Source organism: Salmo trutta, chromosome 1 (assembly GCF_901001165.1).
Source record: "Salmo trutta chromosome 1, fSalTru1.1, whole genome shotgun sequence".
Lineage (NCBI taxonomy): Eukaryota > Metazoa > Chordata > Actinopteri > Salmoniformes > Salmonidae > Salmo > Salmo trutta.
Genome location: NC_042957.1, coordinates 58,735,925 through 58,878,293, shown reverse-complemented (window position 1 = coordinate 58,878,293; position 142,369 = coordinate 58,735,925). Strand labels below are relative to the sequence as shown.

The following is a 142,369-nucleotide window of genomic DNA, read 5'->3' as shown; positions in this document are numbered from 1 at the left end:
TTCAGTGGATCTCAGTGATAATCTAATATAGATTCATGCAGGTATCAAAACCTCACTGCTTAACATCTCTGACTTTTCCCATGTGGTGACAGTGACACTATAACTTATGACTGTTTATGAAATGTTTATAAACAAATGACTCTTTATGACAGTTTTAAGTCAACTATCTCTCTTAACAGTGTTAAGTCTTCAATTTTATTGACGACAAATTAGAGTATTCCATTTTTTATACTTATTGTCCAGTATTTTTGAACATATTAAATAAATGTTATTTAGATTTTAAAGCAAAATGAGAGCTCCAAAATTCCTGAGTTATTCCCCAATCCCTACATTGCCTTCTACCCATAGAGGTTGTTGCCTCACAGACGGTCCAACCTGCATCCCCAGATGGTTGAACACTACGGCGTGGGACGTAACAAGGCCAAATAAAGCAACGGCACACTTTGGGGTGAATAAGGACTCCAGCTGTTGACCAAGTGCTTTTAAACGGGGGGAGGTAGCAGGAAAACAAGGGTGTGTCTCACTCAGGGCAGACACGCTCCACCACAAGATCCGCCATTTATAGTGCCCTTTGGTTTCCACTAGAGCAGCACTTTCCACTACACCACTCAATTTGACACACCCCAGGGTTCACCACTGTGCCCCGAGGTCTATAGGAAAATGGTTGTTTTGGCATTAAAAAGGCAATCTCACACTTTGCATACTTCATGCTTGCAGGTAAACACAAAACTATGTCAGAAGCTGCTGATTCTAAGGAGTGTTCTGCCCAAGTCATCCATTTTCTCCCCTGGTATAACGCTTTACATTAATGCACTTAATTATCAGATTTAATAATTAGCTAAACACAGCCAATTATCAACTGTAATTGCTTCATGGTGCTAGTCACACAAAGAGAAATCTGTACATCAAAAAAGTGGTGATATAGTAAGTTACACAGCTAAATACTATAAGTTATACAGGTCACCTAGACAGGCCTTGATGCAAAGTAGTCCTCCCCAATCTGAGGTCGCTTAGAACCAAAGTAGTGGTCACAGTTGAGGATGGGGCAGTCAGTGAACTCCAGCCTGTAGTCATAGAACAGTGTGGCCTGTCTGGGTGAGTCCTCAGGGCCTCCAGTGAAGCCACACTCCCCCAGAGAGCTGTCTGGCGGTAGGAAGGACTCCTGGGAGGGAACTCTGGTTCTGAACACCTGCAGGCTGGTGGTCTGGATCCCAACCCGCTCCTCGATCACCCTGAACAGGCTGGACACCCTGGTGCTCCTAGGAAGAACCACCTCAAAGCTCCCTGGATGGGCTCCTCCGTAGTCAAATGGTATAAGTCTGATACTCAGAAGAATGAACCTGGAACATGTTTGGAAATAGAATAGGTGGATGATAAATATACTGTGTCTCATGATCAGCTATGCTCTTTTATACTCCTTATTGTACAATACAAGGTCTTTATGAGATGTGTCCCAAAGTGATTTAGCGCTGATCACAGAGTTACAAGGTCAGAAATAGCTTTGTCCTGAGAGGGTTGGTTGTCATGGTTAACCTCACAGACTGGCTGTTTTTGGTATAGCAGCAATTTGTGGGCAGATCCTACATATTTACTGTTTATCAGTGCTGCTTGTTTGTTCCAATTGAACCACAAGAATTTGTGAAACAATTCATCTTGAGTACAAATTGTTGGCTTTTAGCTTTGACTCATTTTACACAGGCGACTTCGAACCTCGGCATAAACATAAATGGCTGACATGTATTTTCAATGAGAGTTAATTTTAAGTGGACCTCTCTGGGTGATGTACTGTAGCATGAGTATTTCTGTGTGTATAGATACTGTATGTCTGAGTGCTTGTTTGTGCAGTATGTACTGTATGTGAATGTCTTACCTGTTTGTCTCAGGAGGTAGTGGGCTCCCCAATCCCAGCTGACAGTTAGGACTGGGCTGTAGCTTCTCTCTAGTGATCGCCAAACAGCAGGGAACAGCATTCTCTTCTCTCTCATCCTTACCTTCCACTCTTTCAAACAGAATGATAAAACATCAATAGAAACCAATAGAAACATGCTCAAACATCCACACTAGAATGTTTGAGAATGGCGTGTGTGTAGAATGGCGCCGGAGAGGATGGCTGACGTTTTACGTGCTCCTAACCAACTGTTATTTTTTTTATTTTTTTGCGTTGTTTGTAACTTATATTTTAACTTATTTTGTACATAATGTTGCTGCTACCGTCTCTTATGACCGAAAATAACTTCCGGACATCAGAACAGCGATTACTCACCACGAACTGGTAGTAGCTTTTTCCTTTAACGAGTCCAACGAGTCCGACGTGAAGGATATACTGCTTTCCTGGGAACAGGCCCAAATCCCCGTCATTTGCGTGAAGAGAAGACGGAGAAAAAGGGGGCGGAGGTCGGGATGACTTCAGAGAATTCGTAGGTGAGCGAGTAAAACACCACTGCCATTCGTTCTATTGGCAAACATGAAATCATTGGAAAATAAAATCGATGACCTACGAGCAAGATTAAACTACCAACGGGACATTAAAAACTGTAATATCTTATGTTTCACCGAGTCGTGCCTGAACGACAACATTAACATCATACAGCTGGCGGGTTTTACACTTTATCGGCAGAATAGAACAGCAGCCTCTGGTAAGACAAGGGGTGGCGGTCTATGTATATTTGTAAACAACAGCTGGTGCACGATATCTAAGGACGTCTCTAAGTTTTGTTTGCCTGAGGTAGAGTATCTCATGATAAGCTGTAGACCGCACTATCTACCGAGAGAGTTTTCATCTGTATTTTTCATAGCTGTCTACATACCACCACAGACCGATACTGGCACTAAGACCACACGCAATGAGCTGTATACTGCCATAAGCAAACAGGAAAACGCTCATCCAGAGGCGGTGCTCCTAGTGGCCAGGGACTTTAATGCAGGGAAACTTACATCGGTTTTACCTCATTTCCACCAGCATGTTAAATGTGCAACCAGAGGAAAAAAAACTCTAGACCACCTGTACTCCACACACAGAGACGTGTACAAAGCTCTTCCTCACCCACCATTTGGCAAATCTGACCATAATTCTATCCTCCTGATTCCTGCTTACAAGCAAAAATTAAAGCAGGAAGCACCAGTGACTCGGTCAATCAAAAAGTGGTCAGATGAAGCAGATGCTAAGCTACAAGACTTGTTTACTAGCACAGACTGGAATATGTTCCGGGATTCTTCTGATGGCATTGAAGAGTGCACCACTTCAGTCACCGGCTTCATCAATAAGTGCATCGATGATGTCGTTCCCACAGTGACTGTATGTACATACCCCAACCAGAAGCCATGGATTACAGGCAACATCCGCACTGAGCTAAAGGGTAGAGCTGCCACTTTCAAAGAGCGGGACTCTAACCCGGAAGCTTATGAGAAATCCCACTACGCCCTCTAACGAACAATCGAACAGGCAAAGTGTCTATACAGGACTAAGATCGAATCGTACTACACCGGCTCCGATGCTCGTCGGATGTGGCAGGGCTTGCAAACTATTACAGACTACAAAGAGAAGCACAGCTGAGAGCTGCCCAGTAACACAAGCCTACCAGTCAAGCTAAATTACTTCTATGCTCGCTTCAAGGCAAGTAATACTGAAACACGCATGAGAGCATCAGCTATACCGGATGACTGTGTGATCACGCTCTCCGCAGCCGATGTGAGTAAGACCTTTAAGCAGGTCAACATTCACAAGGCCGCAGGGCCAGACGTATTACCAGGATGTTTACTCCGAGCATGCGCTGACCAACTGGCAAGTGTCTTCACTGACATTTTCAACCTCTCCCTGTCTGAGTCTGTAATACCAACATGTTTCAAGCAGACCACCATAGTCCTTGTGCCAAAGAACACTAAGGTAACCTGCCTAAATGACTACCGACCCGTAGCACTCACGTCTGTAGCCATGAAATGCTTTAAAAGGCTGGTCATGGCTCACATCAACACCATTATCCCAGAAATTTTAGACCCACTCCAATTTGCATACCACCCTAACAGATCCACAGACGATGCAATCTCTATTGCACTCCACACTGCCCTTTCCCACCTGGACAAAAGGAACACCTATGTGAGAATGCTATTCATTGACTACAACTCAGAGTTCAACACCATAGTGCCCTCAAAGCTCATCACTAAGCTAAGGACCCTGGGACTAAACACCTCCCTCTGCAACTGGATCCTGGACTTCCTGATTGGTCGCCCCCAGGTGGTAAGGGTAGGTAACAACACATCCGCCACGCTGATCCTCAACATGGGGACCCCTCAGGTGTGCGTGCTCAGTCCCCTCCTGTACCCCCTGTTCACTCATGACTGCACGGCCAGGCACGACTCCACCACCATCATTAAGTTTGCAGATGACACAACAGTGGTAGGCCTGATCACCGACAACGACGAGACAGCCTATAGGGAGAAGGTCAGAGACATGGCCGTGTGGTGCCAGGACAACAACCTCTCCCTCAGCGTGATCAAAACAAAGGAGATGATTGTGGACTACAGGAAAAGGAGGGCCGAGCACACCCCCATTCTCATCAATGGGGCTGTAGTGAAGCAGGTTGAGAGCTTCAAGTCGTGAAGAGGGCACGACAAAACCTATTCCCCTCAGGAGACTGAAAAGATTTGGCATAGGTCCTCAGATCCTCAAAAGGTTTTACAGGTGCACCATCGAGAGCATTCTGACGGGTTGCATCACTGCCTGGAATGGCAACTGCTCGGACTCCGACCGCAAGGCACTACAGAGGGTAGTGTGTACGGCCCAGTACATCACTGGGGCCAAGCTTCCTGCCATCCAGGACCTCTATACCAGGCGGAGTCAGAGGAAGGCCCTAAAAATTGTCAAAGACTCCAGCTACCCTAGTCATAGACTGTCTTCTCTACTACCGCATGGCAAGCGGTACTGGACTGCCAAGTCTAGGTCCAAGAGGCTTCTAAACAGCTTCTACCTCCAAGCCATAAGACTCTTGAACATCTAATCAAATGGCTACCCAGACTATTTGCATTACCCTCCCCCCTTTTACACTGCTGCTACTCTCTGTTATTACATATCTATGTATAGTCACTTTAATAACTCTACCTACATGTACATATTACCTCAATTACCCCTACTAACCGGTGCCCCCACACATTGACTCTGTACTGGCAACCCTGTATATAGCCTCGCTATTGTTATTTTACTGCTGCTCTTTAATTATTTGTTACTTTTATTTAACTGCATTGTTGGTTGGGGCTTGTAAGTAAGCATTTCACTGTAATGACTACACCTGTTGTATTCGGCGCATGTGACAAATACGATTTGATTTGATTTGAATAGCATGCTGATTTTGCTTTACCTTACTCTCTGTAGTTGGTTGCTCATGTCCCTGTAATCAATCTCCCCATCGTTGCCTCTCCTCAGTAGCTGAGACAGCAGATCCAGCTGAAATTGCAGACACGGAATCTCCAAATCTGTCATACCTAAGGATGTAAGGGATTTCCAATTTGAACTTATTGCTTTTTATACCAGAGACAATCTACAGAAATTGTGGCTATTTATATGTCCATTATAAAGTGCTAATCCCCTAGATAGTGATTCTTATATCAATGATGATGCTATCTCCCCAGTGAATCAGCCATTGAATGGCTCTATCCACAGAGGCATTAGCCAAGAGTTAAATAAAGGTTAAATAAATGTTTTATAAATAAATAAAAGAGGCCTGAATGTTGGATTTAAGGCTGACTGTGCTCCTTGGTTCTCCTTGGCTCCAACTTTCTGAAGGATTAATGTTTTCTTCTGAAGAAACTTACAGTATACTCAATGTCTGGGGCCTGAAGGACAAAAGGAACATTGTTCTGTTTTTGTTTCCCAGAACGAGCTGTTATCTGTGGGGGGTGAGAGGGCCACTTACAAGCTCTCCAGGAAATGAACAAGTGCTTGCATTCTAAGCAGTCTGAATCAGAACACTGACCATGAGCACTTATATATCTTCAATAAAAACCCACAGTCAGTGGCATTCAGATAGGACTGACTCAGGAGTCTCATAAAACGGTTTGTAATCGCTTGCCCCAGTGGTTTTCTTTATGTTACATTTAAAGGAGCTGAGAACAGCCAGTTACATTTGACCTTACTTTTCAAGGGGTCTACAGTGGAAAGAATCATCACAACATTTCCAAATGGAACTCACTGAAACATGCTAGAGTGAACTACTAGCATTGAAAATAGTATTTGGACTCATTATGAGGTAATCCTTTGACAAACCTTAATTGCAGCCATGAGCCCCAGATGAAAGCTTTGAGATAGATTTTCCAGCTGATATTGGGTCATTTGGCTGGGAATGAGGGTGTAACAGAGCAGAAGAGGGATGGATTACCCAGCTCAAAGTCCTCGGGGCCGATGGTACCAGTGCTGTCTGTATCACACAGGCTGAACAGCTCCACTGCCTGTTCCTGGTGCTCCTGGAGCCAGAGAGTCATGTGATCCAGAAACCGCTCATACTCCGTCTGGTCGGACCTAAAGGCCTGGCAGATTTTCTCTAAGGCGGCCTTACGGGATGAAACACAAAACCATTATCACAGTGCTATGTTGCATAACACTTTCAGGCTAGGTTCTCACAAGGTGCATTTGAGAGTCCTCACATTGCTACTACGCACTACGTATAAGCCTCCTGATGTACACTTCTGGTCAAAAGTTTTAGAACAACTCATTCAAGGGTTTTTCTTTATTTGTTCTATTTTCTACATTGTAGAATAACAGTGAAGACGTCAAAACTATGAAATAACACATATGGAATCATGTAGTAACCGAAAAATGTTAAACAAATCAAAATATATTTTATATTTGATATTCTTCAAAGTAGCCACCCTTTGCCTTGATGACAGCTTTGCACACCCTTGGCATTCTCTCAACCAGCTTCATGAGGTAAAAGGGAAAGGGAGATACCTAGTCAGTCAGTCACCTGGAATGCATTTCAATTAACATGTGTGCCTTCTTAAAAGTTAACTTGTGGAATTTCTTTCCTTCTTAATGTGTTTGAGCCAATCAGTTGTGTTGTGACAAGGTAGGGGTGGTATACAGAAGATAGCTCTATTTGGTAAAAGACCAAGTCTATATTATGGCAAGAACAGCTCAAATAAGCAATGAGAAACGACAGTCCATCATTACTTTAAGACATGAAGATCAGTCAATATGGAACATTTCAAGAACTTTGAAAGTTTCTTCATGTGCAGTCGTAAAAACCATCAAGTGCTGTGATGAAACTGGCTCTCATGAGGACTGCCACAGGAAAGGAAGACCCAGAGTTACCTCTGCTGCAGAGGATAAGTTCATTAGAGTTACCAACCTCAGAAATTGCAGCCTAAATAAATGCTTCACAGAGTTCAACAGATACATCTCAACATCAAAGAGACTTGCTTGGGCCAAGAAACACGAGCAATGGACATTAGACCAGTCAAAACTTGTCCTTTGGTCTGGAGTCCAAATTTGAGATTTTTGGTTCCAGCCGCCGTGTCTTTGTGAGACGCTGTGTGGGTGAACGGATGATCTCCGCATGTGTATTTCCCACCCTAAAACATGGAGGAGGAGGTGTTATGGTGTGGGGGTGCATTGCTGGTGACATTGTCAGTGATTTATTTAGAATTCAAGGCACATTTAACCAGCATGGCAACCATAGCATTCTGCAGCGATACGTCATCCCATCTGGTTTGGGATTAGTGGGACTATCATTTGTTTTTCAACAGGACAATGACCCAACACACCTCCAGGCTGTGTAAGGGCTATTTTACCAAGAAGGAGAGTGATGGAGTGCTGCATCAGATGACCTGGCCTCCACATTCCCCCGACCTCAACCAAATTGAGATGGTTGGGATGAGTCGGACCGCAGAGTAAAGGAAAAGCAGCATATGTGCTCAGCATATGTGGGAACTTCTTCAAGACTGTTGGAAAAGCATCTCAGGTGAAGCTGGTTGAGAAAATGCCAAGAGTGTGCAAAGCTGTCATCGAGGCAAAAGGTGGCTATTTGAAGAATCTCAAATATAAAATATATTTTGATTTGTTTAACACTTTTTTGGTTACTACATGATTCCATTAGTGTTATTTCATAATTTTGATATCTTCACTGTTATTCTACAATGTATAAAATAGTAAAAATAAAGAAAAACCCTTGAATGAGTAGGTGTTCTAAAACCTTTGACCGGTAGTGTATATTTGAGTATTATGTGTTGCACCACACCATGTTCTTCTCATCTTTGGTCAGTATAATAGCCCTCTTCTTTTTCTTCTCCTTCACTATGTCCTGGTTGATAGGTGTTCCAGGGTACGATGCAGTACTGGGCTCTGTGTTTGGATCTGAGGTGGCCTCAGTGCTGGTCTTCAGTGTCTCACTCTGGGCTCTGAAGACGAAGAGAAATGAGTTACGGTGGTTCCAAAATATGTTTCTTTTTCCATTTCCTTTTAATAGTACAATGTTTGAGTCGTGATTCAACAAACCTTTTCATTTAGATACAGACTTGACATTGACCAAAATAGAATGGGAAATGAAGACTGACGTAATGGGAAATGAAGACTGACAAAGGGCAAACCAGGGTTTGCGATGTCTCATCCTTCCTCCCTATCTATAACAATGAGGGCAGGAAACAACACAGTGGTGACTAGTTAAACACCAAGCGCCAGAGTGTGCTGGTTACTGCTCTCCCAGGTTTCCTTTCAGTCCCTTCCCTGAGAGACAGAGCTCTGCTGGGGTTGGAGAAGGATGCCCCCCCCCCCCCCCCCCCAGACACAGGAAATTCCATCTGGAGACTGGGGAGCCCGGTGTAGAGCTCCTCAGGGGGACACGTCAGCTCTGGATCTGGGGTGTAGACCGAACCCTCCCAGCAGATATCCAGACCAGGCCGGGGGGCAGAGGGCACCTATGAGTCCCACAGACTGTGGCTGTGAGGGGGGTATGATGGGTGCATGGGGTGGGGGTGGTGAGCAACAGCAGGTAGAAGACTAATAACTTTGAACTATATGAGTCAGCCCTGCAATGCAGTGTCCAGTCAGGAAACTGATCAAGAGTAAAGCACCAGCAGATGCCAACAGCAATACAGATGTTCATAGACTAAAAGATTGCCTGTCATACTAGATACTGAATGGTCAGGCCCTAACATTTTTACCAGTCCTCCATTAAAACATTGCCTCATAACCTATAACCTATGAAACGTTTTACCCCAATGTATGACAGTCTATAATATGTAATACATACTGTCTAATATTATGTAATGGTAAAAAGATAGTCTGAGATCATCAAAGTATCCAATTGTGTACATGTTTCCCCTTTCACAAACACCTGTCCTCTGAGAAAACTGAAACATATTATTTGTGTTCATTTCACAGGGGAACCAAAGGATTACACCTCCCTGGAGTTTCTCTCTGGTTTGATGACTACCCCCCCTACATTTGCTTAATCTGGTTTAGAGGAAGAAAAACATGACCTGATCTGATTACTGACAAAAGAGAAACATCACAAGAGAATCTACAAATGAAACCACTTAGGCCACCATGAAAAAGCCCTGTCTCAGTCATTCTGGTATGAAGGAAAAATGTCAGGGCACAAACACACAGCATCAGTAGTGAACTACATAACACATCTTATTTTACTACCCAGACTGATATACCAGTATACCCTCAAGTGAAAAAATCTATAGAAACTTAAGCACACGATCAAAGGAAAATTCTTCACACTCGTATCTTCCCTCTCATTGGCTAGAATGTTCCCACCTGATCTCGCCTGCCTACCATCGTTGAGGACATGCATTTCCATTATTAGAGCGGCCCCTCAAATACCCCTTTTGCCCTAAGAACAGACTCAATTTGTCAGGGCATGGACTCTACAAGGTGTCGAAAGCATTCCACAGGGATGCTGGCCCATCTTGACTCCAATGCTTCACACATTTGTGTCCAGTTGGCTGGATGTTCTTTGGGTAGTGGACCATTCTTGATACAAACAGGAAACTGTTAGTGAAAAAACCCAGCAGCGTTGCAGTTCTTGACACAAACCGATGCACCTGGCACCTACTACCATACCCGTTCAAAGACACTTGAATCTTTTGTCTTGCCTATTCACACTCTGAATGGCACACATACACAATCCATGTCTCAATTGTGTCAAGGCTTTAAAAATATTCTTTAACCTGTCTCCTCCCTTTCATCTACACTGATTGAAGTGAATTTAACAAGTGACATCAATAAGGGATCATAGCTTTCACCTGGTCAGTCTATGTCATGGAAAGATCAGCTGTTCTGTTTTGAATACTCAGGGTGTAGCAACATATTGTGTTACAACGCCCCCTGTTGGAAGTAAAGTAGGCCTACTGTGATTTTACTGTCAATGTGTGTTGTTACAATGTTGTCATGTGAAATGAAATGTGTCCATTGGTTTAGCATTGTTGACATTGCATAAAAACATATATTCCACCATATTTTCAATGCAGCTCCATTAATTATTTTAGGCTGGCGGTTGTGCCGCTGCCCGAGAAATATAACAGGTGTTTTCGAAGTTGTTCTTATAACAAAAGTCACAAGCTACTTACTTATTTTTACGTTTTGGGGCCTCATGTTTTTTCGGCATAATTTCTTCTTGTCTTATCCTACTTTTTGTTTGCTGGAAATCTTGCTAGGCACCATGTTGACACGTTGCCAAGGGAGGTGACAAGCATGACCATTAAAAGGTTACCTGCACAAAGCCAAAAAGGAGTCGGAGTCTGTGGAAGTGATAGTAGCTGATAGTAGATTCACGAGTATAAGAACTGGCTGCCTATAGTATACTTGTGCTATAATTTGTTGACTTATGAACGTTAGTGAAACATATTTTATTTGAAGCCAGTGTTATTAACAATAGTGAAATAATAATGAACATTGAATCTTGTTCATATCGTTTATTCATCTCTTTACCACTAGATGCCAGCATTTTCATCAACTGCACTTCTGATACCAACTGCTAGACACATTATAATAATCCTAAACTGTGATACTCTGTTCTTTATCCACAGGGCTGTTTTAAGAGACCATGTATTCTCTGTTTTATGTAATCACAGAATGACTGGCTCCTGCTAAGGCGTCCAGCTGACATAAATAGGATCTTAGGGATTTTGTCATTCTTGGTGACAGGAGAAGTTCACAGATCCCTGCATGTTCAGGAACATGAGACGAGACAAATTGTCAGATTACTCCCTGGCGTCAATGCACATTCTGAGCTAAGGTACTGTCAGCTGTAGCGGTGGAGGGCTCAAGCAAAGCAGCAGCTCTGCCTCTGGTTCCATGTGAAGGGATTTAAGAAACAAGCTTCTCTATTCATGGCACGGCTGTATTCTTTTGTATGCAGGCTGCAGGACATTGTAGACACTGAAAGCAGGCTGCATCTGAGACACTGTGGCAGTGGGATTGAAGAAAAAGCAATCTAAGGATGGGCTGAGTCTGCCAACTAGACTGAAGTGAGAGAAACATCCAATAGGGGCCAACAGATGTGATACCATACATACGTTGAGCTCCATAGGAAGTTGCTGAGGGGAGGACGGCTCATAATAATGGCTGGAACGGAGCAAATGGAACATGGATACCATGTGTTTGATATATTTGATACCATTCCACTAATTCCGCTCCAGCCATTACCATGAGTCAGTCGTCCCAAATTAAGGTGCCACCAACCTGTGTTGGGCTCTCTTATCCACCTGACTTCAGCCTAAAACTCTTCAACCTCTAAAAGGTTATTTGGGAATAATCTATTTGGCAGAGGAGAGACACTGTGGAAACAGAACAGACCAAAGTACTAGACAGTGTTTGTTTTGTTAAGTAAAGTTCAATACTCGCCACCACTGTGGAACTAGTTGGTATTCCACCCCTACACACTCTGTCTCTGTGTTCTGTTCTGCTGCTGTGTTCTGTTGGAATCCTCAGTGTAGCGTTACTTCCAGGCCAGCATGGGCTCAGTGGGTGTTCCTGTACACTGCGCTGCCCTGTGATGCCCTAGCACTGCCTACCGCTGCGTGGCTGGACTGAAGAGCAGGTTGGCGGGCAACTTTTCATTCCTCCACCTCCTCATCCCAGCTGGTTGGCGGGCAACTTTTCATTCCTCCACCTCCTCATCCCAGCTGGCGGTGGGCACCTTCTCATCAGACTCAGATGATGGAGCATCCGCTCATCTCTGTCTGGGTTTCTCCTCACTGTTTCCAGGTCATCATCTTAGTCTAACTTTTAGTTCAGTTTTGGTTTGTTTATAATGACATTTATTGTCTGTAATAACCACTGAACCATAGCAGTCATTTTGATTTTGACACATTTGTGAGCAGCAGGGCAGTGCCAATTCACTTGCCAATAACACCCAGTGCCTCGCTGAGAACAGTGAACCTCAGCAGGTCATTGCTTTTGAACATCAGTCAAAAATAAAGTCAGCCAAAACTCTCTTGAGCACAGCATGTTCAGGAGCCCTGACTATGCCACAAACCATAAATCAATTCATCACCAACTGTGGGGCCAACAGCAGCAGAAAACAAAGGGATATATCCAATGCCTATTTTCAGGGAGGTATCATTGAAGTTGATGTAACACAGCTTTAGAAAGAGAACATTACACAGTGTCCTTGAGACTGGAGAATAAGCACAAGCAACCTCCCATAAGCCATTGCTATCCAGGATTATGACTAATCTTTCATTCCAAAATGCACCTGACTAAAGACTATCTAGATTAATGCCCCTGCTAGACTATCCTTGGTTCATTATGTACTGTATGTAATTAATGCAAATATGATCCTCATGCAGTATAAATGTGCAATGAGTATCTGTGATATTGTTCAAGGGCATTGTTTTGTATGTCAATTCTAGCCTGCAGTGTAGTGCACAACAAACTCCAGACAGAAAGGGAAGTCTCTTTTGACAGTGAGACTAATTGCTGTATATCTTGTCCTGTGATGCATTATGATGCTGTGCTGTGTTTCTGAGTTCAGTCAGTCTCTTCTTAGTAAAGTTGCTCTGGCTGTGTCCTGGTGGTGGCTGGTGACTGGTTTGTTGTTGTACACTGAGTATATCAAACATTAAATACACCTTCCTTATATACCCACTTTTGCCCTCAGAAAAGCCTCCGTTCATAAGGGCATGGACTCTACAAGGAGGGATGCTGGCCCATGTTGACTCCATTGCTTCCCACAGTTGTGTCAAGTTGGCTGGATGTCGTTTGGGTGGTGGACCGTTCTTGATACACACAGGAAACTGTTTAGGGTGAAAAACCCAGCAGTGTTGCAGTTCTTGACACAAACCGGCGTGCCTGGCACCTACTACCATACCCAGTTAAAAGGGACTTAAACCTTTGGTCTTTCCCATACACCCTCTGAATGGCACACATACACAATCCATGTCTCAATTGTCTCAATGCTTAAAAATCATTTTTTAACATGTCTCCTCCTCTTCATCTACACTGGTTGAAGTGGATTCAACAAATGACATCAATAAGGGATCATAGCTTTCACCTGGACACACCTGGTCAGTCTATGTCATGAAAAGAGCAGATGTTCTTAATGTTTTGTATACTTCAACTACTGCAGCTTCACAGTGGGACTTGGCAGAGCAAAAAAGAAGATCAGAGAGAGAGGAGGATTGGGAAGAGTGTGATGGAGAGGTGGCGTGCTGCTCATGTCCTCTTCAGTTCAGTCACACACAGGCTGGCATGAAGATACACAATGCAAGTGGGTAGCACTCTCACATCCGAGGCCACCAGGGGCTATATCCCACTGAATCAAAAGGTGAGGATCTACTGTGGGGTTAAATAAATACAATTAAAATAAAATAAAAATAATCCCTGTAGGGTCTATGAGACTGGTGGAAATCTATTTGTTCCTTTTCCAATCCTCAGATTACTCCTGTGGTGCTACCCAACAGCAAATATGCTGTCTGATCACTGAGAACATTTTGGCACTGTGTATTTACAGTTATTTATAGACAAAGGAAAATGCCACATTTGCAAATACCAGTCCCATTATGATTAGACAATACAAATATGGACAATGTACATAGACTTTTCATATGGATGACATCATCTGATCATTTAATGAGATTTCAAAACTATAACTGCATTAAATCACAATCTTTTATCAATTTCCTCAAATGAGGAGATGCACTGTAGCTAACCCTTCAGCAGTGAATAGTCACAGAGAACAGCTCAGCCTAATGGACTCAGCTCTTATTCTCAGATTGATATAGGATCTAATCATGGGGCTACGGCATAACAGAGATCACTTTGAAAACCGCCCTCTGAAGTCAGTTCAAAGTGACATTTAATTTGCTGCATTCCCTCTGTGGATATAAATAAATAAGATCTTGAAGAAAAAGGACAGGAGGCAGCTTTTAATCCTGTCGCTTTGATTCGGCAGGCGGCAGAGAGTGGAAGCAGGGTGGCATGGCGTGCTGGCCTGCGAGTGGAGGTGAGGACAGAGAGCATGGCTGAAGGCTAGGGAATACGAAGACCTCAGCCAGCTGCCCCGAGGGCGAGGACAGTCAGAGGGTTGGAGAGCCTCACTGCTACAGGGATGAGACTGAACCACTTTGACTTTTACTGTGACTAGAGAGTGGCTCATCCCATCTGGTCTCCTGCATTAGGAGTAGTATTGTCTGTGTAGGGAGCTACTTGCAGACTGCTTCACCAAGGCAGTGTGTGTGTGTGGTTAGAACATACTGTATGAAGGACACTGTGCACACTGCAGTACATCACTTCAAATACACAAACCTCTACTTTGTTTAAATTGAGGCCATGTTTTGGATACCACACTCTCCATGTATGTGCGTCATCATGTCAAAAAGCCTTCAAATTCTGGTTTATATTTGGTTGCAGATGCGTCATAGTCAGAGCAATCCTTAGGTGAACCTGTCTATTATATATTCTGAAATTTGGTTAATTGAGGTGACTTTCTGACTCACTGACTTGTTCAGTTGCTCTGCTGGAGATGGGCTGAGAGCTCTTTATGTGTCATGTTTATTTGAAATCTTATTGGTTAGATTTGGAGATGCAGGATTTCATGATCTTTTGTACTCTGGCAGCAGCAGCCTGCAGAGACAGACTTGAATTTCACACTTGCTGAACATTTGCAACTGATTATTTAGAGAGTACTTTAGCTGAGAAAATGTTTCTGCCAAACTTCTATCAAGACAGCCAGTGTCATTTGCCTTGTGTCTTTGATGGGCATCATCGATGTACGTGTCGGCTGAAATAGAACCATTCAGAATACATTCTGATTGGTTCTGGTCATTAAATCACTGTCACGTTTCTCCAAACAGCAAGAGAGAAAACCCAGCGTTCAAGGCTGGTTTCCACTGAGATGATTAAAAACCTATTGTCTTTCTCCTCTCCCTCAGCCACAGGAGGTCAGCCTGTGGCAGATACATATCAGCCTCTATTGAGTGGAATTAATTGGGAAGAGCTGGACTGTGCAGTGGTGATACAGTCTCTCTCCCTCTTCAGTTCCTACCCCTGGCTGGCTCGAGCATCCATAATCTCCCTTTTCACAGGGAGGGGAGGTGGCTTGTGCTGCAGTTCCTTGATAATAAGACAATGTTAATATTCTGTGTTGTGAGCTATGCATCAGAGCGCCGGTCAGAGGATCGGAATGGCACGTCGCGGGAATACCCATGAGCGCAGCTGTGTCGGTTTGTCGGAGACATGCTGTATTTCTTAACACTTACACATACGGCACACGTCACACACACGTAATACACACATGCACTTGCAAAGATACATGCACATATACACAGCACAAAGACATGACCTTGGATAAAATAAATCCAAGGTGTTTTACAAATGCAATACTGTACAAACAAACTGAGTCATTTTTTCATTCATAATATGCCCTTGTTGTTGAGTCATGAAGCTGTTGTGATTGGCTCCCATGATCCCAGAATACTACAATAACCTTAACTAATTAAAGGCATGTTTGCACGTCATGATCAGCTGCTGCTGTCGTCACAGTTCTACACACACACACACACACACACACACACATACACACTCACCACATACACTGCTGCTACTGTCTATTATCTATCCTGTTGCCTAGTCACTTTACGCCTACCTATATGTACAGTACATAGCTACCTCAATTACCTTGTACCCCTGCACGTCGACTCTGCTCTGGTACTCCCTGTATATAGCCATGTTATTTTCTACTCCCTGTATATAGCCATGTTATTTTCTACTCCCTGTATATAGCCATGTTATTTTCTACTCCCTGTATATAGCCATGTTATTTTCTACTCCCTGTATATAGCCATGTTATTTTCTACTCCCTGTATATAGCCATGTTATTTTCTACTCCCTGTATATAGCCATGTTATTTTCTACTCCCTGTATATAGCCATGTTATTGTCTACTCCCTGTATATAGCCATGTTATTGTCTACTCCCTGTATATAGCCATGTTATTGTCTACTCCCTGTATATAGCCATGTTATTTTCTACTCCCTGTATATAGCCATGTTATTTTCTACTCCCTGTATATAGCCATGTTATTTTCTACTCCCTGTATATAGCCGTGTTTTTTTCTACTCCCTGTATATAGCTATGTTTTTTTACTCATTATTTGTATTTGTTTTTCACTGTGTATTTATTACTTGTGTCCCTATTTAAAATTTTTATAAAATGTTGTATCTTATCTTTAACTCTGCATTGCTAGAAAAGGACCTGTAAATAAACATTTTGCTGTTATCCTACACCTGTTGTCTTCAAAGCATGTGAAAATAAATGGTCATTTGATTTGACATAGTCGCTGGCCCTGAATAATTCCCCTTGCCATGCAAACTCTCCATTTGAGAGGGCCTAATTACATAACCCCATCAATCTTCCTCTGCTCATTTCCAAAGCCCTGAAAAAGTAACACAGTGTTCAGAAAACACAACAACAGATTAACATCAGCTCAGAGAAATGAGGCCTGGCTATCTCAGAGGAAATGGCTGTACAGAGCAGAGTACACTAGGTCTGAGTGATGTTGTTGTTTAGGAGGCAATGAGCGAGGGAGGGAGGTAGAGATTAGGACACTGGGCTGCAGCCCAGGGGGATGTCATGTCGGGTGTGGAGCACTCTGGGAGATTGCCACAGTAACCTTCAAAGAAGGGGCCCCAGCTGTTTCACGGCCTGGCTCTCTAATAAACCTAGTCAATGTCAGACAGTCACACTGAATAACAGCAGCCAGCGTCTGTCTGGCGTGCAAATCAGTCCAAATGAAATGGAATGGATGAGAGGATACGGGATGCATCTCTATATCTAGGTTACATTTTCTCCCTGGTCCAACTTTCATATCCTATGAGAATGCCTATGTTTTTGTCTGTGAAAACAGCTTTTGAGATTGCATGTGTGGATAAGTGTGAGCTAGTGTGAGATTGTGTGAGCTGGTGTGAGATCGTGTGAGATTGTGTGAGCTAGTGTGAGCTAATGTGAGATCATGTGACCAAGTGTGAGATCGTGTGAGATCATGTGAGCTAGTGTAAGGTAGTGTGAGATTGTGTGAGCAGGTGTGTGCTAGTGTGCCATTATGTGTGCTAGTGTGTGAGACTTATAGAAGGCTGGTGCTGGTGCTGAGGTTGTTCCGTTCTCTCTCTCTCACTCTCTCTCTCTCTCTCTCTCTCTCTCTCTCTCTCTCTCTCGCTCTCTCTCTCTCGCTCTCTCTCTCTCTCTCTTAATCCCTCTGTCTGTCTGTCTGTCTGTCTGTCTGTCTGTCTGTCTGTCTGTCTGTCTGTCTGTCTGTCTGTCTGTCTGTCTGTCTGTCTGTCTGTCTGTCTGTCTGTCTGTCTGTCTGTCTGTCTGTCTGTCTGTCCTGTCTGTGTGCTCTGCTTTCTACAGCAGAATCCTGGGACCTCATTATTCCAGCTCCAGGGGAATTGATCAAACAATGCATTTAAACAGGGAGCCATGATAATCAGCCAACAGCCATCTAATTAACGGTGCTCAAGAAAACCTGTATATTTCAGCAGCCGTCTGCCACAACATTGGAACATTTTCCACCAGAATTTTGAACCCAAGGCACAGCTCAATAAGTTAGTTGTTTGTGTTGCACAGAGGGACACAAAGAGGGTTTTTGTAAACTGTCATGATGAGGACCCGAGGAGAAAGTTAGTCCTTTATACTAATCGATGGAGAGAACATTCAGACTGTCAACACAATCTGTTACTATTGTGTCATATAATTTATTTCCATTCATCACATTTCATTTGCATGTTTATGTCATGAGTGCCCTCTGATGTTCAGAGACCAGTGTGCCACAATGGAAAGTAATTCCCCCTTCACCCCCCCCCCCCCACCCCCCCCCCCCCCCCCCCCCCCCCCCCCGACACACACACACACAGTCTCTCTCTCTCGTTCTCTCTCGTTCTCTCTCGTTCTCTCTCTCTATGTTATGACACAAATAATAATTCAAGCCCATGCCTCCAAATAAATCAATGATGTTTTCTGTTGCTAATGTGTGCATGTCTAATGGGCCTGTTAACAACTGTCCCGCTATGCCAGACGGCCAGTTGGAGAAATCATCCCGTCTTTCACTTGAGGCAAACCCTGTTACCAGCAGAATACCAATCCACTGCTGTGACACAGGTCTTGTGTCTGGACCCGCTCGGATGAGGATGAATCAGACCAAACCAAAATGTTATGGAGGCAATCCGGTTAGAAGTGCAGCAGAAAGGGATTCTAATAAGCCACGTAGTGAGTAGCCTGTCCTCTGTGTCCATTTATAAATGGATACTCATAGAAATATAACAAATGAATGCCGTTGCCTCTGGCACATGCTCTCCAGTACTCTGGTCACATTCACAGCCTGATTTGGTGCATTTGAAAAGAAATGTGAGTGGATGCAATTGCCAACCTGTCACAATAGTTTGAAATATGCATTGCTATCTACAAATGAACAGCACACCAATTCTCCACCCTCACATGCCAGCGATTTGCAATTGACTAATAATGGTAAATGCTGATTGTGAGAACGTGATTCAATGCAAAAACGGACATTCTGAACTAGCCTATTCAGCAATGAAGTGGCCTACTCTCAGACTCTAGTCTCTGGCTCACTCCACATAGTCACAGCTTTACACTGGTTCAATGTAACGAAGAACCACTGAGGATGGAAAGAGCTGCCAGTGCAGATCACGGTCAGCAGTACACTGTAATCTTTATGTGAGACTACTTGACTGCCTTGCCATGGTAGAATTCTGCTGTGACCATGAATCAAACTCTCTGAGACATCTTCTCTGAGACCACCACTATAGGCTACTCCCACTCCACACTCATGATCACTTGTCTGGCACGGTTGCCTCTGACATGGACCTGCTATGGGTCAACCTTGCTTGACCTGACTGTCTGTGAATTTAAATTACATTTGTTATGTAAATAATATCCTTGACTCACTTATTCATTCCTTGAGTAAGTTTGACAATCCAAATGCATGCCTTGTTCTGATTCAGAACTTGACAATGACAATTCAAATGGCATGCTGTGGCTACTCTTTGTCCCATGGGACATGGTGGTCTAGAATGTAATAGGCCTGCTTTCAGTACCATTTTGACTGCTGCACTAAAGCATCCATAATTGACATCACTTCAAAAGCCTATGTCCAAACTCCTGACCTGTCAATCACTTGTCCACCTGTCCATATCCTGATGCCGAGTCACTTTTACCCTGCCTTCATGAAAATATGTACCCACTCTCTGCACATTGATCTGGTACTGGTACTCCCTGTATATAACTCCACATTGATCTGGTACTGGTACTCCCTGTATATAGCTCCACATTGATCTGGTACTGGTACTCCCTGTATGTAGCTCCACATTGATCTGGTACTGGTACTCCCTGTATATAGCTCCACATTGATCTGGTACTGGTACTCCCTGTATGTAGCTCCACATTGATCTGGTACTGGTACTCCCTGTATGTAGCTCCACATTGATCTGGTACTGGTACTCCCTGTATGTAGCTCCACATTGATCTGGTACTGGTACTCCCTGTATGTAGCTCCACATTGATCTGGTACTGGTACTCTCTGTATATAGCTCCACATTGATCTGGTACTGGTACTCCCTGTATATAGCTCCACATTGATCTGGTACTGGTACTCCCTGTATGTAGCTCCACATTGATCTGGTACTGGTACTCTCTGTATATAGCTCCACATTGATCTGGTACTGGTACTCCCTGTATATAGCTCCACATTGATCTGGTACTGGTACTCCCTGTATGTAGCTCCACATTGATCTGGTACTGGTACTCCCTGTATGTAGCTCCACATTGATCTGGTACTGGTACTCCCTGTATATAGCTCCACATTGATCTGGTACTGGTACTCCCTGTATGTAGCTCCACATTGATCTGGTACTGGTACTCCCTGTATATAGCTCCACATTGATCTGGTACTGGTACTCCCTGTATGTAGCTCCACATTGATCTGGTACTGGTACTCCCTGTATATAACTCCATTCTCATGTATTTTAGTTGATTCCTCTTGTGTTTCTATTTTCTATATTATTTTTTAACTCTGCATAGTTGGGAAGGGCTCATAAGCAAGCAATTCATGGTAAAGTCTACACCAGTTGTATTCAGCGCATGTGACAAATACAATTTTATTTGATTTTGACACCTGCCGATGCCAACACCTGTTCCACACACATTTGTAGGCTATTTAAACGTCCTGGGTCAAATATTACTCGAATACATTACATTATATCTGCTCCACTAGTTTTTTACTTGTCGTTTATTCCCATTGCGCAAAGAGAGAGAACGTTGGGTATCTGTATGGAGACACAAGACCCCCTCCCTCCCTTATGTCGCGCCGCTGCTGCTTCGCTCTGCTCTCCGATTGGACCGCCGCTGCGGAGGGCTGGCGTTAACGCAGCCTCGCTGCCTGGCGGTAGTTGCATCTAGCAGCCGTAGGCCGACAGAGACAACAGGGCAAGTCAGGCTGACAGAGGTACTGACGAGGCAGACAGAAGCACCAGCAAGGTGATATTATTGTGCGCCGCTGTGCATATTGGCAACAAAGCGTTGAATCTGCACGATTTTGCACAGGAAATCAGACCAGTCCTGTAACGGTTTATCCTGCTATACAATTAAAGTTTCTGCTGAACGGAATGACAGCACCAGCTATTGCATGCAGCGCAATCTGAAAGGTAAGAGACATTGATAACAATGGATCATCATTGTTGGTTGGATCATAACAATTTCAATCAATTTATCAGTGCTTTTATTTGGATTTTATAGACCTGCTTATTGATTTTTTTTTTTTGCATAATGTTTCACACATTCATTATTCCTGCTGGTCTGTTTTCATCCCATAATGACATGTTTACAAGCAAGTCGATGTCCTTTAAAATATGGTTTAGAATTAGCTATGTGGTTTACATTGTGTGCTTACATCTCTCAAATGGTTATTTGTTGTGCATTATTGTCTTACTGTAACCTATTATTTAATACATCTACGGCATCGTAACATGTAGCCTGAGACCAGTATAGTAAACACTAGGAGAAGGACAATGGGTATGATAGCCTATGGCTGAAGATATTTGGCTTGATAGCATCATAGTGAAATAGCCTTCCAATGAATTGCAGTGATATTTATGTATATTCATAAATACCTGTGTAGAAGGCCATTTGAAATGTGTATGATGCTCTCAAGTGCTACATCAGTCATTGTAAACTGTTGTGTATTGGTATGGATGTTCCTATGCTCCTCTCCTCAGTGCCTTCCTTGTCTGTTCACACACACACACACACACACACACACACACACACACACACACACACACACACACACACACACACACACACACACACACACACACACACACACATTTACCTTTTACACAAATTATTTTCCTATTCTTAACACCTACAGTAAAGTTCCATATGAATCCTCCATGCTACTTGTAGACACAACATGTCATTGTTCTCGTCAGACGCTGTAGATAATAGCGTCTATGCTTTGTCTGTGCTGGGACATGTGATCCAAAGACTTGTGTGTTTTGTGGTCACTTAGCCAGAGCATTCAGAGGATATTTATTCTACCCTTTGCCTTTGTCAGCTTCATCTCACACTGGCCATACAGCAGTGTGAGATGGAGAAACAGCTATAGCATTCAGAGCATATGCAAACTATATTCTTTATGAAGTGTCCCTCTCTGACCATACTGTAGATGTAATGGGGATCATATTCAGATACTCAGCATTACCCAGAGCAGCAGGTTGGATTGCTTTCCTCTCAGACAGACAGTGTTATGTAAGCAATGTGAGTGAAAACAGTTGACTTTGCTGTTGGTGGAGGTTGGAGAAACCCCTCTGGTGATTTTTAATGGTTTGTGAGAGACAACAGAAACCCATCCCTCTCTTACGACGCAAACTTCATTCTAGATGTACTGTTATATCATTCAAATTGTGAGCTTTGTGATTTGAGAGCTGCTGGTTTGGGGGCATTGTGGGTGTTGTCTTACTGGTACTCACCTGTTTGTATTTGACAATAATACGCTAAGGGCATCAAGGTGCCAGTCTGTCTGGCATTTCTCCTTGACTGTGAGAGGAAACAACAGTGGCACCCAGTTCACCTAGTCCTTGGGATATAGCCTATTTTACTAGTGGACAGACCCCAGGAGAAGGACTTCTGCACTGTTCTGCACTGTTCTATCTTTTGGTCTAAATTGCTCTCTGTTACAACACCAAATAAACCATGTTGACCCGTATTATTCATAAGTGTTATGAGTCATGACTACTAAAGCACCCTCCACACAGGCTGACCTGTTCTGCATATTAGTTCTGGTACTATACAAACACACAAAACTATATTCACATCTCCTAGCTGTTTGGAAATGTAGGACAATGTACTTTTTTGAGGATGGTAAAATGGGCTGTGTTAGATTTGTTCAAACATTTACAGCAAATAGAGGCGAATGGCCCCCACTCCTCAGTTAAACAAAGAAAACAGTACATTGGCTGGATGTTCTGTTTGGGTTTAGGATGTACTCCAATAGCCTGCCAACATGGTCAATGGCCCAGGTAATTGAACTATCCACCAGACCAGCAGAACTCAAATTGCAATCTCACTGCATCAACGGCCTTCAGTCCAGTAAAGCTGTAGTAGGACTTCTCTAAGTAACTGTTATACCTTTGTTGGAATACCTACTGCACTGAACAACAACACAGAGAACATGCTATGCACACACAATCAACTGTAGATAGATGCTGTGTTGCATTCATGGACGAATACATTTTACAACATCAAAGACCATGTCACAATTTTCATTTGAATCTAAAAGGCTAAGTAAGACAAGGCAGTGAAAGTGTGTTACAGAGGACATGGGACACGTTTATAAGAGTGCCAGACTCCTCATTTAATCATGGACTGGGCGGTAATCATCCACATCGTAACTGTGGGAGACAGGCAGTGCCATGAAGAATAAATCACAAAACTGTGATCCCATTTCAGTTCACAGCTCAGTCTCTTGATTTGTGTAGATTTTGACATGTTAATCAATCATTTACATGGTTGTTTTCCCTCTAGAAAATCGTACTTAATCACATCAAATCTTGCTAACGAAGCTTGAGATTCACAGTTTACATTGCATATCTACAAATAATCACTCCGGCTCATGTTACAGTGATGGTAACATTTTGTAGGTGGATTACCTCTTTACTCCAGGCAGGCAGAATTGATCAGCTGGCCAAGGCAGCTCTTGGTGTGCTGCTCTTTCTGTTGTGTGTGGGCTGTGTTTGTGTGAGTGTAAATGTGTCTGCGTGCACATGTGTGAGTGTGGAGAGCAGGAGGCAGATGACCATTGCTCAGCACTTTGTGCGGGTTGTCACGTTTCCTACCTATAGTCACATAGCACCCAGACTGTAAGTCAATATTCCTGGCATTGCCAGCAATTAACTACAGCCTGCCTGCCTGCCTGTCTGCCCTCTATGAGCTGTGAGCTGCAGCAAGGCGACAAAAAGGTCCTCAGTGTCCAGGCCTCTCACTGCATTGCCCAGCCCCTCCCCCATCTGCAGTACTACCCAGCCCCTCCCCCACCTGCAGTACTGCCCCTTGGGCCCTCCAGTCACCAATCCTCATCGACCACCTTTTCTCCAGTGTGTTATGCAAAGACCAGCGTCACATGGGGATACAGGAGGAGGGGTGGGGATGAGAGCTGTGACTCAAGGTACACCAGTCAAACTGTGCGCCGTCTGTGCTTTGAATACAGATGAGCTGAATCCCATAGAGGAGAGACATGGCACGGTGGTCACAGTGCTCTATCTGTGTGACAAACAGAGCTTGGTGCTCCCAGAGGTCCTCCTGGGAATAGCGGTGGCATGAATATTCCGGGGACGGGGACTGGGGGCAGGAAGCGGGGACGGGGAGCGGCGAGGGAGCGGGCCTGGTGGCTGCTGTGGGGCTGAGTCAGGGCTGCAGCAGAGGAGCAGAGCTTAATTACCACTGTTTGACTCTCCTTTCATCTCCAGGCTCTTTGATATGACACAAACCATGCAAAAGTGTGTGTGTGTGTGTGTGTGTGTGTGTATGTGTGTGTGTGTGTGTGTGTGTGTGTGCGTGTGTGTGCGTGCGTGCGTGTGTGTGTCTGTGTGTGTGTGAGGGTCTGTGTGTTTGTGGCGCTGGTTCATCTTCATATGTAGAAGAGAAATGGGACTGGGCTGCCTAGGCTGTTGTGTGTTTTAATAACCTTGTCAGTGGGATGCTGACTGGACTGCTGCTAGTAGTCATAGTACTGCTCTGATGGACAGCCAGCTGGCTCCCCTGTTGAAACAGCCCCCTCAGTGAATTGTCACACATGTACAATGCATAAACTCACAGAAAAATAAGTACACACACACACACACACACACACACACACACACACACACTGTGGAGCCGTCCCTGAGGCATACACAGATGGACTAGCCACAGGATCTCGCGCATCCTGTCTCATTCAACACATTCTTATCTTCATTAATGAGAGATGGCACAATTCTGCTGTACCATCAGGGCCGTGAAGTTCATTCAGTCATTCAGAGATTTGTCTGCCCTGGGTGATGAAAGAAAGGATATTGCAAATGAGTGTTTCTTGGCTTGTCGTTACATGGTCTTGGATCAGACGGCCGACTGAAACAGATCTGCAATGAGCTGAGCTGACAAAATTTCACCGGCAGGCAAGATAATAAAATTGTCTGTCAAGAATGAACCACTGATGTCGCTGTCTCTCCTTTGCCATGCGAGTGAATGTTGAGTTGGTGCTCTGAGTAATTTGAGGCTCAGACCTAGACTAAAGGTTTTGTGGATCTCACAGAACTCTAACAGGAGACATTTTGAAACGAAGTTTTGGAGGGCACAGAAGAGTAACAGAAGAAGCATAGCCAAATGATCTGAATCCAGAGTGCGAGTGACTGATTAGTGAAGTGGAAAGGGAATTAGCTGTCTCTGTTCTTTCCTCTGCAGTGGTTGTGTGTTCCCCAGCACTGTTCTCTGGGTGGAAACAGGCCTGTGATCTCGGTCACTTGAAAGGGGCTTCACACAGCGGAAAGTAGATCTGTGTTTAACGCGGGATGCAATGGTTACATAAGAGCTTATTTGTCTCGGATACAAAACACTCAGTGTCTTTGATGTTGTCGATAAACAAGGTGTGTGTCTCTCTGTGTGTAGAGAGAGGTGAGACACAAAAGCCATTGGTGTATCCACCATTTTCATTGCGTAGGCTACGTGCCTATCTACATTTAAGTAATTTAGCAGACGCTCTTATCCAGAGCGACTTACAAATTGGTGCATTCACCTTATGATATCCAGTGGAACAACCACTTTACAATAGTGCATCTAAATCTTTTAGGGGGGGGGATTAGAAGGATTACTTTATCCTATCCTATCCTAGGTATTCCTTAAAGAGGTGGGGTTTCAGGTGTCTCCGGAAGGTGGTGATTGACTCCGCTGTCCTGGCGTCGTGAGGGAGCTTGTTCCACCATAGGGGTGCCAGAGCAGCGAACAGTTTTGACTGGGCTGAGCGGGAACTGTGCTTCCTCAGAGGTAGGGGGGCCAGCAGGCCAGCGGTGGATGAGCGCAGTGCCCTCGTTTGGGTGTAGGGACTGATCAGAGCCTGAACGTACGGAGGTGCCGTTCCCCTCACGGCTCCGTAGGCAAGCACCATCTTTAACCTTGCATTCCTTCCTGCTCCTCCTGTTAACTTCTTTAGGAACAACAGCAGTCACCAGATCCCTGTGCTCCAGGCTTCTCTCCCAGGCAGAATGAGCTCTTCTCCCCATGGGTCCCACGGGTCTGGGTCCCGCGCCTCCATCGACATCCTGGAGGAGCTGCAGCTCATTGCTGCCCAGAACCTGGAGAAGCTAGACATCAGCAAGTACTATGAGGTCATCAGAGAGCTGGGTAAGGGTACCTATGGGAAAGTGGACCTGGTCATCCACAAAATCAGAGGTGAGTTTGTCTCTGATGGAAGCTACCTGTGCCATTGAGAATAACCAATGTGTTATATTCATGCCAGTTGGTCTATTCCAGACACACCATCAACAGAGCGCAACAAAACAGAAACATTGCTTGCTGATGTGAAAACAACCAAATCATATTTTTTCTGGGGTTTTATGTGTTTACAATCAGAACATTTAGATTCACTCCAGATTCCATCTAAAATATACTGCTCAAAAAAATAAAGGGAACACTTAAACAACACATCCTAGATCTGAATGAAAGAAATAATCTTATTAAATACTTTTTTCTTTACATAGTTGAATGTGCTGACAACAAAATCACACAAAAATAATCAATGGAAATCCAATTTATCAACCCATGGAGGTCTGGATTTGGAGTCACACTCAAAATTAAAGTGGAAAACCACACTACAGGCTGATCCAACTTTGATGTAATGTCCTTAAAACAAGTCAAAATGAGGCTCAGTAGTGTGTGTGGCCTCCATGTGCCTGTATGACCTCCCTACAACGCCTGGGCATGCTCCTGATGAGATGGCGGATGGTCTCCTGAGGGATCTCCTCCCAGACATGGACTAAAGCATCCGCCAACTCCTGGACAGTCTGTGGTGCAACGTGGCGTTGGTGGATGGAGCGAGACCTGATGTCCCAGATGTGCTCAATTGGATTCAGGTCTGGGGAACGGGTGGGCCAGTCCATAGCATCAATGCCTTCCTCTTGCAGGAACTGCTGACACACTCCAGCCACATGAGGTCTAGCATTGTCTTGCATTAGGAGGAACCCAGGGCCAACCGCACCAGCATATGGTCTCACAAGGGGTCTGAGGATCTCATCTCGGTACCTAATGGCAGTCAGGCTACCTCTGGCGAGCACATGGAGGGCTGTGCGGCCCCCCAAAGAAATGCCACCCCACACCATGACTGACCCACCGCCAAACCGGTCATGCTGGAGGATGTTGCAGGCAGTAGAACGTTCTCCACGGCGTCTCCAGACTCTGTCACGTCTGTCACATGCTCAGTGTGAACCTGCTTTCATCTGTGAAGAGCACAGGGCGTCAGTGGCGAATTTGCCAATCTTGGTGTTCTCTGGCAAATCCCAAACGTCCTGCACGGTGTTGGGCTGTAAGCACAACCCCCACCTGTGGACGTCGGGCCCTCATTACCACCCTCATGGAGTCTGTTTCTGACCGTTTGAGCAGACACATGCACATTTGTGGCCTGCTGGAGGTCATTTTGCAGGGCTCTGGCAGTGCTCCTCCTGCTCCTCCTTGCACAAAGGCGGAGGTAGCGGTCCTGCTGCTGGGTTGTTGCCCTCCTACGGCCTCCTCCACGTCTCCTGATGTACTGGCCTGTCTCCTGGTAGCGCCTCCATGCTCTGGACACTACGCTGACAGACACAGCAAACCTTCTTACCACAGCTCGCATTGATGTGCCATCCTGGATGAGCTGCACTACCTGAGCCACTTGTGTGGGTTGTAGACTCCGTCTCATGCTACCACTAGAGTGAAAGCACCGCCAGCATTCAAAAGTGACCAAAACATCAGCCAGGAAGCATAGGAACTGAGAAGTGGTCTGTGGTCCCCACCTGCAGAACCACTCCTTTATTGGGGGTGTCTTGCTAATTGCCTATAATTTCCACCTGTTGTCTATTCCATTTGCACAACAGCATGTGAAATTTATTGTCAATCAGTGTTGCTTCCTAAGTGGACAGTTTGATTTCACAGAAGTGTGATTGACTTGGAGTTACATTGTGTTGTTTAAGTGTTCCCTTTATTTTTTTGAGCAGTGTATATATTTTTTTACATGTTTTCCATGGTCACAGTAATCTTACACATCTTTGAAGTATTTAGATCGCTCCACTCTTTAAAGAATTCATTTGTGGACCATAATTATAGCGAATGCAGCGTCCCTAATTTCGGAATAGCAGTGAAGCACAAACCCCATCCAGACTGCTTATCAAAATGACCTATTTTAGCAAATCTTTTCAACCTTTGTGACATAAAATGCAAGCCAAAATGTCAACCATCTGCTCAGTCCACTTTACAGTCTTGTTTAACCAACTCAAAAGTGTGTGGGGGGAGCAATTGACCCTCCTACATCTAGAGGAATAATGATAAACTGTGCACTTTGGTGGCTTGTGTATATCTTCTGCTCTTTTATAAAGCCGTGAAAGGACACACCATCTGGAAGTATCCAAAACCACTATCACTGGGTTGTCATTAGACCTAAATCATGTACAAAAACACTTACATCCAGGCTGTATCACAACCGGCCGTGATTGGGAGTCCCATAGGGCGCACACAATTGGCCCAGCGTCGTCCGGGTGTGGCCGGTGTAGGCCGTCATTGTAAATAAGAATTTGTTCTTAACTGACTTGCCTAGTTAAACAAAGGTAAAAAATTAAGTCTTTACCCAGCTCTCGGATTCCACGCTGCCATCATATTACATTCCCCAATTCAAACATTTGACGCTACCAGCTCAGGACATAAATAATGAAAAGATTTCTTGCCGTCAGAGATTTGTTGAATAGTATTTATATGATGACTTCTAAATCATGCTGCTGTGTAATTGGGTTTTAGTGAGGCAGGCTAATTTGCTACCCTATCAAAGATCTGGGAATTAGGGTGGCTGTAAATTTGGGTATGAGTATAATCTCAGATTAGCATGATTCATAAGGGAGACCAATCTTTATTTTATAGTTTGATGATAGCTTTGATAATGCTCACTCAATCCATCATACAGGTGGATATTAGCTTGAATGTAGACCTGTAGTGTCACGTTCGTCTGAAGGAGACCAAGGTGCAGGTAGGCGAACATTTTTCCTTTATTCAAAATGAACACCGTCAAAACAACAAAAACAATAAAGCACAAACGAAACATGAAGTGAATGGCGTGCTCACAGATAACTAACCAAAAAACAAGATCCCACAAAAACCCAGTGGGAAAAGGTTGCCTAAATATGATCCCCAATCAGAGACAACAAAAGACAGCTGCCTCTGATTGGGAACCATATCAGGCCAACATAGAAATAAAAAAACCTAGATATACATAATCTAGAATGCCCACCCAAATCACACCCTGACCTAACCAAATAGAGAAGTAAAAAGGCTCTCTACGGTCAGGGCGTGACATGTAGTTCTGGAATAATTCATTGCATATCAGTCATCATGTGGGATTACCACAATTCAGCAAAAATGTATATTCGGAGATCAAATCATTTTGAAGGAAGCTATCAAAACAGTTCTTCACTTTCAAATCTGATTTAGTTAGAATTAATATTCACAATTTCTCTGTGAGTGAATATCCATCTAAACCTCTTCAAAATGTACAGTATGTTCAATTAATATTTAGTGTTCACTTTTGTATACGACTATAGAGAGACAATATTAGTTATTTTGTATTTGCAGTGCAAATATTTTCCCAATACAATTTTGTCTATTGATTTTAATAGTTCAACATTCCGTTTTTACCAACATTCTGTTCTTACCATATCAACGATCATATCATTTGGTGTAGTTTTAGTTTAATTTATTCACACAAAAAAAGACAAGTGAAAGACAAACAGTGACATTAAAAAAACAAGGTACAGTAAAGATGTGTGCAGGTGAGGTTGGAAACCCAAGAGGACTTTTATGAAAACCGAAAAATATACAGTGCATTCGGAAAGTATACGTGTTGTTATGTTACAGCCTTATTCTAAAATGGATTAAATAAATACAAATCCTCATCAATCTACACACAATACCCCATAACGACAATGAGAAAACAGTTTTACATTTTTTTTTGCAAATGTATTAAAAATCAAAACAGAAATACCTTATTTCCATAAGTATTCAAGACTCTTTGCAATGAGTCTTGAAATTGAGCTCAGGTGCATCCTGTTACCATTGATCATCCTTGAAATGTTTCTACAACTTGATTGGAGTCTACCAACAGCCTCATTTCATTGGGGCATGGACTCTACAAGGTGTCGAAAGCGTTCCACAGAGATGCTGGCCCATGTTGACTCCAATGCTTCCCACAGTTGTGTCAAGTTGGCTGGATGTCCTTTGGGTGGTGGACCATTCTTGATACAACTGGGAAACTGTTGAGGGTGGAAAAACCCAGCAGCGTTGCAGTTCTTGACACAAACCGGTGTTCTTGGCACCTATAACCATACCCCATTCAAAGGCACTTAAATATTTTGTCTTGCCCATTCACCCTCTGAATGGCACACATACACAATCCATGTCTTCAATTGTCTCAAGACTTAAAAATCCTTCTTTAACCTGTCTCCTCCGCTTCATCTGCACTGATTGAAATGGATTTAACAAGTGACATCAATAATGGATCACCTGGATTCACCTGGTCAGTCTGACATGGAAAGTTGTTCTTAATGTTTTTTATACTGAGTGTATATGAACCACAAGGATTTACAGACAGGCAAAGGAAAAGCAGCTCCCTCCTCCCAATCATTGACTCTAATTTTATTAGTGTTGCACTTACTGGCTCTATTTCAGTACGTGTTTACTGCAACACTTTTGTATGTAATCACTTTCAATTTACTGCCAAATCCGCTGCATCAAAGCTGAAGTGCCCATGCAGCCCCATCCCCTCCTCTCTGTAGGTAAAGAGGATGGTGTTGTGACTAAAATATTCTGACAGAGGCTTTGGAATATTTATAAATCCCCCTCAGCGAAAAAAAAAGTGGTCTTGGATGAAATCCTGTAACCTCACTAAATTGAATTAATCCCAGACAGGTTTTGTAATTAATATCAGTTTAATTTATTTACAAGCCTACATTTGGTGCAGCTAACTGTCTCATAGGACTCACAGAACATTTCTCATCCAGTACTGTACGTTATATTCTAGGCACTAAGATGGCTCTGAAGTTCTTGAGGAAGAAAACAACCAAACTGAAGAGCTTCTTAAGGGAGTACAGCATCTCTCTCTACCTGTCTCCCTGCCCCTTTATCATCAACATGTTCGGCATTGCCTTTGAGACAGACGACTACTACGTCTTCGCTCAGGAGTATGCCCTGGCAGGAGACCTCTTCGACATCATTCCCCCTCAGGTGAGATGAACAGAGATGTATTCATCTGCTGTTACAATAGAAGGCTCTCAACATAATGTCTGAAATATGAATAACATAAAAGCTATTTTATTTCCAGATGAAGGATAATGTACAGATTTGACATGATAAATGTTCATGTGTAAAATTAATGTGAGATATTGGTGCTGTATATCTATTTTTAGAAAAAGCTCAGATAGCAACATAATCCAACTCATTATCTAACCACTCGTCATCCATTGAAGACTATTTATAGAAAGTTATTTTCTATAACTAATGTAATACCTGATAACCCCTAGTCAAAATGTACTGTGGAGAGTTACATAAAATCCTTGGCTTATGGCCAAACACACATTCTCGTGGAAGGCTTAAATCTTTTACTTGCTGGTGGATTGTTTGACCTCAGTGTGTACTCGTCTCCTTTTAGGTGGGTCTTCCAGAGACGGTGGCTAAGCGTTGTGTCCACCAGGTGGCCATCGCCCTGGACTACCTGCACTGTAAGAAGCTAGTCCACCGGGACATCAAGCCTGAGAACATCCTCATCTTTGACAAAGAGTGCCGTAAGGTCAAGCTGTCAGACTTCGGCATGACGCGGCGTGCCGGCTCCCCAGTGAAGCGTGTCAGCGGAACCATCCCGTACACGGCACCGGAGTTGTGCGACGCCTCGCAGCACGAGGGCTTCTGCGTGGACTACAGCACTGACGTGTGGGCCTTCGGTGTCCTCCTCTTCTGCATGCTCACCGGCAACTTCCCCTGGGAGAAGGCCCTGCCGTCGGACGCCTTCTACCAGGAGTTTGTGCGCTGGCAGCGGCGCCGGACGGGCACGGTGCCCTCTCAGTGGCGGCGCTTCACAGACGAGGGGCTGCGCATGTTCCGCAGGCTCCTGTCCGTTGAGCAGGAGCGCCGCTGCTCCGTTAAGGAGGTTTTCAGCTACTTCAACCACCCCTGGATGCTGGACAATGAGCCGGGCAGCAGCAGCGTTGCGGGAGGAGGGTCAGTGGGCAGTGGGCCCCAGGTGGAGCTCAGCTCGTCGTCATCTGAAGAGGATGTGCTGGTGGACAGGCTAAAGCAGCAAAGCCTGATAGAGCCCATGGGCGGACACTACTCCTCCACCGGCTCCCCCTCCTCCACCAGCAGCTACGAACGTGTCTCCCGTGACAACGGAGGGGCCGGACGCATCTTGGTGGCCACGCCCATTGAAATCTGTGTGTAGAGATTGGCTGTGCACACACATACACACACTGTATAAACACTAACATACGAAGGTCAAATAACAGAGAACGATCTTCCTGGTTAAAGGAAGAGGTGGGAGAACAGCCTGGTCTCATAGACTAGAAGTAACATAGTAAATGTAAATCCTCGATACTGAAATTATTATGATATGTTACTTTTTGTATGGTTACATAAGACAGATGGTTACTTAAGGCAAAAAACGAAAGTAGGGTGGTTGGTCGGGCTATAACTCTAATGTCTAGCAACCCAAAGGTTGCAAATTTGAATCTCATCACGGACAACTCTAGCAACTTTTCAACTACTTACTACTTTTTAGCTACTTACCATGTTAGCTAACCTTAACCCTAACCCTGACCCCTAACCCCCAGCCTAGCTAACGTTAGCCAGCTACCACCTAGATAGAATTCGTAACATATAGTACATTTTGCAAATTCGTAACTTATCAAATCAAATCAAATGTATTTGTAACATACACATGGTTAGCAGGTGTTAATGCAAGTGTAGCGAAATGCTTGTGCTTCTAGTTCTGACCATGCAGTAATATCTAACAAGTAATATAACCTAACAATTTCACAACAACTACCTTATACACACAAGTGTAAAGGAATGAATACGAATATGTACATAAAAATATATAAATGAGTGATGGCCGAACGGCATAGGCAAGATGCAGTAGATGGTATAGAGTACAGTATATACATATGAGATGAGCAATGCAGGGTATGAAAACATTATATGAAGTGACATTGTTCAACGTGGCTAGTGATACATTACATCAGGATGGCAAGATGCAGTAGATGGTAAGAGTACAGTATATACATATGAGATGAGCAATGCAGGGTATGAAAACATTATATGAAGTGACATTGTTCAACGTGGCTAGTGATACATTACATCAAGATGGCAAGATGCAGTAGATGGTATAGAGTACAGTATATACGTGAGATGAGTAATGTAGGGTATGAAACCATTATATGAAGTGGCATTGTTTAAAGTGGCTAGTGATACATTACATCAAGATGGCAAGATGCAGTAGATGGTATAGCGTACAGTAAATACATATGAGATGAGTAATGTAGGATATGGGAATATTATATAAAGTGGCATTGTTTAAAGTGGCTAGTGATACATTTAATTATATCAAGATGGCAAGATGCAGTAGATGGTATAGCGTACAGTATATACATATGGGATGAGAATGTAGGGTATGTAAACATTATATACTGCTCAAAAAAATAAAGGGAACACTTAAACAACACATCCTAGATCTGAATGAAAGAAATAATCTTATTAAATACTTTTTTCTTTACATAGTTGAATGTGCTGACAACAAAATCACACAAAAATAATCAATGGAAATCCAATTTATCAACCCATGGAGGTCTGGATTTGGAGTCACATTCAAAATTAAAGTGGAAAACCACACTACAGGCTGATCCAACTTTGATGTAATGTCCTTAAAACAAGTCAAAATGAATCTCAGTAGTGTGTGTGGCCTCCACGTGCCTGTATGACCTCCCTACAACGCCTGGGCATGCTCCTGATGAGGTGGCGGATGGTCTCTTGAGGGATCTCCTCCCAGACCTGGACTAAAGCATCCGCCAACTCCTGGACAGTCTGTGGTGCAACGTGGCGTTGGTGGATGGAGCGAGACATGATGTCCCAGATGTGCTCAATTGGATTCAGGTCTGGGGAATGGGCGGGCCAGTCCATAGCATCAATGCCTTCCTCTTGCAGGAACTGCTGACACACTCCAGCCACATGAGGTCTAGCATTGTCTTGCATTAGGAGGAACCCAGGGCCAACCGCACCAGCATATGGTCTCACAAGGGGTCTGAGGATCTCATCTCGGTACCTAATGGCAGTCAGGCTACCTCTGGCGAGCACATGGAGGGCTGTGCGGCCCCCCAAAGAAATGCCACCCCACACCATGACTGACCCACCGCCAAACCGGTCATGCTGGAGGATGTTGAAGGCAGCAGAACGTTCTCCACGGCGTCTCCAGACTCTGTCACGTCTGTCACATGTGCTCAGTGTGAACCTGCTTTCATCTGTGAAGAGCACAGGGCACCAGTGGCGAATTTGCCAATCTTGGTGTTCTATGGCAAATGCCAAACGTCCTGCACGGTGTTGGGCTGTAAGCACAACCCCCACCTTTGGACGTCGGGCCCTCATACCACCCTCATGGAGTCTGTTTCTGACCGTTTGAGCAGACACATGCACATTTGTGGCTTGCTGGAGGTCATTTTGCAGGGCTCTGGCAGTGCTTCTCCTGCTCCTCCTTGCACAAAGGTGGAGGTAGCGGTCCTGCTGCTGGGTTGTTGCCCTCCTACGGCCTCCTCCACGTCTCCTGATGTACTGGCCTGTCTCCTGGTAGCGCCTCCATGCTCTGGACACTACGCTGACAGACACAGCAAACCTTCTTGCCACAGCTCGCATTGATGTGCCATCCTGGATGAGCTGCACTACCTGAGCCAGTTGTGTGGGTTGTAGACTCCGTCTCATGCTACCACTAGAGTGAAAGCACTGCCAGCATTCAAAAGTGACCAAAACATCAGCCAGGAAGCATAGGAACTGAGAAGTGGTCTGTGGTCCCCACCTGCAGAACCACTCCTTTATTGGGGGTGTCTTGCTAATTGCCTATAATTTCCACCTGTTGTCTATTCCATTTGCACAACAGCATGTGAAATTTATTGTCAATCAGTGTTGCTTCCTAAGTGGACAGTTTGATTTCACAGAAGTGTGATTGACTTGGAGTTACATTGTGTTGTTTAAGTGTTCCCTTTATTTTTTTGAGCAGTGTATAACGTGGCTAGTGATAAATTGATTACATCAGTTTTTCCATTATTAAAGTGGCTGGAGTTGAGTCAGTATGTTGGCAGCAGCCACTCAATGTTAGTGCTGGCTGTTTAACAGTCTGATTGCCTTGAGATAGAAGCTGTTTTTCAGTCTCTCGGTCCCCGCTTTGATGCACCTGTACTGACCTCGCCTTCTGGATGATAGCGTGGTGAACAGGCAGTGGCTCGGGTGGTTGTTGTCCTTGATGATTTTTGGCCTTCCTGGGACATCGTGTGGTGTAGGTGTCCTGGAGGGCAGGTAGTTTGTACCCGGTGATGCGTTGTGCAGACCTCACTACCCTCTGGAGAGCCTTCCGGTTATGGGCGGAGCAGCTGCCGTACCAGGCGGTGATACAGCCCGACAGGATGCCCTCGATTGTACATCTGTAAAAGTTTGTGAGTGTTTTTGGAGACAAGCCGAATATTGTATGTTTAGAAAATTTGTAATATATAATACGAAATGTAATTCGTTATATATCATACGAAATGGGTGATGGACATCCACAAATTATACATACCATACGAAACGTAGCATATCATGCTAAATGGAGTGTCACGGATTTATGTACAGAGTAATACGAAATGCTCTGAGACCAGGCTGGGGAGAAAGGAAGATGAGTAAAAATGATGGTTGGTGCTTGAAGGAGGTGGTTGTTTCACTATAGATTCTGACAAACATTCCTATTGACAATTAACTCTGAGGGAATGACAAAAGACAATCACAACCAGTACTGATTACTGAACAGATGTGTGGGCGTCTTCAGGCATTTATTGATGTATTGTACTGTAGCTATATTCAGACTAAAATATACAACAAGATCGGACAGAGACAACAAACATGTGAAGGACAAAACAAGCTTTTACAAAATAGCAACATAATGTCATGGTAAGTTGTATTGGAGCTCACCAGATCCTATCGTAAAGCAATATGTTCAAGCAACTTCACTGCAAAAATGACTTCTCTGATAAATGGCTCATGGAATAATGGAAGAAATGAAACCATTTTGAATCTGCTGTAATTGCATCAGTAAAAGATAATTGGAGAGTGTAAAGTTGGCTTTCATTGTGACTTTTACCATAGTGCAATGTGAACCAATGGTACTATGGTGTGTTTGTATTGTATACCCTTATGTTCTGTGGGTATAAGAGCTTTCTTTATGTAATGTAGTTTTTGTTAATATTATTTATTTGAGTCCTTGATTTCTGAACATATATTTTTGCTATTTATTTTATAAAGTAGCATTAGAGATTTGACTTTTTTGATACTTTACGTTTGCCAATGTTTTACTGCTAGTGCAATTTAAGCAGCCATTTTGAAAAGGGAAACTGCATTTGACCTTCCCCCATAGCAATGTCATATAATCCCATGGAACTGCTTTTCATCTCATGTGAATGGATTAAGTTGATGTTGGCCATTACCTCTATAGCAGTAGGTATAGTGCATTATTATGTCAGTCAGAGTGTTTAGTTCACCTCCTCTTGTCTGCGTGCTATGCCTGCTAGGCCTGGTACACCATGACAGTAATGCAGTAATGGATAAGAACACCGATGCTGACTTTATGTGATAGCCTGCAGTATACATAACCATTAGAAGCTTAACGCTACTATGGTTTTACTTTAGTTTATTGACTGTTGTGTCATGGTGACATGAGGACGAAATGTCCATGTTTTATGTAAAGCATAAAGTGGTTTCATTTTGTTTTCTCAGGTATACTCTTTATAATGTATTATACCATATGGGTAAAAAAAACTGTTAAAAGACTATGATAGTATATGGCCAATACACACCATATACATCCTCTTTTGGGGATCATTTAAAACCTCCAGCTGAACCTAAATGTTCTGTGGGCATGTCGTACCATAACTCATTTGTTATCTTTTAGCTTTTAACTGTAGTTAAAGGGCAGAATCCTAAAAATGAATTTCCTTGACTGGTCTTTTATTTTATACATTAGTTTGGCAAATGTGTACATGCAGATGTCAGATGAAAGCATCAAAGGATGAATGGATGAGCATTTTTTTAATTGCATGGTTAATAAAGAAAACATTTGTGAAATCAGCTCGTACAGTAATTGTGCCAGTGAAAAATATGTGCAAAAAAATTGTTGTATAGTGAACTTTTGCTGTAGCACAAATTTGCATAATTTGATATTGTTCTCAAAACAAAATCTAGGGCTGAAATAGCAAAAAAGAATTGTTCCATTGTATTTGACGTGCTATATTTGTATAGGCTTCCATCACAAGATCACAGACGATGTAGTTGGACTATGGGGATACTACCTACATGTCCTCAAGCACGTTTGGGATGTGACTTGAATTATTTGTTTTATTTTGTGTGACTTACCTTTAAAAGGGAAACATTTCAAAATCTGGAAAACAGGATGGGATACTGGATATAATGTCCACCATGTAAATCTGAAATACATGAGGCATTTGGGAGAAATGCACAACAGTTCATTTTGGAATAGACTCTACTCTCTCTGTGTGTTGTGTTTTTCAGAAATGTTTGCATGAATCAATATTGCTCTGGAGAAACGCTGTTGAAATAAATCTGTGAAAAGTTGCAGTATTTATTTTTCTGCCACTCGAAAAAATAGTTATTGTATGTAAACAGAGGCAAACACACTGGGCCCTATTTCCCCCTCTGCCACACCCACCACCCCATCAGAAACACACTAGACTGATCAGGAGAAAAATTAATTCAGCACTTTTTTGTCTTTAAATAAACATCAATGCATTTTGAAAGCAGCAGTCCAGTTCTGTTGCCTCTCAGCTGCTGATATATTCCCATGAGTAGATATTTCATAAATCTGTTATTTATGTGTTTTGTTATTAGTAATGTTATGGGATTTCCTTGTCTTTCTGTGCCCTGTAATTTTACCACGCTGCCGTGTTGTGGAGTTTGTCTGTAGAACATGCGCTGCTAGAACTCGTCTCTTATTCAGTCCATCCAATAGAACGCTGTCTTCCCTAAACTTTCCTCTCCTTTCATTCAAAATGAAATAAAGCAATCTGAAATGAAGCTTGAATCTGTTGTGTGGTTTTGAAGTTTGCGGTGCCCGAGAGGCTGCAGCATGGCTGGCTGGTGGCAACAGAAAGGAGATGTGCTACTAGACTAGATCACGGTGGAAATGACCCCTCTGTATTTTGTTGAAAGTATAATTAATCTGGATGAATCATGGTTCTGGTGTTTATTTAAAAGGCATTTTAGAGCGCTCACTCAATGATGCCCCACTCAATTCTGAAACCACTGATGCATTGTTTCTGCTCAGTTGTGATGTACAGTAAAGTGATTCCATCCAAAACAGGGCTGGTCTGTATTATACAATCCCAGATGGGTTTTTGGCAAATGTGACCCAGGATTTCTAGTTAAACCACGTTAAATCCTCACTACTAATCAATAACTACTTGCAAAAGGTTTATGTAGTCTAATAATGTAGAGTGTAGTTCGAAGACTACTGGCCACAAAATGTTGCTAGCTCATTTGAAAAATATATATTTATATTCTCTCACGTCACCCCGCTCCTCCGCTCTCTCCACTGGCTTCCAGTTGAAGCTCGCATCCGCTACAAGACCATGGTGCTTGCCTACGGAGCTGTGAGGGGAACGGCACCTCCGTACCTTCAGGCTCTGATCAGGCCCTACACCCAAACAAGGCCACTGCGTTCATCCACCTCTGGCCTGCTGGCCCCCCTACCTCTGAGGAAGCACAGTTCCCGCTCAGCCCAGTCAAAACTGTTCGCTGCTCTGGCACCCCAATGGTGGAACAAGCTCCCTCACGACGCCAGGACAGCGGAGTCAATCACCACCTTCCGGAGACACCTGAAACCCCACCTCTTTAAGGAATACCTGGGATAGGATAAAGTAATCCTTCTAACCCCCCCCCCCCCTTAAAAGATTTAGATGCACTATTGTAAAGTGGTTGTTCCACTGGATATCATAAGGGGAATGCACCAATTTGTAAGTCGCTCTGGATAAGAGCGTCTGCTAAATGACTTAAATGTAAATGTAAATGTATATTTGATTTTTTTCTCCCCAATTTCTATCTTGTCTCATTGTTGCAACTCCCCAACGGGCTTGGGAGGCGAAGATCGAGTCATGCGTCCTCCGAAACAAGACCCACCAAACTGTGCTTCTAACACCCGCCCACTTAACCCGGAAGTCAGCTACACCAATGTGCCTGAGGAAACACTGTTCACCTGACAACTGAGGTCAGCCTGCAGGAGTACGGCCCACCATAAGGAGTCACTAGAGCGTGATGAGCCAAGTGAAGCCCCCCCAGCCAAACCCTTCCCTAGCCCAATTGTGCACCGCCCTATGGGACTCCCGATCACGGCCGGTTGTGATACAGCCCGGGATCAAACCTGGGTCTGTAGTGACGCCTCTAGCACTGTGATGCAGTGCCTTAGACCGCTGCGCCACTCAGGAGGCCTGAAAAATATTTGATATTCTTTCTGGGGCCGACACTGTGTATCACAATGATGGAACTTGTGGAGATAATGAGAGGGGGTGAGTGAATAGGGTGAGCATCAGTGCTTGAGACAGCCAGTACCAGGGCAGGCCTGTGGATCTGCTTGGATGCAGCACAGCAGGGAAACCAACAGTTCACCCTGGCCAAGGCAGTGCTGCTGCTGCTGGAGTGGAAATCATCAGGGCTGCATGTTCAGCATAGCAATTACTATTGAGCACTGCACTGCACACCTCACTGCCTCTCCACTCCACTGTCATGTTTACTGTCTCTACTGTAGCTGTGGCTAGCAGGGGGAGAGCGGCTGGGAGGATAATGGTTTGATACATCCTTAAATACTATCTGAATGTTACTTCTAATGAAAAAAATACAATGATGTTCAGTCTCTTTAGCTAATCATGCACACAGAGTGTAAGACCACTGTCACGACTTCCTCTCCTTGTTCGGGCGGTGTTCGGCGGTCGACGTCACCGGCTTTCTAGCCATCGCCACTCCATTTTTCATTTATCCATTTGTTTTGTCTTGTTCCCTGCACACCTGGTTTTCATTCCCCAATCACACTACATGTATTTATTCCTCTGTTCCCCCTCATGTCTTTGTGTGTAATTGTTTGTGTTACGTGTCAATTTTGACGCGCTAGACTGGTGTTCGTTTGTTCCGTGTTTTATTCACGAGATATGTTTATTTGTTTGAACATAATTATTGTGACTGTTTGCGTGTTGCACTTTTGCCTATGGGCTGGAGGTTTTGACGCAGTGGTGTCCGTCTGTTGGTTTCTCCTGCCTAAATAAAGTGTGCGCCTGTTCACAACTCTCTGCTCTCCTGCACCTGACTCTGCTCCCAGTACACACACCACTGACAACCACAGAGATGAGCTGTACAGATGTAGGATCTTAATTCAATCACCCTGTTGCAGGAAAACTTGTAGTGTTTTCAAGGTTTAAAAAGGCTTCTGAAGTTTATAATTTCCATTTAGAAATTTCAGACTTGATTTTGTGTATCAACACCAACAAAAATGTCCATTAGTTATAATCCACATAATAATTCCCATTTCCTGTTGCTGCAGGATTGTTTTCCTGCTGTAGCAAACTGGCTCAAATGAAGATTTTACATCTTTAGGTGTGAATAAAAAGAGTGTGATACTGTATCCAACTCTGAGGGATATTAAACTAGCTTGTGTGGACAAGCCTTTATAAGAGCCTTGAGCAAGTGTGTAAGAGCGTGTGAACTCATTGCCAAGTAGAGAGAGGAATGGTTTACAGGTCTAGTGAAACTGTACATTTAATCTCCAAGTCCTGGAGGTTGGAAAACCTTGAGGGTTAAACATGCAGGAGGCTTTTCACATCCACAAGAGTATATTGTTGGGAGCAAGTTCTCTACATATAGACATCTCAAATCAAATCTAAAATCAAATCACAGTTTTGTAGATGTTATTGCAGATGCAGCAAAATACTTATGATTCTAGCTCCAACAGTGCAGCAATATCTGCCAATACCAATAGACACATAATCCAAAAATGAACAAAAAGAAAAAAGAGGGAGAACAAGAAATTAAGACATATCACACAGAAAAATGTCTGGCAAAAAATAGATAACTGGTGTGAAATGGACTCAAATTCTAAAAAATTATCTGACTCAAGCAATAAAAAAGAATCTGACTCAGATTATGAAAAATAGTCTGACTCAAATTCTAAAAGATAATCAGACATACATTTTTTTAAATAATCTCTATTAGGAAATTCTCCATACCAACATGAACAACTATTTTTCAAAGAGTAGATTGAGTCATGGTTACACGACAATAAAATATTAATGTGAAGGTGATTCCACAACTTCTTTCACTGAGGATACTACTGAGCCAAATAATGAAATATTCAACACTATGGCAGCAATAAGCATGCATGTTTCTATTACATGACATCTTCAAGGACATACAGTACAAGGACATTGAACCCAGGGGAGAGAAGAAGCCATCCCTCATGGTCCAACATTTATCACACTGTGTCCAACACCGTTAACCTGATGCACTCCTTAATTCTCCAGGTTATTTTTGGGTTTCAACAACACAAGCCAATCTGTAATAGTGTGGTGAAATATTGATTCTCGATTGCGTGCTGCCAAAATGACTGGCGCCGCTGACAAAGTACAGAGCTGTAACCTATGTCACGGTGATATACTCTGGGGGCACTTACATGATTTGCAAAGATGGTGTTTGATCTATTATGCCTGGATTGATGCTGTCTGGTTGGTGGTGCATGTGTGCCTCAAATGTGTGACATCTGATTATGTAACAGAGAATTTGTGAGGGCAGATATTTTGGCAGAGATAAGAGTTATAATGATGTTATTTTGTGCTTTCACGTTTTGTGCATTAGGCATAGGCCTGGGTGGACCCCCCCCCACCCACCCCCCCACCCACCCTGGGAAAAATTATTTTCGTTGTCTTTGTCGTTATGAATCCACTGCCCTTCCTTAAATTCTCATCTATGCTTCAGAATCAAATAGTTGCTCGTCTTGATTGTTGACCAATGACCAATCATCGCATATCCAGATAAGTGACCAGAAAAAAATGGTTTCATTTTGCCAGGCTAACCGCACTTTAATCTTCAAGCAAATTCACCCTGAAACACATTTTCACTTTCATAATTTTCTATACATGCACACACTTTCATGTCATCCCATAGTAGGCGTACATTTATCATCCATATGAAATACAGTTTGCCAGAACAATAGGCTACCTGACGATTTGATTTATAATTTTCATATTTCTGACCAAGTTTGGGTGGCTACTGTCTAAAGATAAGCAGCTGCAAAATGCCTTCAATATTATGGGATGAAGATGTAACATATTTTGGCAAATTTATTACAATATTTGTGAGGAAGAACAGGGCAACTCTGCTGCCAATGAGCACTCCGCAGGCAGGATGTACTCAAAAATGATGGCGCTGTGCGAATTTATTACGATATTTGTGAGGAAGAACAGGGGTACCCTGCTGCTAACGAGCACTCTGCAGGCAGGATGCACTCCAAAATGATGGCGCCGTGTAGACAGCATGCTTTCCATCTGATCCTGCAACCTCCACTTATAGTATGCTACAAGCAGGCCGTATGATTGCTCTTGTCTCCAGAGAAGTGACATGATATACCCCAAGTTGATATTGGCTGCTAACATTAATTTCAGCTATAAATGCAGGTATAAAACGCAGTTCTGTAGTCTATATTGCGTTTTTAAAATGCCTCACTGTTTATGGCTGTAGTGACAGGCTACATTTGTGCAGCGACTGTGCCCGCATGTTCGTTTGTACACATGTGCATGTGCTTGCATTGGGGTCACAGGTGTTGTACCAGTCCTTAATCGGGGTCATGGGTCAAAAAGTTTGAAAACCACTGGGATACATGATAGTGACAACAAATGGAGTTGTGTTGGATATAGCCTAGTAATGGTAGGCTACATTATTTCTTATCTTCTATGATGACTGGAATTGTGTTGGTCATTGTTAATAAGTGCAGCATTTATTCCAGTTCAAAATAGTTTAGCAAAATACTTTACTCATCAGATTGTGCTGCTTTCCTCTGTTCTTGTAATAATTGATGCGGGACATTTTTGGGGGGAGAGCCCTTTTTTTTCACTGGCCCCAAATGGTCTGTGCATGGCCCTGTTGTGCATCCTTTATTTTGTGACCCTGGATGAGGAGATTCTGAGTGACCTGCAATGGCATTGTGCTGCTGTGCTGAGCTGCTGAGATAGTGGGAGGGATTGTGATCGAATAAGCCTGTCAGAGTCCTGGGAGCTGAGATAACACTGCGCCCAGAGCTAAGGCTGCTGCATGCACAGAGAGAGAGAGAAAGAGTGAGAGAACGAGACGGAGGGAGCAGGAGAGAAAGATTGGGAGAGAGATGGAGAAAGAGAACGAGTGAGAGAGAGAAGTGTGGGCCTTAGGCATAAACATTATAATGAGACAACTTAGCGTGACAGAGCTCTCCCTGTCTCTCTTAACTTAATCTCTAAGATAAACAAGAGCGATTATTTATCTTAGATACAGCTAAAACGCTTGTCCTAACAAACCACTTGATACATAGTTAAATGATAGCTCTCATAGGTCACTCCATTCACTGAAATGGCCCAAAGTTAAACAAGTTTAGCAATTATGAGGCTGGCATTTTGCCGTGTTTGCAACTTACACCTACGTTAAATACATTTTTCTTATACCGTCAACATTTGACAAGGCTCTTATCGTGGAACTGCTCTAGTTACAGCATTATCTGATGAGTTCTACTGTGTTTACAACCTACGCCTGCGTTATATTAATATTTTTTATACCAGGTCAACATTTGAAAAGGCTTTTATCATGGAACTGCCCTAGTTACAGCATTATCTGACGTGTTTTGCTGTGTTTACAACTTACACCTACGTTATATGAATATCTCTTATACCCGGTCACAGCATTAACTGATGTGTCAACTTGTTGGATCCCACACATTGGTGATAGAGGACAGGGTTGGGGAAATACTTACAGTAGGGTACTGTAGGAAAAATGTGAAATGTCATGGTATTTATGCAAGAAGCAATATTTCCACTGTCATAATGGCTGAAATACAACCCACATTATGTTGGATGATGCAAGTGTTTCATAATTGTCCAATGAGGCATAATACATGTTTGGTTTTTTCCACCAAACTCTTCAGCATCTGTCATTTCAGACAGACAGCCAGCATCATCAGTCACCTACAGGTGTAGGATCTTCATTTGATCTATATTGTCACAGGAAAATAATTAAGCCAAAAGTAGGCTACATGAAAAGTGCTACTGTTAATACCTTTGGAAAAGTATTCAAACCGCTTGACTTTTTTCACATTTTGTTGTTACAGCTTTATTCTAAAATGTATACAATAGTTTTTACCCCTCATCAATCTACACACAATACTCCATAATGACGAAGCAAAAACATGTTTTTTGAAAATGTTAAAGTAAAAAGACTGAAATATCAAATTTACAAAAGTATCAGACCCTTTACTCAGTACTTTGTTGAAGAACCTTTGCCAGCGATCACAGCAATGAGTCTTCTTGGGTATGATGCTACAAGCTTTCTGAAGACACTGTATAACCATGTGTTAGTGTGGGTTTTCAGTGAATTTATGTAAATCACAAAGTTCATCGGTACTTCCTGCAGTGCAGGAGCATTCTCAGCAACAAAAGTGCTAAAATTAAGATCCTAAGAGATGAAACTGTTAGCATATGGAGCTGCCATTCCAAATGGCTGTCCATGTGTAAACCCTTGTAATGAAAGGCAGCTAAATATAGTCTCATCTTCCATGGGGAGGAAACACAACAGCTGTTTGAATATTCTCTTTGAAATTGGCTGCTTAAAATGCAGAGATTTGCTCAGTTAAACCCTCTGCATGGAGACAAAGCCACAGGTCTCTCACACAGGAATGGGATGCCAGTCTATTTTAGCAGGTGGGAACACGGTTATATTCTGGGGTTCAACAAGGTGAGATATGCTCTTTGAGCACCACCCACCAGGTCAGGATGACACCCAGTTAAAAGTGAGGCAGACACGTTCAGTAAAACATTGAGCGCAGATTATTCCTGATAACAAAGGTAGAGGAATAGAAGAATAGATCACAGAAGGCGTCTGAACAGTTTGCAGAATAATTATTCATACAAGGAGAGGGTGAATGGTTCAACATGACTGTAGCAGTCTAGAATAGGGCAGTTATCTACAATTACTGTACTTACATAGAGAACATAAACAGCACGGATACATCCAGACTTCCCTTTGTTGTGTGCTACACAAGTTCAACATATGTTCAAGCATTTTTATACAGAATATCTTAACCTAACCTGTCCCACTGAATCACGGCTACATCTAATAAAAGAGATTCATTATGATGAAAAGGATCACATCTTAAAACAGGTGACGTACACAAGAATGTCAGCTTTTATTCAAACAGGTGACAAAAAGGCAACAGTTGCAAGCTGTTACAGACAATTAATTCCATGTGTTAGCCATCTCTTCCTCACACATATGTAAGACTGGAACACCCATACATTTCCTTAATGGACTGCATTAACAGAACCCAGTATAAAATCATAATCTCTAGAGCCAATGATATCAGGTCAAATTTAAAATCACTTCACACTGGGCAGACGTCAATGCAACGTCTATTCCACCGTGGTTCAACGTCATTTTATTAAAATGACGTGGAAACAACGTTGATTCAACCAGTGTGTGCCCAGTGGGTTGAATGTACCAACCTTTGCAAACTTTGTGCAAAACAGACATTGTACCTTTTCCTCATTGAGCAGGACTACCACCATGTCAGCTGAACATTACATAAATATGCACGACATGATTAAATCATAAATAGAAAATAAATATGTCTTCATGACTGCATTTAGATAGGCAGCCCGATTGTGATATTTTTTTCACTAAAATGGTCTTTTGACCAATCAGATCTGAAAAAGGTCTGATGTGAAAAGATCTGAAGTGATTGGTCAAAAGACCAATTAATGGAAAGAATATCCGAATTGGGCTGCCTGTGTAAGCGCAGCCATAGAAGCCTTTCTGGAGATCCATCACTTCCTCTGTTGACATTTAGATCCGAATGATTACCAAAGCATACCACCAGGATAATCTGAGATGCAAAAATCCTTATAGTAACATACAGAAATCTGAATTTCAAAGTAGCAATCTTGCAAAACAAGTCATATTATCAGGGGAGTGACTGGTTGGCCTTTCAATCACTGTTAATTAGGATGAATACTGAACGGAACTATTGTTCTCTCAGGGTTCCTATTAAATAAAGGTTCCTATCAAATAAGGAAACAATAGCAAGTCTGTCACACATTGTGAACACAAAAACATGTCAATCATACTTTCAGTATTAAAAGGTAAAAAGACCAAACATAGATATAAAACTTCAACAAAATAAAACAGAGGACCAACAGTGATATTTTGGTCTTTCAACAAAGCAAATAGCACAACAAACCTGGCAACACAACTCTCAAGCTTCTACAGTGGAGATGGGCCAAAAAGACCACGGCCATCTGCAGGCAGACACAAAATAAGAGCATTTGGCTTCATTGGAACAATCAATTCAGAATCATTAATAATACTAAAGTAACATGGACTCAATGTAAACATTCAAGAGATAAAAGAAAACATGAATAGAATGTTGCAGTTCTTCCACAGCCTCTTCTCTGGGTTGAAGGAGAGTATCTATCCGATGGCTGCTGCCAATGAGGTTTAGCTGTCAGGGAAACACAAGGGAACAGTGACACACTGTTATAGAATTGGACAAAAATAATCAGTTACTCAAGTTTACAGTACAGCTATATAGTAGCTAGGGTCACACACTGAAATCGACATGGGTGTGAAAGTACATATTTTCTGCACCACATTCACTCATTTATCTCTTGCCCGAGATAAAAACATCTTTTTTTTTTTTACAACTGCAGAGCAAATCGAAATCAGTTTCAACATGGTATGTTATGAATGTTAACCCAGAAGCCCTTGCAGCAGATTGAGGATATTCTTTTAGCACAGTTGGCAAATCAGTCTCATTGCTTTTTCACACCTTGTTCTGCCAGGGTCCCACCTGGACCCCTGCCACAACCCACAAGTGGGTCCCGACCCAGTTTGGGAACTACTGCTCCAGAGGATCGTTAGCACAAACTTGTTTGAGTTTGATGTCACTTTCAACAATAGTGAAATCTTACCCCAAGTCCTGTTTTAAACATACTGTGGGTAAAGATGCTCAACTTATTTGTGGAGAAAACAATCAAATCAACACAGTCTTAGGGAAGCGTAGCTGTTCCAAACACTAAAACAAGCTCTAACACGATGCACAATCACAGATCTCTCACAGTCTGACTGATGAGCATCAATGACTAAATACCGTCCTATTTACAAATAAACCCGGAGCCCTTCCAAACACACATCTATAGTTAGTACACTTTAAACCGTCTGGTCTCACATGATGAATGTAACATGTCAAGGGCATAAAAAATCACATACCTTCCATGGTGTCCAATTCCTTCTCTCCTGTCATCTGTTGTCTGGCATGTTCACACCTCTGAATGATTTATTCTGGAAAGGACAAAAGTGCAATATTTCAGAAACACTGCACTAATAGCCTAGATCGCCAATCAAAAAGTAATGATCTTTAGGCAACCCTATATTTTAAGGGTCCATAATAAACCATTTATAAGGCATTTACAAACCGTTTGCTCACCATTTATTAATCATTACTCTTACATTTGTAAATGTTAGTAAGATAGCTATTCACAAATATATATTTCCTTAAACATCCTGTGTTTTGTTATTTTACCAGGTACTGCTGGAATGACAATTGCTACATCTACCTTGTGCTTTGGACATCTCATGGAGAAGTTTTCCTCGTTAAGCACACAGCCTGCGAAGAGACAGAAAATAAAGCATTTAGTCAACACAATGTTTCTTCATTGACATAATTGTACATAGGCAGAGCAGGACAGCTTCCCACCTGACTGAGCTGCACAGCTGTAGTGGTACTTATTGGGGCACCCTTTCTGGAAGCAGCCCATGGTTGCACCTGCTGCGTGGCATGTTGAACACACCTGGAGAAGAAAGGAAATGTAAAAAAGCATATTTGCATAAAGCTGTATTTGAGAGGCCAAGGACACAGTGAAGGAGTAAGGTATTGTGTGTTACCTAGTCACAAGCATAATGGTCCTCTGTCTATCTGAGCTGCTTCAGTTTGACCTTGTTTACATATTTTGATAAAGTGAGGCAGACCGAAGCTACATTTCAGGAATGTTAGGAAGACACCAATGCATTTTGATTTAGCATACACAGCAATATGATCATATTTTCAGTTATGTTCTCATCTATGTTGCACTCGAGATACGCAAGCACAAATGCACATTATCTCAAACAAAGAGGTATCGTTGAATTTGACTCACTGTTTCTTGGGCGAACCTAACAGCCTCCTCCAAGCCGTAGAGCTTTCCTTTAACTAAGAAAACACCTGTGGACCATATGCCACAGTCCTCGTGGATCCAGCATTCATTGGTGTTGTGGGGCACCACAGGCAGACTGTGGTCGTCCATCACGCAGCCATTTGTTCTGAGCTTTTTGGCTGAAGGCAAAGTAGAGCTTTCACAATCACTGACTGTGATGCAGCAGTCATCAACTACAGCCTCTACTCTAGGCACATTGCTCAGTTCATATAACCCATTCTCCCCTACCTGGCCACATAGGCCTATCTTACAATCTACAGACAGTTCACTGTCCTTGTATTCTTCCCTCTGGGCCTGCTGTTTGCCTTGTTCCTCCAAAGCAGGTCCAGTTGGATAGTAAGGTCCGTGTAGGTCCCCTAGGCCCACAGCATTAGCAGACCCACCACACAGGCAGCACACCATTAGGGGCTGACACTTACTCTTTGAGTTGAGGCGACCCAGACGATAACAAGACGTCTTAGGAACGACACCAGACAAAGATCCAGACCCAGTTGGTTGTTGTTGCTGTCCTTTGTTACGCCTCATATCCTTCTCCTCCTGCTGATCGTTGATCACTGTACAAGCAGAGTACTCCCTCTGCTCCATGTGCACAAAAGGGCAAAAGTCCTCTGATTTACTGGCCCTTTTGTCCTGTTTGTAGCTTGCATATTTCAGCTTGATTTCTGCCTCTTCATGGGAGAACATGGAGGATGAGCCGGCTTGTTTGTGTTTCTCCCTCTGTTTTGTTTTACTTGCTGCTGCTTTTCTACTACTTGCGGCCTGCTTTGCTGGGCTTCTCTGGTGGGTTTTCTGCTTGGTTCCTGACCTTTTGCTCCTGGGTGAAGAGGGCTTTGTCCACTCCTGTTGGATGTCATCCACATGTGTGGCCTTGGGTCTTGACTCTGTAGCAGGTGATGATCCTCTCTGTGGCCTTCTAGAGGAACGTAGGCTCTCAGAGGGGTCCTGTCGAACTGTCCGACGGTCCACATCAAAGTCATCAGATTCTACTACACACCTGTACAGGTAGACAGTTGGCTGTAACCAAGACTCATCCTCTGAACTAGATGACTTCTCTTTTGAGTCCATTGTGTCGCCAGAATGTTCCTTGGGTAATATTCTACTTGAGTTTTTGGTATGTATTTTTGAATGATGGCGAGTGACATTGTTGGTGAGTTTCTGAGCGCTGACCCCAGGCTGTATTGTTCTAGGATGTGGAGAAAGGCTTTTTTTTACAACATTACTAGCTTCCCCTGTCAGCCGTTTCTCATTTTGAACATCAACAGGTAAACTGTGAATCTTTTTATTTTCATTGGTGATGGGAACTTCAATGACATCACTATCATCACTTGAGATATCCACAGGAGACCTGCCATATTTCCCATACACAGCAGCTAATTCCGACAGGTTAAGAACAGGTTTTGCATTCACCGACATCTCCTCTGTGCTTTCAGATGAATCTTCTGAATATGTATTGTCAGGACTGGGGGAACTCAGTGTCTGGGGCAGTAGAAAACAACCTTTAGCTTCACCCAAAGAGACAGCGCCAGGGGACGGAGAATCTACTAAGGGACTAACAGATCCCCTGTCTAAATAGTCCTGAGGTGAGGGTGCTTCCTTAGAACTGGAAACAAGCAAAATGACATCAGAGTCACTCTGACTCTCGTCTCCATCAATACTTTCAGAAATGGGGCTCTCTGCATTTAGGCTCTCTGTAGGGTGTGGCTCGTACAACCCTGAGTCCCGTAAGCTTCTGTCCATACCATTATGTAAAAGGGGGGAGCGAACACAAGTCCTAGTCCCATAGGAAAGTCTGACACCTGTGTCTGTTAGTGTTTTCTCAGAGAGGAGCTGCATGCAGGGCATGGACACATGGTCATCAGTGATGCTGTGCCAGCTGGGCTTCTTCATCAGGTCCAGAACCTCTGTGGTCCTGGGATTCAGATGACTCTTCCCACATCTCTTTGAGAGATCCAAAGCCATAGGATGAGGGTCTTGAGACGACAGCTCCATAACCTTAAGACAAATAGTCACAAAGACGGTTAAGCCCATAGGTTATTCAGTGGGCAAACTTCAAACCTAGCCTATATAGGCCGAATTTCAAAAGCAGCATTTCTACATAATAGCTACAGATGTAGGATTTTAATTTGTGGCAGTTTGCTACAGCAGGAACATAATCATGAAGCAACAGGAAATGTGAATTATTAGCTATGTGGATTCTAATTAATGGTCATGTTTTGTAGGGATTGATACATTTTTTATTAGGGCAAATCATGTCCGACATTTTAAAGCTAAATTACAAATTTTAGAAGCCTTTTAAAACCTTGAAAACACGATTAAGTTTGTATTTCCTGCCGTGCAGGAAAATTCTCATCAACAAAAGAGTGATCAAATTAAGATCCTACATATGTACTATTAATGCATCACTATAACAATAATTTATCGTTAAACCAAGCATTAATATTATTATTGATGATTATTAATTTGCAACTCGTGTCAGCAAATTCAGTTTACAAAATGTAAAGTCGCATTGCGTGATACCATTTCGAGATAGAATCAATTTCTGAAATATTATCTCTTTCTAACGTCGTTACTAGAGAAAAATGGGAGCTGCCCGTTCAACGTAGTACCGGTTACCTACCCTTCGTCGTTCCTTGCTGCAGGTGAGTGCACTGATGATGGTAGCCGGCTAGTGGCTAGCTAGCTACTTGCATCCAGGCCTTTGTAAACAGTGTGTAAACAAAGCCGCAATATAACCACAGCTAACGTTAGCCAGCGACTGTGTTGACCCGACTTTAGCTAGCTAGCTGGCGTTAGCTCGCTATTCATCCATAATAACATGCGTTATAACAAACATGTTGCCGAGGACCCCTTATATTGGAAAATAGTTGTAAATCAACTAACTATTTGACCTACCTTATTGAAATTAATAAAGTAAGCTGAAAGGGTGCTTCCTTTCCAAAAAGGGCATCTCGTAGTTTACTTGCATTGGTGAAGAACTCAGCTGGCAGCTGGTGGTAAACTGGCAATGCATTATGGGAGATGAGAGTTTTGTCAGTTTCATTTGATGTGGACCTGAACAAATATTTGATTAATAATGATAAATGTATGAATTTCCATTCATGATAAAGATGTACTTTTTTTCGTTGTAAAATATAATATAATACATTCATAGAATATTTTGTATATTTCCCTGTCCTCTGATGATTTGATTATGTGATGATTATTCAGTAGCAGACTGATAAAAGGTCACACAATTATTTAAAATAAATCCATTTAATTTATCATTAGATTACTTGACATGAATAAAGAACATCAAAATGTTAAACGCATACAAATAAAACCACCCACACACAAACAAATAATACTTTTACATTATAGACTCAGACGGTACATACATACTTTTTCATGTATTTCACAGGTAAGAAAAGCAAACTTAATTTGAGTTGTCTTTAGAAATATCCCCGTTCAATAACTGGATTGGACATAGCAGTGTAATAATTTTACACATTTTACAAACGTCTTGAGATAAATGTTAATCGGGAAAGGATAACGTCTACAAAATGTGCGTTTAGATACAATGATGTAAAAATACAGAATCCTCAAATAATGCGATTTTAAAATTCTGTAGTACAGAAACGGTAGATAGGACATAAAATGTTTGACAATATAACTTTGGATCTCTAAGTGCTAAATGGTGTAAACATGGATAGACCGATGAACAATCCATGTTGTGCGTTGTGTCCTGTTGTTCAACTGCGGTTATCTTCCTTGACACTCTACGGAGAAAGAAACAGATATCAGAAATCAGATCCAGCATCATGACTATTAAGTCATAATGGTAAAGCTTGTGTTTCAAAAGTGATTACTGTCAGGCCACATAAAGAATCACCAACAGCTTTTCTAATACTGCCATGACATAGTATTTTTTCTGCTGTCACTCCTACATTTAGCAGACATGCAGAAAATATAAGAACATTACACCATTCATTGAACTTGTAGAAGATTATTCACAAGATGCAGCCATGCACAAAATGTTGGCTACATTACCAGGACAGTCTGTTCTATTATTCTGTCTAACAGAACTAGGGAGTATATAATGGATGAAAGAAGGATGAAACCCAACTAGTTGCCTCCAATATAAGGATGAAAACCATTAGTTGCCTCCAGTATACGGATTAAAACCATTAGTTGCCTCCAGTATAAGGATTAAAACCATTAGTTGCCTCCAGTATAAGGATTAAAACCATTAATTGCCTCCAGTATAAGGATTAAAACCATTAGTTGGCTCCAGTATAAGGATTAAAACCATTAATTGCCTCCAGTATAAGGACTAAAACCATTAATTGCCTCCAGTATAAGGATTAAAACCATTAATTGCCTCCAGTATAAGGATTAAAACCATTAATTGCCTCCAGTATAAGGATTAAAACCATTAATTGCCTCCAGTATAAGGATTAAAACCATTAGTTGCCTCCAGTATAAGGATTAAAACCATTAGTTGCCTCCAGTATAAGGATTAAAACCATTAATTGCCTCCAGTATAAGGATTAAAACCATTAGTTGCCTCCAGTATAAGGATTAAAACCATTAGTTGCCTCCAGTATAAGAATTAAAACCATTAATTGCCTCCAGTATAAGGATTAAAACCATTAGTTGCCTCCAGTATAATGGTTAAAACCATTAGTTGCCTCCAGTATAAGGATTAAAACCATTAATTGCCTCCAGTATAAGGATTAAAACCATTAATTGCCTCCAGTATAAGGATTAAAACCATTAATTGCCTCCAGTATAAGGATTAAAACCATTAGTTGCCTCCAGTATAAGGATTAAAACCAACTAGTTGGCTCCAGTATAAGGATTAAAACCATTAGTTGCCTCCAGTATAAGGATTAAAACCATTAATTGCCTCCAGTATAAGGATTAAAACCATTAATTGCCTCCAGTATAAGGATTAAAACCATTAGTTGCCTCCAGTATAAGGATTAAAACCAACTAGTTGGCTCCAGTATAAGGATTAAAACCATTAATTGCCTCCAGTATAAGGATTAAAACCATTAGTTGCCTCCAGTATAAGGATTAAAACCATTAATTGCCTCCAGTATAAGGATTAAAACCATTAATTGCCTCCAGTATAAGGATTAAAACCATTAGTTGCCTCCAGTATAAGGATTAAAACCAACTAGTTGGCTCCAGTATAAGGATTAAAACCATTAGTTGCCTCCAGTATAAGGATTAAAACCATTAATTGCCTCCAGTATAAGGATTAAAACCATTAATTGCCTCCAGTATAAGGATTAAAACCATTAGTTGCCTCCAGTATAAGGATTAAAACCAACTAGTTGGCTCCAGTATTGCGAGGTCAAATCACATGTATGAGGAAGAATATCGGACAACCACACCCCTAAGAGACACTGTAAAGGCCCATGAAAGGGCAAAACAGATGTTTCAGATATTTAGTATATATGTGTATCCAAAGGAGATCTCTATAGGGTTATGCTGCACCACTCTACAATATGACCTCTAATAAGAGCCTCTTTCTTTCATTTATGTAAGAAATGGACAGAACGTCACAGGTTTTTCAAAATCTAAAGGACTAAGTGACATGCTACAGCAAACTGCACAGATGATAGTCAGAGGATTCAGATATACCCAATATTATACATAACAGAAGGAGGTTATTCAAAAATTGTCTGTATTACGCAATGAATGACATCTATAGATACAGACTAGTGATGCTGCCAAAACCAGACGTGGGTGGGGAAACATCCAGCGAGACTTGGCTGTCATGCAGGTTTTGGCCTCAGAGTGGCAGCACTCAACACCTTGTCGTTTTCACATCAGTGTTTCATCTCTGAATCCCTGAAGGCCGGGCCACCAGCATAATGTCATGTATACCATTATTATCTGTGTCCACTGCAGGTGAGAGCTCTCCTAGTGCTTTGTGGGCCAACCTCAGGTTCTCCCTGAGCTGTCCCAGGTCTCTCTCTGCCTTGGCCCTCATGATGCTTAGCTCTGTGTAGATGTCCTTGTACGTCTCTGTTGCATACCTCTTATCCTGGGGGGACAGGGATTAGGCTATAAACAGGCACTATTACCAGGTTAAATAGAGTATGACCCATGCTAATATTTGTACAGTAATACATGATAATAGCAGGACAATAGTGTTGTCCATCTTATGTCTACTCGTCATACATTTATACAGACAAAGGCTATTGTTATTCTGCCAGTGTGTGCTGTGCTGTGATCTCACCCTGTGGGCTGTCTGGAGTTCATCCTTGAGCGAGGTGATCTTCTGCTTGAGGCACTGCACCTCTGACTCCTTCACACGCAGGGAGATCTAACAGTCAGACAGAATCACAGTTGATTCCTCAGACACAGGTATAACACCAGACACAGGTACAACACCAGACACAGGTACAACACCAGACACAGGTACAACACCAGACACAGGTACAACACCAGACACAGGTACAACACCAGACACAGGTACAACACCAGACACAGGTACAACACCAGAGGACCAAGGTGCCATAGATCAGCACAGAATGTACAGCACATGAGTATGTCATATGTTTTAGAGGCTGTAAGTTGGTCATGTTGCTAAGGGTGACATCTAGTGGCATTACCAGTCAAAGGCAGATACAGTTTACCTTTACATCAAACTTTACTTGACTGGGCTAGATAAAGATTATATCCAACAATTTTTTGTTATACTTAAGCAACATAGCTATTGTGCAGTGAAGTACTACTGAAGACTTACCTCCAGCTCATACACATCTCTCTCCTGACTAAGAGGGAAGGTGTTCTGCTTGGCCAGAGAGCAAAGTCTGGTGATCTCTGCAGCTAGATGGCCACTCAGCTCCTGGAAAGACAACCAGCTTCATCATTACTAACACCGCTACTTTGTATCTGATGACGAAGACAGAATTGGGAAATACTAAGGGAAATGTAAGGGACCCTCAAGGTTTTGTTGCAGAGTGTTGTAACAGTCTGATATGAAGTTTATAAAAGTATGCGTTATGCATTCTACTATGTGTGTTAAGACAGAGGACCCGGCAGCAGATTTAGATGGCTTGGAGCAGAAACACTTGTGATGGTACATACATATTAGCAATTTAGCAGACGCTCTTATCCAGAGCAACTTACAGTAGTGAATACATTTCATACATTTTTTTTTTTTTCGTACTGGCCCCCCATGGGAATTGAACCCACAACCCTGGCATTGCAAACACCATGCCCTGCCAACTGAGCCACAGGGAAGCCATGGTCATAATGTGACTGACCTGGTTGCGAGTTCTGAGGTCCTGGTTCTCCTGCTGACACTGACACAGAGCCTGTCTCTCTGCCTCCAGGGCCTGGCTCAGGTGGGAGCTCTCCAGACACTTTAGAGAGTACTGCTGGGACAACACCTCCAGCTCCCTGTGACAGGAGGCCAGCTCCTCACTACACACACACACACACACACACACACACACACACACACACACACACACACACACACACACACACACACACACACACACACACACACACACACACACACACACACACACACACATGATCCTGAGAGCTGAAAACCACGGCCAAGACTAGACACAAGGTGCACTGTGTGTTATACAGACAGACAGATACAGAGCCAAGGACAGGGAGTATGCAGATTATCAGTCCAAAACTCAGTGTTTGTCAGCCAATCCAGTGTACTACCCGGCCATGTGCTTTCCTTGACGATTTACAACCACATAGATCAACAGGTAGTACATTTACCTGTGTTGCCTGCATATTTCTCCAAGGTTCATGTCTCCTGCATTGTTGTTTTCATGGCATGCCCTCTGTATCTCTCTCTTGAGTTCGGCACAGTGAGCGTTCTTCATTGCTTCAATTGCTAATGCCACAATAAAAGGGGATATGTTCACTCCATTAGAGTGGCATGGGAACGTGAGCTTATCAATATTCTGAGAAACTCTGCCTTCACACATACTGTAAATATCCTAAAAACGTTTAACCTTTAAACATACACACAGACACACACACTGTCCCCCCTCACCTGTGATAGTAGCAGCCGTCTCCTCCTCCAGCAGTCTGTCTGTGTCTAACTGCAGGCGCTGCAGGTCCTGCTGATGTCTGTGCTGCAGTTCCCCCACGATCCTCTGCTGGGACTCCTCCATGGTGACAAATCCATGCTCATATGTGGCCTGCAGGGGCAAACACAGATGCAGTGGACTGTTAGGTGATTCATCCACAGATCCATTGTTATAATGGTCACTACTCCCTGGGGTTGGTTCATTACATCTTAATTCTAGTGAATTCAGGAACTACCAAAAATTCCATTGATGATTATCGACAATTGTTATTATGGGAGTTGTCCTACCTTTAGCTTTTCTATGTCCTCCTTATGTTTCAGCTGGAGAGATGCCATTCTCCCATCATGCTCTGCTTTAATGTTGGCCATGACAGACAGCTGCTCCTCCAGATCCTTCACACGACCTCTCAGTGATGATAACACAATCTCCAGCTCCTCCGCCCCCAGAGTGTTTGCTTCTTCATGGGGTTCAGTAGTGCTCCTCTCCTCTACATCCTTATCAGTATCAACTTCCTGGATTCCTTTCTCTACCTCATCTACCCTACTCTCTACCTCATCTACCCTACTCTCTACCTCATCTACCCTAATCTCTACCTCATCTACCCTACTCTCTACCTCATCTACCCTACTCTCTACCTTTATCATTGGACTCTCAATGCTGTTGGTCAGGAAGTCACCCTCCACCACTTCTGCACACCTAACCCTGCACACTTCCTCTACTGCAGTCACTCCCTGGTTTGGGCTTTCCACCTCCATTTTACCTGCAGCATTCATTGCAGGCGTCTCTGTCTTCTGCTCACTTGCAGTGTCTAGTAGCTGTGTGGCTGTTTGCTGTGAGTCTATGTGTTCTCCCTGCCTCAGGGGGGTCAACCCTAATTCCACTGAGGAACTCCCCTGTCTCTCCAGGACTGACAGTCTGGCCCCAAGCTGCTGGTTTTCACTCAGCAGCCCAGCACATCTGCTGCACATCAAAGGAGAAGAAGCAATGAGCAGTCCCTGTTGAGTCTCTTGAAATTGGCTCTTGTGTAGAGTGTTAAGCCTACTGAGACGATAGGATGAGAAGGCTTCCATGGCGGTGCAGTGTATGGAAGCTAACCGGGGCTCATTTACATTGTGGAAATGACAAAGTCTTTGTGCCAGGGACTGGAGCTCGTCATTGGCCGAGGCTCCGACTGAGGAGGCGATTTGGTTGAGCAGGAAAATTCTCTCCTGTGTGATCTCTGTGAAATGTCGGCTTATGAAGTCATCGGTGTCATTATGCTGGTTGTACACATTCCATATCCTCTCATCATCATCTTCCTCTTTCATTTCTGAACCTGATTCACCTGCTATGTTTCCAATGATGTCCAGGTCTCTCAAAGACCTGCATCCATTCATCCTGTCCAGGCCTCCAGTGTTTATGTTTAAATCTTTCTTATTATGAGAGAAAAGACTATGAGCTAGGAGGAGCGTCTGCTTTTCCACTACCATGTGTTCTAAAATCTGACTTAGAATCACATCTGTGAGTTTATCCTCATTGGACTGGGATGGGTTGACCTTCAAACTGTTCAACAGCCTTCCCCAAAACTCCTCCTCTAACTGAAGCTGCCTGACCACTGTCTGGTTCACCTCCACACACTTTCTATCTAATGGCATCTTTACCACATCCATATCTGACCTGTCAATCACCTGCGCTACTCTCCCTAAGGTTCTGGACATCAACCTTATCCCTTCCACCACTTGCTGAACCCTTTCTTCACCTGAATCCAATATTACCTCCTCCTGCCATTTGCCTTCACTGCTACACCTCAATCCACTTTCTTTCTCTACCGTCCATTCCTTCTCTACTTCCTCATTAATCCTTACAATGTCAGCCTCTGCCTCCATGGCTCTCTGGCTGTACAACCTCTCAGCCTCTCTGAGTTGTGTGTTGTGGGCCTGCAGCTCCCTGCAGGTCTGTTCTGTGTGCTGGAGCTGTCTCTCTAGTTCTAATTGCTTGGCCTCCATGGCCTGCAGACACTGTTGAAGGTGTTCCCGCTCCTTCTCTCCAAGGTGGTGTGTGTTGATATTCTCTTCCCCAGCTTCCTCCTCTTCATCATCATCATCATCATCCTCTTCTGCTGGGAAGCCCAGGTCTTTGAAAGTGTCCTCCCTGAGCTGCAGCTGTACCTCTGTCTCCTTCAGACGCTGGTCCATTGAGGCTAGTAGGGACTGGGCCTCCTGGAGCTGCTCATCTCTCCTGCGCAGCTCCTTCTCCAGGCCTTCCACTTTGGTCTGGCTGTGCTGCTCTGCCTCACGGAGGAACTGAGGCCCACTGTACTGAGCGATAAGCTCTGCATTCAGTCTCTCTATCTCTCTGTCTGCCTCTGTCAGCTGGTTGAGCATCTCCTGGTTGTGCTGGTTGAGGGCCTCGTTCTGGCTGCTGAGCAGCTCTACCTCCTGGGATAGTCTCCTCATCACGATGGCCTGATCTGGGTCTACGTACTCCTCTGTGGGCCTGGTTGTCTCACAGCATAGTAGGTTGTCTATTCTCACGCTGTTGGCTCTTTCCTGAGTTTCCTCCATGCTCAGTGAATCTGGGCTCCATGCACAACTTTTTGTGTGTGATTCTGGAATCGATGTCTGTTGATGGCTTCCATTTTCAAACTGTGTCTGAGAGCTAGTTTCACTGCCCAAGTTTTGCCCTCTGTTCTCACTTCCATTCTGAGGCACAGAGTCAGATGAGAGTTCTGTGTCTGAGGTTGGTGACATGACAGGTGTGTTTACTGATATAGGGCAGTCAGGGAACAGATCCTCCAGCTCCTGGAGGTTTCCCTCGGTGTCATGCAGCCAGATGCTGGGTGGTGGTGATGGGTGAGTTCCAGGGGAGCGGTGTTTCTCCAGAGGGGCTGATGACAGGGACAGGCCAAGCTGCTCCTGGAGCTGCTCCTGTATGTTCTGTCTCTTCAGCTCCTGTTGCTGGAGGAGCTCTCTGGTCTCCCTGTACATGTCAGTCAGGCTTTTCAAAGAGGGAAGATCATCTTCTGGGCACATTGGGGCCTCAAGCTTACAGGAGGAGGCAAGACAATTGTCTATAATTAGGTAGTTGTCATTGCTGCAAAGTGGAAGTATTATAGATGGAACTACAGAGCATATCCATACTATGTATAGGCTAAGATATATTTTGCCTTACCGGCAGGGAGGCATGATGCTGGCATCCTAATGCAGTGCTCAACTGAGCCTTCAGCTCAAGCCTGCGATGGTCTGACTTTGCCAACTGGCCCTTCAACTCCTCTACCTTTAATCACACGACACAGAGATACAGTAAGTCCACTGTTAAGCCAACCAGCAGCAGAGAAAGCACCTCATAACGTTAACATTGTTCCTGTTAGGAATCATTTTGAGACACACAGACTCACCCTCCTGTGGTAGGTCTCCAGTAGAATCCCCATATCCTCTTTATCCTTGCCCTGGGACTCAGTGTACAATGGAACAGTCTTCTCCTGTCTAAAGGCAGTCCTTTCCACCTGCTGCCAGCACTGTTCAATCTCCCTTTGCACCTTCTGGTGAGTCCTGGGTGACCTGGGACTGATACCTCCTCTGTCACAGTCCATCTCCCAGCCCACAAGGAAGCCTAGCATGCTGTCATACCTCCTCCTCCTCTCCTCTCGCCTCCTCTTCCTCTCCAGATCCCCTACCTCCATCCGAAGAGGCTCCTTTGTTTCCTGCTGCACCTCCTGCTCAGAGGCTAGCAGGGCCATAGGGCTGAACTCAGTCCAGTCAAAGGTCTTGGAGCGCCCTTCACGTCTCCTCTCATGGATGTGGCTCTGTTTGGGCCCCTGGACTGTCTCTGTAGGGACCTCGGAGGAGGGGGAGGAGTCCTGGGTCACGTCTGGCTTAGGGAGGGGCAGGGACTCTGTTGGGCTGCAAGGGATGCGATGGACTGGCAAGCTGCTTTACAATCACAACAGAATAACACAAATACTTACTGACTGAGGAAACGAGGCATTCTGCCTAAACAAAGGCAGAGACCTTCCCATCACTACTATAGAATGGTGGTAGTCTACTAATGTATTACTATGTAGTAGTGAGGCTGGTATTACAGACGCCATTTACCTGGCTACATCAGGAGCGTTAGATGGATGGACATTCTTCATGAGGGCCTGGATCCAGTTTCTCCGTATCCCTGCAGTCATGGCTGACAGAGTAAAGACACACTTCTGGGTCTGAGGGAAGACATTAGGAATATTATTTTGATTGAGTATATGAGACTTACTGTATGTATAGAATGGATCAACATTCATCTGTTGATTTACATTTTTGTAGGTATAGATTTAGTCTTACATGGATCTGAAAGCCGTAGTTCCTCTGGACCTGGTACTCTGAGACATTATGACACTTGGTCAAGTCAATCTCCCCCTCTAGATCTGAGTTCTAACAAGAGAAGATGACAAACATCAATTCAAGACTTGGGGTGAAAAATAACAAAAACATGTTTCCCTGTCCTCACAAAATCACATATCTGTGTGTACAGCATTCAGTAAAAATGAAAATGCACAAGAACTTGCCTCCTCTGCGAAGGAATCCTTGTAGTACCTCAGACTGTCAGCTGACAGCACAAACCAGCATTTCCTCCACTAGAGGGGAGCAGACAGACATTATAATGGATAGTAGATACAGAAAGCTACATAATACATTTGAACTGTCAGGCTTCACCTTCATAGCAAGGACCCACAGCACCTTTAACATCACTAAATGTACATGCACACATTCAGGATCCATGCGCCTTTGGGGTAGAAATGTGGGAAGGTGTTCAGTGACGAAAATAAAAGACATTCTTGATCTGTCCATTCCTATACCTGATCCTCCTTATCCAGTTTCATCATCCACCCTTTCTTGAAGTTCAGCAAATCAGGCTGTAAGGAAGATAAGACAGTAAGTTAGTCAGGAGGTCAAAGAGGCACGGTCATACAGTTGTTTTCAGACACTTCAACATAAAAGTAAATCGTCAATCCACCTGGGGCTTTCATTTATACTTGTTTAAATTATGAGAGCATCCTTGTTTGAACTGTGACAGTTTTCTGACGTTTTACAACTTGACCCCATGCTTTCAGTGCACAGAAATTCCAAAAGTAACAAGCACTCACAGTCATGACAGACTCCGAAGTCCTGCGGTCCAGTGACTTAGCTCTTCTCTGAGGAGGAGGGACGGTGAGTTGACCTGGGCTTAGATCTCCACACGACTGCAGTTTCTGGGCGTAACAACAGGACACTATCAATTACTGAAGTAACAATGTAGAAGGTGTAAGATGGATTAGCAAATGTGATCATGTCCTGTATTACTGTAAGCTTGTTGCAAATAAAAAACAAGATTATGTCGTTTCCCTTTACTCTATCATGACTGAGACAGCTTGGACGTGTGCATTGTATCAAGCAGAGAACCCACAAGTCATGGCAGGTCTCTGGCAGGTCTCTGGCAGGTCTCTGGCAGGCAGTGTTGCGAGATGTAAGGATTATTTTGGGACACAGCAGGAGAGAGGAAGTGCTCTCTATACAGGGGCTATTAAACCTTACTCACATTAAGAATGAGTTCCACTCTGGTGACTGGGCTTGGCTGGGGAGTGTATGAAAAGACTTTGGAGGCTGTATTATTCCTGATGGCCCCTGGCATCCAGTCTCACAAGCCCAGGGATGTTAAAAGTCCCAAATCTCTGTCTTGACAAGATTCCCACATCCCTGACTGTTACCTACCTTATATTGGGTTTCATCCTGGCTAACTAAATAGCTCTAAAAACACATCAGTGAGTCCCTTTAAATCTAGATTAGCCACCGCTAAATGAAACTAGAGACAGCGGCACCATATGAAACAAGATTATTTTCTCATTTACTTGAGCCTTCAAAAGCCTCATTCTTTTAACTCTTACGTAATAAAAAAAAAGGAAAAACGACCACTTCAGTAAATCCAGAACATTCTTCGTCTGTGCCCAGCTATTTGCATAGAAAAAGATCCAAGGACACATAACAGTAACATGAGGGAGAGAACACTCTGCTCCCGCCAGCAGTGTGAACTAGCCTCCTGTCATCTTCAACAAACACGGACCATTCTGGACAGTTGCTGTCTTCCAATAGGATAGGATGGGAAAGGGGAAGTGGGACTATCTGGGGAATCTGAGCCTGGGGGACAGAGTGAACTGTGAACAGGCATTTGACCTCTCACTCCAATACCCCCCCCCCCCCACAAAAAAAACTACTGGAACTGGAGGAACATAAATGATCACATGGGATACTATGTTCTGTCGGGCAGGAATTTAAGAGAAAAATCCTACAGATGGATTTAATCAGAGATTAACGTTAAACCTTTGACCCCATGGGATGGCCATACTGTGTATGATGTGTTTAACTAAATCATATTACTGGGTTCAACAGTTCATACAGTATCTCATAATATAAACAGAAAGATATACAGTACACCAGCCGTAGTCTGTGAAAAATCACTACAAGCAGCCAGTTGCACCTTAATTGAGGAGGACGGGCTCATAGTACTGGCTGGAACGGAATAAATGGAATGGTATCGAACACATCGAACACATGGGAACCATGTGTTCAATACCATTCCATTCACTCCATTCTAGACATTATTATGAGACGTCCTCCCCTCAGCAGCTTCCTGTGACATCAGCAGTATGTTTTCTACATATAGTACAGCGTGCATACTGTGTACCAGTATGGACTGTACATGTGTTCTATACTGTAGTGTTAATCCTAAATGCTGGTCATGTATTTGTTGTTGTCAGGAGTAGACAGACTGATACTTTAGTCACTACCTTAATCACAGAAGCCAGTCTGAGAACATGGTGACTGTCATTTCACAAACAGATGTGCACTTGACTCAGGAGATACTGTACAGTGATAGTGCCTCCCAGCCTCAAACACATGACCAACAGCAGCTTCCTACAGATACAACAGCTCCCTACAGATACTACAGCTCCCTACAGATACAACAGGTCCCTACAGATACTACAGCTCCCTACAGATACAACAGCTCCCTACAGATACAACAGGTCCCTACAGATACAACAGATCCCTACACATACAACAGGTCCTTACAGATACTACAGCTCCCTACAGATACAACAGGTCCCTACAGATACAACAGCTCCCTACAGATACAACAGCTCCCTACAGATACAACAGCTCCCTACAGATACAACAGCTCCCTACAGATACAACAGCTCCCTACAGATACAACAGGTCCCTACAGATACAACAGCTCTCTACAGATACTACAGCTCCCTACAGATACAACAGCTCCCTACAGATACTACAGGTCCCTACAGATACAACAGCTTCCTACAGATACAACAGCTCCCTACAGATACAACAGCTCCCTACAGATACTACAGCTCCCTACAGATACTACAGCTCCCTACAGATACAACAGCTCCCTACAGATACAACAGCTCCCTACAGATACAACAGCTCCCTACAGATACAACAGCTCCCTCCCTACAGATACAACAGCTCCCTACAGATACAACAGCTCCCTACAGATACAACAGCTCCCTACAGATACAACAGCTCCCTACAGATACAACAGCTCCCTACAGATACAACAGCTCCCTACAGATACAACAGCTCCCTACAGATACAACAGCTCCCTACAGATACAACAGCTCCCTACAGATACAACAGCTCCCTACAGATACCTACAGCTCCCTACAGATACAACAGCTCCCTACAGATACTACAGCTCCCTACAGATACAACAGCTCCCTACAGATACAACAGCTCCCTACAGATACAACAGCTCCCTACAGATACAACAGCTCCCTACAGATACAACAGCTCCCTACAGATACAACAGCTCCCTACAGATACAACAGCTCCCTACAGATACAACAGCTCCCTACAGATACAACAGCTCCCTACAGATACAACAGCTCCCTACAGATACAACAGCTCCCTACAGATACAACAGCTCCCTACAGATACAACAGCTCCCTACAGATACAACAGCTCCCTACAGATACAACAGCTCCCTACAGATACAACAGCTCCCTACAGATACAACAGCTCCCTACAGATACAACAGGTCCCTACAGATACAACAGCTCCCTACAGATACTACAGCTCCCTACAGATACAACAGCTCCCTACAGATACAACAGCTCCCTACAGATACAACAGCTCCCTACAGATACAACAGGTCCCTACAGATACTACAGCTCCCTACAGATACTACAGCTCCCTACAGATACTATAGCTCCCTACAGATACTACAGCTCCCTACAGATACAACAGCTCCCTACAGATACAACAGCTCCCTACAGATACTACAGCTCCCTACAGATACAACAGCTCCCTACAGATACAACAGCTCCCTACAGATACAACAGCTCCCTACAGATACAACAGCTCCCTACAGATACAACAGCTCCCTTCAGATACAACAGCTCCCTACAGATACTACAGGTCCCTACAGATACAACAGCTCCCTACAGATACAACAGCTCCCTACAGATACTACAGCTCCCTACAGATACAACAGCTCCCTACAGATACAACAGCTCCCTACAGATACAACAGCTCCCTACAGATACAACAGCTCCCTACAGACACAACAGCTCCCTACAGATACTACAGCTCCCTACAGATACTACAGCTCCCTACAGATACAACAGCTCCCTACAGATACAACAGGTCCCTACAGACACAACAGCTCCCTACAGATACAACAGGTCCCTACAGATACAACAGCTCCCTACAGATACTACAGCTCCCTACAGATACAACAGCTCCCTACAGATACAACAGCTCCCTACAGATACAACAGCTCCCTACAGACACAACAGCTCCCTACAGATACAACAGCTCCCTACAGATACAACAGCTCCCTACAGATACAACAGCTCCCTACAGATACAACAACTCCCTACATATACTACAGCTCCCTACAGATACAACAGCTCCCTACAGATACAACAGCTCCCTACAGATACAACAGCTCCCTACAGACACAACAGCTCCCTACAGACACAACAGCTCCCTACAGATACAACAGCTCCCTACAGATACAACAGCTCCCTACAGATACAACAGCTCCCTACAGATACAACAGCTCCCTACAGATACAACAGGTCCCTACAGATACTACAGCTCCCTACAGATACAGCAGGTCCCTACAGATACTACAGCTCCCTACAGATACTACAGCTCCCTACAGATACAACAGCTCCCTACAGATACAACAGCTCCCTACAGATACTACAGCTCCCTACAGATACTACAGCTCCCTACAGATACAACAGCTCCCTACAGATACAACAGCTCTCTACAGACACAACAGCTCCCTACAGACACAACAGCTTCCTACAGATACAACAGCTACCTACAGATACAACAGCTCCCTACAGATACAACAGGTCCCTACAGATACTACAGCTCCCTACAGATACAACAGGTCCCTACAGATACTACAGCTCCCTACAGATACAACAGCTCCCTACAGATACAACAGGTCCCTACAGATACTACAGCTCCCTACAGATACAACAGGTCCCTACAGATACTACAGGTCCCTACAGATACAACAGCTCCCTACAGATACTACAGCTCCCTACAGATACTACAGCTCCCTACAGATACAACAGCTCCCTACAGATACAACAGCTCCCTACAGATACAACAGCTCCCTACAGATACAACAGCTCCCTACAGATACAACAGCTCCCTACAGATACTACAGCTCCCTACAGATACAACAGCTCCCTACAGATACTACAGCTCCCTACAGATACAACAGCTCCCTACAGATACAACAGCTCCCTACATATACTACAGCTCCCTACAGATACAACAGCTGGGTCATTGTACTGTAAGATACCATCACTGTTATGAGTTAGCAGAGGTTTGTCTGGGTCTTACAGGCAGATCCCTAATTACATAGTATCCATGTTTAGGTAAATGGAAAATGTGTCTAAGAGGAATGCCATTCTGAGATTACAACACACAACATGAAGTGCAGACGGAGCCCTGTCAGAGCATTAAAACCAGCTAAGTTAGAGAACACAACAGTCCTGAATTATTCACCTTCTTCTCCCTGTCTTACTCACACACTAACACATGCCTCAACACGGCCGATGGGAGGCTGACTTAGTCATGCCAAACTCCTGCATTTCGGTATGGAACTAAACACACATATATTGACACACATGGCACACACACACCTGACAGTGTGGAATGTAAGAGTAGCGCTTCATCCCTGTCCATGAGCCTTACACACCATGCAATCAGGCCAGAGCCGAACCGTTTGAGGTGACGTCTTTGCCTCTCCAACACCTGGTCTTATGAGTCATGTCCAAACAAGTCCAATGGAGAACCAGCGGGAACAGCTGTGCGGTGTACACGTGTACGTTACCTTAATAATGACAGATTCCATCAATGGTGTGTAAAATACCAATCTATATGTGTAGATGTGGAAACACTATTCATTGGACACTGTCCTAAAGGGGTCTGCCGAAAGGGCAATGCTTGTCTTGGGCCGTCCTGGTGAGTAGCTATGGCTACTCTTTGGATTATGAGGTGTGGTTCAAGTGATGGTGTTATAGTGGAGGAATGTGACAAGCCTTACCGGGAGTGGGAGGACTGACTGCAATGTAAAGATACTGGGACGGTGTGACTAATACCTCTCTCTGGTTGCTGCGAGCTTCACTCCTGCCCTTCCTGGATCCAGCCTGACCCAGGTCCTCTCCCACAGCACTCCTCCCAGCCTTCCCTGGCTCATTGTAGCAGCTGAAAAGCAGGAAAATCAAGTCTGTCATTCAACAAACAGCCATGGTGTTCTCCATGGCCCCTCACAGGTGGGCTGTGACATCACTTCCTGCAGGAACAACTTCAGGATGACAGCTGAATAATGTCACCACCACTTATTCTGTACCCCCAAGCCGGGCCTAGACTGAGGACATCCATGTCACCTACATCCATCTAGTGCTACTGTTGAATTGGAATTTCAAGTGACATCCTCACCTCCAGTGTCATGTTTTGTTTAGAAAGAGAGCAGATATTACATAGATGGAATTCCCTAGAAGAATCCGATAGAGAGTTTGTATATACAGTTGAAGTCGTACGTTTACATACACTTAGGTTGGAGTCATTAAAACTCGTTTTTCAAACATTCCACAAATTTCTTGTTATCAAACTATAGTTTTGTCAAGTCGGTTTGGACATCTACTTTCAGCATGACACAAGTAATTTTTCCAACAATTGTTTACAGACAGATTATTTCACTGTATCACAATTCCAGTGGGTCAGAAGTTTACATACACTAAGTTGACTGTGTCTTTAAACAGCTTGGAAAATTCCCTAAATGATGTCATGGCTTTAGAAGCTTCTGATAGGCTATTTGACATAATTTGAGTCAATTGGAGGTGTATTTGTGGATGTATTTCAAGGCCTACCTTCAAACTCAGTTCCGCTTTGCTTGACATCATGGGAAAATCAAAAGAAATCAGCCAAGACCTCAGAAAAGAAATTGTAGACCTCCACAAGTCTGGTTCATCCTTGGGAGCAATTTCCAAACACCTGAAGGTACCACGTTCATCAGTACAAACAATAGTACGCAAGTATAAACATCATGGGACCACGCAGCTGTCATACCGCTCAGGAAGGAGACGCGTTTTGTCTCCTAGAGATGAACGTACTTTGGTGCGAAAAGTGTAAATCAATCCCAGAACAACAGCAAAGGACTTTGTGAAGATGCTGGAGGAAACAGGTACAAAAGTATCTATATCCACAGTAAAACGAGTCCTATATCGACGTAACCCGAAAGGCCGCTCAGCAAGGAAGAAGCCACTGCTCCAAAACCGCCATAAAAAAAGCCAGATTATGGTTTGCAACTGCACATGGGGACAAAGATTGTACTTTTTGGAGAAATGTCCTCTGGTCTGATGAAACAAAAATAGAACTGTTTGGCCATAATGACCATCGTTATGTTTGGAGGAAAAAGGGGGAGGCTTGCAAGAACACCTTCCCAACCGTGAAGGACGGGGGTGGCAGCATCATGTTGTGGGGGTGCTTTGCTGCAGGAGGGACTGGTGCACTTCACAAAATCATGAGGAAAGAAAATGATGTGGATATATTGAAGCAACATCTCAAGACATCAGTCAGGAAGTTAAAGCTTGGTCGCAAATGGGTCTTCCAAATGGACAATGACCCCAAGCATACTTCCAAAAATGTGGCAAAATGGCTTAAGGACAACAAAGTCAAGGTATTGGAGTGGCCATCACAAAGCCCTGACCTCAATCCTATAGAAAATTTGTGGGCAGAACTTAAAAAGCGTGTGTGAGCAAGGAGGCCTACAAACCTGACTCAGTTACACCAGCTCTGTCAGGAGGAATGAGTCAAAATTCACCCAACTTATTGTGGAAAGCTTGTGGAAGGCTACCAGAAACGTTTGACCCCTGTTAAACAATTTACAGACAATTCTACCAACTACTAATTGAGTGTATGTAAACCTCTGACCCACTGGGAATGTGATGAAATAAATAAAAGCTGAAATAAATTATTCTCTCTACTATTATTCTGACATTTCACATTCTTAAAATAAAGTGGTGATCCTAACTGACCTAAGACATGGAATTTTTACTCTGTTTACATGTCAGGAATTGTAAAAAACTGAGTTTAAATGTATTTGGCTAAGGTGTATGTAAACTTCTGTCTTCAACTGTATAACCACAAAAGTGAATACTATCTTTAATAAACTGTGGGTGTAGCATCTGTCCTGTTATAAAAGGGATGGTACATTCTTGTTGAGGCATGTATGTATCTGTATGAGTTGGCACAAACATAATACTGTGCCTTCAGTCAGTGTAATGTCTTGCCTTGACATTTCTCCTACTTTCTGATGACTGGCAGTTTGTGAGAAACTCAGAAATAGAATTCCTTCAAAATATCTAATTACACAATCCTTTAGGAATTTCGAGGCCTTATTCAGGGCAAGGATTCTGTCTGTCCTTAGAAGGCAATGAATGAAACACACAGACCAAGGAGGTATTCCCGTCACGTAGCCCAAATACTGTATATGTTGTTAGTTAAGGAACAAACTGGGAGTGCTTCTATAAGCTAAATTTAAAAACCGTTACCTCCCTAATGGAAGAATATGGATCTTTGATGTGCTGTTGGGCTGTGTGTAATGTGTGTACCATTTTATACAGAGAGAAACAGGGAGGCATCTGCTGTCCTTTAGTGCTAATTGCTAGCACATTTGGTCCTAGCCCATGCCAAACCCGTTATATGCCTGTTAGCAATTTCATGACAACACACAACAAATACAAAACCAAATAAATAAAATTGTAACTAATGTCCATTCATTATAGATCTCCCAATATCAGACGCAACTGATAACATGTATTCTCCATGATTCTCACCTTCTCTCTGCCCTGTTGTTCTTGTTGGCAGGTGGGTGGTCTCTGTATGGCGTAGGCTCTGTGGGCTGGCTGTTGCTGCTGGTGTCAGTCCCCTCGCTAGCCACAGAGTCCAGGGAACTCACAGAGCTACTGATACAGGAGCCGTTGGAGAGCCGCAGACTACTGTCAAAGGTCAGGGAGTCACTGGAGGCTGAAGGGAGGTAGTGGAGATCATGACCTGAGAAGAGTTATTAAATTAAGAGGGTTGTTTTCAGACTGTGACTGCACAGGTTAGGTCTATGTTTTGCATGATACTTTAGGTCATTGCTTTTGGACCGAAACACAAAAAGCAGGACAGTGGCAAGATTTTTATGAGAATCCTGTTCTGAAAAATAAAACTTCTAAGACTTGCTATATGAGGAATCTGGTCAGATAGTTACTATAATGTCTCCCATCTAAGGAAGTGTCACGCTTGACCATAGTAGACATTTGAGGGACACCCCTACATAGTGTCACTATAAAGTTGCACCTAACAGACCACAGCTCATTAAAGAGATGCCTCCAGTTTGTTTTCCTTTTCATCTGCTCCCAGGCCATGGGAAAGCAGCTGTAAAATCTGTAATCTACATCAGCCTAATGAAGTCCCCTACAGGCACATTCTGCACTACAGGAGTTGATCCTGCTCTCCGTTATAACCTAGGCCCAGACACACCAATAAGTCTGCCTCCACATAGTTAGTGTGCACTTACCGTTCATCACATGACCGCTTTTAAGAGAAATGTCTGCTCTGCTCGCATAATTAATCTTAGTTGTGTCTGTGAAATATATTAGAGATTATTGTTTACCATGAGCCCTGCATCCTTTTCTACAGTCTTTCAATAACACTACTACTACACTGGTAATGAATCTGTCCACTAATAAAGGCCAACTTTCTCATCCTGTATGCATGACCACCTGCAGGACGTTAGGACAGTGTTAGAGGGCAGGAAATGGCTGTGAATGTCTGACAGACTTCAAAGCCTGTCTGAGTGTGTGTGTATGTGTGTTGGCTGGTTTCTTTCCTCCACACCTGCAGAGGTCTCGTCCAGGCCCAGGGGATCAGTATCTGTCACTGTCCAGACAGGAGCCACATCCGGACCCCCACTGGGCCGCTCTCCCTGCCACAGGCTGGAGCGAGGGTCACCACTTTTCATGACTGAGAAACTGGGCTCAGTGGCAGCCATCTTTGCTGGGCTGGGCTCCTGATGAACACAATGTTTTCATTATCATAATGTGTAAAGGCATAACACATCATTGACATATACAGCAGTTGACATATATTTCTGCAATATTTCCAAACATGTATTTAGGCCACTGGTGACCAGGCATCTTGGTTACAATGTTATGAGAAGAAGAAGTTGTCACCTGGGAAGTAGTGGGTTCTACTTTACGTTTCTTATTCTGATTCTGCTTATAGGTCCGTGGGTAAACAACTAGTTGTTCACTCCAGCTGGTAAAAGGAAAACAACACGGACATGACAGGGATTCAAAATATTGTCCATTAAAGACAAGAATTTACAGAAATGATAAATCAGGAGTGATATCATATAATACTGTAATATCAGAGACGTTAAGTCAGGAGTGATATCATATCATACTGTAATATCAGAGAAGTTAAGTCAGGAGTGATATCATATCATACTGTAATATCAGAGGCGTTAAGTCAGGAGTGATATCATATCATACTGTAATATCAGAGACGTTAAGTCAGGAGTGATATCATATCATACTGTAATATCAGAGAAGTTAAGTCAGGAGTGATATATCATACTGTAATATCAGAGACGTTAAGTCAGGAGTGATATCATATCATACTGTAATATCAGAGACGTTAAGTCAGGAGTGATATCATATCATACTGTAATATCAGAGAAGTTAAGTCAGGAGTGATATCATATCATACTGTAATATCAGAGAAGTTAAGTCAGGAGTGATATCATATCATACTGTAATATCAGAGAAGTTAAGTCAGGAGTGATGTCATATCATACTGTAATATCAGAGAAGTTAAGTCAGGAGTGATGTCATATCATACTGTAATGTCAGAGAAGTTAAGTCAGGAGTGATATCATATCATACTGTAATATCAGAGAAGTTACGTCAGGAGTGATGTCATATCATACTGTAATATCAGAGAAGTTAAGTCAGGAGTGATATCATATCATACTGTAATATCAGAGAAGTTAAGTCAGGAGTGATATCATATCATACTGTAATATCAGAGAAGTTAAGTCAGGAGTGATATCATATCATACTGTAATATCAGAGAAGTTAAGTCAGGAGTGATATCATATCATACTGTAATATCAGAGAAGTTAAGTCAGGAGTGATGTCATATCATACTGTAATATCAGAGAAGTTAAGTCAGGAGTGATATCATATCATACTGTAATATGAGAGAAGTTAAGTCAGGAGTGATATCATATCATACTGTAATATCAGAGAAGTTAAGTCAGGGGTGATATCATATCATACTGTAATATCAGAGAAGTTAAGTCAGGAGTGATATCATATCATACTGTAATATCAAAGAAGCATCACTGACCCATTGATGATCTCCTTGTTCTCCCCCCGGATAAAGAACTCCTGTTCAGGTGTGATGATGCACAAAGCGTTCCTCTGACCTGTCTTAGGCTCTGCGTCAATCACCGCTGTACACAGATTCATGTTCACTGTTCCTTGTGGCAGAGTGCTTGTCTAAAGGAATGATACACAATGTCAATAATTTTGTCTGACTGGAAATTCTGGCAGAGATTATGATGCTAATCATGGTATCTTTTTTTACACCATCTAGAAATATCAAAAAATATATATAAGGATATTTTGGAGGGTTAAAGGCCATCATGAACAAGACATTACCCATTGCAACTGAGTTTTAATACAGGCTATATAGAGTGACATGAAAGAGAGCAGAGGAGGAGATTTCAGAAGATCAGTGGGAGAGGGGGATGTGGCATTAGAGGACAGATTAATCCCAAATCATCTGCTCTGGTACCACACACAACATCTGGCAAAAAGATGCATAGTGAATCCTCTCATAAAACATTAAAACATACATCAGGACAATATACTGTAGTTAACCTCTATTAATGTTGGATGATCTGGTTTGCTTAGCTTTTTGGTGTGTGTGTGTGTGTGTGTGTGTGTGTGTGTGTGTGTGTGTGTGTGTGTGTGTGTGTGTGTGTGTGTGTGTGTGTGTGTGTGTGTGTTCAAATACCGAATTTCTTACCAACTCATCCAGTGCAAAGCTCATGCTGCCATGTTCATACAGGATGAAGAATCGTCGCTGCCATTTCTGCCATTTAGAGATAGAGTTGTTATGGATAATGATGCAATAATGCCTACAAATATTGAATAACTTGCAGGTCTATCAGAATATAAGCTAGTACTAATGATACATTTCTGTACAACCATAGTCCAAGACTAGATAGTTATTTGTCATTCTCTTACCCTTGACCTCTGAATTGGATTGTCAAAGTCTGTCCCCTCAGCAGCCAAGCAGAGCCAGCCTCCATAGATGGGTTTGGCCTGTCAAGCATGGGAACGCAAGGAGAAATGAGTTGGGTCTTGACCTGTGAAGGTTCTATCTAATGAAATCGTTTTTCTATGCCATCCTATGGATCTTGGCTTTTTATGGCAGGGAGCATCAATATTCGTTGATTCATGTTTTGAATGACAAAGGAATAACAATCCTATCTTTTTAGGGAATGTCCTTTGTAGGATTAGCCAGTTCGTGATTCAGTGTTTTTATTGCATGGACCTACTTAATCTAATCATACTTAATATGCTGCATTTACAAAGTGTGTGAACAAATTAAGTATGTCCATGCAATAGGCCATAAATAAGAGGCAGGGATAGTCTTGTTGACATGGAAAAGAGAAGATAAACTGCTCTTTGTGCTCTTTTTGAGATGTCCCCAAAGACTGGAATGTTCTGACTCTCTGCCAGTTACTCAACTTGCGCAACTCTTTGTCAGAGAGTTTTGTTTCTTGTTTTATGAGTGCCTCTCAACATGAGATAATTCTTTCCTCAAAACTTCCAACAGACTTGGATACTTTATACTTAACCTTCACACCTGAGTCAGATGCTTTAAAACAGGAGCTTAGCTGAGGTTCATTGACCAATGGCTCTAAATTTACAAGGCACACAGAGATGAGCACAAAAGAATCAGATAGCAATGGTGTATATGTTTTCTAAAAGAATAATAACCTGTTGACACCTATGGCATGCTGAGTGCTGACAGTTGGGCTGTCAACGGTCTCTTTACAACAGTGTGGGAGGTGTGTGGTGACAAATATTTGACTCATGCATTTTCTACAACAGATATGTTAGGCTATTGCGTTTCATAAATTTCATAAATGAACGTGATACCTGACACAATATGAAGGAATGTCTCTGTCTGATATAACATTGAGTGCATGCCCATCTGTCATCCCTGTCATCAACATTCAGAAGAGTAATAGCCAAAGTATTAAAACTAATAAAACATAAATATGTTTGTTCACTTACCTGGTCCTTACCATGATCAGTTGGAAGATGCAGCTCCCGAGACTTGAAGCAGTTCTGACATTTACTTTTATAAAAAATGTTCGCTTGGAATTTATTACACGGATTCGCACTCTTTTGTCCAGACATTTTGTCGCATATAGGCTACCACTATGTAAATCCGAAATGCTGCACAATTCTCTCTTTGCGGTGCAGTTTATCCGATTCGAACATCTGTCAAATCCTGTGCGCTTTGAGCTCTCCCCGACCGGTCGAAATCTGGGATGTCCTAGGCAGCTGAGAAGTTGGCTATATAAATCCAATCTGGACTCATCGGTTGACGTAATATATCAAACGAAAATCTGTGAAACTAAATCAGTATGATACGTCACATTTGGTATGTATTCATTTGTGGATGTCCATAATCCATTTCGTATTATATGTTATGAATTACAATTCGTATGATCTGTTACAATTTGTATGTTATCTTACGAATTCTAATCCGTACTATATGTTACGAATTCCAATTTGTTGTGGCTAACGTTAGCTAAGTGGCTAATGTTAGCGAGGCTAGGGGTTAGGGTTAGAGGTTATGGTTAAGGTTAGGGTTAAGGTCCCAGATGGGCAGTAGCTCTGTTACAAGTATTTGAAATATGTACTTTAATTACTTCTGAGTATTTTGTCATTTGTATTACAGTGGGTTGAACTACACTCCAATGTATTTTGTAATAAGATACTTTCGAGAGCTATAAATTGTATTTACTAAATACTTTTCTATATATTTTTTATAGCGGTTCACAATTTTGTTGCCCCCTTTCACCCTGCATTGGTATCATACGTCTCATGGCACTATGGTGTGATAAGAGCGTCTGCTAAATGAACTAAATATAAACGTATATGTAAAAATGGACAATTGCAAAGCATGCTAAGTATTATTCCAATGAGCTCCACCCCGAAACAAGGTACCTTATTATTACAAGGTAATAATACCCAATGTGCTTTGCAGTTCATTTTGGTATGTTCATTTTCACATATACATTTTGGTCATTTAGCAGACACTCTTACCCAGAGTGACTTACAGTAATGGCATTCAACCAAGGAAGATAAACAACAACATTTCACAGTTATAGCATGTAAGAAGTTTCCTTAATGTTATTGCTATTCTGGGCCAGCTAATTGCAAATATATTTCTGTATTTTAAAATACAAAATACATGTATTTTAATTAAATACATTTCAAAATAGAAGTATCGTGTGGTTTAATTTGATACAATATTTATGGTATTTTGTGTAATCATATTTTGTAATTGTATTTTGTACATTTTTCCCATCCCTGGTTAAGATTAGGGTTAAGAGTTAGGTTAAAGGATTAAGGTCAGGGTTAGGGAAAGGGTTTGTTAACATGCTAAGTAGTTACAAAGTAGCTCAAAAGAAGAAAGTGGTTGCAAAGTTACAAATTAGCTCAAATGCTTGTCCGTGATGAGATTCAAACATGCAACCTTTGGGTTGATACACATTTGTGTTATATATACCCTCCTTTCGTTTTTGCCTTAAGTAACCTTTTTTCTTATGTCTTATTAACATATTATACTAATTTGAGGGTCCTGGATTTTCGTTTACTATGTTATGTCTAGTCTATGAGACCAGCCTGATAAAGCTCAACTTTGCTGCCTTCTATTGACCAATAGCTGAACTGATAATCAGTCTGGTGTGAGTTCACAGTATATTCACATTTCCTCACCTGATCTGATCTCACAAGATGCCCCTGTCCTGAAATTGACATCAGCCTTATTTCAAAGCAACAATAATGATATTATAGACTGACAGAGGATGCAGGCATTTATTCAAGGCATGGCAGTGGCAGGTTAGATGTGTACATAAAAATGCTTTCCGTTTTGGCACATTCAAAACCACATTTACAAAAACAGCATTTATAATTATTTTGAATCAATGAACTGCATTTATTTAGTTGAAAGCTGATTTCCAATGTACCCATAATGAAGCATACTGTTTTTGTTGTAATCGTATGTGATATACAGTACATAATAAAACACTCAAAGGTCGTCTCACTGTAATGATGAATGGTATGAATTACTGTCATACGACACAATGTTGGATCAACTCACGTCTGCAATTTTCATAAAGCTTAAAAACCTTTGGGTAAAAATAAATAAACCAATTTTCTTCCATACAATTGCGAAAGCATCAGATAACAAAAACACAGGATATACATTAGCTACATACATTATTTACATAAATTAAAAGCACATCTTCTAAAATCTCGTCTTTTCCTGTAGGATAACCAAATATTTCTTATTCAAAAAACTATGCATAATGTCCATTTCTATTGCCAGTATGTTATTTTTGTAACCTTGTAATTTTTTGCTACAATCTAAATGACACAAACTCTTAATCCAGAGCACGAACACAAAACAATCTGCACATTTCAAGGTTATGAGTTTAAACAGCAGTGAAAATGCCCAAATCATGACTTTGTTGAAACAATTGTTTTGTTCACCATTTGTCATTATTAGTGTTGAGAGTGTTTTTCTAACACAAGTTTTAGGTGTTTGAGTTTTAAACTTCAGGATTTTGGAAATGTTTCTACTTCCCTAGTGAGATGAACCTGTGGAAACCATTTTTATGCCTCTACGTGCAGTTTGAAGGAAGTTGCTAACTAGCTTTAGCGCAATGACTGGAAGTCTATGGTACTTGGCCCTTGAAACTACCTCTAACTTCCTTCATACTGGATGCAGAGACATAAACATGGTATTCACAAGTTCATCTGACTCTGGGGGTATACAATAAGACTTCACTGTTAGTTACCTCTCAGAATCACACAGTGAAAGTATGATAGCTATCAAATATAGGTACATCTCGACTTAACAATTCTTTAAGTTAAGAGACAAAATAAGAAAACAGCTTGTGCTCAGAATAGAAATCTAATCATTTCACTTTTGTATCATGTCATTGACTCCAGAGTTAAGAAAGACAGCAACACTGGCTATGTTACAGTAGTCTGGTTTTAGATCTAAGTACACATGACATTCATACTACTTCTGCAAAGGGAATCCTACACAAATAGCATGGTTTTATTTATTTGTATACATTTCAGACTAAATTCATTCACTGCACACAGATATTTTTTGTTGGTGTAATATATCAGTTAGAGTATCTAAAAGACGCATGTAAAAATCTAGTATTTTTTCCCAAAAATCTGTACTACTGTAGTAAATGAGGATAGGGTTACAACGTACTAGCTGTGAATACTGGAGAGAGAACACACCATACTGAAGAGCTGAAACCAGGTTTGAGGAAGCAGGAAAGAGGAGGTCCCAGATAATTCCATGTATTGCCTCCTGTTTCCCCTCTACCCTGAGAACTCCTGTCTGTGATACATGTCTGGATCATAGTATTTGGTGACCACCACTCTGTTGGCAAACTTGCGGCCAGTGAGGGCCTGCATGGCTTTCTGACAGTCTACAGCAGAAACGTACTCCACAAAGATCTGAAACAAAAAGAACCATCAACCTCATCAGGATCCAAATAGCAAATACATACATGTTACTTCAACAACAATTCATACTTCATGTGGTGTATTACAGTTTTTTATTTTGTTCAGACCAATTACTTATGTTTAACAACTGTGAAGAGCAGAGTCTCATTCTGTATTGAATAACCTCAGTTCAACCTTTTACCTTGCCACAGCCAGGGACCTCCACTCCATCGACAGGCCGGGGAATCTCGATGGAGCGCACGCTGCCGTACTTGCAGCACTCCTCACTGATGTCCTCCAGGATCTCCTCGTAGTCCTCGTCGTCCACCAGCTCCTCAGGCATCACCATGTTGAGCAGGCACAGCACCTCCGTGGGCAGCCCAGAGTTCTGAAGTCCCTGCAGCCCAGGCACCTGCAGTGTCACCGGGGTCTCGATGATGGCAGTCTAGGTGGGAGGAAGGAAAACAGGTCAGACAGACGACACATTTAGACTGCTGGTACTCACATTTGTTTCTTGCAATTCAAAATGCACAAGGGAACTGCGCTCACCGGATTGGCGTTTTTGGCCCCCACACTTGCTCTCTGGACGATGAGCTTTTTGTCACCCAGTTGCATGCCATTGAGCCCAGCCACCGCCTGACAAACATACACAGAAACTTTTAAAATATGGAATAGAACCTTAAAAATAAGATTGATTTGACACCAAAAAATGATAAACCATAACCATGAGAAAGCATAGCATTTGCTCATCCGTACCTGATCAGTAGCACTGATGTCAACATATTCACAAAAGGCATAACCTTTGGATAGTGATGTGGCACTGTCCTTGACTAGGTTGAAAGCTTTGAGTGGTCCGAATGATGTCAAGAGCTCCTTCACCTGCATAACAGATGAAGACAAGCAGAGGCATAAGCAGGGTAATATGAATCCACCACATATTCTACTGAATGAATTCTAAGCCTCCATTTAATAGTCATGAGGAGAGAAATCATACAAAGGTGAATGGCCTGGAGAAGTGCAATAAATGACATGGTCAAAGAAAACAAAATATTTGTATCTTGTATTAAAAAAATTATAATAATTGTAGAACGTTTATCAGTTTCAGTGTGATGAGATTAAGATTGCTTAATTACGAAGCAAATCAATTGTTTGTTAATAATTTGTTAATAATTTGTATATGCATACAACGGCTCATGTTTTACAGACAAACTCTATTTAAGTATGACATATACTAAATCCACAATAATCCAGGGAAACTATATATGAGATTTTTGAAAGAGCCCTGAATGACTGATTTTCTGTATGACAAAACATTAACAGGTACAGATAGACAGAACTGGATTAACAAACTTTGTGTAATGTATTTCGTTTTATTCATATTTTACCAGACATTCATTTACTTAACAATAATATAAAGTTATTAAACAGTAATAACACAAGTTGTGCTGAAAATTGTGCACTGACTATAAAATCCAATACTTATATTTGTTTACTACTTCACCTGACCTATGAAAATGATAAACCCATCATCAAAGTAAACTGATTGGCTATCACTTCATCTACAAAATGCACTTGTTTCATGACAGTACATCATGTTAACACAGTCTTAACTTTATTTTTAAGGCTGAGAACCACCCCAAAACCTAACATTTATCGGGTATCTGTTTATTTTATCCCACCCCTAACTAATTTAGTCCTTAACGCGTTTCAAAAGAGTGATGGGAGAGAGAGAAAGAGTAGCCAGGAAGGGAACCTGCTGGCTAGGAGTGTATCCGTGGGAGGAACGGAATGTCTTACTTGCCTTGTGTTACATGTTGGCATGGCAGCAGTAGATCAGTACTACTGAACAAATTATGAGCGCAGACTTAACGATCTTACAGGCCCCTAGCTGGGGACAAAGTGGGGGAACAAAAATGAAAGAGCTGTGAGTATCAAAGCAGTAGCAGTGACTGCAAGAGTAAAAAAGAATAAGAAAATAAACACCAGGGTACAATCAGGGTACTGTTTAGAAAGAAATCAGGAGGAATGGAAAGTTAGAATCCAATTCATTTAGTGCACAACAACATTGCAGAACTCTGCCGTTTCCCAATCTCTCTGGAACTTGGAGTGAAGATGTAGCACATTCAGGGCTTAATATGTTTGGTGTGAGGAATCATGGAATGCGGTTGTTGGCAACCATTTGACTTAACCAGGAATTTTACTCAAGCCTGCATATTGTGATATCTAGGACATGTTACCTCGCTGCATCTTATGAACTGGACTTTGCTTACCTTTGTCAAATAAGCATGGTTAAAATGAGAAATTAGCATACAGCTGAACAGTTACAATTTTCACTCATTGGAGTACTGATAATCAAGCCTATTAACCCACCCCATTCATATACTTATAGCTCCTGCTAGCAGGTGGTCCCGCATTTATCCCATTCAAAAGTATGTTTTCATGGGACCATTAGTGACTATAAACTACTTATCTGATAGAGATACTATTGTTATCTCTGAAATCAAGTGAACGAGATTGAAACTGGGTTGATGATTATGCATAAATAATATGTGTAAATATTAATTCACAATTTAGTTCAGTCATGAAATCACTAGCTGAGTTTTTATTCAAACACATTAGAGCGATTCATGGAGTGAAAAATAATGTGTTCACATTAACTAATGCTAATGAATAATGCTAATGAAATGTAATCTCATGATTGCTAACAGAAGTGTAACAACAAACTGCATAAAAGGAGGAGTTACTGGCATCTTCACAAATATCAGACATAAATACTACATTCATATTTTGATTTTCATACAACACTGGCCAAATTGTAGACACAATGAAAACAGAACCTGAAAAAATATGAATTTTAAGAAAATTGTAATTCAATTGAAGGTCAATTATTCAATGTTTTTCAAACAGCAACTTCTCCTTTGGGTAGGGTGCACTCTCACACCTGCAGGGTGTGACTGAAAAAAATGATGTCAGTGCTGAATGTGTTAGTTCTTATAAGCATCTCTACACTACTAGACGCCTGCCATGGACTCAGGGCCAGGGAAAGAGCGTCAGCTACAGTTAAATTAATACGGTCTACTTTAGGCCAAATGTTATTCCCATTGTTACTCCCTAGTATGTTTTATTCACGTGTGCCTATAAGCTCTATTTAGCTCACTGTATCTCAACCAGTGGAGGCTGCTGAGGGGAGGACGGCTCATAATAATGGCCGGAAAGGAGCAAATGGAATGGCATCAAACACCTGGATACCATTCCACTGATTCCGCTCCAGTCATTACCACAAGCCTGATCTCCCCAATTACGGTGCCACCAACCTCCTGTGGTCTCAACATGGTTGTAAGTGTAAAGGACAAAGGTCACTTCTCCCCCACCCAACCAGAACACTGTAAGTCTGTCACTTCAGTGACCAGTTCAACAAAGTAATACAAATGAGAAGGGTAAGGTATGCTTGTGTTGTCGATGTGAAATGACTGTTTGAGTGAAGTACCTGATCATCATTGAGATAGTTGGGTAGGCCTCCAATAAACAGTTTATGTGGGGAGTCTGGTACCACTGTGGACACGACACCTACAGAGAAAAAACAACAATAAACACGTTCAACTGCAATATACCTGTACTGTAGCTGATATCTACTGGTGCTATGAATGTGAACTACATAACTAAGAAAGCGTGTTGCCACTGTACAAACCTGGGACATGAAAAGCAGGTTGCTCTGAAATGCCAGGTAGAGGCCGGTAGTCATGTGGTCGTCTTATCTTCAACGACTGACCTTGGAAAATGATTCCATCGAAAGCCATGGCCTGTGTGGTCTCATCGACAGACCGAAACTGGAGAGGAAGATGCCAAACAGGGAGTTAGACAGTTTAAGTAAGTTATGCAAGGCAACTAATGTTACACACCAACATATACAGAAGAGAGAGGACACAAAGCAACCAACCTCTAGGAATGCAAAGTTTTTATCCTGATTTATCTGCACAGCAAGCACAGGGATGCTAGGGGCTTGCGATAGGCCTGCAAGCCTCATTTGGGCATTGAAGAACTCTGCCATGGACTCCTAAAAACAGAAATAAATAAAGGAAAAAATAACAGCTGAAACCCATACAGTAACTGCAAAAATACCTTGAAATATGATGTTGTCACTTCAATGTGCAAGACAATGTATGTCCTCTGGGAAGTTTACCTCTGTCACACCAAAGGGAATATTGCCAACATAGAGACGTCGAGCCTGCCTAGTCATCTGACTGCCAACTATGGGCACTTGGGTGGGTGTTACTGCCAACCCACTCGTGGCAGATGATGCCAGCAGGGCTATTGTGGGTATCTGCCCAGCCGCTGAAGGGAAAAGTGGAGAGTAAGAGAAACTTCACACAACCTTAGTAACTTGCACTGTTATTGACAATTCATTCTTACATGTATGAACTTAACAGGAAATAAATAAAACAGGGGAACATTACAGTGGGATATTAGCCACTTAACAGGCAAAGAGAAGCTGACAGATACCTTGCAAAGCTTTGTACTGCAATGGTGTGATGTGTTCAAAGCCAGGGGGAGGCACATCCCAGTATCTGCAGGTCCTTTTCCTCCTTGTTCTTCGTGGAGAATAGCTGAGTAAACAGAATACACGTTGGCTCATTGTTGGCAAAGGTAACACTGAAAAGGCAATACCTTAGTATACCTGACATGCTGTCAGTGAGTGGCTCCAGGTACTGTACCAGGGGCTAAATACTCACCTGTGCTTCTTGTGATCCCGCGAGGTGCTCCTCTGCTCCCGGCTCTTCCTGTCTCTACTGCGGCTTCGCTTCTCTCGGCTCCGGTTGCCCCGGTCTTTGCTCCAGCTGCGATGTTTCTCACTGCGGCTCTGAGACCCACTGCCGCTCCTCTTCTTGCGTCTCTCCTTCTCTCTCTCTATGTAGGTGGGAAGAGAAAGGATGGAACATAAGCCAAGCTTTTGGTAGCTATATACAATCATGTTTCAGCATCATTAAGCACAATGGGTCACTATAATACACCTGACATACCTAACATGCAGAGAGGGGTTGGAATAAGCTAGTATGAACTCTTGAATAAACTTAACTTGATTGGGGTAAAATACACAGAAGCTGCTTCCAGCTATGTGAATAGATTTGGCAGAAATTAGTTCATAACATTCCAGTGGTATGGTTATTATGGACCAAGATATAGCTAACCTACCAGCAAGCTGACCAAGCAAACGAAATTGATCAGTCAGTCTGGGATAGCTAGCTTGATTATCTTGGTAACTAGCTAGCTAACTCTAGCTGGCTAGTGCAATGGATCAGTGAGTGCATCTAGATATCTGGTGCAGCTATAGTTAGCTAGTTAACTAACTATCAATTTAGCTAGGTAACGTTAGATAAGCTAATTCACTCGAACTATAGCCATGCCATGTTTGCTAATCAATAAATTAAGTGGCTAATGGTTAAATTAGCTAGCTAGTCAAATAAGCTACATCTGCATATAGCAGGACTAGCTCTTCTAGCAAAGCTATCTAGTTAACTTGACAACTAGCCACATAACCACAGCAATGCATGCTAGTTAGCTAGCTAATGTTAGTTAGCTATCTAAAAGCTTCTAGATAGCTAGAACCATTGCAACCCATCCAAAACAGAAAGCTGAAATAAAAAGGGAAATCACCCTGTCGGTTCTCGCTCAGCTGTTTTTCGAATTCCTCAAAATCAGCCATGATTAATGCAATATTTTAAACCGATGATATTCTGTATCTGCCTGACTGCCTTGACGGATCAGACTTGGCTGTGCAGAGTCCAGCTAGCTGTAATTGCACAGTACTGTAGTAGACGGCTCCATGGATTTTTCCAGTCGTCCAGGCAAACTGCTTGCGCTACCCATTCCACAGAGTGATAGAACATAGCTACACAGCAGCAACCCAGATGAGAGGGTAACCAAACATTCCAAGAGTGTGCAGATCAGGGAATATCATAGAAACGACGCGCAAGGGGAGCGTTCAAGAGCAATCACACTTTGTATGTAGAGCAATCGCACTTTGTAGAGTTTTAGTCAATCCTGTAATCGTAATCAATATGAGAAACTGAATGCCACGTGAGGATTAATTAGTAAAAAGATGAGAAGATAGCAACATGTTTTCTCTACAACACTTACAATAAGGTTTATTTGATACATGTTGGAGATGGAGACATTGGGTCAACATTTGGCATGGAATAAGACAGCTCAAAGAAGCTGTGAAACTGATAAAACAGTGCATGTGTGTGTGTGTGTGCAGGGCTGGACTGCACATCTGGGGCCGATGTGTCATGAGACTTAGAGAAAATCTTGGAGTTTTAAAGCATTTTTTTAAAACGTATTCTATATATTTTGCCATGGCTAATGACATGTTAATTTGCTATCTGGAGGGCCCTCAACTAATGTGTTCATAATATGCCATCTGGAGGGCCCGACCTCCAGGCTGCTCTCAACGCCCCAAATTAAAATAATAATATTAACTTTTCCTTTGGGGGAGGGGAGGGTTGGAGTCCCCTGGAGGTCGGGGTCCCATGGCACGTGCCCTGCGTACCCGTTCGGTAAGCCGGCCCTTTGTGTGTATATGTCTGTCTTTCTGTCTGTGTGTGTAGGCTATGCATGCTCACTGGTACATCTGTGTGAGTGTGTGTGATTCTGTTTGTTTTCTATGCCATATCCTTGCTTTGTGGTGCACTAAATGAAAACAGAGCTAAATAGAGCAGGGCCTTAGCAATGGGACACCATCTCCCCCACGACCTCTGCCTCCTGGAGCTGTGAGCTGCCTTGCCATGCTAAACATAACATGTATACAACATGCATGGAAAATGACTGACTCAGCTGTGCGCTATTAAAAGAGCTCAAATCCCAAAGTATTGCTGGGGGGATGGGGACTGCTGGTTAGAGCTACACTCTGAATGGGCTGGGGCTGGGAACATTGCCCCAAATGAGAAGACCTAACCAGGAATACTAGCAGACATTTTTCCACCAGAGGTCTAGCCAACCCAAACCGTAAGTGGCAGTTGTGTGAATGATATCAAACCATACTATAGGTGTGAAATGGAGACAGTCAGCCAATGACACCCGGCCAGGACAGTATTTGCACGTTTTGTGTTGAGACACAGGGAAACTTGTTCTGATTTCATTGTAGTTGTGTAGGGATGGCAGGATAACATCTATGATTAAGGTCTTTAGTTTTTTTTCACATTGCGTCTTTATTGCATTTGTTACATTCATGTTATTCTTGGATCTATTAAGTTTATCTTGGAGTTGTGCTGATGTTACCGTACAGCTTTTGAAAATAACGTTGCTATAGTATTTCTAGGTCAGGGTATATTTGGAGCCTCCCTTTGGACAGACACACTGTACAGTACATGGTAAACTGTGGCTTAAGTGCTATTACAACACCCAGTAGAACAAAAACTGTGGACCAATCACACTTAAACTGCAATGGGACAAACTGGGATTGTCGTATGTGGTTATTGCAAAGATATAGTAATCTGAGGAGCGAAAGTTACTGTAAAGTGACTTATACTGTATGAATGAACTATGAAATGTTGAGTCACCTTGACTGTCTGACATATTCGGTATGCTTCACATTGACGCTGTCCTAACTGAAGATGGGTTTCACTTTGCCCTTTGTGATAATTTGAGGTCATGTATCAAGGAGTATGTTTAGCTCCTTCTGATGAAACAACCAGACAGCATTTATTAGAGTGATCATAAGCTCTTATCTTTTAACTTGCTCTGTCACTACAGTACATGGTCAATATCTGTCTCTTCTGTTTCCATTTCAGAGTTATAAGAGTAACTAAAGGCTTAAAGGCCCAGTGCATTCAAAAATGTGATTTTTCTGTGTTTTATATATATTTCCACACTATGAGGTTTGAATAATACTGTGAAATTGTGAACATGATGATAACGCCCTTTAAGTGTAAGAGCTGTTTGAAAAGACCACCTGAAATATCAGCCTGTTTTGGTGGGATGGAGTTGTGGCCTGCCTGGTGACATCACCAGTTGGTAAATTAGCTAATAGACCAATAAGAAAGAGATCTCCAACACTCTCAGCCAATCACAGCTAGTTTTCAGTTTTCCCCTCCAACTCTGACCACTCCCAGACAGTCCTAGCTAAATTTTTATTCGAGAAATTGCTCTTTTCTAAAAAGCATTTTTTTCTTCTTTTTGACCATTTTAATTGAAAACAATGACAGGAAGGTACTAATTGTTGCCCAGAAATGATTTGATATTGAGATCGAAACATCTGCATTGGACCTTTAATTAACAGTTGTCTTTAACAGGGTCTTTTGGATACCAAAATCATGGACCTGGAATATCTGTTGGTATGAAATACATTTTTGAGAATGTTCAATATTCTCACTTTGATTATGTAATCACCCATAGAATTTGAATTGAATTCTTATTCTATGTAATCACTCCTCATCCATTAGTCAATCCATTGATTATTGATTCATCTTGAACATGCTTTCATCACATCATATAATGGACTGTAGACCAACGTGTATTTCTATAAGAATGCACTGCATACTTCCGAACACTACATTTACGGCCTGTATTTTTAATTCAAAACTATCAAGTTTTCTCACTGAACACTAAAACATGGCACTATATGCTACTGAAAATGATATTCCCATTGGTCTTTTCCAGAGTATGGACCCAGCTGCTATTCTGCTGGCGCCTGTTGTGGTGGTGGTAACAGCAGCGGTTATTTTCCTGCACAGTCTGGTGCTCAAGTTCTTGTCCACAGCAACGGTACGCAACAAGGTGGTCGTGATAACAGATGCCTTAACAGGACTGGGAAATGGTAAATCCTTTGTTTTGATTTTGGGAAAAAAAAGCTCAGATATGAAGTGCACGTAGAAAACTGTTATTCCATTGTTACTAAAACAGTATTCTGTCTGTAAATGTATTAATCCAAACCTTTGCAGAATGTGCAAAGATGTTTCACGAGGGAGGAGCTAGAGTCATCCTTTGCGGAAAAACTTGGGAAAAACTTGAAGGTTTTGCTGATAACCTGACTAGCGCTGCAGACCCTAAATTAGTAAGTATGTCATAACTCTTAAACCCAACAGAGCAATTATATGGTCTTTATATGCCTGATACAAAGGTTAGTTTTATTAGCATTTATATCAATATGCATAAATTGTAAAGTGATCATGAATATCCTAAAGATTAATAACCATATATTACGATAATTTGGTCCTGCATCATTGTGAAATCCTCTTTCCCTTTCCTAGACCTTCCCTCCTAAGCTTGTGCTGGTGGATTTCGGTGACATGAACAGCATGCCAGATGTGATCGCAGAGACGCTGGAGTGTTATGGCTGTGTGGATGTGTTCATTCTCAACAGCAGCCTTAAAGTCAAGGCCCCAGTACAGAGCACATCACTGAAGATGGACAAGCTAGTTATGGACAATAACTACTTTGGCCCTATCACATTGGCTAAGGGTACTATATCACAACAGAGCATAATTGAACTCAGTTAAAAGGAATTTGAGTTTGAGAGTTGTGTTACATTGGTCCCTTCCGCAGGTTTTCTGCCATCCATGATGTCGAGGAGGACTGGCCATGTGATTCTGGTCAACAGCATCCAGGGCAAGCTGGCTATGCCTTTCCGTGCCACTTGTGAGTTCAGTCATTTTCATACCGACAGTAGGCCTACTTCTGAATGTAGTTTGATGAAGTTTGAATTAACAGGTTGTACAGTATGAGTTCCCTCAATAATGAAACAATAGTATGAGCGGGAGATCAGGGTCTGAATTTGGCTTCTGCTGGGTTTCAGATGCTGCCTCTAAGCATGCGGTCCAAGCCTTCTTTGACTGTCTGCGGGCTGAGGTCCAGGAGTATGGCATCTCTGTCAGCACTGTCAACCACACCTTCATCATCTCTCCTCCACCTGGGGAAAAGACCAAGAAGTCCATCTGGTCAAGTAAGCTGCTGTCTCAGTTGATAATCTTAAAACTGTGTGTTGTGTTGGTCTGACTACTCTTAACCAACCTTATCCTGCCCCCCCTCCCAGTCTTCTCCAAACAGAAGGTTATGGGCATCACACCAGCAGAGGCTGCCAATGAGATCCTGAAGATTCTGAACAGCAAGAAGAGAGAGGTGGTCATGGCTCACTCCCTCCCCAAGATGGCCATCTATGCCAGATCCCTTTTCCCAAATGTATTTTTCGCTGTGATGGCTGCAGGAGTCAATAATGCTGCAGGAGTGAATAATATTGCAGCTTTAGCAGACTCAGAGGAGCTGTAGTCAACATAGCATTGGATTGGCACTGGATTCTGGAGACACACCACATAGAACTGGGGATAAGATGATGTGTTTGGCCAACACTTATTACTGTCAAATATGGAGGACCAGCTGAGACCGGAATGAAAAGAGAAGACAAAACGATTATTGAAATGTTAGAATGTTTTCAATGCTGAATGGACACAGGTGACTGAAAAATAAAATACCTTTGGTATCTCATAAGGTACACAACTTGCTTCAGTAGAACTGTCATATAGCAGAAATGAGAGAAACTGTTGTTTGTGTTATTGGGAACCGTATATTAGGCATACTGAGCCTAGAAATAAACCTTGTTTTGACCTCTGTCTCCTTGTCTTTACCTTTCATAATATATGTAACATTGGTAAAGAGACCACTTTGTAGCCTACAGATGGAATTGAAGACTCATAATTGTATTTTGTGACAGAGGTGGATGGTAATTTAATTACAATCTCAACTCATTATAGTCATGAAGTAACTATTTTACGCCGGCTAGTGGGCATCAATGGAATTGCATTGGGAAAGACGGCGCACAGCCACGAGCGAGAACTGACTCTTGAACAAGAATATCGACATGGCTTTACGAAAATTGCTTTTTCGCGTCTATGCATTGAACAGCACACCTCATTCTGTAAAGGTTTTGAATACTCATATGTCTGCCTTTAGTGTATTGAGTCCTAACAGCGACTTGAGAGTAAAACATGACCGACACAACCTCTGCTTTTCTATCACCCTGGGCGGCGAAGGTGAGCGTGAAACGGAGCAGGGATTGCCATTTACAACCAGGGGGTTATAGTAACTCGAGGCCGGTGTTCATGCATGGCCCACTTGAACGTTCCTAGTTAGGAACGCATGACTGCGGGGAATATAATATGTTACACGTATAAATAACATTTTACTCTCTTGGCACAGGATCTCAGGATAGCGCGGTGCTGCGCTACAAATTTACGAGCAAGAAGGAGGTAGATCTACTGTCAACTTATGTACCTGAGTCTTTCAGGGGTAAAGGTGTTGCAGCTCTTCTGTCAAAGGTAAACTGTCATGACTATGGAATCCCATTTCCGCCACCCCCCAAAAATTTAAAGGCCCAGCGAAGTCAAAAACGTGTTTTACTGTGTTTTATATATATTTCCACACAGGTTTGAATAATACTGTGAAATTGTGAAAATGATGATAATGCCCTTTTAGTGTAAGAACAGTTTGAAATGTCATTCTGTTTTGGTGGGATGGAGTTTTGGCCTGCCTGGTGACATCAACAGGCGGTAAATTAGTTAGTAGTCCAATTAAATATTGTTCCAAACTACTCTGCCAAAGCAACTCGTTTTCAGTTTTTCCCTCCTTACTCAGACCACTCCCAGACAGTGCTAGCAAAATTATTGCTTGAGAAATTGTTCTTTGCTATTTGAAAACAATTTTGAAAAAAATCACTGTAAGGTACTTAATTGTTACCCAGCAATGATTTGATATTGAGAATTTAAAAAAACGTCTGCATTTGACCTTAGTATAATAATTTTCTATCTAAACATTTCTAGATAGTATCTACAAATTTAGAGATACGTTTTTTCTAACCTTAATTTAACTAGGCAAGTCAATTAATAACAAATTCTTATTTACAATAACGGCCTACCAAGAGGCAAAAGGCCTCCTGTGGGGATGGGGCCCAACTTGTTTAAATATAGGACAAAACACACATCACGACAAAAGAGACACCACAACACTACATAAAGAGAGACATAAGACAACAACATAAAATGGCAGGAACATGACAATACATGGTAGCAGCACAACATGACAACAACACAACATGGCAGCAGCACAACATGGTAGCAGCACACACATGGTACAAACATTGTTAGGCACAGACAACAGCACGAAGGGCAAAAAGGTAGAGACAACAATACATCACGCGAAGTGTCAGTAAGTGTCCATGATTGAGTCTTTGAATGTAGAGATGGAGATAAAACTGTCCAGTTTGAGTGTTTTTTGCAGCTCGTTCCAGTCGCTAGTTGCAGCGAACTGAAAAGCGGAGTGACCCAGGGATGTGTGTGCTTTGAGGACCTTTAACAGAATGTGACTGGCAGAACAGGTGCTGTATGTGGAGGATGATGGTTGCAGTAGGTATCTCTGATAGGGGGGAGTGAGGCATAAGAGGGTTTTATAAATAAGCATCATCCAGTTGGTCTTGCGCCGGGTATACAGAGATGGCCAGTTTACAAAGGAGTATAGCGTGCAGTGATGTGTCCTATAAAATGTTGAGATATTAAGTCCTCGCCCTAGGGAGGACTCCTGGTCCTTTACACAGACACAGAGACAACAACTGTGAGTGGTCAATAGAGCTAACAGTTCTGAGCTTGCTTTATGCAGGGTTGCATCATGTAGGACTTTGCATCTGTAATTGAAAAGTTAATCACACAACAAACCATCGCTATTGTGTTGATTGATTAATTGCAGTCAATCATTTTGGATTGAAAAGGTCTATGTAGCTTAGCCGCACAAAGTTCAAATATAAATCAAATTTGATCACATTCATATTTTCTCTTAACACAAATAAATGGGCCTATATTAATATATAATTTAGGTTGTAAATACGTAGCTTAGGCTATAAATACATGACGTTACTGCTTTGTTTCACTTGCCCAGAGGGAATCTGAGTGCTTAGGCTTCTCTAGGCTACCTGCAGCTGTGGTTGTTTTCAGTACGCTACAGTTTGTGCTCAAGTTGACAGATGGAAATCACCACACAATGCTACAAATAAATAAACATGGCGCGGCAGGTAGCCTAGTGGTTAGAGCGTTGGGCCAGTAAACGAGAGGTTGCTGATTCAAATCCCTGAGCTGACAAGATAAAACATAAATTGTTCTGCCCCTGAACAAGGCAGTTAACTCAGTGTTCCTAGGCCGTTATTGTAAATAAGAATGTGTTCTTAACTGACTTGCCTAGTTAAATAAAGGTTAAATGTAATATATATATATATATATATATGATTTACCATCTCTACATTTTAGATAGTATTGACTTTTTTTATGTGGTGTAAATTGGCTTCCATACATGACTCATGATGTCTGTGGTAACAATAAAATAGTTGCATGTTTGGTCATTTTTTAATTGCAATATTATTATTTGTTAATACATTTGAACCATTCTCTCCTCTATTCAGGCTGCCATGGATTTTCTGGTGGAAGAAAACCTTAAGGCCCATATATCTTGTTGGTATATTAAGAAATATGTTGAGGAAACCCCACTTCTTGGTTATAAGGATCTTATTATATTCTGAATAAGCTGCATCCTCGATGAATAGTGATTGGAAAGAATGGTAATTGTAAAAATACAAAATACTTAAAAATAATGTATTCAGTATATACAGTACTAGTCAAAAGTTTGGACACACCAACTCATTGTAACGGCTGTCTTCATCGTCAGACGAAACAGAGAAGTCATCGTCTGAAAAAGTGGACCAATACGCAGCGGAGTTAGTGTTCATAGTTATTTAATTACTAATGAACACTACACAAAACAAGAAAACCGACAGCTAAACAGTCCTGTCAGGTACAAAACACTAACAGAAACAATTACCCACAAAACCCAAAGGAAAAACATGCTCCTTATGTGTGACTCCCAATCAGCAACAACTTCTAGTAGTCTTATCCGCTACAAGACCATGGTGCTTGCCTACGGAGCTGTGAGGGGAACGGCACCTCCGTACCTTCAGGCTCTGATCAGGCCCTACACCCAAACAAGGGCACTGCGTTCATCCACCTCTGGCCTGCTCGCCTCCCTACCTCTGAGGAAGCACAGTTCCCGCTCAGCCCAGTCAAAACTGTTCGCTGCTCTGGCACCCCAATGGTGGAACAAGCTCCCTCACGACGCCAGGACAGCGGAGTCAATCACCACCTTCCGGAGACACCTGAAACCCCACCTCTTTAAGGAATACCTGGGATAGGATAAAGTAATCCTTCTAACCCCCCCCCTCCCCCCTTAAAAGATTTAGATGCACTATTGTAAAGTGGTTGTTCCACTGGATATCGTAAGGTGAATGCACCAATTTGTAAGTCGCTCTGGATAAGAGCGTCTGCTAAATTACTTAAATGTAAATGTAAACAACGCTCTACAGCTGTGCCTGATTGGAAGCCACACGGCCAAAATCAATAAAACAAACCAACATAGAAAAATGCACATAGAACGCCCACCCAATGTAACACCCTGGCCTATCCAAAATAAAGAACAAAAACCCCTCTCTATGGCCAGGGCGTTACACTCATTCAAGGGTTTTTCTTTATTTTTACTATTTTCTACATTGTAGAATAATAGTGAAGAGAATCAAAACTATGAAATATACACATGGAATCATGTAGTAACCAAAAAAGTGTTAAACAAATCTAAATATATTTTAGATTCTTCAAGGTAGCCTTGATGACAGCTGACAGAAACGGAAGTCCACCATTACTTTAAGACATAAAGTTCAGTCAATCCGGAAAATGACAAGAACTTTGAAAGTTGTACAGTCGCAAAAACCATCAAGCGCTATGATGAAACTGGCTCTCATGAGGACCGCCACAGGAAAGGAAGACCCAGAGTTACTTCTGCTGTAGAGGATAAGTTCATTAGTTACCAGCCTCAGAAGTTGCATCCCAAATAAATGCTTCACAGAGTTCAAGTAAAAGACACATCTCAACATCAACTGTTCAGAGGAGACTGCATGAATTAGGCCTTCATGGTCAAATTGCTGCAAAGAAACCACTACTAAAGGACACCAATAATAAGAAGAGACTTGCTTGGGCCTAGAAACACGAGCAATGGAAATTAGACCGGTGGAAATCTGTCCTTTGGTCTGATGAGTCCAAATGTGAGATTTTTTTGTTCCAACCGCCGTGTCTTTTTGCGACGCAGAGTACGGTTGATCTCTGCATGTGTGGTTTCAACTGTGAAGCATGGAGGAGGAGGTGTGATGGTGTGGGGGTGCTTTGCTGGTGACACTGTCAGTAATTTATTTAGAATTCAAGGCACACTTAGCCAGCATGGCTACCACAGCATTCTGCAGCGATACGCCATCCCATCTGGTTTGCGCTTAGTGGGATTATCATTTGTTTTTAAACAGGACAATGATCCAACACACCTCCAGCTTGTGTAAGGGCTATTTGACCAAGAAGGAGAGTGCTGGAGTGCTGCATCAGATGACCTGGCCTCCACAATCACCCGATCTCAACCCAATTGAGATGGTTTGGGATGAGTTGGACTGCAGAGTGAAGGAAAAGCTGCCAACAAGTGCTGAGCATATGTGGGAACTCCTTCAAACTGTTGGAAATGCATTCCAGGTGAAGCCGGTTGAGAGAATGCCAAGAGTGTGCAAAGCTGTCATCAAGGCTACCTTGAAGAATCTAAAATCTAAAATATATTTTGATTTGTTTAAGACTTTTTTTGTTTACTACATGATTCCATATGTATTATGTCATAGTTTTGATACCTTCACTAATAATCTACAATGTAAAAATACAAATAAAGAAAAACCCTTGAATGAGTAGGTGTGTCCAAACTTTTGACTGGTACAGTGTGTATATATATATGTGTATATATATATATATATAATACATATATATATATATATAATACATATGGATTATCAGCCTGCTTTCAGTCTACCTTATTTTGCATTCTCTGACCATGCCTTTGAGAAATATTTATTCAGGAGTACACGTTCATTGAGAGGCCAAAATAAGCAACCATGTTTGAGTCACTTCAAATGTAGCTTACTATTTCCATCAGAAAAGAAAAATGATATTGATAGAAAGAATTCTTCTTTATAAAGTTGTCTGTTGTATTACTTGCTTGTTTAAATTATTTGTGAATAATCTCTTATATTTGTTTGTACATTTTTCATTGATTGAACAATTGTCATTTCTATAATAGATCGCATTGATATCAAACACCCTCTCCTTGTCATGTCTTCAGTAGAGAGCTACCCAGTCTAGTCCGGGTCTTCATAATGTTGTTTTTTTGTTCTCAAGAAATATAACACCTGCAGAATAAAGGATAGACTATATTGATTGAATCATCACAATTCAGGATTTGTACAGAATAAAAATAGGATAAAGAAACACGATGTTTTTTGCAAATGAGATTACAGTTTTTAATCTAGTCATAGATAGGGATCCTGTATTAATCTCTGAATACTCAAGAAGTAAAGAGTAATCTCCTTTAAAATATTATTATCTGGAGGTGACAGTGGGTTTAAGGGCTTTAGTTCTAATCAAGAGGATATATTGCCTTTCAGGACAGCAGTATAGTGCTCAGACCTTCACTCAACAATTACTAGTGTACTAGGGGGATTTGGAAAGTAACCTTATCCTTTGGACCGGTTTTGGAGAGAGAAAATACGGTTAGTGTAATGATACCGCACTGATGATATAAGGACAATGTTTGTTGAAAGAGCTGCTATTCCTACAGTACGTCACAGACACTTTTTTAGTTCCAATTAATGTAACATTTTGTATTAAATATTCATTGGACATGTTGAGGGCAGTTATATTGTGTGATAATAAGGAACGATTATTGTGGACCAGTGGTGACTAATTCATTTTCTGGGGGCGTTTTAAGCTTACATGATTGGGTATAGACCAAAGATACTTGAAGAGCAATACACCTTTTGAAAATAACACGACATAACAATCTCTTAGTACTCAGCTCAGAGGTCAAGAGTCTTATCTGTGATTGCAGGATGGGGAGGCGTACAAGGTAAAAATGTCACATGTGGGGCCACATTAGCATACTATTGTGAACAGGCCTCTGCATACATTTAAGAAGATCTCTATAGGTAATCTACTGGATTCAGAGAATTGGATTGAGATTCAGCACGTTGAAATAGAAGAGGAGCGGGTTCTATAGAAACAGTTAACAATACTATTATAGTCATTTCTCATAGTATACCTATTTATTTAAGAACATGTTTAGGAAAGTTTACCTTTACAAAGCACTAAGAACTAAAACAGAACCACAAGCCATGAAATAAATATTGGGAAGAAGTATTACAGCACAGTATTGATTTAACCTCACAACAGACCAATTGCCTTGGAGCAGCTGTGAGAAAGACCTGTCATTTCAGTTGCAGAAGAATATCTTCCTGTTAACTACAGAGAAGCAGCTCTGCTTCGTTATGAAGTAAGAAATGGCACATATATATTGATCACACTTACATGTATCTCCCTTCAGAGTTTGAGTGAGTTACCATCTTTATTTCCTGAGACTAACAATTCAACAGATGACACTTACCACTTAGCAGCAAACCTACAGTGGACAAATATCTCTATCACCCATCTAACATGATTTGAGTGTCACAATAGTATTGCAGTGGTACAGTATAACATTAACTCAGCAAAAAAAGAAATGTCCTCTCACTGTCAACTGCGTTTATTTTCAGCAAACTTAACATGTGTAAATATTTGTATGAACATGACAAGATTCAACAACTGAGACATAAACTAAACAAGTTCCACAGACATGTGACTAACAGAAATTGAATAATGTGTCCCTGAACAAAGGGGGGGGGGGGTCAAAATCAAAAGTAACAGTATCTGGTGTGGCCATCAGCTGCATTAAGTACTGCAGTGCATCTCCTCCTCATGGACTGCACCAGATTTGCCAGTTCTTGCTGTGAGATGTTACCCCACTCTTCCACCAAGGCATCTGCAAGTTCCCGGATATTTCTGGGGGGAATGACCCTAGCCCTCACCCTCCGATCCAACAGATCCCAGACGTGCTCAATGGGATTGAGATCCGGGCTCGTCGCTGGCCATGGCAGAACACTGACATTCCTGTCTTGCAGGAAATCACGCACAGAATGAGCAAAATGGCTGGTGGCATTGTCATGCTGGAGGGTCATGTCAGGATGAGCCTGCAGGAAGGGTACCACATGAGGGAGGAGGATGTCTTCCCTGTATTGCACAGCGTTAAGATTGCCTGCAATGACAACAAGCTCAGTCCGATGATGATGTGACACACCGCCCCAGACCATGATGGACCCTCCACCTCCAAATCGATCCCGCTCCAGTGTAACACTCATTCCTTTGATGATAAACGTGAATCCTGTCTGGTCCAGCGACGGTGGGTTTGTGCCCATAGGCGACGTTGTTGCTGGTGATGTCTGGTGAAGACCTGCCTTACAACAGGCCTACAAGCCCTCAGTCCAGCCTCTCTCAGCCTATTGCGGACAGTCTGAGCACTGATGGAGGGATTGTGCGTTCCTGGTGTAACTCGGGCAGTTGTTGTTGCCATCCTGTACCTGTCCCACAGATGTGATGTTCAGATGTACCGATCCTGTGCAGGTGTTTTTACACGTGGTCTGCCACCGCGAGGACGATCAGCTGTCCGTCCTGTCTCCCTGTAGCACTGTCTTAGGCGTCTCACAGTACAGACATTGCAATTTATTGCCCTGGCCACATCTGCAGTCCTCATGCCTCCTTGCAGCATGCCTAAGGCACGTTCACACAGATGAGCAGGGACCCTGGACATCTTTCTTTTGGTGTTTTTCAGAGTCAGTAGAAAGGCCTCTTTAGTGTCCTATGTTTTCATATCTGTGACCTTAATTGCCTACCGTCTGTAAGCTGTTAGTGTCTTAACGACCGTTCCACAGGTGCATGTTCATTAATTGTTTATGGTTCATTGAACAAGCATGGGAAACAGTGTTTAAACCTTTTACAATAAAGATCTGTGAAGTTATTTGGATTTTTACGAATTATCTTTGAAAGACAGGGTCCTGAAAAAGGGGCGTTTCTTTTTTTGCTGAGTTTATGACTGTTCACTGACAGAACTAACCATGTACACACACACACACACACACACACACACACACACACACACACGATCAGAGATGCTTGGGGCATGTGAGGCTGTGGAATGTCAGCCGTAGGAAGGTGAATTCAGTAGAGGGTAGCAGCAGCATCCTCACATCTTCACCCATCATTTCTCCACCCTATAATCCAATGTGGTCATTTTCCAGAACAAACAGGGATTTATCTGAGATAACAGACGCGTAAACATGTCTCTGCTTTCTAAAGTGATCTATAATCCCTACGTATTTACAATGCACCGGGTCTTATTAAACAATGATCCCAGATGTGATGCAGAAACCAGGTCACTGCACTGCACAGCAGGTATCCTGCATGACTGTAACGCCTCGATCACACCGACAGCGTTATTGTATTTTGGTACACCAGAAGTACATTAATTTCCAGTGGAATGCTGTGTTTGCCTTGCAGCATTGCATTGCAGAGGCATTGCAGTGCATTCTGTGTGGTGCATACGTTGGATTCATCGAATGTATGCATCATACTGTGTGCGTTTACGCTTGACAGAAATGGTAGCAGAAGGTGAATGTTGAACACACATATCCAGCTGATGCTGTGTATTTTAGGAAACCAGTGATGGACACTGTCTAATTTAGATGTAGATGAAAGCCTCTATTATTTTGCCAACCTTCAGATGTGAGTCTGGAAGAGAAAGACAGGGTCCCCGTATTGAATCCACATCATTGGTGGCAATACCTTGTGCTTTCACAGCAAACTGTTTGAATTCTCTCTTCAAATGAAATGAAATCAAATGTTATTTGTCACATGCGCCAAGTGCAACATGTGTAGACCTTACTGTGAAATGCTTACTTACAAGCCCTTAACCAACAATTCAGTTTTAAGAAAATATAATTAAGAAAATATTTACTAAATAAGATAAAGTAAAAAATAAATTACAAAAATAACACAATAAAATAACTTGTCCTATCTCACATGATCCTTGCTTCAAATGTAACAATAAATGCTTTGTTTAAACTATTGTGTTCCCACTGGGCAAAAACTGGTTGAATCAATGTTTCCCTGTCATTTAAAAAAAATCTTTGTTTAAATGTGATGATGTTGAATAAACGTGGAAAACTGATTGGATTTGAAAAAAAGACATCAACGTAAGGGAAAGTAGTCATTTTTTCACCCAACTTTTAACCTGAATCCAATGACATGGTGACATGTTTTGTTGATTTCATGTTGAATTCCCATTAGTTGACAACAAATGTAAATCAAAACTAGACGTTGAACTGAAGTTTGTGCCTGTGGGTTATTGTCACTGATATTTCCACAGCATATTATTTGATCCAATATGAATCTCCTGGTGCCTTCATTTATGCAAAGCTTGTTAAGGCTTCTCTCCACCTGAAGGCTTGTTAAGGCTTCTTTCCACGTGAAGGTCGTGAAGGTTTCTCTCCATGTGAAGGTTTCTCTCCATGTGAAGGCTTCTCTCCACGGAAAGGTTGTGAAGGTGTCTCTCCACGTGAAGGTTTCTCTCCATGTGAAGGCTTCTCTTCAGCCTCTTGCGTCTATTGTTTGTTCTAGCTTTTCACTTATAAGGATGTGCATTGGATTTCTGGTAAACTACATCTGAGTTTGAATCAGAAAGGGCATTATTTGATTATGATACCATGGATTGCTCTTTAAAGGTTCCACCAGAGTACACAGATCATATTAAATTAAGGGACATAAGTGGAGTTGTCTCCAATGTCAGATTGTACAGTGACCATTTCCTGGTAAACCGTGTAAGCTTACAATACCCAGTTTCCTGTTCAGAGGAGATTTCACAGTATCAGAAGTGACCCATATGACCCATAATGCAGTCATTATTGGGCTGTCCTTCCATAAAACAAGATTTTCACTATGATGCTGCAAAAACAAGCAGAATCAGACACAAACCCCCTCCCTGTATTACTTAATACCTCTGCCTGGAGATTATCCTGGTTGAATTACCAACGCTTCCTATTACGTCATAATGCCTATGTACAGGGCTTTCTGTCTGTGGATGCAAAGAACAATATTCAATCATTGCAAAACAATAATGTGTGGTAAGTCATGCAAGGAACCCCTGAAAAATCTGCATGATCAGCTGTTCCCATATATGCCTCAAAAACTGTAATATGAATTGCAAAAAAAATCTCTTTAACAAGTATCCTACTTTATTCACGCATAAATCAATATTTATTGAGGAAATTGTGACCTGAAAATGATGTCAAAGCTGAAATGAGTTCCCTTGTGGTGTTATTTCCCTCCTGACCAACATAATACCATAGCCTGAGGAAGGAAAGCAAATTGCCTGTCTAATGCAAACATTGAGAAAGAAAGTTAGCCTTAAGCTGCTGTTACAGGATCATGGCTCAACAGTTTATGTTTGAGCAGTGAAACCCGCCTTCTCTACCATCCCTCCAATCAAGGTAGAGCAGCACTGAAAGATGCGCACAGCATCTCCAGATGATGGTTAATATAGCAGTGTCAGATGAGCAAGAACATACTATACTAACTGTGTGTGGAAACATTACACCGTCGTTTATATCCAACAAAATATTGTTATTATAGAGAGAAGGAACAATTTATTGCGATGAACAGTTTAGAGATCAACAGCGTGTCAGTATGGGATGACAAGCGTATTTGGCACTTCGCTTGGAACAGCCGGCGCACCATGTTTTTGGGCATGGAATTATGATTATGTGCTTTTGCTTACAAGAATACCATATGTACCGAAAGAAGAGATGTGTTGTTCATAGAATGGCCTCAATTTGTTTGTGGGAGAAGGTATGGCTGGTTCTCATCACCTTCAACAAGACGTTCCGCGATTCCTGCATAAACTTCTCTTCATGTTCTCCCTTGCTGTGGTTTGCGCGTCGCTGTACTTCATTCTCTCCGGCTGCTGTGATTTTATTTTAGTGGATTCTGCGAAACATTTGAAGCAAACCTCTCAACTTTTACCGTTGACTGAGCTGTTGCAAAGGAAGAATGACTCATTTGAGAAGAGGGCTACAGATGTCGGTGCGCGCTCAGCATCCCCCGTCGGCAGCACAGGTGCGACAGGTGCAGTTGGTGCGCAATCAGCCAATGTTGGTAAGGACTGGACCGCAACAAGGAGACTACCCCAAGCAATCATCATAGGGGTGAAAAAGGGCGGAACACGAGCTCTTTTGGAATTCCTAAGACTTCATCCTGACATTCGAGCACTTGGCTCTGAACCCCACTTTTTCGACAGACATTACTCACGTGGGTTGAATTGGTACAGGTATGTACCTACCTACCTATCGATGATGATGATGATAATGGTGATGATGATGATTAGAATGATTAGAATGATAATGCTGAAACACACATTTGTGTTTGGTTGATATTTGTTTATATATATTTGATTGAAAGGAGGGTTTCATTGTTTGCGTTCTGATTATGTTTACAACTTGCAAAAGGTGAAGAATGATGCACATTCCTCCTTGGAATTGCTGCTTGCGCATGGTCAGCCGTGTGTATTGCAAGTTAAAGGGGTTATTTAATGGCTGGGAGAATTTCTCTATGGGCTGTCCTACATTTACTTATTTTTTAAAATGTGTTTAACCTTTATTTAACTAGGCAAGTCAGTTAAGAACAAATTATTATTTACAATGACGGCCTAGCCTCGTCAAACCCTAACCCGGATGACACTGGGCCAATTGTGCACCGCCCTATGGGACCCCCAATCACAGCCGGTTGTGATACAGCCTGGAATCGAACCAGAGTCTGTAGTGACACCTCTAGCACTGAGATGCAGTGCCTTAGACCGCACCACTCCGGAGCCCTACATGGCCCATACATACACTCTGAAGAACAACTGTACAATCAGTAACACAAATATTATCTACCATATTATTGGAGCAATGTTCTCTATGCCATTATGATTTTATCATTTTGACTGTTCTCCAAAAACAAATAAATTTACCAAACATTCCCCCAACTCCTGAACCTAACATCTACATGATCAATCAATCAAACTTTATTTATATAGCACATTTCTTACAACAAATGCATTTCAAGGTACTTGGGAACAGTGCCCCACAATATGGACCTTGTTTGATGTCTTGTGGTGAGCGGTTATTTTTCGTTTTTTTAAACAACTAATTGACCAACTTTGGTTCAATTATTTGAATTCCATTTTGTTCAGTTTTCTTCGGTGCGCTCAATGCGCTCATTGTACAGTTTCTCTAGAGATGCATCAGATCCAGCCTCAGCTGTGCGATGTAGTAAGGAGTTGTAGTTTCCAACAGGCCAATATTCTATTGTTTAGTGCGTAAAACGTGAGAATTAACTACAATGACCACAATCCCTTGCGCATCTACTTGTCCGGTCTTTGTTTCTTTTACCCCTGCTATGGAAGAGACAGAAGAATGTGCGATCACGAGGTGCTATAGAGCAGCTGTTGCTTCACGAGGGTTTATCTCTACCTGAAAATACTGTACATGATCTAAGTGATTGATATTTGTCATTCAGCAGTCATAAAAGTATGCCTTATTTACTTTGAAGGACTACAAAATTGTGATTTTGTCAGACTGCATAGACAGCAGCTCAATAGAGATGAGATGATGACTTAGAATTAAATATTAAAGTTATTAAATAAAACAAATGTAATATACACAACTGAAATATTTGATTAAAGTAATGTGAGTAAATGATGGTTGATAAGAGATAAGCAGTAATGGACAGTCACTACCATCATGTGACTTTTATTCATTGTTTTATTCTGTCTTGTTACAGCATTCAGGCCACACAATGCATAGTGCATTTAATGTTTCAAAAAATTATTGAAACTTGAAATTGAAAACCGTGATAATTTTTTTTATAATCGGACCGAACTGACCTCAAAAAGCACTAATCGTCAAAAAGCATTAATCTCTCAGCACTGTTGATGTCTGAAATATCATACTGTTCACAAAATGGAAATATTCATCAAGCTGCTTGATCAAAGTATAGCACCACATTGTCTAATGAGAATATGCACTGCAGTATGCATTGTTTCTGCTGAGAGGAAAATAATCAAGGCTCTTTATTGAAACACTACCCATGGAATTGAACTCGATCTTGATAATGGTTAGATAACAGCTCCAAGGGAGAGAAGCTGAGTGCAAATGCCAAGCGAGTCAATGCAACACAAAAGCTACATATTCTGACAGTGCCAAAATCTGTCTCCAAGGAAAATCTAAAGTGGGCTCACTAATGGAGTTTGCTTGTATTTGTGTGCTCCCTCCCTCCTCCTTTCTCCCAGTCTCTCTTTCTTTCTTCCTTCCTTTCTTTCTCTCTTGTCCTTCATCTGGATTTCTATTCTATTCTATTCAGGCAGACAGCCGAGTGTCTCTCCCTGGTAGCACATGCTCTTACAAGGGGTGTGTACGAGTTTCAGTGCCCCTCAGCCCTCGTTTAGTTGAATGGGAGTGTATTAACATCCGGCAGGGAGGAAGAGCTGAGTGAGGCTGGAGAGCACACTGGGGAAAACTATATAACACCATGTCAATTATTAAGAACCAGCAGGCCTGTTGGCTTCATTGGCACAGGATGACATAGAGATCTGTGGGGAGTGAGCATGACCAGATAGGTCATGGTGTTAAGGGATTATTCAGTCCCTTTATTTGGCTTTAGGCCTCAATCAATAGTACCTTGGATTGGTTGATGGTTATTCAAAGAATTAACCCTCTCTTTGATCTAAAACAAATGGATATGGTTATATTCTATTTTGACTGTGTTTTGTGTATTTGATATAAGATTGAACAGCCTCATTGTCCCTCTCAGGAACCTGATGCCCAAAGCTCTGGAGGGCCAGGTGGTCCTGGAGAAGACACCCAGGTACTTTGTGACGGCGGATAGCCCCGGCCGGATCCACGCCATGTCCCAGGAGGTCAAACTGATCGTGGTGGTGCGTGACCCTGTGACCCGCGCCATCTCTGACTACACCCAGATCATATCCAAGACTCCGGGCGTTCCCAGCTTCGAGACCCTGACGTTCCATAACGGGACGGAGGAGGCGTTGAAGGTGGACTCCCTGTGGAGCCCCATCTGGATTGGCCTGTATGCTCTGCACCTGGAGAGGTGGCTGGCCCACTTCCCCTTGGAGCAGATCCACTTTGTCCATGGGGAGAAGCTGGTGAGCGACCCTGCAGGGGAGCTGGGCAGAGTCCAAGACTTTCTGGGACTTCAGAGGATCATCACAGACAAACACTTCTACTTCAACAAGACAAAGGGTTTCCCCTGCCTGAAGAAGCCAGAGGGCAGCAGCAAGCCCCACTGCCTGGGCAGAACCAAGGGCAGGCCACATGCTGACATCCACCCTCAGGTCATCCTCAGGTTACGTCAGTTCTACCAGCCACACAACCTGCGCTTCTACCAGATGACAGGGCAGGACTTTGGCTGGTAGGATGGGAACTACAATGAGGTGGAAAATAGATGGTACCATCGTTACCATTCAAAACACAGGCTGCACGAAGAGGATACAGGACAAAGCTTGAATTGGTGTATTTTGTGACGGTCCTGATGTCATCTGGAGTAACTCAAGTCCTCATGAAACCTGTATTGGCAAACAAATCAAAACAGTCACACTTTATTTTGTGACAGTTAAACCGCAAGAAGTAACGTGAGTAATGCCATAGGCCTACTGTGTAACACCATGGACATACAGAGGAAAGTGACAGCGACATCCACGGTCGGAAAGCAGGTCCTCAGAACTCGTGTGAACTTACCCTTTACTCCACTAGATGGCAGTCCTTCACCATCAGCGGCTTAGACGTATTGTCGAAGTACTGTAAACGACTTGGGAAAATGTGGATATTTAAATATTCCCAAGTTATGAGGGGCATTTAAACCCATTTCCTCAATATTACCAAGAATCATAGGCAGATTCACAGTCTGTATTGTCCTTAATTTCTGACAAAGTTTGTGTTCAATACATTTCCTGTGTATGTTTATGGGTGCTGCCTTTTTCTTCATTACATTCTGAAGCAAATATTAAGATCCAACTTTCTCTCAAACACAAACTTACATACAGCACACATAAACATAAGCACCATATTGTAACCTACGGTACGTGTTGGAAATAGCCGTCTGTACACCAAGCATCCATATGGCAACTAGACTTGGCTGATATTTGCAGCCCCATGCCGCATGTGGCAACAAAACTACTAACATAGCTTGTAAAAACAGCTTTACCATCTGCTCCAGAATAACAGTCATGATAAGAATAGTCATGGCCTTGGCTCTAGAAACATACAGGAGGAAGTTGAGGACAAGTGTTGTTTATTCAGTCAGCTCCATGTTCCTTTAGCCATAATATTAGTAATGATCTTCTCAATGGGATCCATTATGCCCTATATAGTCCAGTGAGTTTGAGATCCTGTATATGAGAGCCAATTTATGGTCATTTTAATGAAGAGGTCACCAAGCCTGGTCCTGTAAAGCCTTATAGATCTCGTAGGCCCTGTTCTGATACTGTGAAAATGCATCCTTTCTTCCTCCCCTTTGTGTTTTGAATTGGAACCTATCCAATCATGTTGGAGCAGTCATAACCTCAATGAAGGGAGGATGGAAGGTACATTCTAACAGTATTGGAATGGGGCCCTGCAGGCCCAGGGTTGGTGACCACTGTCTTAGCAGTAGGCCTCTCCCTGTGGTTCTGTCATGCTGTCCAGGCCCACTACATAGGCTGCTCCAGTGGAGGGGTTGTGCCCATTGACAGGGAGGTCCAGATGCCCAGCATTTCCTTCTCTACTTGCAGGCACAGCCGTCAGGTACATGTCCCACATCTGCTCTTGCAGGTCCATCTCCAGCAGCTTCTGCTTGATCCTCAGCTTCTTCTCAATGTTCCGCCGCTTGTACTTGAACTCTACGATGGTCTTGGTGTACCTGTTCAGTGCTGTCACCGCAGAAGCCATGCAGGTGGCAAAGGAGCCCCATGCTAAGCTGGGGAGGGGGAAGAAGAAGTACAGAGGGTGTGATTAACCTCAGCATGCATGCTCTCTCCATCATGACTGTGCTACTATACATGGCCTCAGAATGCTAGCGTCGCTTAAAATTGCACGAGTATCACATAGCTGGGTATTAGAGTTTAATCAGAGACAACTCCTATTGTACAGCACCTAGTGTAATGGTAAGTGACCTAGTCAGTACATACATGTAGGACCAGCTGTAGTCCCAGGTCTTGGGCCTCCAGTCCTCCGGACCCATAGCCACAGCCAGCTGAAAGGCCGTGGTGAACATCATGTGGGCAACCATCCCCAAAAGGCCTGGATCCCGAGGGACACAACACAATACAAAACGCAAATAAAGTTGGTGAATGAAAACCTGAGATAATATATGAAACTATATATATATTTTGTATAATGGTTGTACCTTTCAAAAGCACTGGTATAAGTACAGCAAACAAATTGTATCTGCAATTGATATTAGTAGCCACACATGGCAGTATTGTACACATTATGAATTGAGGGCTATCAGTTTGGATACCTTTCACTTATTTTAAAAACCTTGCATGAGGACAGGTGTTGGTGTGAACAACATTGAGTGCAGTCCATTAATTTTCACCATGATCATGCTTCCTTATTCACTGGATATTCAGTTTATAGTATTACTGGGGAAGCTGATAGATTACATTAATACAGTTTCAGCCATTCCCCTTCATAACAATGACAGATAGAAGAGAGAAGGATGAAGAATCAAAGCTCACCACAGCACAGTGTTCCCTCTACTCTCGCTTTCTCTGCTGCCTCTTGGCCATCTCTCTGCCAACATTCTGCTCGTCTACAGCTGCTTTACTTGGGATTAATGCCCTAACAACCAGAGGAGGGGGTCAGGGGAAGGTGGGAGGGGAGGGGTGGGGGTACTCCTCTGGGTAGGCCTTGTCTTGGCCCAAAACCACTGCCCCGTCTCCAATCCGATTAGTCCAGAAACCAGCAAATCCCCAGAGGTATTGGATACACAGACCATAGACCACTGCTCTACGCGCTATGTTAGCACTTAGCTAGGCTAGCTTCCCTACAACTGTACCTCCCTGAGCAAGGCTCCCATCCCACCCTGCTACTATTATTGCTCTGCTTTTCTACTAACAAAATCATATTCATATTCACATTCATATTTGTACCACAGACCCAAGGAGAGTTAGCTGTAGGGATTCCACAAATTCTGTGGTGCATAAACCCCATTTTAAATGTGTATATTCACTCCTACTTACCCCTACAATACAGTTTGACAGATGGATAGCAACACAATAACTATTATTGACAATACAGTGAGTGAATCTAAATGAACATGACTCCTGATTGACATACATTTTCTCAACAACATCTTGATTTCCCTCCTATCAGCTTTGGAAATGGTCTTTGAAAGGATGAAAACTGTAGATTCAGCAGTGCACTGAATATCGTATCTGTAAAATTGAAATAATCCATTTAGGATATGGACTAGCCACAGTCACTCTGGCCGGTCTCTGCCTGCCTGGGATGGTTAGTGGGTTGCTTGCATGGTATTAGATGATGTAATCCCCTTGGTGGTTAGTGTTACACACAGACACGCTGGCCTCTGCTCTACTGTGGAGCTGGGACTCCCAAAGCCTGTCTACTGTAGGCTTTCTATCCAATTTGACCAGCCCAGTGCCAGCCTTAGTGTGACAGCGTGGCATGGAGGTTGACATGGCCTCTGGTCATTGAGAAACGGAGCCAGGGGATGTCCACTCACTATTGAGCCCCCTCTGTGAAGCTGACTTCATAGTTAAGGATGCAGGGAGATAATCAACTCCTCAATGGCTGGTGATCAGCTTTGAGTGACTGTATGAAAGTATTCTTTGATGACTTGTTCATTTGACAAATGGTGAACGTCACATTTTTTTAAAGAAATATGACTGTGTACATCATTCCCAGGCACAGATGTGTTACCTGACAGTGCGGTGAACATAGCAGCAAAGGCGTTGAGCTTCAGCTTGTTCATGATGCTGAGGCAAGGACACAGCTCTAACCACATGAGTACACCACCCGTGAACAGCAGGATGAGGTAGAGACACTCAGCTGTGATGCACAGCCACAGGACCCCTGGGAATAGAAGGAAGAGAGGAGTCAGTCAGAGTGAGTACTACTGTCGCCTCTAGAATCCACTTCCCTCTACTAAATAATCCCACCTATAGGAAGGGAGACATCAACTCCACAGACCCAGACAGGAAGAGACCCCTGAGCTCTCTGTAATGAGGTGCGTACTGGCGGCAGAGAAGTCAGGCGCAGGAGAGCGAAAACTGATTTACAACGGTGTCGTTTAATAAACATAAACCACCGTCAACAGAACAATACATGAAAGGGGTCAAACAAAACCCAGTAAACCAGCATACCATGCACAAGCACTACAACAAACAATTACGGACAAGGACGTGGGAGGGAACAGAGGGTTAAATACACAACATATAATTGATGGAATTGGAACCAGGTGTGATGGAAGACAAGACAAAACCAATGGAAAATGAAAAGTGGATCGGCGATGGCTAGAAGGTTGGTGACGCCGAACGCCGCCCGAACAAGGAGAGGGACCAACTTCGGCGGAAGTCGTGGCACTCTCTGTAGGCCTGCTCTGGTGGGACTTGGATAGAGACGACAGGTGCCACTGATAATAAGATGAAAGCTGCTTCTAATGTAAAACTACTACAACAGCTTTACTTTTGTTTTTAGACTGTTGTTTTGGATTTCCTAAGGAAGCACCGATTGCAGTCACGGTAGATTATGTTCCAGTAAAAAGCAAGAGTTGATGGACATTCCAAAAAAAGTTGCAGAGGAATAGTACACTTGTGAAAAAAATGAAATAAAGTCTATATATACTACCAATAACTTAATGGGTAGTGGGGTAGTGTTGCGTTTACCCATTCAATTATTGGGAGCACATATAGAGTGTATGACTGTCTTTATTTCTTTTCACAGCAGATTATGAACAATTGTTGATGCTTCATATAGATGTTGTTAAGAGAGTGAAAAAGGGGACACTTGCAAATGGCATCATCCTATAAAATCACTGTCTTGATATATTTTTGATGACTGGACTTATATAAAGTTGTGGTCAAGAGGACAATATAGATTTATCAGGGCTTTACACTACTAGACTGAAAGATAATCGTTTTATAAATGGGTTTTACCTACCTTTTTCATGGTCAGGTGCAATGTCTTTAAAGTCTCTGCAGTTAAATCCTGGAAGCAAAGAAACATTCATTTAGTTCATGTAGCCTAGTCTGGTTCTTTTTCTTATCTTCTTATGTAAATTGTAGTTGTAGAAATAGGTAATGCAATCAAAACAAATTTTACCCTTCTTCGTTATTTTCTATAGATGAAATATAAATGTGTTAGTATGTACAGAAGCATCAGCTAAATGGTTATTATCAGGATTTTCACCTTCATGTTGTTTGACTGATTACTCCCCAAGATAAATCTCCAGTCCTCATGTCTTCAGTCCTTTTTCTATCCCACCAAGCTGCTTGTTCTGGCACACCTCAGGACTGGCTACTGCTGACTCTCACAGCTGTTTGTTCTGTCACACCTCAGGACTGGTTACTGCTGACTCTCACAGCTGTTTGTTCTGTCACACCTCAGGACTGGCTACTGCTGACTCTCACAGCTGTTTGTTCTGTCACACCTCAGGACTGGCTACTGCTGACTCTCACAGCTGTTTGTTCTGTCACACCTCAGGACTGGCTACTGCTGACTCTCACAGCTGTTTGTTCTGCCACACCTCAGGACTGGCTACTGCTGACTCTCACAGCTGTTTGTTCTGTCACACCTCAGGACTGGCTACTGCTGACTCTCACAGCTGTTTGTTCTGTTACACCTCAGGACTGGCTACTGCTGACTCTCACAGCTGTTTGTTCTGTTACACCTCAGGACTGGTTACTGCTGACTCTCACAGCTGTTTGTTCTGTCACACCTCAGGACTGGTTACTGCTGACTCTCACAGCTGTTTGTTCTGTCACACCTCAGGACTGGCTACTGCTGACTCTCACAGCTGTTTGTTCTGCCACACCTCAGGACTGGCTACTGCTGACTCTCACAGCTGTTTGTTCTGTTACACCTCAGGACTGGCTACTGCTGACTCTCACAGCTGTTTGTTCTGCCACACCTCAGGACTGGTTACTGCTGACTCTCACAGCTGTTTGTTCTGTCACACCTCAGGACTGGCTACTGCTGACTCTCACAGCTGTTTGTTCTGTTACACCTCAGGACTGGCTACTGCTGACTCTCACAGCTGTTTGTTCTGTTACACCTCAGGACTGGCTACTGCTGACTCTCACAGCAATCATAGCAAATCAATGTTGGGTCACAGAGTTCTGCAAGCATTTCAATTATTGCACTCAATGATCTCCATACTGTAAAACTCCTACTAAAACTGATGCATCGTTATAACGTCAGTCCATTTCAGTAAAATCAACACAAGTAACCTGATACCAAATAGAACATTACTTTTAGCTTATTTTATCAAATCTCAAAGACTAAAAAAAGACAAAACAACATCATGATGTAATTGTGCAAGTAAATAGTAGACTGTCAAATCATTTGCATCTTGATCTTATTTTAGTCTCTCCCAATGTACTTCCTCCTTCACTTCCTGTTGTAATGTACCCAAACCACATCAGGTTTAGAGAGCATGGTCACACAGGACCAGATGCTGAGCGGCCAACATAGTCGCATGTTCTATTTCAACATTTCTGCAAGTTGAACGTCATTTACCATTCATGTCAGCAGCCTGCTCACAGGAGAAGAAGATGCCGGTGTGGAACTTCCTCATCAGGAACTTCTCTTCTCCCGACTCCCAGATGTACTGCACCAGCCTGCTGTCATTGATGTTACTGCTGTTGAAGCGAATGCAGTACGACTGCCTGGTCGTCACCGGCCCCGTGCAGAAAGGCTTGACCACCTTCCTGGTCCCCTCGCACCAGAAGCTAGTGGTCACTGCTGACAGGGCACACGTAAATGCTACAATGTTGAGGGTGAGCGCCAGGGACCCCCGCAGACTGCACTCTGTCCCCATACTGGAGGCTGGGCAAAATGAAATAAAATGAAAAAGCAACTAATCCAGGCTTTCGATATGTCGCTGCCGTGTTTCGCCTCTCAAATATATCTCAAATCTTCATAATCTTGTGGCATTTGAGGTTCCTTGAGTGATGCTGTATGTACATCTCTCCTGTGGCTCTAAGGATGTGCTGCCTGCTACCTTTATTGAAGGATTCCTTCTCTTCCTTGCTTACGCTCCCTTATACTCCAATCCTCCAATCACTCTTTTTGTCTCTCCCTTGTTAGTTTGAACTCTCTCTCTCTTTTCTCTTCTGCTTGCTGTGGTCTCTTTTTCTCCCATCTTTCTCCACCCACTCACCAAATGCGTAATTTATTACTCAGGACAAATTATATGCTAGACCTCAATTTTATTGTCATATCTCAACCTAGGCGTTTTTTTTGAGCATAGTAATAAAAAAGATTAATTTGGGCTTACTCTTTAATCTGGAACAAGGCTCTCGCCAATGCCAACATTGGACTGGACATGTTCTGGCATAGTTGGGCATTACTGATGCATGTTTTCACAAACTACACTGAGTGTACAAAACATTAAGGGCACCTGCTCTTTCCATGACATAGACTGACCAGGTGAATCCAGGTGAAAGCTATGATTCCTGATTGATGTCACTGGTTAAATCCACTTCAATCAGTATAGATGAAGGGAAGGAGACAGGTTAAATAAGGATTGTAAAGCCTTGAGACAATTGAGACATGGATTGTGTATGTGTGCCATTCAGAGGGTCAACGGGCAAGACAAAATATTTCAGTGCCTTTGAAAGGGGTATGGTAGTAGATGCCAGGCGCACCGGTTTGACGGTGTCAAGAACTGCAACGCTAATGGGTTTTTTACGCTCAACATTTTCTCGTGTGTATCAAGAATGATCCACCACCCAAAGGACATCCAGTCAACTTGACACAACTGTGGGAAGCGTTGGAGTCAACATGGGCCAGAATCCCTGTGGAACGCTTTTGACACCTTGTGGAGTCCATGCACCGACAAGTTGATGCTGTTCTGAGGGCAAAAGGGGGTACAACTCAATATTAGTTTTGTACACTCAGTGTATAATTTAATCATACTGTACCTGCTATCATAAAGGTCAGATCAACTCAACGTGTGACAGTGACTTTAGGTTGTGAAACACACATTATTGCATGAGGCTGCAGATCAAGCATCAACATGTGTGCATGCAAAGTAAATCTGTTCCTATTTGATAGCCTGGTGATTGGCTTATGCAGGATGTTACATGCAAATGTAGGAAAACTGCTTTGGGAAATAGGCTTAAGAGATGACATGTTGGGAGAAAGGATCCTGCATTTTCTTCAACTGATTTGTCTTGTCCATAACTACTCTCCACTAGGCCAATGAATACCAAGAGGGCAGCAAGTGCCACTTCCTTCACTGATCAGCAGTTGTGACCTACCTATTGGAGTTCAGTGCATGGAGCTGACTTGAGTGACACAGAATGGACACAGGGTCACAGGTATCTAAACATCTCCACTGTGTTGGTGAGGTGCAGTAATTCTTGACATGGAGCTAACATCCAACAACACTGAATGATTGTTTCTGTTTTGATACTGACATTTGTACTCAGCTTTCTGAGAGACCAAACGTTTCTGCACAGACCGTAAAAACAAAGGACCCAGAAGGATTGTTAGATCAGGGAATGAGGAATTAATTCCTCATGGCAGAAATTACACAGTACACTGTGGAACTACCATGATAATGCTTAGTAATGATATTACATCTTATGTAATACCAAGCTTTAAATGTACTCTCTTGTGACTTAATGGGGCAGTGTCACTTAATAGATCCAACAGAAAACAGAGATGACAGAGATGACTCTGCAGATTCAAGTGGTGCGGAAAACAGGTCAATAAAACGGATGTGTAATCAATCAATATTGGACATAATATTGGACACCTCCTATTGGAAAGTAAGGCAAACCCAGTGAGCTGAGAGTATACGATTGCAGCACAACAATGTTCTGTCATAAATTCTGTAAACATAATCCATATGTTTGTATATTGCCTTCCATGTGCTATTTGCCTTAAAAAGGCACAAATACCAAAACATTACTTTCAAGTGAGTGGAACCAGACCAAGGGTTTGAGACATTTTTCTTTGTATTCTTGTGGTCATCTTTCAATTCTGTGGTATGTTGAGGGTTGGGTAATATTTTCCCTAGGAGATATAGTCTACCCTTGATTACGGAGCTGTCTTAGTTGATTTACAATATTATGTGCAATGATATGCTTATGACCCAATTATTTTGAGTCCATACTGTTTGAGGGGATTTTGATATATAATTTTGGAATGTACACTTGCCAAATGCCCAAAGTCTATATCTTCACCAGCTCCAGAGTAGTGCTGAAAAACATTCCCCAACAACTATCTACTTCCAATTCCCCCTATTCTTATATAACAACCAATAAAAAAATTAACATGATTTCCCCTCTCAACTATGCCTGTATTGTTTTTGTTTTTGGCCAGAATCCACAATTTACAGAATCAGAAATGACCAGCAGTAGATGAAACATGCAACCTTAAAACTCTAAGTTTACAAAGGTATTCCAGCAAAAATCAGGATTATCCTCAATCTGAATCCTTTCATGTTTGCCAGGCGAACTGAGCACCATTGATGGATGAGGACATTGACCTTGTTCAACCCCATGTAGATACACACTGCTCTGAACACATCAGCACACTCAGCTGTTGTCCAGGCTCCTGGATGTCATGAGAAGCATGCATACACTGGGCTGTACAGAAGCAAGAAAACATAATATAGGAATACATTTGGACCTGATATACTTGTGAGAGTTTAGATGCCAATGTAAGAAATGTTGATTTTGGCATCATGATGGTACTGTAGGCTGCTATGTCCTGAGGCTCTACAGACAACACCACTCAGTGTGTTGTTATGGATTTAGATGTCCACTTCTTTCTTTTGCTGTAAATAGCCAGGAAATTATTATAACTGGAACTCAACTTACACTATTATATCCTGACCATTATAAAGATATAAACATCAGTAAAGACTAAAACATCAATCTAATTTCCCACCAACACATTTTTTACAGTAGTATTTCTTAATGCTGCTTACATATATTTGAGATACTGTGATTGGGTTAACTTGCCATCTGATAATGCCCGAGAAATTCCAGATTGATGGCATAGGAGTGCTTTGAGTGCTTAATCCATTAAAATGTTCAGTACATAAATATGAGTTAGGGATCCATCTGGCTGAACATTGTGCTCAGCAGTTATGATTTGCACAACTATGTTTGTGTCCCCTGTGTCACACTGCCATCACGTCAGACATAAGCTGGTTACACTAGCTTCATTCCCTCTATGACGTCAGTTGGTTTTACTAGGTAACACATTAGATCAAGACCTAAGCTGATATGAGCTCTGCTGGCGCTGCCAAAACTAAAATGAGATGCAGTTAAATTAATAAAACATTCACACACACCATCCCACCAAAATACCCTGAAAACCCTGAAAGTTATTTAGGTACGGTATAAAGTTCTAAAGATATACGGTATAAAGTTATAAAGATGCTGACATTAACACCAATACCATTTCCCCCCATTGTGTCATAGATGATCAGACGTACAGTACTGTAAACGGGTTGCTTAGACTTCACTCTCTTGTAACAAGAGGGCAACGCAAATACCTTGAGCTGAGCTCAGCACAGTGACATCTTAGCCTGGTACCTACACAACATGCACTAACACCATAACACACATAATGCTAATTGTCTCACTATCATTTACAGTTTTTATGCTGTTAATACCATTGCCAGTCATAACAATTTACTTGAAGAGGGTATTATAGGCTTCCATATTATTGATCATTCAAATAATAATTCTGAATTTCAAATCAAGTACTCCAGAGAACGCGCTTCCACTGCTCCAGAGTCCAATGGCAGCGAGCTTTACACCACTCCAGCCGACGCTTGGCACTGCGCATGCTGATCTTAGGCTTGTGTGCAACTGCTCGGCCATGGAAACCCATTTCATGAAGGTCCAGAATAACAGTTATTGTGTTGATGTTGCTTCCAGAGGCAGTTTGGAACACGGTAGTGAGTGTTGCAACTGAGGACAGACGATTTATACGTTCTACACGCTCCAGCACTCGGCGGTCCCATTCTGTGAGCTGTTGTTGCTCCAAGACGTTTCCACTTCACAATAGCAGCACTTACAGTTGACCGGGGCAGCTCTAGCAGGGCAGAAATTTTACAAACTGACTTGTTGGAAAGGTGGCATCCTATGACGGTGCCACATTGAAAGTCACAGAGCTCTTCAGTAAGGCCATTCTACTACCAATGTTTTGTCTATAGGGATTGCATGGCTCTGTACTCAATTTTATACACCTGTCAGCAATGGATGTGGCTGAAATAGCTCAATCAACAAATTTGAAAGGGTGTCCACATACTTTGAGGATGTAGTGTATAACAAAGTTTCCTTGTTTAAATCACTACCTTCTGTAACCAATACTGAAATAAAAATTAAGACTTGCTTTACAACACTACATAAAAAACTTCACATCTGTCAATGACATGGCAATGTTGACATGGTCTGAGCAGGGTCATCTAATATGGGTGTCAATATTGGCAAAGACTCTGTGGAAACATTCATCATTTTCAGGAATTTAATCTAAATTAGCCAACTTTTCTAATTCCGCTGAGCATTAGCCAGTTCTAGTAGAGGAGTGTATGATGCTGTGACAGAGCTGTCAGAGTAAAGCCATCACTCTCACAGCACAGCACTTACTCAGCTCAATTCCTGAATTCATTGAGGTCCAATTACTAAAACAGCAGATGGTCCAGTAATCTGCCATGAGACTGTTACAATGGAGAGACAATTCATCTCATCTCCCTATGCTAGCTACAGGGACAGCCCCGAGCTGCTTCACAGACACGAATACCCTGCTCTACAGGTGGGCTGAAACTTGCACACCTTTCACCCTGCTCATTCACATATCTTGTTTACCACAAACCAGGTAGCCGGCAGGTAGCCTAGTGGTTAGAGCGTTGGACTAGTAACAATAAAGGTTGCAAGATTGAATCCCCGAGCTGACAAGATAAAAATCTGTCGTTCGGCCCCTGAACAAGGCAGTTAACCCACTGTTCCTAGTCCGTCATTGAAAATAAGAATTTGTTCTTAACTGACTTGCGTAGTTAAATAAAGGTAAAATAAAAGTTAAGTCAGTGAACATCACTGTAGTGTCAACTACAATAGGTGAAATAGGACGGTAGTATCAGTATTTTTTTTATGGAAATCATGTAACATCGTTATTTTGGCAACAATGGACATATTACATCCAGAAAGCTCAATCTAATCCTTGGCTAATCTTAAACTGTATCAACCTGTATTATGCAAAGCTTGATGTCATTGTGCCTGTATGATGCACACACTACTACCTCATTGGACCCTAGAAAATATGTCAACCTCGTATGACGTAGTTATCCTCTTTATCTTCAAGACAGCTTGTCTGGTATTTAAGTAGCGATGACCATAATCCTGTTCAGCACATTGTGAAGTGGTCAGGGTGAGAAGGAGAGTCAGACCAAGTCCGGAAGAAGCCAACAGGAGGTTTCCTCCAAGTCAGGTGAGAGAGGTAGTACACACAAAACAAGAAAAATAACAATATTATCCCTTCACCATAGTGTTTCTTTGCAGCATGGGGAATTCTAAGAGTGGGGCACTGTCCAAGGAACTTCTGGAGGACCTGAAGTCCAATACTAAGTACAACGAGGCCGAGCTGTGTGTCTGGTACCAGTCCTTCCTCAAGGAATGCCCCACAGGCAGGATCACCAAGGAGCAATTTGAGGGCATCTATGCCAGCTTCTTCCCTAATGCAGACCCTACTGAGTACGCAAGGCATGTCTTTAGGAGCTTTGATACCAACGCAGATGGTCAACTGGACTTTAAGGAGTACATTGTGGCCCTGCACCTTACCTCCGGAGGCAAGACCCTGCAGAAGCTCGAGTGGGCCTTCGCCCTCTACGACGTGGATGGAAACGGAACCATCAGCAAAAATGAGATCCAAGAGATTGTTAAGGTACAAAAACAAACAATTTCTCTGCCTCTAGTGTGTAGACACAGTGGTGGTGGTGGTAGTTACTGAACCACACAGTATACAAAATGGACATAAACAAAGATTTTAGTTACAACCAAAAAGTGCAACAAGATGAATCAAATTAAAAGCAGAACATATATTATTTCATACATTTGTGAAATGATAAGGTGAATTGTTTAATATTCTACGTATTCAGTCATCCCGTAACAATATGATGGGAGAACAATCTTCATGTAGTCTGCATTTCATGAACTGTGCTATTATAGTGCATGTGCTGAATTCAGTATTTAATCTACATTTGAAAGTTACATGTTTTTCCTTATTGTTTGATTGCTTTACAGTCAATATTTAACATGATCCCTGAGGAAGACCAAAACGACCTGCCTGAAGATGAGAACACACCTGATAAGAGAGCAGACAAAGTCTGGGACTTTTTTGGAAAGAAAGAAGATGGTAATTTTGATTGTGTAGAATTTTGTAAATGCGATACGATGAGAAGTTCTGGCATGAGAGACTTCTAATGAGTTTTGCACAATTAGACACATTAAATAGACAACCATAATAATGCTGATTCAGTAATGACATTTTCTATGTTTCCTTTCCAGACAAGATTGCAGAGAGGGAATTCATTCAAGGAGTGATGGACAACAAGGACATCCTACGGTTGATTCAGTATGATGAGCCCCAGAAAATCAAGGACAAACTGAAGGAGAAGAAACAATAGCTTTCAGACAAAAGCATTCTTTTGAATTCTATAAGACTGTTCAGAGCTTTACTGTTTACAAACACAACTCTCCTGCCAGACCTGGGCTCTTTGTGCGCTAGGCAACATTGCCATACACATTGAAGTACCGCACATTGTGGTGGATGACCTGTTTGTCTATGAGCCACCTGGACTTTTCTTCCCACTCAAATAACTGTTCCGTGCTCTAGAATTATGGCTATTCTTTTCTATTTCGTAATGAAATAATGGTTTCCAAGATTCTGTTGCCTGCTGCTGTGTTCACTTGCGTTCATTAGTTTAATAAAGAGAAAGTCACCAGGAAAGGACCCACTGGGCACACACTGGTTGAATTAATGTTGTTTCCATGATATTTATATGAAATTATGTCGAACCAACATTGAATTGACATCTGTGCCCAGTGGGGAGCTCCTTATGAAGGGAATTAGGCTGAAGTTAACAATCCCTGTCTTACTATCAATCCTATTAGTATGTGAAGGTCAGTTTAGAAACATCCTGGCAGAGGTTTCTTATTAAGGTAATCATGTCTATAGAATGTGTCTTATAATGTGCTTAGCAAGACTGAAACCTCATACAATGTACAGTATTCAACTGGTAGAACAAAGGAAAAGGAGTATTTTTCTTGAATATTGTTGACATTTTGTTGACGCTGTCAGAGACTGCTGGAAACTATATAATACAAAAACACTGTGAAAAAAGACATTATAAAGCGGTTCTAAAAAACATTTAAATGAATAAATATATATACTGCTTTGAGTGAACATGCAGATTGGTCACTTCAGGTAGCTACGTTTTTAAAGGGATTTAGGTAGAGAAAATTAGTAAATGTGATATGTAATATTCAATTTTTGTTGAAAGATTCAATGCATTCTAAAAAGAGCAATACAGATGTGCTTTCAAAAATTGTCTGCCTGGTCCTGAGGGAATGAGATTTCTCTCTTGTTTGCATTTTTATTGACCTTCAATAAGCGTGTATTTAAGTGTGTAGAGTTGTTACTTTGTTTTGAAATGGTATCATCCTGAATTTGATCATATAAAACACCCTATGTTGGTTTATATTGTTAAAGAGACATACTACAGTATCAAATACAATAACAGTCTTTGTTTACAAGAACAATAGTAAACATAACTAAATTACCATAATTGCAATCTAAAAGAATGGCTCAATAGTGTTAATGAGATTGAGGAGCAGCCTCAAACTATGAGAATAGAAAGGTTCAGAACTTTTGTGAAACACCACAGCACAGTTGAAAAATATATGGCAAGTAGAAATCAAAACTAGAGCTAGATGGGAGGGACTAAAGGGTAGCTGAAGGGTGGGACTAAAGGAAGAGGGATAACTAAGGTATAATGTACTGTGTCTGTAAAATGTATTGTATAAGCAGGAAGTATAAGTCGAAGTATTGTTGTCCATTAGTTTACTCCAATTAGGAGAGGGGTGGTAGGGTTAGGAGAAAATAATAAAGAAGAAAAAAAATTATATTGGATATGATGCAAACAATTACATTGATAGAACCCACAATCTATCTGCTATATTAAAGATGATCTAGATTGAGGAGCAGCCCGCTCCATACATTACACACGTCAAATAATTCATTACAGAACATGTGCTTTAACTCCAATCATGTCATCTTGGCACTGAACTTGTCCAAGCTGTAAGGTCAGAATTACAGGGCTTGACTCGTTCTCTCTCTAAAGCCTGATTTGGCTCCCAGTAATGCATGGCCTGGTTTCATGTCAATATTCCCCCACCTGGCCTATCTCCCTGGATCTCCCTGGCCAATCCACAGACAGTCAGAGGGGAGGGGATTGACTGTAAAAGCCGGAGTCATAAAACTGAATTTCATCTGCTTATTGGGATGAATCCAATTCATTTAAACATGTCCCAGAACTTGAAGTAAGCCAAACTGTATGTAAGCCAGTATATGATAATGAAGCAAAACCCTTTTAAGTCTTGTCAAATCGTATTTCAAAGGAAATGATTTATTGTAGACACAGCATTCTACAGTATATTGTCTGGACAAAGGTCACCAATGATTTGACATTTCTTTAAAGATTGGAAACATTTCAATTGATGTACATGAGAAATGGAAATCAGTTAACAAAAGGCAATTAAATCAACATTAACATTACTACAAAATGACTGGTTAAGTTAAGTACATTAACTTCTAATGTAAGAACTTTACCATAACACATATAACATTGACACATACTGTAGCAGGATAACTTATACAATAAGTACAACATTTCAATCTGTATTAGTTTGGGATAGAATAATGCAAATCATTTCAGTGGTATTTTCATATTTTCTCATCGAGAAACAATGTGGATAAGGCATGTATACTGCTAAAAAAAATAAAGGGAACACTTAAACAACACATCCTAGATCTGAATGAATGAAATAATCTTATTAAATACTTTTTTCTTTACATAGTTGAATGTGCTGACAACAAAATCACACAAAAATAATCAATGGAAATCCAATTTATCAACCCATGGAGGTCTGGATTTGGAGTCACACTCAAAATTAAAGTGGAAAACCACACTACAGGCTGATCCAACTTTGATGTAATGTCCTTAAAACAAGTCAAAATGAGGCTCAGTAGTGTGTGTGGCCTCCACGTGCCTGTATGACCTCCCTACAACGCCTGGGCATGCTCCTGATGAGGTGGCGGATGGTCTCCTGAGGGATCTCCTCCCAGACCTGGACTAAATCATCCGCCAAGTCCTGCACAGTCTGTGGTGCAACGTGGCGTTGGTGGATGGAGCGAGACATGATGTCCCAGATGTGCTCAATTGGATTCAGGTCTGGGGAACGGGCGGGCCAGTCCATAGCATCAATGCCTTCTTCTTGCAGGAACTGCTGACACACTCCAGCCACATGAGGTCTAGCATTGTCTTGCATTAGGAGGAACCCAGGGCCAACCGCACCAGCATATGGTCTCACAAGGGGTCTGAGGATCTCATCTCGGTACCTAATGGCAGTCAGGCTACCTCTGGCGAGCACATGGAGGGCTGTGCGGCCCCCCAAAGAAATGCCACCCCACACCATGACTGACCCACCGCCAAACCGGTCATGCTGGAGGATGTTGCAGGCAGCAGAACGTTCTCCACGGCATCTCCAGACTCTGTCACGTCTGTCACGTGCTCAGTGTGAACCTGCTTTCATCTGTGAAGAGCACAGGGCGCCAGTGGAGAATTTGCCAATCTTGGTATTCTCTGGCAAATGCCAAACGTCCTGCACGGTGTTAGGCTGTAAGCACAACCCCCACCTGTGGACGTCGGGCCCTCATACCACCCTCATGGAGTCTGTTTCTGACCGTTTGAGCAGACACATGCACATTTGTGGCCTGCTGGAGGTCATTTTGCAGTGCTCTGGCAGTGCTCCTCCTGCTCCTCCTTGCACTAAGGCGGAGGTAGCGGTCCTGCTGCTGGGTTGATGCCCTCCTATGGCCTCCTCCACGTCTCCTGATGTACTGGCCTGTCTCCTGGTAGTGCCTCCATGCTCTGGACACTACGCTGACAGACACAGCAAACTTCTTGTCACAGCTCGCATTGATGTGCCATCCTGGATGAGCTGCACTACCTGAGCCACTTGTGTGGGTTGTAGACTCCGTCTCATGCTACCACTAGAGTGAAAGCACCGCCAGCATTCAAAAGTGACCAAAACATCAGCCAGGAAGCATAGGAACTGAGAAGTGGTCTGTGGTCACCACCTGCTGAACCACTCCTTTATTGGGGGTGTCTTGCTTATTGCCTATAATTTCCACCTGTTGTCTATTCCATTTGCACAACTGCATGTGAAATTTATTGTCAATCAGTGTTGCTTCCTAAGTGGACAGTTTGATTTCACAGAAGTGTGATTGACTTGGAGTTACATTGTGTTGTTTAAGTGTTCCCTTTATTTTTTTGAGCAGTGTATATACTGAATAGATGTATTCTCTGTATGCATGTCTTGGCATAGTGAATGTATTATCCACATTTGAATATGAAAGGAATGATAGTTTGAGGAGATGGTCCATAAACACAATAAATCCCTGCTTTGTTACACTTCGAGAATAACTAACAGACGGCAAAATACAGACTGACAGACAGACACACAAACATGCAGTATTTTATATTATGTACGCTTGTTTAGGTGGATATGTTGGCTAAAGGCTATGCTTTTATCTGTTAATAGCATACTGTATGAAATGTATGGACAAGTACAGGTTCCAGTTCAAGTAACACTGACCACTTTTTCTGATGAGCTTTGCGAGTCATTAAAATGTGACTTGGAGCTTCCAACTGAGCACTCCTCTTGGATATACAAAGTGTACTGTATTTAGGATAAATGCAAAATAGCAATTCCCAACTGTAAGCAATGGTTGACTCACAAAGTGCCCGTGCAAAATAAATGAATGATTTTAGAATCTGTTGACTATTATCCTGTTATAGTTAATTGACAAACAACAAGTTACAAACATTTAGTTGACCGAAAGTGCAAGGCCACAAACAGTTAACAGCAAAATACATCTAGCTTGTATCTACAAATATACACTGATGCAGAATAGAATATATCAAGAACATTCCAGGTACTGTTTATAACCTTGAGGCACTAAAAGGTGTTCATTGTAACATGGATCGTCGTCATCATTATCTCACCACTGATCCAAAATAGACTGTTCCAATCTGCCACATGAGGTGACTTGTGACAAACATGCTGTTTCACAATCCTAAACATCTTACCCTATTCATCTTTGAGAGAGGTTGTTGTACATAAATTCATGTTCATGACAAACCTTAATGAGTTGATTCACTCTTGTTCATTGAGTGCAGTAACTTGGAGTATATACTTTCTGTAAACACATCCCATATACATTGTACTACAGTGCCAAGACAGCCATCATACTTCACATATTTCACAAATATGCACTTAACCATATACAGTAAATGTTAGATATTTTCCTAAAACATGCATATCTTGACAGGTAAAATGAATGGGCGTAAATATGAAAATATATCATATTTAATCTAGGATATCACATAATGTTTCATATTCCAGTATCTAAAATAAAGTGAAATGTTAATAATTAGTTGTTCAATTTATATGCCAAAATTCTAAGGTTTTACAATGCATCCAATCTATTCCTCAAATACATACAAATGTATGTATTTAATCGTGTAAACTTCTAATTTTACAACAGATAAAAAACAAAATTATTGTTTAAGCTTGTTTAGTGGCATTCATTATACAGAGTAAAACTATCAAACATTGTATTACTGTAACATGCTGGTATTTGGACTGTTGATCTATCTCTTGTTTTTCCATTGTAGGTTCAAAAGCACTGCATTGGGAATGCTAACTTTTCTCCAGTTATCACAGTGATAACATTGTGCTATTCTGATGTCATCATAGACAGAATGTACAGGCCTCACCTTATCCTGAACATACATGCACCTGTAGCTGTAGTTGGAATGTTCTGTGAGAGGCCTGGGATTCTGACAGTATGGAGGTGGAGGTGTTGCCTCTGGCTGCTTGAGGTACGTCAGTGTAGTTGACTATATGTCCATGTCCACAGGGCGGAGCTCCCCGGTCTTGTGCTCCTGCACCCACAGCTCTCGGTCTTTGGCTGGGTCCACACTCTGAAGCAGCTGATCCACTGGCTCCACCGTCTGCCAACCAACACACACACACACACACACACACACACACACACACACACACACACACACACACACACACACACACACACACACACACACACACACACACACACACACAGGCTCATATGGACCTTCATCACACATGAAGCCAACACTGACACATCTCATAGACAATGTAAATGCTTAGAGAACTCTTAGATGCTCATACAGAACACAGTACAATGAGGGAAGAGACAGACACTTCTATCCATAGTGGACAGGGTTAAGCTTACTATTTCTGGAGACACATCAAGCTGCCTTCTGCTAATACAACTGGAGGCAAAGAAGTGTGCCAGCAGGTATCAGCTGAGCTTGTTATAGTGGCCTTCTAAAGGACAACCTCCTTATTAGGCTGATCAGTAGTGTGCCACCTGTAATTGGCCTTCACCATCACCCAAAGTGGCACTACCCTTGGTACGGGACCCTAAACGTCTCGTTAGATCTGCAGGTGTTCGCACCTCCTAAATGATGAGAGCATCTGGGTTCATTCTCCCTGTTCTAGTATGGCCCAGTGAAGCAGCCAGCAGGGGATGAGAACAGCTGGTGAAGGGGTGACAGAGGTATGGTGTTTGAGTTTGTAGGCGGTGAAATCCTTTTAACTGTTTGTCCAGCATTTTCACAACAAACATGCTTGCCAAAACGTTGATCTGAGTACATTGCACAAATCCTTTGTATTGGGATACTTGATCTAGAATTGTTTACTAAAAGGATCTGCTTTAAAAAGAAAAATCAACATACACCACACACTCCAAATGACCTATTTCACTGATGACCATTTTGTTTTACTGTAGCACTATGCTCTCCAAAAGAAGGTCATCATCAGAAAGTGCAACCTATGTTGTATATTTCATTATTTAACATAATAGTTAAAAACTGCTCATCAATTAACTAGGCTGACCATGGCCAGTCTGGTCTTACAGACTAGACGTAACATAGTAAATGTAAATACGGGACACTCAAATGAGTATGATATGTTACGTTTGGCATGGTTACATAAGACAGAAGGTTAAGGGTATAACGCGAACGTCTAGCAATCCAAAGTTTGCGTACTCGAATCTCATCACAGACAACATTAGCAACTTTGCAACTACTTACTACTTTTGAGATACTTTGAAACGACTTAGCACAGGGGTCTCCAACAGATCGATCTCGCAGCCCACCTATGAGTAGCTCGCCAACAATTCTGAAAGTACATGCATTTTTCACGTTCCACCGCAAACTGAGAAACAAATCTCACAAGTATCAGAGACCGCAAGCTTCCATCTACAATCTAATCAACGCAGCATTGACATTATCCCACCATTGGTTTGCAACTATTCGCTTAAAAAGCCAAACCTATCACGATATCTGCCAATTAATTTCTTACCTGACAGAAGTACTCTATATGATGAGTAAGTATATAATTTGTGTCTATTATTTGCAAACGTTACCATTAAATAAGCATCAGTAGTACAGAACCATTGCTAGACCGGCAAAATCGATGTCACATTGCCTCACTCTCTAGATGCGCAATTAAAGGGCCAGATGCACAATTAAAGGGGAATTATACTCAAAAATCTAAACGTGTAGTTTTCTTCCAGACCAAAAAAATTAGTCTTCTGATGTGATTTAAGCATTGACATGGACTCCATCCAATGTCGTTGTTTCTCTATGAACAAGTGTCATTTTGAAATAAAAAAAAACAAAACAATCTTAAACCAGGAAAAATAAAACTGAAAATAATTTGGGAAAATATAAAACAATTAGGATTTTATAGAGCCCCCTTTAGATTTGTTTATTAACCATTTTTTTTTACCAGGTATATTGACAGAAAACATAATGCACTACTTTCTCCTGTACACTAAGGTCCCAGGGAAGAGCTGGAGGGGAGAGAAAAATAGCTGAAAATAGGATTTTATTACCGGCATAAGGCTTGTTTTTCTTTTGAGGCAAGGAAGGAGCTGGTACAATGTACATTACTGTCGGTTTTAGATTTTAGTGATGTTATATATATGCAGGCCTCAGCCACTACCCTGAGAGCACTTGATTCAGTGTATCATGCAGCCCTCAGGTTCATTACAGATCAGAAACGTCTAACACATCATTGTGATCTCTACAGTGCTGTTGGCTGGTCGTCATTGACCTTGTGTAGGCTTAAACACTGGTATACACTGATTTTTTTAGTTAGGTCAGTAAATAAGTATCAATTACGGTCCCATTCTGATTTGCTTCTAACAGTACCAAAAATTAGAACAGGTCATGGTAGAAATAGTTTTAGTTACTTAGCACCGTGGTCCTGGAATTCTCTTTTGAACATTTTAAAATGTGATGATCTAGTTTCGTTGGCGGAGTTCAAACACTTGATCGATGTATATATTATAGAAGAGTGTAATTGTTTTTAGGCCAGCTGTTTTTAGTCAAGATGTTTGTGTTTTTAAATGTAATATGTTTTTGTTGTACTGTATGTGTGTTTATAGTTGTGTTTAATGTTGCGTGAGTGTATGTCATTTGGTTTGTCTGAAACGTTGTTCCCCTTGCTGCTATTGGACCAGGTCTCTCTTGGAAAAGTGATATTTATCTCAATGAGAATAAACCTGTATAAATAAAGGTAAAATAAAAAAATAAAAAAGGAGAAGAAAGTGACTATTTTAAAGCTAGAAAAAAATGAGTAGCTCGTGACATGTTTCATTTTTTAAAAGTAGTTCTCATGTCAGAAAATGTTGGAGACCCCTGACTTAGCATGTTAGCTAAACCTTCCTCTAACCTTAATCTAACCCTTAACCTAACTCCTAAAACTAACCTTAACCATAACCTTAACCCCTAACCCTAACCCCTAGCCTTAGCCACCTAGCTAACATTATTGGTAACATATCATACGTTTGGCAAATTCGTAACATATTGTACAAATTGCAATTCATCACATATTATACGAATTGTAATTTGTAACATATCATACAAAATAGATGATGGACATCTACAAATTAACACATACCATACGAAACGTTACATTTCATGCTAATTGGGGTGTCCCAGATGTATTTTTACTATGTTACGTCTAGGTCTGTTATGGTGACCGTATTCTACCCTTGAGTCCAGGCTGTCATGACTGACAGATTGGTTGTCTGACTCCAGCAAACAGCCACATGTTCTGTAAGGCTGACTCAAGGGAACAGCCACTTGTACTGTAAGTGAAATGGACACATGGCTCACACTTTGGTTGAACATGTCAGTTTCATGTCGCAGCGTTGTGTACTGGCGTAAATTTTGTCGTATCATCTCCACCCTCTCAACCTCAAGTCTCTCCAGCTCCTGAAGAACAGAGGGAAATAAATAGACAAGGAATCAACCTCACTTGCAAAACAAAGTTAACGATGAACATGCTCATCTTATTGTTTGTTATCAACAATGAGACCATGAAGAGTTAGTTCAATTGTTTTACCAGGCTTGTGGTGACCATCTCCTCAAACCACTTGGACTGGGCCCGGTTGTACAGGTCCACATTGTGCATGAGGTCATCACCTGTAGAGAACAGATTCAGTGTGGTCATTCAACACAGTGTATTGGACAAGGAGGTAATACTCAACAAATCAACATTAAGTTTCTGGTATACCTGTGCAGTTAAATTGAGGTAGTTAAAGATGAAGTACTACAGCCTTGAAGTATTTACTACATTAAATGTAGTCCCTAAATGAACTTATGCATGAGGAAAAGTGTGCATGAACTCAGTCCCTATGTCTCCAGCAAAGGGCACTCAGTAACAATGCCTGTTGCAGTGTGGGACATCTCTATCAATACAACGTAATGCAAAGGCTAACCTCTGATGCTAACCTCCGATGCTAACCTCCGATGCTAACTTCCGCAGCTAACCTCCGATTCTAACCTCCGATGCTAACCTCCGATGCTAACCTCCGATGCTAACCTCCGATGCTAACCTCCGATGCTAACTTCCGCAGCTAACCTCCGATTCTAACCTCCGATGCTAACCTCCGATGCTAACCTCCGATGCTAACCTCCGATGCTAACCTCTGATGCTAACCTCCGATGCTAACCTCCGATGCTAACTTCCGCAGCTAACCTCCGATTCTAACCTCCGATTCTAACCTCCGATGCTAACCTCCGATGCTAACCTCCGATGCTAACCTCCGATGCTAACCTCCGATGCTAAGTCTATAAAAGCTTGGTTCAATAGGGTTGAAGAAAAGTGCAGAGCAAATGTGACCTAGAAACGTTCTTCTACATTTCAGCTCAATCTATTAGACATATATTACAAAGGCCTACTGTAGAAAGGGTGTAAGAAACAACCTAAAACAAAACTACAGAGGAAGTTATTTTACAATCCAGCCTCTCCAATAACAGCACATCTCAATCTATATGGAAATGAGGCCAGGGTTTTTAATGATATTTGCCCCTGGAAAAAGTGAAAGACACAAGGAAGACTTCATCTAAAGCGTGCCTAACGGGATCTATTGATTAGAGCTGTGAACTGAGACTAATTACCTGAGTGGAGAGAGAATGAACAAGATGCCGGCTTTTATTTATTTATTTTTTCATGCTGGCTTTTTCCTCTAAAGTGTGTGCATAGATATGTAAGGAAAAAGCAATTACGATCTTGGCACCAGAACTATTTGTACCATCATATTATCTGGAATACAGAGAAATGGGAGCCCCAGGCATTGTACTGTATGGCTGATCATAGCCTCATGTTATCTGAATTAAGCATATTCACTATGATTCTACATTCAAATATAAATGCAAAGCAAGATGTGTTTGTCTCCTAAGCACATGATAATGCAGTGTTTTTGAGATCCACAGTACAACACAAAACACTGGAAAATATACTTGCAGTATAACAGATGGTTTTAAGTATAAATGAAGAGACGTTGCTCAATATTTTGACTAAGCTAATTGCTTAGTATCATTACATTACTATAGGCTGCTGTTGGCAGTGAGCTTTAGTCTTGTCGGCCTCCTGTCTGAGCTCTCAAACCCCATCCATGTCTGACTGAACTCCCCCACATTCCCTATCTGACTGCAGCACAGCCCCACCTCACCCCCTCTGTCTCCTGCTGGGGAAAACATAGTCTTCTTAGGCAACACAGTCTGGGAATCCACCCCCAAGTCTGAACCCTGAGCGTGTGAAACATATCTGCACTGTCCACACCCTTGTCTCTGCTCCATTTACACAACAGGCCTGGCCATGTGATCCATGTTGCCAGATCTGACTGTTTGGGATGCCTGGCTGGTCCGGATGGGACAAGTCCTCCATTGATACCCTTGTTCACTGCGACCAAAAGATTAGCCCTGGGGATTGTGGGTAATGGTCCTCTCCCAGCCGACTTATTATCCCACCACAAAAATAGATCATTAAACTTGTTTCCATGTTGAAATACTACTGGCTCTCTTTTGCAATGTTTTCTGGTGTTGTGCCAGGGGGTGCTTCCCTCAACAGAGTTCTCACTCTGTCGGCTATGCCTCTTGCTGCTGATGAAAACACCACCACAACTTTACACAATGGCAGCACAACATCACAAGGTTAGGCAATTTGCGTGCAACGCAAGAGTGGCCTCAAAAGCGGCTAACGCAAAATAAAAGTGGCTGCTCAGCGATACAGGGCTGATTTATCAAGAAACACAGCTGTGGGTGAATTGAACGGCTCAGATTTGAAAGGAGGCAATTTGTCGCCTTTAGAAGTACACTGTGGTAAGTTAATAAAAAGCACACCTGAGAATGCAGCATGCTTTGGGTGCATGTTCTCTCCTCTCTGGGGGTAGAATCGGCACCGCTATGCTGGTGTTTTATGGAACTGTGACGTGCGGCTGCTCTACACATACACATACACATACACATACACATACACATACACATACACATACACATACACATACACATACACATACACATACACATACACATACACATACACATACACATACACTGTGTGTTTAACCCCTGACCTGCTTGTGTGGATTTCCGCCGGGCCTTCTTGATGTCCTCCTCGTGTTTGTTCATGTGCTTGATGTCCAGCTGCTGGGTCTTCACCTCCAGATCTTTCTGCCGGTCTGCCAGGGCTTTACGGGCCTACAGCAACCCAAGCAGCAGTGTGAATACAGAAACAATATGAGTAATTTCATGCTAATCCCCAGATCTACTGAACCTACAGCTATTACCACAGTCATTGCAGCCCTTTCATGTCGGCTACCTATTTCCCCACTCAAATCCCGGCCTCATCCCTTAATCTATTCTTATTTCACATCACAGGATCTTCCTTCATCTTCGTCTGTTGAGGCAATTCTCCAATGTCATGATGTAACACTGTTGGAAATGTAAACACAGCACTTGGCAGGCACGGACCGTAAACCCACAAAATCTCCTGTGTTTAATGGATGCCAACTAAAATAAAACGAACAGGACGTTATGATCGTATGAAGTCAATCGATTGATTAATCTAGTCTATATGATTACGATGGGGAGAAAGATAGGCGACAAAAAGCAACAGGTTTTTCCTGAGCAAAAAAACAGTTCATCTTATAATAGGTTGAATGGTTTCCATAGTCCAACAGAATAATGCTGTGGTGTAGTCAGATCATCCCTAAACCACTTCTTCTGACATACACTTTGGATCATTTAAAGCTTCTCTGGGAAAACCTGAATTGTAGGACAAGGATTATAGGATGCTTTGGTTTAGAATGGTCCATACCTTCTCCACGCCTGCATAGCGGCTGGCTAGCTGCTTCCTGAGGTCTATGATGTGGTGATCGTACTTCTTCAACTCCTTCTTGAAGTTGTCTCTGAATGTCAGCAGGGGCTTCTCCACCTCACACTGGAGCTGAAGAGGTACAGTTATTACAGTTGTAATTGATATGTAATCATGTGTAACTACACTGTACCTGCCTATCTAACTACTATATAAATACACCGATTTAGAGTCCTGGTAGGCCTATACAGGATATATGTGACCTAGCTGCATAAAGCATGGATACAAATAGTCATGAAAAGTGCCCTTAGGCCACTATATTTTCAAGAGGATTTCTCACTCTTCCACACGTTACCTAACCCCATCCCATCAGCCGGGGTGTCTCCGAGCTCAGAGGAGAGGGGATCATGGCGTGCTGCATGTCCGCAGCCTGGAGCTCATCAGAAGACACCACTAATTAGTCAGACAATGGAGGCTATATAAAGCCTCTGCTTTATTTTAAGCATTCTTAAGACCCAGTAGAATTTTTTTCTTCACTGGTAATTGCTGCTGTAAGCTCCCCCCCTCTTTGTTCTTTGCCCATGTCAGAGCAGGGTGAGGTAAACAAACACCCCAGGACGTGGCCATAGAGACCTTGGATTGACCAAAGGAACACATAAATAAACTGATTGCCAACTAAGCCTTCTCTAAGGGCTCATAGAAAATACATCTTATAATGTTATTGAGGGTATGAGTGAAGCAAGGATGTTGTCCACTTCTGTCGGTTCACATCGAGATTTTAGAATTTTCTTGGTCTGTTACAGTACATGCAATCTATAACATCCACAGTATCTTAGAGCAAGACAGTAGGCTACCTTGTTGGAGAACTTGAGGTGGACTTCAGCCTCGTCATGACAACTCCTCTTCAGCTGGGCCCAAGCTTCCCCAAGGGTTCTGGAATGGGATCAAACAAGAGACATCAACCAAACTGGATAGAACGGATGGGAAAACACCCAAGTAGCAAACAGGTATATGGTGAAGAATATAGAACGAATAGAAATCTATTCTGTTAACTCACTCACCCCTCCTCCTGAGCAGCCAAGGGGCTCTGGGAGAGCTTGGAGAGGTTCTTAGAGTATTCATCTTCAATCTTTATCCTGCGATAGACAAAGACAGCCATGGGGCTCGAAAGTATGGGACTCCAGGGAAGACCAATAGAGGATATATTTTTTTAAAGCTGACAGAGTTTCAGAGGAGCATTGGGGCATGGAAACACTGTCCTCCAGTATATCACCGACACCCAAAGACATAGTGGCACTGTGGCCACTATGATGTTCAAAGGCAGAAGCCTATTATTCTGTGCTGAGAAGATATCAAACAATATCCTGTAACAACAGCCTGGATATGAGTTAATGCACTTTCCTGTGGAAAGGCCAGAGATGGGAATGATGTGAGGCTATTTACTCATTGCCACCCTGAGGGCAACTCAGAAAGGCCAGCCATATTTCTGTGACATTCAATTATCCCACAAATACCCATTAACCATACACATCTGAGTAAACCTGTCCTCTACGGGAGGTCACTAAGGCCATTCCAAATAAATGGATATGGCCAGAATCTGACATCAGGTCAGCTGTCTCACTGAACCAATGAAGTGTGAATACAGTCAGGGGAAAAAGTGAAAGTCCACTTAATTCTCAAGTCTATTGAGTCAATGGGAACTTTTGTTGTGGGTGCAAAATGGGGCCTCTTGCTACGCTGAAGCCTATGAAAGCATATGTTTAGGATGTCCACTTTATGTACGTCTACAACTTAACGTTATAAATCTAGTACGGTACAACGCATTTATCTGAATTCAAATGTGCATGGGGATGATATACCTGCTAGCCTGGCGGTCAAGAGTGTTGGGCCAGTCCCCAAGTCGACTAGGTGAAAAATCTGTCGATGTGCCCTTGAGCAAGGCACTTAACCCTAATTGCTCCTGCAAGGCTCACTGGAGAAGAGCGTCTGCTAAATAAATATAATGTAAATATATGAATAGATTCTATAGAGTGGAGCCAAGTTGTCAAGGACAAAATAACTCATGCTCTACAATAACATAATGATAAAGACAAGAGAACCCTGTTTCACCCTGATAAGACACGACAAACAGTCCAAATAAGATTACGATCAAAAAGATACGATAAAGAGAATCAATAACATTTCCCAACACACAAAATACACAGTACCACTGACCCCTTCCAAGCTGACTACGTTGTGTTACCTCTCCCGGACGAACTCAGCCATCTCTTTCTGCATCTGTTTGCCCTTGAGCTGTTTCTGCAGCAGCACCTCAAAGCCGCCCACAGAGGGGGTCCCCTGGGGGTCCTTCTTGTCAGTCTGAGGGAGAGGATGGAGCATCAATCACACACGCAGACCAATACAGCCACAGACTTCATTTCATGGAGAAAATGACATTGAGTGTGTGTGAGTGGTGAGGGGTGTTTGGGAGTGTGTGTGTGTGGATGAGTGTATGAGTCAGAGAACTACAAATTTATGTGTCAAGGCGTGCATGCGCACATGGGTGTGTTCGTCATTTGCCTGTGAGTTATGAGTGTGTGTGTGTGTGTGTGTGTGTGTGTGTGTGTGTGTGTCTGTGTGTGTGTGTGTCTGTGTGTCTGTCTGTGTGTGTGTGTGTGTGTGTGTGTGTGTGTGTGTGTGTGTGTGTGTGTGTGTGTGTGTGTGTGTGTGTCTAAGGGTTGAACAAGGAGCAGCACATCCCACTATGTGAAACAGGATGTGGATAGGACAGGGAGTGATGTGGTAGCCCCACGTGAACCAGAGGTGACAGATTCATTTCACACAATGGGCTTGAGCTTTGGCTGAGTGGAGCCTATTATGCCACAGAAATACAGACAGCCACTGAGAACATGACTCAGTGGATCAAGAACAACCATCCAAATCACAGTTCAGTGAAAAGAGGCTTCTGTTACAATCATGTTTGTAGACACATGAGTTGGCGTTAATATGACAGACAAAATCTACCCTATTGGATTCAAAGTCATATGTAACAGGGCTGAGATTCCTATAAACATAGGAAGTAGGGATCTTATTCTATGAGCTGGATAGTGGTTTAGAGGTGTCAGGCGCTATCTTACCCAGAAGTAGTCACAGTAGCTCCACTCATTGGGCTTCAGTAGCTGCTGCTCTGGCTGATCTGGCGTCACACTGGGCAGCGGGAAGGTGACGCAGTTGATCTGAATGCAAAAAAATAGTGAGACGAATTCAAGAGAGTGAGAGACAAGTGAGAGAGGTTTCTGTGAGACATCAGAGGGAGAGGAAGAAAGAAAGGAGGAGGAGGAGCATAAGAGACTAATTGCCTTCAACTCTCAGGAATGAATGTGGGAGAAACGCGATGGTTAGAGCAGACATCAAAGGTGTCATTTGTGGGAGATGTGCATAGAAGCTTCTCATTTGGAGACGGGACATGGAGGCTCGGTTTGTGTCTGTCATGAGGATGGGAGTAAATGTCAGGAATGAGTAAATACTCTCAGGGGGTGTTGGTCATCAAGATGATGATCCAGAGAACCCTCGGTGGTGGAGATGGAGGGAGAGGGAGGGGAGAAATGGAGGGGGACAGATGGAGGGGAGAGGGACAGAGAAAGAGGGAGAGAAAAGGGGGGGGTGGAAGAAAGAGCACAAACTGTCCAGTCCTGGCCTTATGATCCTTGCACTTATTTGTGATAAACTAAAACAACATCATAACGTAGAGAAAGACCTACAATCAGTGATACAGTGGAAACAACCAACAACAACCCAAACCACTGTGGAGTGGAGTCACAGCTAAACACACCCAGCACTCAGACTGAATACACACTCTGGTCCACAGCGTCTTCAATTACCCTTAGAGGACTGCAATTATGTAATGTTCACCATCTGTAACCTCTCCCTGCTGGCACAACAACATGTCCTCTATCTATGCCATACTGCCAATGATGTCCCAGAAGACTACATGGACATCCAGACATGCTGAATCTCAGATGCACAAATATGTATTACATGTTCACTGCTTGGCTAAAGCACACGACAAGGAAAAAACACTGTGCAGATTTCTACTAGCTGATTACCATATTTGCTTATGTAACTATGACATTGTTTGAAGCTTTGTGTTGCAAATCATTGAGCCTATTGGGAGTTGAAACTATTTAGAATTAGGGAGAGATTTAGAGAAGTCAAACAGTGGAAGCAAGCCCTTAAAGCTATTCTGTAATAAATCTTAACACGAGCTCCATTCTTTCCTGAAGGCAACCAGCCGTCTGCAGAGATCTCCAACTCCTGCTTGAAAGCAGTTCTATCAATGACCCCTGGACATCTAATATGTACACACTAACACCCACATACAGACAGGCAAGAAAAAGGAGGTGCATCAATCACACACACACACACACACACACACACACACACACACACACACACACACACACACACACACACACACACACACACACACTCACACTCACACTCACACACACACACACACACACACACACACACACACACACACACACACACACACACACACACACACACACACACACACATCTGCATAATATGCATGCTTCCACACACCACATGAGATGCAGTAGTAGAAACACACACATAGAAGTGTCGTAGACTCTTTCTAACACTACGCAACTGGATTTACATAGTTGGTGGAGCCCAGTCACTATGTTCATTTTCTGCCTGAGAGATCAGACTGATTGTCACGGACACCAGATTTTCCATCACACTGACCCGCCATCTATCACTGCTGTTGTTTATCTCCTGCTCACCTCCTCCAGAAAATGAGACCATTTATCTGCAGCATGGCTGTCTCTGTAGCTCACTACTCTTTTATGGGCTCTTAGTGGGGTGCTACACTGTTAGGACTCAGAGAATCATATTCATTACCTCTGGGAAAATCAGGGAGAATTGTATGGCACTGTTGGCACTCTGTGTGGTTTAGAGTAGTTGATGTTTTTGGACAGTCAGCAAATCGAGGGTGTTATGGTTCAGCCTGACAGTGTTATGGAGATTCTAAGAGAGGCAGGCAGGGTCATAGCTTATGAATGATTCACATGATGTATGGTCATTCCTGTAGTTTAGAACAGACTAATTACACTTACCCCCAACAGCAGACAGTGTTGACAAGTGCCAGTTTGCCAAGTTAACCAGAGGGACATTCTGTCCTCTACCTGCATTCATTATACAGTCATTTCTACCCTAAATGCTGAGGCAAATGTAGAAAGGTTCATTTATTGCCTGGACGTTTAAAAATTGTGAGCTGGACCTCACACATTGGAATGGTTTAGCTCTGCTGAATAGACACAAATATCACTAACAGCATGGAAAATAACCCATGCTTAAAGACATAAAACACAGAATATAACCCATGCTTAAAGACATAAAACACAGAATATAACCCATGCTTAAAGACATAAAACACAGAATATAACCCATGCTTAAAGACATAAAACACAGAATATAACCCATGCTTAAAGAACATAAAACACAGAAAATAACCCATGCTTAACCTGTCTGGGATAGGGGGCAGTATTTTCACGGCCGGATAAAAAACATACCCGATTTAAACTGGTTACTACTCTTGCCCAGAAACGAGAATATGCATATTATTAGTAGATTTGGATAGAAAACACTCTAAAGTTTCTAAAACTGTTTGAATGGTGTCTGTGAGTATAACAGAACTCATATGGCAGGCAAAAACCTGAGAATATTCTAAGCAGGAAGTGGCCTGTCTGCGAATTTGTAGTCCTTCTGTTGCTTCTCTATCAAAACTACAGTATCTGAGCTGTTACGTGACACTTTGTAAGGCTTCCATTGGCTCTCTAAAGCCTTCAGAAACCAGATTGAGGCGTCTCCTGTCTCTGGGCAGATAATAGCAGCTCAGTTTGTGGACTGCCTGGTGACAAAGAGATTGGAGATGTGCGTTCACGAGACCTCGCCATTTTTTCTCTTCCTTTTTGAATGAATACAGCATTGTCCGGTTGGAATATTATCGCTATTTTTCGAGAAAAATAGCATAAAAATTGATTTTAAACAGCGTTTGACATGCTTCTAAGTACGGTAATGGAACATTGTGAATTTTTTTGTCTGGGAAAATGCGCTCGCACGTTACCATTTGGATAGTGACCTGAACGCACAAACAAAACGGGGGTATTTGGACATAACTATGGATTATTTGGAACAAAAACAACATTTGTTGTGGAAGTAGCAGTCCTGGGAGTGCATTCTGACGAAGAACAGCAAAGGTAATACAATTTTTCTAATAGTAATTCTGAGTTTAGTGAGCCCCGAAGTTGGCGGGTGTCTGAATAGCTAGCCTGTGATGGCTGAGCTATGTACTCAGAATATTGCAAAATGTGCTTTCGCCGAAAAGCTATTTTAAAATCTGCCATAGCGATTGCATAAAGGAGTTCTGTATCTATAATTCTTAAAATAATTGTTATGTATTTTGTCAACGTTTATGATGAGTAATTTAGTAATTTCACCGGAAGTTTTGGGTGGGAATGCTAGTTCTGAACATCACATGCTAATGTAAAAAGCTGTTTTTTTTATATAAATATGAACTTGATTCAACAAAACATGCATGTATTGTATAACATAATGTCCTAGGAGTGTCATCTGATGAAGATCATCAAAGGTTAGTGCTGCATTTAGCTGTGTTTTGGGTTTTTGTGACATATATGCTTGCTTTGAAAATGGCTGTGTGATTATTTTTGGCTGTGTACTGTCCTAACATAATCTAACGTTTTGCTTTCGCTGTAAAGCCTTTTTGAAATCGGACAATGTGGTTGGATTAACGAGAGTCTTATCTTTCAAATAGTGTAAAATAGTCGTATGGTTGAAAAATTTAAATTATTGCATTTTTGAGGTATTTGTATTTCGCGCCACGTTCTTCCATTGGATATTTGGCGATGCAAGAGGTTTTAAAGACATAAAACACATAAATATAACCCATGCTTAATGTCACGACTTCTGCCCGAAGTCAGTCCTTCTCCTTGTTCGGGCGGTGTTCAGCGGTCGACGTCACCGGCCTTCTAGCCATCGCCGATCCACTTTTCATTTTCCATTTGTTTTGTCCTTGTTTTACACACCTGGTTTCAATCCCCCAATTACTTGTTCATTATTTAACCCTCTGTTCCCCCATGGTTGTTTGTGAGTGATTGTTTGTTTGTAATGGTCTGTTATTGTGGGCTCGATTTATTGTGTTGTATTTGTGAATATTTGAGTAAATTACGTTTATTACTCATATGTGCTGTCCTGCGCCAGCTACACCAGCTACACACAGGCCCTATTACACTTAAAGACATAAAACACAGAATATAACCCATGCTTAAAGACATAAAACACAGAAAATAACCCATGCTTAAAGACATAAAACACAGAAAATAACCCATGCTTAAAGACATACACAGGGTGTCAACACATAAATCTCTTGCCACCTTAGCTAACACTATCAGAAAATAACTCTTCCCCCGGCACATACACACACACACGCGCACACACACACACACACACTGAGACTGTAGGGTGCTTAGCCACTGTTGCTAAGCGACAAATTACTTTTGCTGTAAAGGCACAATCCCATAATGTCTCTAATGGAGGGGCCATGATCCATCCCATATGGGATCTGAGACATGCTCCAGTGGTGGACGTTAAAGTTGTTCATCTGTCCATGACAGCTGGAAGACAGGTCGCGTGACGCAACATGCATCATGGCACAACAGAAAAACACCTTCCTGGACTGACACCATGATGAACACCACACTCAGCATCAACGACTACAACCTCCCATTATTCCATCAGGCTACCTGGGGCGGCAGGTAGCCTAGTGGTTAGAGCGTTGGACTAGTAACCGAAAGTATGCAAGATCAAATCCCCGAGCTGACAAAGTAAAAATCTGTTGTTCTGAACAAGGCAGTTAACCCACTGTTCTTAGGGTGTCATTGAAAATAAGAATTTGTTCTTAACTGACTTGCCTACTTAAATAAAGGTAATAAATAATAATTACACAACACCACTTCTTCTATGCAACAAATGAGTCACTGAACAAAGCCATGAATATCAATTATCACAGACCAATTACCCATTCATGCGATTTCTCTTTACACCGCAAAGTATAAAACTGCATTATAATGGAATGAATGTAGCCTAATCTAGCGGTCTCCTTTTCTGAGATATTCAGTGCTTGATCCATTCATATTTCAACAGAAGACATGACATCATGGTTAAATGTTCAGGATGTGTACAGACTAGTAAAGCACAGTAACCATCATGGCTTATGTAGGATTGGATAGTACGCTGAGGATTGAGGTGAACAACAGCAGATCTACATATAAAAAAATATTTGTTTTCTATTTTTCCACAATATCAATTCAATTCGTTTTCTGAATGGCTCCAGTGTTTCCTATGGCAGTGTTTTCCATTTCAGCGCCATTAATCAGTGTGCTATTGCTTTTGTAACCATGGAAACTGGCCTTGCTGCATCTCTCTGTGCAGGTTGGTGGGGCTTCACAATAGGCAGACTGACAGCTCCCGTGGCTGGAGCAGGTCAGCGAGCCCACCGAGCAGAACCAACACTGGGCACACACAGAACTGTCTGTCAGCCCTCAGCCCAGCACTCCCCATCTCCTCCTACATTCCTCATTATAGACCCATAGGTTACATAACCACAAGGTCCAGTGTCAGAACAACTTAAACACTCTGAGGGATGTTTTATATAAATCTGGTTACATGTGGTCCACACAAATCCCTAATTTGCTAGAAATGAGTTTATATATTTCTGAGTATAATGAGTTTAATGAATGCTAGTTATGGATACGTGGGAGTAGGAATTCAAGCTGCTTGTGTGATGTAAATGTTTTCATTAGCTGTTGTTGATGGAGAGTAGAACGGAATTATAATCATGGCTGTAATGTGGAAGTGCTGATGTTGTGTTCTGGTGAATGCAGTCCTGGGTGAACGGTATTGTCTTGCAGCTAGATGTCGGCTCCATTGGGGGACGGGAGGGATGAAGCATTACACTCATATAATATATTTCTATGTCTTCTAGAGAAGAAGACTCAGAGGGCTCGTCAGATTCTGGACCTGTCAGAGAGAAATATACTCTAAATATACCCACTGATGTCAACTGCCAGCTACAAAGGTCTTGTGCTTTTCAAGAGAAAATCAAAGCCCATCATACATTTAAAGTGAATGATTAAAATAAAAAGACTTTGCTGCATGGGATACCTATTCTTACTCAAAGTCTGCGACAGCTTCTGTGAACTGAGAGAAATCTGAAACTCTTCATTTCTTGAGGACGCATCTCCTGTGTGTAAATGCAGCTTGTGCAAGCCTCAGTCCCAAACACACAAGACTGATAGAAGGGAGTAGACACAGTACAGTCCATGAGAAAAAGATTAGCAGTTGACCTGTGGAAACCCCACTGATTAAGACTGATGTTCTATCCAATAGGCTGTTTGGTGTGGTGGCAGTGTTCCTGCACTGTGGGTTCCCCCATTACTCCACAGTGATCTGCAGCCAAACACAGAGACTACACTGCTACACGGACACACTGTAGCATAGTGGGTAGGTGCAGTACATTTTAACGTTGGCCGATGGTCGGATGAAATACACAAACATCTAGCCTATTGTCAGGTAAAACATTATCTTCTTTCTTCTGTTCAATTATCTCGAAAGGGAATAATCCTAGCTAAAAATAAACATTCAGTCACATCTGCTGTTTCTCCCTGGTGATATTGGTGCACAAGATCTGTATCCTAAACACAGTCTGAGGCTTCTGCTGCTCTGGGAGAGAAAGGAAACAATAGAGACAGACAGAGAGAGATAGAGAGAGAGAAACAGAGAGAGATAGAGAGTGAGAACAACACAGAGAGAAAGAGAGAGTGAGGGAGACACAGAGAGAGATAGAGAGTGAGAACAACACAGAGAGAAAGAGAGAGAAAGAGAGAGGGAGACAGAGAGAGATGGGTAGTGAGATGGAGAGGTTCTGGGTTTGGAGCTCCAGGGTACTCACTGTTATCTTGGTCTCCTTGATCTCCTTGTTCTGCCTCTTGGCTGGTGAATTGTTCCCCGGGTTCTGTTGGGAGAGACAGGAGGCATCGTCAACGTCAAAGCTCTCCTCGGTGTCAAAGCTGGCTGCCTCCATCATCACACAACACTTCTTCTCCTCCTGCTCCTCTCTCTGCTCCTCACGGGGAAACCCTGCTCCTGCAACTGAGGCTGCCTCTCATAGCCTGCTGCCTGCCTGACGTGGTGAGTCGAGTGGAGACGCGTCACGGGGGTGGGGGGTGAGTAGGGGGCTGGGGAGAACGCAGGGGGAGGTGTGGAGTGGGGGGAGGGGGTGGAGGCAGTTGGTCGTAGTCCTAGCAGCGTGACGAGGCTAGCCTATGGTTAAACTGCTGTCACCCGAGTCTGGAGGTTGACGGCAGGGGGAGGATGCAGCGAGGAGCCTTGTGTCTCCTTACTGTCCATACTGAAAACTACTGAGACAACACATGGATGGAGCCAGCGGAAGACAGCGAGAGAGAGTGCTTTAGCAATGTCAACATATGTTCCCCATGCCAATAAAGCCCCCTTGAGTTCAGTTGAGAGATGGAAGAGGTGGGGATTTATTTACACATTCAATCAGCATGCCTCCCTCTTCCCTCTTCAGAGAGATAGAAAGAGACAGAGAGAGAGAGGGAGTGTGAGAGAGAGAGAGAGGGAGAGAGAGAGGGTTTTGAATGAGGGAGGAGAGGATAAAGAGAGAGGAGAGGGGGCAGGGTCTGAGGGAAATGGCTTAGTAATGATAACTAGAAGGCTAATTATTATTAGGAGGAAAGTTGGAGGAAAAGAGGAGGAGGAGGGAGAAAAACACAACCAATGAACAGCCTCTCTAGCCCCACATGTGTGTTTATGAGCTTTAGAGCTTTGGTCTGTGTGTGTGTGTGTGTGTGTGTGTGTGTGTGTGTGTGTGTGTGTGTGTGTGTGTGTGTGTGTGTGTGTGTGTGTGTGTGTGTGTGTGTGTGTGTGTGTGTGTGTGTGTGTGTGTGTGTGTGTGTGTGAGAGAGAGACTATGTGGTTTAGGGAGGTGTGTATGTGCATACAATACTGTCTGACAGTGTGGGTGTGTGTTAGCGTAATGACAATTCAGAGCGGTGTGGGTACAGGATGTCTGATAATAGTGTGTGGGTACAGGATGTCTGATAATAGTGTGTGGGTACAGGATGTCTGATAATAGTGTGTGGGTACAGGATGTCTGATAATAGTGTGTGGGTACAGGATGTCTGATAATAGTGTGTGGGTACAGGATGTCTGATAATAGTGTGTGGGTACAGGATGTCTGATAATAGTGTGTGGGTACAGGATGTCTGATAATAGTGTGTGGGTACAGGATGTCTGATAATAGTGTGTGGGTACAGGATGTCTGATAATAGTGTGTGGGTACAGGATGTCTGATAATAGTGTGTGGGTACAGGATGTCTGATAATAGTGTGTGGGTACAGGATGTCTGATAATAGTGTGTGGGTACAGGATGTCTGATAATAGTGTGTGGGTACAGGATGTCTGATAATAGTGTGTGGGTACAGGGTGTCTGATAATAGTGTGTGGGTGTTTGTGGAGGTGTGTTCGGTAGGTGTGTTTGTGGAGGGCTGATGCATCTTTGGATGTTTTTCAGGGTTGGGGTCCAGAGGGTGGATGAGTGGAAGAATTGATGCACACATGTGTGAGTGCATCGTATGTGAGTGCGGAGGGAGCCGAAGGGTGGGTGTGTGTTTACCCACGCGCGTGTGGTGGTGTTATCTGTGTGGGCAGGGCTGTAGCCACACTTATCCTCTCTTTCTCGCTCTCTCTCTCTCTCGCTCTCCTTCTCTCCCTCTCTCCCTCTCTCGTTCTACTCTCTCTCTCTTTCTACTATCTCCCTCTCTCGCTCTTTCTCTAATGATGGCGTTCCACCAGAGGCAGCAGCATGTTTGCAGCAAAAAGCAGAGCTGCCACCGTATGTACACGTGATCGCCCCGAGGACACCACCCCACTGTGTCCTCCTCTCCACCCCTGCTTATAACACCCCCCTGCAGAGGCCAACACAACAACACAGTCAGCTGTAGTAACCCAGTGAAAGCCTCATGCTTCGCATCGACGCACTCTCACCTTCCTCCTCCGAAACATGGCGCCGTTGACCAGCACCTACCGATGTGTCCGGACTGCTCAGAGCGCGGCGATCCAGCCAGCGGACTTTCCCAGAAACCCAGGACGCCCAGTTCTCCCAGTTTGAGCTATAAAGATTCTCTTGCTGGTGTCCTTTCAAAAGCTGACAACAAACCCTGCGGCGGGGTCCAAATCTCAGCTGCCCATATGGCCCAAATCTGTCCATCTATTCTCCCGTTAGCTGATGACGGGGTACTCACTAACGGTGAGTAATTAGTCACGTGGGTTGGCGTGTAACACTTCTTGGCCCAGGTTCATAGCTGCTCAAATCAGGACTGGGGAGGACCATAGAGGACAATTTTGTCCTGAAGAATGTTTGGTGTGTGCAATGGATTTCAAGCATACCATATCAAGAATAAACTGTGAATTATTGC

The 142,369-nt window shown here is 42.4% G+C and overlaps 11 protein-coding genes and 1 long non-coding RNA gene across 22 annotated transcripts in view; 5 read left to right on the top strand and 7 right to left on the bottom strand.

Annotated features, from left to right (window-relative positions):
* The window catches only part of LOC115202866 (ras-associating and dilute domain-containing protein), a 26,754-nt gene extending 26,464 nt beyond the window's left edge, over positions 1-290 (top strand). For all 3 annotated transcript variants that reach the window (XM_029766980.1, XM_029766969.1, XM_029766989.1), the window contains exon 15: positions 1-290. This exon is cut by the window's left edge and continues 895 nt beyond it. The gene's annotated coding sequence lies outside the window, so the exon portion shown is untranslated.
* A 674-nt stretch (positions 291-964) lies between these two features.
* On the bottom strand, positions 965-10,743 carry LOC115195737 (uncharacterized). The gene is made up of 6 exons (XM_029755956.1): positions 10,564-10,743; positions 8,226-8,385; positions 6,369-6,540; positions 5,352-5,475; positions 1,871-1,999; positions 965-1,340 (listed from the first exon to the last, which is right to left on the bottom strand). The coding sequence occupies exons 1-6, from the start codon at positions 10,599-10,601 to the stop codon at positions 965-967; spliced, it is 999 nt and encodes a 332-aa protein (XP_029611816.1). The 5' UTR covers positions 10,602-10,743.
* A 10,158-nt stretch (positions 10,744-20,901) lies between these two features.
* LOC115202860 (serine/threonine-protein kinase SBK1) lies at positions 20,902-32,741 on the top strand. The gene is made up of 4 exons (XM_029766954.1): positions 20,902-21,152; positions 26,189-26,427; positions 31,286-31,488; positions 31,913-32,741. The coding sequence occupies exons 2-4, from the start codon at positions 26,241-26,243 to the stop codon at positions 32,696-32,698; spliced, it is 1,176 nt and encodes a 391-aa protein (XP_029622814.1). The 5' UTR covers positions 20,902-21,152; positions 26,189-26,240; the 3' UTR covers positions 32,699-32,741.
* Positions 32,742-45,940: 13,199 nt separating this feature from the next.
* Positions 45,941-52,018, bottom strand: LOC115202845 (transcription factor 20). Of its 3 annotated transcripts, XM_029766940.1 has the most exons (7): positions 51,918-52,018; positions 49,445-51,017; positions 48,969-49,144; positions 48,530-48,623; positions 48,390-48,439; positions 48,043-48,114; positions 45,941-47,275 (listed from the first exon to the last, which is right to left on the bottom strand). In XM_029766940.1, exons 2-6 carry the CDS (start codon positions 51,012-51,014, stop codon positions 48,073-48,075), a joined length of 1,932 nt encoding a protein of 643 aa, XP_029622800.1. In that variant the 5' UTR covers positions 51,015-51,017; positions 51,918-52,018; the 3' UTR covers positions 45,941-47,275; positions 48,043-48,072. The 3 variants fall into 3 exon arrangements, with proteins under 3 accessions (XP_029622800.1, XP_029622791.1, XP_029622782.1); XM_029766931.1 differs by having other exon boundaries at positions 48,969-51,017; positions 51,643-52,018; XM_029766922.1 differs by having other exon boundaries at positions 48,969-51,017.
* A 243-nt stretch (positions 52,019-52,261) lies between these two features.
* On the bottom strand, positions 52,262-75,267 carry LOC115202827 (myosin phosphatase Rho-interacting protein). Of its 4 annotated transcripts, none has more exons than XM_029766892.1 (23): positions 74,994-75,267; positions 73,935-74,012; positions 73,714-73,779; positions 73,030-73,181; positions 71,850-71,934; positions 71,515-71,686; positions 70,467-70,683; positions 67,728-67,833; positions 62,190-62,294; positions 61,902-61,958; positions 61,611-61,679; positions 61,387-61,476; positions 61,159-61,268; positions 60,462-60,993; positions 60,236-60,340; positions 57,373-60,108; positions 57,049-57,196; positions 56,769-56,886; positions 56,288-56,447; positions 55,765-55,866; positions 55,255-55,341; positions 54,900-55,059; positions 52,262-52,780 (listed from the first exon to the last, which is right to left on the bottom strand). In XM_029766892.1, exons 1-23 carry the CDS (start codon positions 75,117-75,119, stop codon positions 52,764-52,766), a joined length of 5,598 nt encoding a protein of 1,865 aa, XP_029622752.1. In that variant the 5' UTR covers positions 75,120-75,267; the 3' UTR covers positions 52,262-52,763. The 4 variants fall into 4 exon arrangements, with proteins under 4 accessions (XP_029622752.1, XP_029622761.1, XP_029622743.1 ...); XM_029766901.1 differs by having other exon boundaries at positions 60,462-60,966; XM_029766883.1 differs by having other exon boundaries at positions 60,462-60,996; positions 74,994-75,266.
* Positions 75,268-76,794: 1,527 nt separating this feature from the next.
* LOC115202821 (splicing factor U2AF 65 kDa subunit) lies at positions 76,795-84,442 on the bottom strand. The gene is made up of 11 exons (XM_029766870.1): positions 84,117-84,442; positions 83,195-83,369; positions 82,965-83,068; positions 82,645-82,796; positions 82,402-82,518; positions 82,153-82,291; positions 81,952-82,031; positions 79,221-79,343; positions 79,014-79,100; positions 78,667-78,909; positions 76,795-78,476 (listed from the first exon to the last, which is right to left on the bottom strand). Exons 1-11 carry the CDS (start codon positions 84,163-84,165, stop codon positions 78,339-78,341), a joined length of 1,407 nt encoding a protein of 468 aa, XP_029622730.1. The 5' UTR covers positions 84,166-84,442; the 3' UTR covers positions 76,795-78,338.
* Positions 84,443-85,328: 886 nt separating this feature from the next.
* On the top strand, positions 85,329-89,065 carry LOC115202806 (dehydrogenase/reductase SDR family member 7C-B). 2 transcript variants are annotated; one of them, XM_029766847.1, is made up of 8 exons: positions 85,329-85,466; positions 86,753-86,794; positions 87,120-87,276; positions 87,401-87,513; positions 87,710-87,920; positions 88,005-88,097; positions 88,255-88,401; positions 88,492-89,065. In XM_029766847.1, exons 2-8 carry the CDS (start codon positions 86,774-86,776, stop codon positions 88,722-88,724), a joined length of 975 nt encoding a protein of 324 aa, XP_029622707.1. In that variant the 5' UTR covers positions 85,329-85,466; positions 86,753-86,773; the 3' UTR covers positions 88,725-89,065. The 2 variants fall into 2 exon arrangements, with proteins under 2 accessions (XP_029622707.1, XP_029622715.1); XM_029766855.1 differs by lacking the exon at positions 86,753-86,794 and having other exon boundaries at positions 85,330-85,466.
* Positions 87,555-88,580, bottom strand: LOC115202819 (uncharacterized). The gene is made up of 2 exons (XR_003880071.1): positions 88,470-88,580; positions 87,555-88,368 (listed from the first exon to the last, which is right to left on the bottom strand). It is a non-coding gene; the product is annotated as an uncharacterized LOC115202819 (long non-coding RNA).
* Positions 89,066-100,041: 10,976 nt separating the features above from the next.
* LOC115204580 (heparan sulfate glucosamine 3-O-sulfotransferase 6) lies at positions 100,042-104,485 on the top strand. Its single transcript, XM_029770277.1, has 2 exons — positions 100,042-100,811; positions 103,337-104,485. Exons 1-2 carry the CDS (start codon positions 100,336-100,338, stop codon positions 103,956-103,958), a joined length of 1,098 nt encoding a protein of 365 aa, XP_029626137.1. The 5' UTR covers positions 100,042-100,335; the 3' UTR covers positions 103,959-104,485.
* A 331-nt stretch (positions 104,486-104,816) lies between these two features.
* LOC115195674 (germ cell-specific gene 1-like protein) lies at positions 104,817-110,581 on the bottom strand. The gene is made up of 4 exons (XM_029755825.1): positions 110,281-110,581; positions 108,703-108,750; positions 105,708-105,819; positions 104,817-105,496 (listed from the first exon to the last, which is right to left on the bottom strand). The coding sequence occupies exons 1-4, from the start codon at positions 110,579-110,581 to the stop codon at positions 105,184-105,186; spliced, it is 774 nt and encodes a 257-aa protein (XP_029611685.1). The 3' UTR covers positions 104,817-105,183.
* Positions 110,582-116,188: 5,607 nt separating this feature from the next.
* On the top strand, positions 116,189-118,497 carry LOC115202794 (recoverin-like). 2 transcript variants are annotated; one of them, XM_029766835.1, is made up of 4 exons: positions 116,189-116,214; positions 116,286-116,667; positions 117,027-117,138; positions 117,291-118,497. In XM_029766835.1, the coding sequence occupies exons 2-4, from the start codon at positions 116,287-116,289 to the stop codon at positions 117,407-117,409; spliced, it is 612 nt and encodes a 203-aa protein (XP_029622695.1). In that variant the 5' UTR covers positions 116,189-116,214; position 116,286; the 3' UTR covers positions 117,410-118,497. The 2 variants fall into 2 exon arrangements, with proteins under 2 accessions (XP_029622695.1, XP_029622687.1); XM_029766827.1 differs by having other exon boundaries at positions 116,194-116,214; positions 116,273-116,667.
* A 3,327-nt stretch (positions 118,498-121,824) lies between these two features.
* Positions 121,825-142,129, bottom strand: LOC115202767 (growth arrest-specific protein 7). Of its 2 annotated transcripts, XM_029766811.1 has the most exons (11): positions 141,939-142,129; positions 139,822-139,884; positions 132,902-133,000; positions 132,028-132,143; positions 130,847-130,921; positions 130,640-130,718; positions 129,789-129,917; positions 129,046-129,169; positions 126,531-126,610; positions 126,302-126,400; positions 121,825-123,082 (listed from the first exon to the last, which is right to left on the bottom strand). In XM_029766811.1, the coding sequence occupies exons 1-11, from the start codon at positions 141,954-141,956 to the stop codon at positions 122,969-122,971; spliced, it is 996 nt and encodes a 331-aa protein (XP_029622671.1). In that variant the 5' UTR covers positions 141,957-142,129; the 3' UTR covers positions 121,825-122,968. The 2 variants fall into 2 exon arrangements, with proteins under 2 accessions (XP_029622671.1, XP_029622665.1); XM_029766805.1 differs by lacking the exon at positions 141,939-142,129 and having other exon boundaries at positions 139,822-140,037.
* Between the last annotated feature and the right edge of the window lie 240 nt (positions 142,130-142,369).

What these genes read in the sequence shown, in the direction of transcription:
- LOC115195737 (XM_029755956.1), bottom strand. Translation starts at nt 10,601, where the DNA reads ATGCCGAAAAAACATGAGGCCCCAAAACGTAAAAATAA. An exon ending in GCCCCAAAACGTAAAAATAA is followed by an intron (nt 8,386 to 10,563) that starts GTAAGTAGCTTG and finishes CTTCGTCTTCAG; the next exon opens with AGCCCAGAGTGAGACACTGA. An exon ending in CTACCTCCTGAGACAAACAG is followed by an intron (nt 1,341 to 1,870) that starts GTAAGACATTCA and finishes AACATGTTCCAG; the next exon opens with GTTCATTCTTCTGAGTATCA.
- LOC115202860 (XM_029766954.1), top strand. Translation starts at nt 26,241, where the DNA reads ATGAGCTCTTCTCCCCATGGGTCCCACGGGTCTGGGTCCCGCGCCTCC. An exon ending in GGTCATCCACAAAATCAGAG is followed by an intron (nt 26,428 to 31,285) that starts GTGAGTTTGTCT and finishes GTTATATTCTAG; the next exon opens with GCACTAAGATGGCTCTGAAG. An exon ending in TCGACATCATTCCCCCTCAG is followed by an intron (nt 31,489 to 31,912) that starts GTGAGATGAACA and finishes GTCTCCTTTTAG; the next exon opens with GTGGGTCTTCCAGAGACGGT.
- LOC115202845 (XM_029766931.1), bottom strand. Translation starts at nt 51,014, where the DNA reads ATGGAGCTGTCGTCTCAAGACCCTCATCCTATGGCTTTGGATCTCTCA. An exon ending in TTAGGTTCGCCCAAGAAACA is followed by an intron (nt 48,624 to 48,968) that starts GTGAGTCAAATT and finishes TTTCTTCTCCAG; the next exon opens with GTGTGTTCAACATGCCACGC. An exon ending in CAGCTGTGCAGCTCAGTCAG is followed by an intron (nt 48,440 to 48,529) that starts GTGGGAAGCTGT and finishes GTCTCTTCGCAG; the next exon opens with GCTGTGTGCTTAACGAGGAA.
- LOC115202827 (XM_029766883.1), bottom strand. Translation starts at nt 75,119, where the DNA reads ATGTCTGGACAAAAGAGTGCGAATCCGTGTAATAAATTCCAAGCGAAC. An exon ending in CCTGGACGAGACCTCTGCAG is followed by an intron (nt 70,684 to 71,514) that starts GTGTGGAGGAAA and finishes AACTCTTCTCAG; the next exon opens with GTCATGATCTCCACTACCTC. An exon ending in CTTCGGAGTCTGTCATGACT is followed by an intron (nt 61,959 to 62,189) that starts GTGAGTGCTTGT and finishes TCTTCCTTACAG; the next exon opens with CCTGATTTGCTGAACTTCAA.
- LOC115202821 (XM_029766870.1), bottom strand. Translation starts at nt 84,165, where the DNA reads ATGGCTGATTTTGAGGAATTCGAAAAACAGCTGAGCGAGAACCGACAG. An exon ending in TTCCCTTTGGTGTGACAGAG is followed by an intron (nt 82,519 to 82,644) that starts GTAAACTTCCCA and finishes TTCTGTTTTTAG; the next exon opens with GAGTCCATGGCAGAGTTCTT. An exon ending in ACCTGCTTTTCATGTCCCAG is followed by an intron (nt 82,032 to 82,152) that starts GTTTGTACAGTG and finishes TTTTCTCTGTAG; the next exon opens with GTGTCGTGTCCACAGTGGTA.
- LOC115202806 (XM_029766847.1), top strand. Translation starts at nt 86,774, where the DNA reads ATGGACCTGGAATATCTGTTG. An exon ending in CCCTATCACATTGGCTAAGG is followed by an intron (nt 87,921 to 88,004) that starts GTACTATATCAC and finishes TCCCTTCCGCAG; the next exon opens with GTTTTCTGCCATCCATGATG. An exon ending in TATGCCTTTCCGTGCCACTT is followed by an intron (nt 88,098 to 88,254) that starts GTGAGTTCAGTC and finishes GCTGGGTTTCAG; the next exon opens with ATGCTGCCTCTAAGCATGCG.
- LOC115204580 (XM_029770277.1), top strand. Translation starts at nt 100,336, where the DNA reads ATGGCTGGTTCTCATCACCTTCAACAAGACGTTCCGCGATTCCTGCAT. An exon ending in CGTGGGTTGAATTGGTACAG is followed by an intron (nt 100,812 to 103,336) that starts GTATGTACCTAC and finishes TGTCCCTCTCAG; the next exon opens with GAACCTGATGCCCAAAGCTC.
- LOC115195674 (XM_029755825.1), bottom strand. Translation starts at nt 110,581, where the DNA reads ATGGGGACAGAGTGCAGTCTGCGGGGGTCCCTGGCGCTCACCCTCAAC. An exon ending in GCAGGCTGCTGACATGAATG is followed by an intron (nt 108,751 to 110,280) that starts GTAAATGACGTT and finishes CTTTGCTTCCAG; the next exon opens with GATTTAACTGCAGAGACTTT. An exon ending in TGCACCTGACCATGAAAAAG is followed by an intron (nt 105,820 to 108,702) that starts GTAGGTAAAACC and finishes CTCGGGATCCAG; the next exon opens with GCCTTTTGGGGATGGTTGCC.
- LOC115202794 (XM_029766835.1), top strand. Translation starts at nt 116,287, where the DNA reads ATGGGGAATTCTAAGAGTGGGGCACTGTCCAAGGAACTTCTGGAGGAC. An exon ending in AGATCCAAGAGATTGTTAAG is followed by an intron (nt 116,668 to 117,026) that starts GTACAAAAACAA and finishes ATTGCTTTACAG; the next exon opens with TCAATATTTAACATGATCCC. An exon ending in TTTTGGAAAGAAAGAAGATG is followed by an intron (nt 117,139 to 117,290) that starts GTAATTTTGATT and finishes TTTCCTTTCCAG; the next exon opens with ACAAGATTGCAGAGAGGGAA.
- LOC115202767 (XM_029766805.1), bottom strand. Translation starts at nt 139,956, where the DNA reads ATGATGGAGGCAGCCAGCTTTGACACCGAGGAGAGCTTTGACGTTGAC. An exon ending in GCTGAGTTCGTCCGGGAGAG is followed by an intron (nt 130,922 to 132,027) that starts GTAACACAACGT and finishes TGTCTATCGCAG; the next exon opens with GATAAAGATTGAAGATGAAT. An exon ending in GCGGAAATCCACACAAGCAG is followed by an intron (nt 126,611 to 129,045) that starts GTCAGGGGTTAA and finishes TGTTCTCTACAG; the next exon opens with GTGATGACCTCATGCACAAT.